Genomic DNA, 144,179 nt, shown 5'->3' with positions numbered 1-144,179 from the left:
TCTCACATTTCCCCACATTTTACTCCATCTGCCACCTTCTCGCCTACTCACTTAACCTGTCTATATCCCTTTGCAGACTTTGTATCCTCACAGCTTACTTTCCCTCCCAGCAATTTATCAGAGCAAACTTGGATACATTACACTCGGTCCCTTCATCTAAGTCATTAATATACATTGTAAATAGCTGAGGCCCAAGCACTGATCCTTGTGGCATCCCCCCTAGTTACAGCCTGCCAACCTGAGAATGACCCATTTATTCCTACTCTCTGGTTTTCTGTCCTTTAACCAATCCTCTATCCATGCTAATATATTATCCCCAACCCCATGAGCTCTTATCTTGTGTAACAACCTTTTGCGTGCCACCTTATAGAATGCCTTTGAAAATCGACATCCACTGGTTCCCCTTTGCTAGTTCCACCTTGCTAGTTACATCCTCAAAAAACTCCAGTAGATTTGTCAAACACGATTTCCCTTTCAGAAAACCATTTTGACTCTGCCTAATCATATTATGATTTCCTAAGTGCCCTGTTACCACATCCTTAATAATAGATTCCAACATTTTACCATGTTTTCCATTACTTTTAATGCAGAAACCCATGATTACTAACTATAACACAGCAGAAAATGTAGCCTTTTAGCCTTTTATGGCATCAGTTGGTGAAACAAGTTTCATCCAGTGAGAAGGAATCACTGTTCATCATGGGGATACATTTCCGACTTCATACTTTCGGTGGTGAGCCCCCTGCGCAGGATTTTCTGGCCACTAATTTAAGGGAACATGAAGTCATACAATGTGTTAATGGATGAAACAATAAAAAATCAGCAGCCCACATGCAGATCTACTGAAAACTTTATATCATGACCATCGTTCAATAATCACTACACTAAATTGCATATTTTTTTCTCAGTCACTAGCTTTACACATTTAGTTATATTCAGATGCTGCTGTGAATGAGTATACAATAATTCTGCAGCAGTCCCATTAAATGAACTTGGCAACTCCAAACATTTCTGCTGCTTATAATTCTGTTCATGTTTCTTTCTTATTTTGTATTTTTAGAATTCTGAGGGAGCCTTCACCTCATATTAGGTAAGTGCAGCACAGACATTGCTAAATTAAAGTAACTTTTTGAAACAAGATCCATCACAAAAAAAAGGGGAAACCTGTTCATTATTTGTTCATGGTTATATTAATGGAGAAATTAGAAGGCCACACTTTCACCCCAGGGAATCTGTTCCGAACAAGAGAACAGTCTTTGTCATTCTCTGGAAATAGTGACTCTGCATCATTTTAATATCAGCATTGTTGACAAAGGACTGGACAGTGAGGCGCAATAAAACACTATCCTATGCATGACACTGAGGGTTGACTGGAATGAGGATTTTTAATTCCTTCAGTTATTGGAGTGAATCCAGTGTTGATCTCAGTGTGCAGCAAACCCAGTGTTAACCAGTAAAATAGCTCATAGCACCAGGCCATGGGTCTCGTTTCAGTGTAATACAAGTGTGATTGCAGTATAAATGGGGCCTGACTTCCATCAGAGGGATCAGCACATTTATTATATAAATCCACCACCAGAAGTGTATTACACATCTTGATAGTCTGCAATATACACACTCCGACACAACGTACTGAAAGTACACCAACTCCAGCGAATTTCTGCGGGGGTTGGGGGGGAAGGCATTCTTGCACTCGGCAGCTGTAACTTCAGAGGTGTTTACATTGCTTTCCCAGGTATCCATGACTCTTCTGCTGAAATTACAGCAGATGAGCAGGAGAACTCGTGGGGAAATTCACCCCCTATATGCATTGTCAAATATATACATTTAATATTGATAAGGGAAAGGCCTTCTTTTGTTTTAGTAAAACTACAAAGGGGCTTTTTGGCTTTTATTTCTATACAGAGCCTATTTACCAGAGGAAAAGTCCTTGAGGCAGTTCCCAGGCCACAACAAAATTTATGTGGATAGGTTTATGCGAGCCAGCAGAGAAGCTGGGCCAGTTTTGAAGCAGCAGAATGTTTCACAGCATAAGAAGTGAACTTCCTTTGTTAAGACAGTAGGAATGATTTCCTTCTCACTTCCACACTGCTTATGCCTAAAAACAGGGCAGTTAGTGGGACCAAAATCCCATGCGAAACAGAATTGGTGGTTGTCCGCCAGTTCCAATTTTTAGGTGGACCACAATTTAGACAGCCAGAGCTCCTGCCAGAAACAGATGGGGTCCTAATGAATATGTGCAAATCATGGTCACATAATGTTGTCAAGCCCACTTTCGCCATTTTCATCTCTGCCTGTGATGCTACTGCTCGTTCTTGATTTCGCCCATAAATCATGGGCAGTATAAGTCTGGAGGCGGTCATTTTCAGCAATATTTAAAGGGATCCTCAATTTCTCTCAGGTAAAAGGCTGGAAAGTTTTGGGAGACATTTTACTTGTATTACATTGTATGTTTTAGCTACTTAGACCATTTCAAAGTGCTTATAGTGGCTGTAGATTGTCGTTGTCGCTGGGTCAATATCCTAACATCATCATGGGAGTACCATCACCACAAAGATTTCAGCAGAAGAACGAGACAGTCCACTACCACACTCTCAGGGCAACTGAGGTGGGCAATAAATGCAGTCTTGCCAGTGTTGTCCACATCCTGAGAATAATTTAATAAAAGAATAGTGAGAATTAACATGAGCCCTCTCACCATTACGTGCCACTTCATAATTAATGGTTCCATTATATTGCTATAATGCTTGATTATGGTCACATAAGACGCAGAATTAATTCATTCATGTACAAACCTGCCCACCAATTTCTCCATCTCCAACACTTTTGACCACCAGTCGGTCCATTATGCTGAGTGCCTCCTCATGGAGGGTCAATCACATATATTTGCCACTTCTCCACCACATGATTTTTCTCTCTTTTGCATTATGGGCCATCACCGCTTACAAAACAAATACAGAGCATGTGACATGACAGTCTCACTCAGCTCAAGTATTGGGAATGCCACCCAGTGACTGAATGCACATGGTAAATCTAATAACTGTGACATTCAAAGGCTGGCTGAGGCAGTTTGAGTGGGATTCATGCACCATGCCCATGATCATGCTTTATCCAGCTGGGATGCCAACTATGTGCAGAAGCTCAGCGGTGTGGACACCTCCATGGAAGCATGCAATTCCACAGTGAGACACGTTGATTGTGCCATGATGGCAAAATGCTAAATGCTAGTCATATGACCTTTGCTGGGGTGGGTGAGGCACTTAACTTTGCCCATTCTGGTCTAATCATTACATTTTTTCCTGCACTGCATTGCTGCTCTTGGGGTTGTGGAGGTGGCAAAAATAGCTTTGACCACCTCGCTCCACTGTGCCCAAACTGTAGTCCAAGATAGTCTCTTTGCGACAGTGTTGCCTTTCCTGCCCTCACAGCTTCTGGTAATACTTCATTGAATTAAAGCTCTTTTCCCTGCAGGTCTTGTGGCTGCCATGACTTAAGAGCTCCTTTCCAATTCTGTATTTTCTGCCACTTACCATTTAAGCTGTACAGGTCTTTCAATCCTGTTGTAGGAGTGAGTCTTTGGATTAATGGTAGCATTTCTGCCTTTGTGTTAGGGTTAGAGTTAGAGGTTCAGAGTTCAAACCCCTGCTCCAGACAGATCCGGTGAATGGAGACTGGAACTCCAGTTCTGTATTCTGAGTTGACTTCCAGTGGGATAGTCATGGCCCCCCCACCTCATCATATGGATTGAGAGAGCCCATAAAACCCTCCCGCCATAGAGGAGATTCACCAGGATGTTACCAGGGCTGGAGCGCTTCAGCTATGAAGAGAGACGCGGACACGATGGGCCGTGCTGTATAACTCTATGACTCTATGACACCCTATCGGCTGGAATAAAGATGGTCATGTCACGGTCTGTCAGACTGTTAATCAGCCTGAAAATCCTTCCACTACTTCACACGATTCTCCAAGAGAAGGGTGTGAAGTTATGACAACAACAATCCTGTAGCAGTTTGCTATTATCCAACCTCCAATCACTGGCCACCATTTTTTTTGTAATCAGCTGAACCAAGGGGAAATGTGCCTGGGTCAACATCAAGGTCCGTGGTCAGGTGGACCTGTGTCATAGAGTCATAGAGTTATACAGCACGGATAGAGGCCCTTCGGCCCATCATGTCCGCGCCGGCCATCAGCCCTGTCTACTCTAATCCCATATTCCAGCATTTGGTCCGTAGCCTTGTATGCTATGGCATTTCAAGTGCTCATCCAAATGCTTCTTGAATGTTGTGAGGGTTCCTGCCTTCTGCTGCACTTCCATTAATGTAAGCATGAATCAGGAAATCCAGGCATCAACGACTAAGTTCATAGAAGTTAGAATCATAGAAGTTTACAACATGGAAACAGGCCCTTCGGCCCAACATGTCCATGTCGCCCAGTTTATACCACTAAGCTAGTCCCAGTTGCCTGCACTTGGCCCATATCCCTCTATACCCATCTTACCCATGTAACTGTCCAAATGCTTTTTAAAAGACAAAATTGTACCCGCCTCTACTACTGCCTCTGGCAGCTCGTTCCAGACACTCACCACCCTTTGAGTGAAAAAATTGCCCCTCTGGACCCTTTTGTATCTCTCCCCTCTCACCTTAAATCTATGCCCCCTCGTTATAGACTCCCCTACCTTTGGGAAAAGATTTTGACTATCTACCTTATCTATGCCCCTCATTATTTTATAGACTTCTATAAGATCACCCCTAAACCTCCTACTCTCCAGGGAAAAAAGTCTCAGTCTATCCAACCTCTCCCTATAAGTCAAACCATCAAGTCCCGGTAGCATCCTAGTAAATCTTTTCTGCACTCTTTCTAGTTTAATAATATCCTTTCTATAATAGGGTGACCAGAACTGTACACAATATTCCAAGTGTGACCTTACTAATGTCTTGTACAACTTCAACAAGACATCCCAACTCCTGTATTCAATGTTCTGACCAATGAAACCAAGCATGCTGAATGCCTTCTTCACCACCCTATCCACCTGTGACTCCACTTTCAAGGAGCTATGAACCTGTACTCCTAGATCTCTTTGTTCTATAACTCTCCCCAACGCCCTACCATTAACGGAGTAGGTCCTGGCCTGATTCGATCTACCAAAATGCATCACCTCACATTTATCTAAATTAAACTCCATCTGCCATTCATCGGCCCACTGGCCCAATTTATCAAGATCCCGTTGCAATCCTAGATAACCTTCTTCACTGTCCACAATGCCACCAATCTTGGTGTCATCTGCAAACTTACTAACCATGCCTCCTAAATTCTCATCCAAATCATTAATATAAATAACAAATAACAGCGGACCCAGCACCAATCCCTGAGGCACACCGCTGGTCACAAGCCTCCAGTTTGAAAAACAACCCTCTACAACCACCCTCTGTCTTCTGTCGTCAATCCAATTTTGTATCCAATTGGCTACCTCACCTTGGATCCCGTGAGATCTAACCTTATGTAACAACCTACCATGCGGTACCTTGTCAAAGGCTTTGCTAAAGTCTATGTAGACCACGTCTACTGCACAGCCCTCATCTATCTTCTTGGTTACCCCTTCAAAAAACTCAATCAAATTTGTGAGACATGATTTTCCTCTCACAAAACCGTGCTGACTGTTCCTAATCAGTCCCTGCCTCTCCAAATGCCCGTAGATCCTGTCTCTCAGAATACCCTCTAACAACTTACCCACTACAGATGTCAGGCTCACCGGTCTGTAGTTCCCAGGCTTTTCCCTGCCGCCCTTCTTAAACAAAGGCACAACATTTGTTACCCTCCAATCTTCAGGCACCTCACCAGTAGCTGTCGATGATTCAAATATCTCTGCTAGGGGACCCGCAATTTCCTCCCTGACCTCCCATAACGTCCTGGGATACATTTCATCAGGTCCCGGAGATTTATCTACCTTGATGCGCATTAAGACTTCCAGCACTTCCCTCTCTGTAATATGTACACTCCTCAAGACATCACTATTTATTTCCGCAAGGTCCCTAACATCCATGCCTTTCTCAACCGTAAATACCGATGCGAAATATTCATTTAGGATCTCACCCATCTCTTGTGGTTCCGCACATAGATGACCTTGTTGATCCTTAAGAGGCCCTACTCTCTCCCTAGTTACTCTTTTGCCCTTTATGTATTTGTAGAAGCTCTTTGGATTCACCTTTGCCTTATCTGCCAAAGCAATCTCATGTCCCCTTTTTGCCCTCCTGATTTCTCTCTTAACTCTACTCCGGCAATCTCTATACTCTTCAAGGGATCCACTTGATCCCAGCTGCCTATGCATGTCATATGCCTCCTTCTTCTTTCTGACTAGAGCCTCAATCTCCCGAGTCATCCAAGGTTCCCTACTTCTACCAGCCTTGCCCTTCACTTTATAAGGAATGTGCTTACCCTGAACCCTGGTTAACACACTTTTGATGCCTCCCACTTACCAGACGTCCCTTTGCCTGCCAACAGACTCTCCCAATCAACTTCAGAAAGTTCCTGTCTAATACCAACAAAATTGGCCTTTCCCCAATTTAGAATTTTAACTTTTGGGCCAGACCTATCATTCTCCATAGCTATCTTAAAACTAATGGAATTATGATCACTGGTCCCAAAGTGATCCCTCACTAACACTTCTGTCACCTGCCCTTCCTTATTTCCCAAGAGGAGGTCAAGTTTTGCCCCCTCTCTAGTCGGGCCATCCACATCCTGAATGAGAAATTCCTCCTGAATACACTCAACAAATTTCTCTCCATCCAAGCCCCTAATGCTATGGCTGTCCCAGTCAATGTTGGGAAAGTTAAAGTCCCCTACTATTACCACCCTATTTTTCTTGCAGCTGTCTGTAATCTCCTTACATATTTGCTCCTCAATTTCCCGTTGACTATTTGGGGGTCTGTAGTCCAATCCTATCAAAGTGATCTCTCCCTTCTTATTTTTCAGTTCTACCCATATAGACTCCGTGGGCGAACCCTCGGATATATCCTCTCTCACTACTGCCGTGATGTTCTCCCTAATCAAGAACGCAACTCCCCCTCCTCTCTTACCTCCTGCTCTATCTTTCCTATAGCATCTGTACTCTGGAACATTGAGCTGCCAGTCCTGCCCTCCCTTAGCCATGTTTCAGTAATAGCTATAACATCCCAGTCCCATGTACCCATCCATGCCCTGAGTTCATCTACCTTGCCCATCAGACTTCTTGCATTGAAATAAATGCAGTTTAATCTAGACTTCCCTTGGTCTTTGCCCTGCTTTCTCAGACCATCTGTCCGGTCATGTTTTGTACACTCTCCCTTACTGCCTTTTGTTTCTGTCACCAGTTTACTTCCCACTGACTTCCTGCATCGGTTCCCATCCCCCTGCCACATTAGTTTAAACCCTCCCCAACAGCATTAGCAAACACTCCCCCTAGGACATTGGTTCCAGTCCTGCCCAGATGCAGACCGTCCAATTTGTACTGGTTCCACCTCCCCCAGAACCGGTTCCAATGTCCCAGGAATTTGAATCCCTCCCTCTGGCACCATCTCTCAAGCCACGTATTCATCCTAGCTATCCTGTCATTCCTACTCTGACTAGCCCGTGGCACTGGTAGCAATCCTGAGATTACTACCTTTGAGGTCCTACTTTTTAGTTTAACTCCTGACTCCCTAAATTCAGCTTGTAGGACCTCATCCCGTTTTTTACCTATATCGTTGGTACCTATATGCACCACGACAACTGGCTGTTCACCCTCCCCCTCCAGAATGCCCTGCAGCCGCTCCAAGACATCCCTGACCCTTGCACCAGGGAGGCAACATACCATCCTGGAGTCTCGGTTGCATCCGCAGAAACGCCTGTCTATTCTCCTTACAATCGAGTCCCCTATCACGAGAGCTCTGCCACTCTTTTTCCTGCCCTCCTGTGCAGCAGAGCCAGCCACGGTGCCATGAACCTGGCCGCTGCCACTTTACCCTGGTGAGCCATCTCCCACAACAGTATCCAAAACGGTATACCTGTTTGAGAGGGGGATGGCCACAGGGGACCCCTGCACTACCTGCCTGCACCTCTTACTCTGCCTGGTGGTCACCCATTCACTTCCTGCCTGTACTCCCTTTACCTGCGGTGTGACCAACTCGCTAAACGTGCTATCCATGAGTTTCTCTGCATCGCGGATGCTCCACAGTGAGTCCACCTGCAGCTCCAGCTCCGAGATACGATCGGTCAGTAGCTGCAGGTGGACACACTTCCTGCACACATGGTTGGCAGGGACACTAGTAGTGTCCATGACTTCCCACATCTTGCAGGAGGGGCATATCACGGGTGCGAGGTCTGCTGCCATGACTTGCCTTAGCTTAGTTACCCCTTTTAAATTACGTTGAAATTAGAAAATGTTAACTATACTAGGGACCTAGGTTCACTTAAAAAAAAACACTACCTGCTATAAAAGCTGCTTAGTTTCCCAGCTCTTAGTTTAAACCAATGCCCTAATTTAGAGAAAAAAAACAGTAATACTCACCAACCAATCACTTACCTGCTGTCCTGTGACGTCACTCCTTGGTTTTCTGTTGTCGTTTTTGATCCGTTCAGGTCCGCCGCCGCTCTGGTCTCGGGCCTCGGGCCGCCGCTCTTTATATCCCCGCTCTCGGTCTCTCTCCTCTGCTCCCGTTCAGGTCCGCCGCCGCTCACATGAAAAGAATAGCCACTTTTGAAAGGTGGGTGCCCAGAACCAGTGGAGTCATTCCCCAGCAAAGGACCCTTTCCGAGAGGGGAGGGAGGGCAGTAAATTGTTGCAAAGGCTGGAAAAAGATAAAATTAAAATAAAGTAGCCACCGATTTGACCAGAATATTCACACAGTGTGGTCTGTTATCACACAGTGCGGTCTGTGCTCACACAGTGCAGTCTACATTCACACAGTACAGTCTGTGTTCATACAGTGTAATTCTGTGTTCATACAATGCTGTTTGTGTTCACACATTGTGATCTGTTTTCACACAATGGGCTGCCACAGGCTGATGGCTGCAAAACGTCCATTTGAACTGGGAGTGTTTCCCCCAATATGGGAAACAGTCTCAGTCAGTTGCAAAATCCGATCCCTGCTAAAATAACAAGTCAATCATGTCTGCAAACAACCTGAAGTACCTGTTCAAGTACTTTAAGTGGCACCCTGCCGGCTTTAATTGCCAGCGGGAGTCCCACATGCGGGGGCTGCCCACGCATGTCAGCGCGTCAGTGGGGAAACCCGGAAGTGGGCGGGTTGGAGCTGGGCTCCAGACCCGCCCCGGGAATCCCCTATTTTCGCAGCCCCCCCGCCATGAACTCACCCGATCGCGGGTGCGAAAATCGAGCCCAATGTATCTGTTGTATAGTGTGGTCTGTTTTCACACACTGCAGTCTATTTTCATTCAGTGAGGTCTGTGTTCACACACTGCAGTCCGTTATCATACAGAGGCCTGTGTTTACACATGTGTTCCCTTTTTGTACAGTGAGGTCTGTGTTAACTCACTGCGATCTGTTTTCATACAGTGAGGTCTGTGTTCTTTTTTTTATTCATTCATGGGGTGTGGGCGTCGCTGGCAAGGCCGGCATTTATTGCCCATCCCTAATTGCCCTTGAGAAGGTGGTGGTGAGCCGCCTTCTTGAACCGCTGCATTCCATGTGGTGAAGGTTCACCCAGTGTGCTGTTAGGTAGGGAGTTCCAGGATTTTGACCCAGTGATGATGAAGGAACAGCGATATATTTTCAAGTCAGGATGGTGTGTGACTTGGAGGGGAACATGCAGGTGGTGGTATTCCCATGTGCCTGCTGCCCTTGTCCTTCTAGGTGGTAGAGGTCATGGGTTTGGGAGGAGCTGATGAAGAAGCCATGGCGAGTTGCTGCAGTGCATCTTGTAGATGGTACACACAGCAGCCACGGTGCACCAGTGGTGAAAGGAGTGAATGTTTAGGGTGGTGGATGGGGTGCCAACCAAGCAGGCTGCTTTGCCCTGGATGGTGTCGAGCTTCTTGAGTGTTGTTGGAGCTGCACTCATCCAGGCAAGTGGAGAGTATTCCATCACACTCCTGACTTGTGCCTTGTAGATGGTGGAAAGGCTTTGGGGAGTCAGGAGGTGAGTTACTCGCCACAGAATACCTAGCCTCTGACCTGCTCTTGTAGCCACAGTATTTAAGTGGCTGGTTCAGTTAAGTTTCTGATCAATGGTGACCCCCAGAATGTTGATGGTAGAGGATTCGGTGATGGTAATGCCGTTGAATGTCATGGGGAGGTGGTTAGACTCTCTCTTGTTGGAGATGGTCATTGTCTGGCACTTGTCTGGCACGAATGTTACTTGCCACTTAACAGTCCAAGCCTGGATGTTGTCCAGGTCTTGCTGCATGTGGGAACAAACTGCTTCATTATCTGAGGGGGTGTGAATGTAACTGAACACTGTACAACTGTCAGCGAACATCCCCATTTCTGACCTTATAATGGAGGGAAGGTCATTGATGAAGCAGCTGAAGATGGTTGGGCCTAGGACACTGCCCTGAGGAACTCCTGCAGCAATGTCCTGGGGCTGAGATGATTGGCCTCCAACACCACTACCATCTTCCTTTGCGCTAGGTACGACTCCAGCCACTGGAGAGTTTTCCCCCTGATTCCCATTGACTTCAATTTTACTAGAGCTCCTGATCACACACTGCAGTCTGTTTTCACACAATGAGGTCTGTGTTCACATATTGTGGTCCATTTTCATACAGTGAGCTGTGTGTTCACACACTGCACTTTCTTTTCACACACTGGGGTCTGTGTTCACACACTGCCATCTCTTTTCACACAATGAGGCCTGTGTTCACACACTGGGGTCCGTTTTCATACAGTGAGGTCTGTGTTCACACACTGCGTTCTCTTTTCATACAGTGAGGTCTGTGTTCACACACTACTGTCACTTTTCATACAGTGAGGTCTGTGTTCACACACTGCGGTCTGTTTTCATACAGTGAGGTCTGTGTTCACACACTGCGGTCTGTTTTCATACAGTGAGGTCTGTGTTTACACACCAGTCTGTTTTCATACAGTGTGGTCTGTTCAAATACAGTGGTCTGTTTTCATACACTATGGTCTGTTCATTTGTCCAGTCTGTTTTATAAGGTGTGGTCTGTTTTCACACGGTACATTCTGTTTTCAGACGTTAGGGGCCCGATATTAGGAGGGCAGCGGGTTCGCAGCGGGGGGTCGACTGGGCACGTGGGTAACGTGCCCAGTGAAATTGGGGTGCTCTGCACGCGATAGCAGCTTGATTGAAGGTACTTACCTTTGCATCCAGGTTTAGCGCTGGAAAGCTGCGCAGCGGGCGGACTGCGCATGCGCAGCAGGCGGACTGCTCATGCGCAGCATATACTGTCAGCTGGAGGAGCCCTATTTAAAGGGGCAGTCCTCCACTGATTGATGCTGCAGAAAATAGGCAAAATTACAGCATGGAGCAGCCCAGGGAGAAGGCTGCTCCCAGGTTTAATGATGCCTCACTCCAGCTCTTATTGGATGGGGTGAGGAGGAGGGGGAGGACAGAGATCTTCCCCCAGGCAGGCGGGAGGAAGTGGCCTGCCTCTGCCAACAAGAAAGCCTGGCTTGAGGTGGCAGAGGAGGTCACCTGCACCACCAACATATCGCATACCTGCATACAGTGCAGGAGGCGTTGCAATGACCTAAGTAGGTCAGCTGAAGTGAGTACACTTACCCGTTCCCCTACACTCCGTCTGCCACATCACCGCCTCCACCCCACATCTCCTTCTGCACTGCCAACACTACTCTATCACATCACCCCTCACACCCACTCAAACCTCATACCTGCACTTACTCACCTCGCCAGTACTCATCCCACCACTACCACTCAACCCAATTCTCATACAATCTCATGGCTCTATCGCATACTCACCCTCTCATGCATCTCTTTCACGGTCAGCCTCACCCAACCTGCCACTATCTGTGCTGCAGCCACAGGGCATGCATCACATATGTGCAGTAGGAAGCGTAAGGCAAACGTGTCGTGAGCATGAAGGGGATGCACAAGGGTGTTTGAGGGTTTGTCATGGTTTTTACTTCTATTTAATTTCTGATCAACTCACATTACATATTATATTGGCACCACTACTGCCACGTCTTTGCAAATCTTGTCTGGTTTGTGCAATAATACCCTTTCCTGAGGATCACTATGAAGACCCACAACTGATGCCACCCATTGTGTCACTGCAGAGTGGGTGAAGGTGTATCTGCAGGGCTCTTTTGTGCAGACGACTGAGAGACGTCGGCGATGTCCCTGGTGGCACCCTGGAAGGATGCGGAGGAGAAGTTGTTGAGAGCAGTGGTGACTTTGAAAGCGACAGGTAAGAAGATGGTGCTCGGGCCAGCCAGGAGCAACTCGGCATGAAGGAGGCTGCAGATGTCCACAACTACGTGTCGAGTGACTCTGAGCCTCCGTGTGCACTGCTGCTCAGAGAGGTCCAGGAAGCTGAGCCTCGGTCTGTGGACCCTGTGGCGAGGGTAGTGCCTTCTGCGACATATCTCTCTCTGCCATTGCCCTTCCTCCTGCTGTGCAGGTGGATGTGTCACAGCACTGTGTTGTGGAGCTCCATGTGTCAGAGGTGGACGGCGAGGCTGGTGATGCTGTTCGTCCTCCGAGGATGTCATCACTGCAACTACAGCGGCCCCCAATAGGAAGATGTACATTTGAGGGGGTCCGCAAGGTAGGTAAATGTGTGCAAGTTTGTGAATTTTATTGTTAGGAGGAGGGTGGTGGAGTCCAAACTTTGTCCAATGTGACAGAGTGGCCTCCTGCAATAAGTGAGGGTCTCCCCTCCCCACCTGTCAAATGGACCTTTGCAGCTGCCACAGGCTGATGACTGCAACACGTCCATTTGAACTGGGAGTGTTTCCCCCAGTACGGGAAACAGTACCAGTTGACTTGAAAATCCCACCCCTCCTAAAATATCAGGTCTGTAAACGACCTGAAGTACCTGGTTAATTACTTCAAGTGGCATCCCGTCGGCTTTAATTGCCGGCTGGAGTCCCACATGCGGGGGCTGCGCGCGCATGTCAGCACGTCATTGGGGAACCCAGAAGTGGCCGGGTTGGAGCCGGGCTCCGGACCCGCCCCGGGAATCCCCGATTTTCACAGCCCCCGCCCCCCCTCCCCCCCCCCCCCGCCATGAGCGCACCCGCTCGGGGGTGTGAAAATCGAGCCCCAGTTCTATGTTTTCACATTGTAGTCTAAGTTCACATGGTGCCATTTGTGTTTATACAGTGCAGTCTGTTTTCATAATTACAGCACTAGACCCATGATTCCCTATAGCAGCAGCATAATAAACAGTTACTTTACATTCACAGCAACGTTCTTGCATCGTGCCATCTGTGTTAACAGTGGGGTCCGTGTTGAAACATTGTGGTCTGTTTTAGTACTGAGCAGTCTTTTATCACACAGCGTGGTCAGTTCTCTTGCAAAGCAGTTTATTTCAATTGTAAACAATTTTACAACACCAAGTTATAGTCCAGCAATTTTATTTTAAATTCACAAGCTTTCGGAGGCTACCTCCTTCCTCAGGTGAACGATGTGGAAAAAAAAAATAGACCTCACTGTAAAAATAGACTGCAGTGTGAAAAAACACTTGTGTGTGAAAACAGACCTCACTGCAAAAACAGTTTATTTCACAAAGTGTGGTCTGTTCACGTATTAAGGTCTTTTTCACATAGTACAGGCTATTTTTACACAGTAGTCTTTTTGCACATTGCAGAATGTTCTGACACAATGCAGTCTGTTTTCACACTGCACAGTCTGTTTTCACAAAGTGCAGTCTGTTTTTGCAGTGAGGTCTGTTTTCACACACAAGTGTTTTTTCACACAGTGCAGTCTGTTTTTACAGTGAGGTCTACTTTCACACGATGAGGTCTGTTTTCACACAGTGCAGTTTGTTTTCATGCTTTGAAGTCTTTTCACACTATGAGGTCTGATTTCACACATTGAGGGCTAATTTCACAGTGCGATCTGTTTTCACACAATGAGGGCTGGTTTTGCATAGGTCGGTCTGTTTTCACAATCACAGTAGATCCTTACTTCCCAATAGCAGCAACCCATAAACAATTATTTTACAGTCGCAGCAATGGAGCTTAGACACTTGTATCAACAACAACAACTTGCATTTATATAGTGCCTTTAACTTACTAAAACATCCCAAGGCTCTTCGCAGGTACGTTATCAAACAAAATTTGACACCGAGCCACATAAGGAGATATTAGGACAGGTGACCAAAAGCTTGGTCAAAGAGGTAGGTTTTAAGAAGCATCACCGAGCCACATAAGGAGATATTAGGACAGGTGACCAAAAGCTTGGTCAAAGAGGTAGGTTTTAAGAAGCATCTTAAAGGAGGAGAGTGAGGTAGAGAGGCAGAGAGGCTTAGGGAGGGAATTCCAGAGCTTAGGGCCGAGACAGCTGAAGATACAGCCACCAATGGTGAAATGATTAAGATTGGGAATGCGCAAGAGGCCAGAATTGAAGGAGCGCAGAGATCTCAGAGGGTTGTAGGGCTGGAGGAAGTTACAGAGATAGTGAGGGGCGAGGCCTTGGAGGGATTTGAAAACAAAGATGAGAATTGTAAAATCGAGGCATTGCCGGATCGGGAGCCAACGTAGGTCAACGAGCACAGGGGTGATGGGTGAACGGGACTTGGTGTGAGTTAGCATACAGGCCGCAGAGATTTGGATGAGTTCAAGTAGATGGAGGGTGGAAGATGGGAGGCCGGCCAATAGAGCATTGGAATAGTCAAGTCTAGAGGTAACAAAGGCATGGATACGTTGTACCATTGTTTAAAAAGTGTAAGAGGGAAAGGCCGAACAATTATAGGCCGGTCAGTCTTTCCTCGGTGGTGGGCAAACTATTAGAATCAATACTGAGAGATAGGATAAACTGTCACTTGGAAAGGCATGGTTTAATCAGGGATAGTCAGCATGGATTTGTTCAGGGAAGGTCATGCCTTACAAATCTGATTAAATTCTTTGAGGAAGTGACAAGGAGGATTGATGAGGGTAGTGCAGTGAATGTTGTCTACATGGATTTTAGTAAGGCAATGGGCAAGATGCCACATGGCAGACTGGTCAGAAAGGTAAAAGCCCATTTGATACAGGGAAACATGGCGATTTGGATACAAAATTGGCTCAGTAACAGGAAACAAAGGGTAAAAGTCGATGGATGTCTTTGTGAATGGAAATCCGTTTCCAGTGGTGTGCCACAGGGCTCAATGTTGGGTCCCTTGCTGTTTGTGGTATATATTAATGATTTGGACTTGAATGTAGGGGCATGATTGGCAAATTTGCAGATGACATAACGATTGGCCATGCTGTTGATAGTGAAGAGGATAGCTGTAGACTCCAAGAAGATACCAATGGGTTGGTGGAGTGAGCGGAAAAGTGGAAAATGGAGTTCAACCCGGAGAAGTGTGAGGTAATGCACTGAGGGAGGGCAAACAGTAAAAGGGAATACGCAGTAAACGGAAATATATTGAGAGGGGTAGAGGAAGTGAGAGACCTTGGAGTGCATGTGCACAGGTCCCTGAAGGTAGCAGTACAGGTAGATAAGGTTATGAAGAAGGCATACGGAATGCTTTCCGTTATTAGCCGAGGTATAGAATACAAAAGCAGGGATGTAATGATGGAACTGTATAAAATGCTAGTAAGGCCACAGCTGGAGTATTGTGCGCAGTTCTGGTCACCACATTACAGGAAGGACGTAATTGCTCTAGAGAGAGTGCAGAGAAGATTTACAAGAATGTTGCCAGGGCTTGAAAATTGCAGCTACGAGGAGAGATTGGATAGGCTGGGGTTGTTTTCGTTAGAGTAGAGAAGGCTGACGGGGGGGATTGGTTTGAGGTGTACAAAATTATGAGGGGCCGAGATAGAGTAGACAGGAAGTACCTGTTTCCCCTAGCGGAGAGTTCAAGAACTAGAGGACATAGATTTAAGCTGATTGGCGGAAGGATTAGAGGGGACATGAGGAAAAACTTTTTTACCCAGAGGGTGGTGGGTGTATGGAATATGCTGCCCGAATTGGTGGTAGAGGCAGGGACCCTCAACTCTTTTAAAAAGTACCTGGACCTGCACCTAAAGTGCTGTAAGCTGCAGGGCTACGGACCGGGTGCTGGAAGGTGGGATTAGAATGGGCACCTGGTTGTTCTTCGAGCCGGCGCGGACACATTGGGCCGAATGGCCCCCTTCTGTGCTGTATCTTTTCTATGGTTCTATGGATGAGGGTTTCAGCAACAAATGAGCTGAGGCGGGGTGGAGATGAGTGATGTTATGGAGGTGGAAGTAGGCAGTCTTGGTGCTGCAGCGGATATGTGGTCACTGAACACAAGTACACAGCTATTCACAATCATAGCACGGTGCACTGCTATTAAATATCAAACCTTAATTAACATCTCATGGGGATGTATCTTGATGAGATCAACAAAAAAGTTAATGTCACAACGTGAAATTATTTTTCTGTTTTTGGTTTTGAGGATGAATATGGCGTTGTGAGCTGGTTTGAAGGGGGCTGAAGAATCTAAGCCTTTCAATAATTCCTGCTGAGTGACTTTGAGACTTTGGCAGGTCATGAAAAGGCCAAGATGAAAAGGATTCTCACGATGTTTCTTTTTGTGTTCTTAGAAGGAGCAAGCCATCCATGGATACATTGCCGTAGGTATCAAATACAGACTGTGCCTTATTACTGCAAGATTATGCAGAACGAGGGATCACTCTTCATTATCGTCTTATGGCCACATTAGCAAAGAAGTCCAAACATCCTTTTTCTGCTATTGAGGTCATCGCACTACACCGTCAGTCCCTGGAAATGGTACCTCTGTATTAAAACTACTCCTGAAGGGCTGGGCAATGTAAAGGGAAACTTTAACTGAAACTTTTATAAGTAAGAGATAGAATTGAACTCTCTATAGCACCAAGAATTCAGGTCTCCTTGCAACCTAGATACTAATGGGTGTGAGCCTATAACAAATAACTGGCCATAATTTAGCACAACTGAGCATCAGCCACTGACACTTCAATGTTTTAACTGGTGTGAGCCCAGTACGGACACCACTCCAATACTAACTCAACCAACTGGTATATCAGTATCATCACAGCATAAATAAGGACTGGACATCCTCCAGAAATGATCCAGACACTACCTACTCCAATACTAAATACTAATTTTGTAAGTGCAGTACACCATTGTGTTACACAGTTTCACAGAAACACTACCACACTGATATATATTCATTTGACGATGCTACCATGACAACACTTCCTCCCGTTCGAGTAGCTGTGTACACACTCTGTGTATATTACAGTAATAATAATATTTTAAATGTTTATTTTACATTATTACTGGCATGACTCCCAGCTCCAGCACGATCTTTTACCAAGGTTTCATAGTATGTTCCTACTTAGATTCAGATATTTCATTTGCACTGTCACAAACTTTAAAAAATGAGCCAAAAAGGTAGTGGGGAAGCACTGTGATTATGGTGCTAAGTTGCTAAATTTTAAATAAGTATTGTCTATTTCGTATACAGTTATTATTTACTCATTTTATGTTGAAATGAGCATCACTCTTCCAGGACCTGTATATTAAGTTAGATGTAACAGCACAACACATGGACCTGTGCTTCTTGCAGGATCCATTTTCCATTTTGGATTGCCCCATGCTTCACTCACCACGTGCTGACCTCACTCAGCACAATGTGGTGCTATCGGGTATGAAGGCCCCCTCACCAGCACTATTTAAAGGCATGGACTGCACACACATTGCCTTGCGTGCTTCCTTCACGAGCCTGGCATCGTTATCAATCGAAAGGGATTCCACTCCATCAACGTACAACTGGTTTGCGACCATGCTATCCTGGAAGCAGTCATGAATCCTGCGCCAGTCCTCTGTGCCGACTTTATTCCAACCAAGCTGCCAATTGGGCTATTGGGCGACAAAGGCTATCCCCTCTGAACATGGCTCATCACTCCAGTCAGGAACCCGGACACAGCTGCAGAGCAAGCCTACAACACAAGCCATGCTGCCACAAGAAACATCATCGAACAAACAATCGGCGTGTTCAAGCATCGCTTCCGCTACCTTTACCGTTCGGAGGAGGTTTGCCGTACACGCCTGAGCGGATATCCAGAATTGTGGCACAATTTTGCCATCATGAGGGACCAGCTTTTACCACCACCTGGGCAGCAAAAATGGAGGAAGAGGAAGAGGAGGAGGAGAGGCAGCCACCACCAGAGCCCCTATCTGCCCGAGCTATCAGAGACAAGCTCATCGAGGAGCACTTCACCTAAATCAGCCTTCCCATTTCCCATTCACCAACAGTCCCACAATCCTTACCACTCTCCATACAATCACCATCAGATTGCCTTCCTTCATTCCAAACTTATGGGCCTTGCCTTCACTTCCCTGCAAAGACAAATACCAACACCAAATGCAGAACAAAAAACAAATTTATCAAACAAATCATGTCAGCATTGACAAAAAAAGTTACGAATCACCCTTGTGCAAGCCTTTGGTGCTCATTTTCCTTTCCTGGTGCTTTTCCAGTGGCTATAGCTTGGGGGGTTAAAGGCTGCTGAGCTTCCATTGAGGACACTTCAGAAAGCTTTAGAGGATGAACTCAAGCAGCTCGGAGCCTATAGGCAGCATCTCGGCATGGTCTGCAACAGTCTGGGCCGGCTGGCTATGCGACATTGACGAGCACTTGTGGAGGGCTGGCAGGGGAGCAGGTACGCTATCCTGAAAGGACACCAGATGCTTCTCCCGTGGAGCCAAGGCCATTCCCATGGAACGGCACCTCAGCACTCCTATGGCTCTGCTGGAGAACATATTGCAGGCATGATGTGATGCCCTGGAATTACCTTTCAACATTGGCCCCCAAAGCCGAGCTCTGCAGCCATTTGAGCTTCGATGCCAGCACTGTGAACTGCCATGGTAGCTCTATTAGCTTCCAGTTTGTGCTGCCATGGAAGCTGTCAGAGCTGTCATAAGATGCTCCATCACAGTGGGTGCCACAGTGTTGTTAATGGAGCTGACTGCTCTGTCCATGCTGGACAGAATGGTCTCCATGCTCTGTGCAAAGCCGTGAGACAGGTTGGATCTGGACTCCTCCATGCTCCGTGACATTGTGTGCAAGCTCTGTGGCAGGCTGCCCAGTGCACCTAGCATTTCCTAATAAATGCCCATGATCCTTCTTCTGTGGTCCGGGCCCTGGAAGTCATAGGAACATAGGAAGAGGAGTAGGCCATTTATCCCCTCGAACATGTTCCTCCATTCAATGACATCATGGCTGGTCTGTGACCGAACTCCATGGACCCACCTTAGCCCCATATCCCTTAATACTTTCGGATAACAAAAATCTATCAATCTCAAATTTAAAATTAACAATTGAGTTAGCATCAACTGCCATTTGCTGAAGAGAGTTCCAAACTTCTACCACCCTTTGCAACTAAAAGTGTTTCCTAACTTCACTCCTGAAAGTCCTGGCTCTAATTTTTAGGCTATGTCCCCAAGTCCAAGACACCCCAACCAGCAGAAATAGTTTCTCTCTATCTACCCTATCAGTTCCCCATAATATCTTGAAAACTTCAATCAAATCTTAATTCCCTTAATCTTCTAAATTCCAGGGAATACAACCCTTGTTTGTGTAATCTCTCCTCGTAATTTAACCCTTGGAGTCCAGTACTCCAGATGTGGTCTAACCAGAGCTTTGTATAGCTGTAGCATAACTTCTACCCCCTTTTATTCTAGTCCTCTAGATATAACGGCCAGCATTCCATTAGCCTTTTTGATTGTTTTCTGTACCTGTCCATGACATTTTAATGATCTATGTATATGGACCCCTAAGTCTCTTTGGACATCCACTGTTTTGAGCTTTTCACCATTTGGAAAGTACTCTCATCTATCCTTTTTAGGTCCAAAGAGGATGACCTCACACTTGCCCACAATGAAATCCATTTGCCACAGTTTTGCCCATTCACTTAATCTATTAATATCCATCTGTAATTTTATGCTTCCATCTACACTGCTTACAATGCTGCCTATCTTTGTGTCATTGGCAAACTTGGAAATGTGGCTCTCTATCCCGTCATCTAAGTCATTAATAAATAGAGTGAATAGTTGAGGCCCCAACATTGATTCCTGTGGGACACCACTAGTCACATCCTGCCAATTTGAGTACCAGCCCATTATCCCTACTCTCTGTCTCCTGCTGCTCAGCCAATTTTCTAACCAGGACAATAATTTGTCCTCAGTTCCATGAGCTTCAGTTTTAGCTAACAGTCTCTTATGAGGGACTTTATCAAATGCCTTCTGGAAGTCCATATAAACAACATCGACAGACATTCCCCTGTCCACTACTTTAGTCACCTCTTCAAAAAATTCAATCAGGTTCATCAGGCATGACCTACCCTTTACAAATCCATGCTGGCTCTCTCTGATCAGCTGAAAATTTTCAAGGTATTCAGTCACTCTATCCTTAATTATAGACTGTAGTAATTTCCCAACAACAGATGTTAGACTAACTGGTCTATAATTCCCTGGTTTCCCTCTCTCACCTTTCTTAAATAATGGAGTGATATACGCAATTTTCCAATCTAAAGGAATGGTTCCTGAATCGAGAGAACTTTGGAAGATTATAGTTAGGGCTTCTGCAATGTTCTCACCTACTTCCTTCAAAACCCTGTGATGGAAACCATCTGGTCCTGGGGATTTGTCACTCTTAGTGCCATTCTTTTCTTAATTACTGTTAATTTTTTTACATTAGTTATGGTGAGTCCCGGTCCCTGTTTCAAAATTAGTTTCCTTGGTGCATCCGACATGCAATCCTCTTCCTCTACTGTAAATACTGACGCAAGGTAATTATTTAACATGTCCATCATTTCCTTATTTTCATTTAGAGTATCACCGTTATCAGTTTTTAAGGGCCCAACATTGCTCTTGACCACCTTTTTACTAATATCATTGTAAAAATATTTTGTGTTGATTTTGATATAACTTGCCAGTTTCTTTACATACTCCCTTTTTGTAGCTCTTACTATCTGTTTTGTCACCCTTTGCTGTTCTTTGTATCTCTCCCAGTTGCTAGGATTTTTGTAAGCTTTTTCTTATAGTTTTATGTTGTCTCTTACTTCTTTTGTCATCCATGGCTGTTTTTTTGGCAAGTGGAGCTCTTGCCCCTTAGGGCTTTAACTGCTTCTGAGTCCTCTGCAGGATCTGAGTCCTCTGCAGCACAACAGGTATGTGACCTTGCCCTCCGGCAAGCTGGCACCTATGGCATCCTAACCCCCTGCCCTAGCTCCTGTACATGTATCCGGTGAGTCATCTCATGCAGATACCTGCTCGAACCTAGCCTCTAAAGTCTGAGCTGGTGTTTGCGAGAGTCAGACAGTGGCTTTGATGCCTGGGAGGTACAAGACGTGTCTCCTCCTGTCCATTGCCTGCACCAGGGCCTCCAAGGCAGCATCGGAAAATCTTTGTACCCTATCAGTATCTACTTCAGCCATCTCTCCTTCCAGAAGTGTTTCACTGCTTGAGAACCATGGAACCATAGAAAAGATACAGCACAGAAGGGGGCCATTCGGCCCAACGTGTCCGCGCCGGCTCGAAGAACAACCAGGTGCCCATTCTAATCCCACCTTCCAGCACCCGGTCCGTAGCCCTGCAGCTTACAGCACTTTAGGTGCAGGTCCAGGTACTTTTCAAAAGAGTTGAGGGTCCCTGCCTCTACCACCAATTCGGGCAGCGAATTCCATACACCCACCACCCTCTGGGTAAAAAAGTTTTTCCTCATGTCCCCTCTAATCCTTCCGCCAATCAGCTATGTCCTCTAGTTCTTGAACTCTCCTCTAGGGGAAACAGAGACTTCCTGTCTACTCTCTCTAGGCCCCTCATAATTTTGTACACCTCAATCAAGTCACCCCTCAGCCTCCTCTGCTCTAACGAAAACAACCCCAGCCTATCCAATCTCTCCTCGTAGCTGCAATTTTCAAGCCCTGGCAACATTCTTGTAAATCTTCTCTACACTCTCTCCAGAGCAATTACGTCCTTCCTGTAATGTGGTGACCAGAACTACGGACAATACTCCAGCCGTGGCCTGACCAGCGTTTTATACAGTTCCATCATTACATCCCTGCTTTTGTATTCTATACCTCGGCTAATAACGGAGAGCATTCCGTATGCCTTCTTCATAACCTTATCTACCTGTACTGCTACCTTCAGGGACCTGTGCACATGCACTCCTAGGCCTCTCACTTCCTCTACCCCTCTCAATATATTTCCGTTTACTGCGTATTCCCTTTTACTGTTTGCCCTCCCTAAGTGCACTACCTCACTCTTCCCCGGGTTGAACTCCATTTGCCACTTTTCCGCCCACTCCACCAACCCATTGATATCTTCTTGGAGTCAACAGCTATCCTCTTCACTATCAACTGCATGGCCAATTTTTGTGTCATCTGTAAATTTGCCAATCATGCCCCCTACATTCAAGTCCAAATCATTAATATATACCACAAACAGCAAGGGACCCAACACTGAGCCCTGTGGCACACCACTGGAAACGGATTTCCATTCTCAAAGACATCCATCAACTTTTACCCTTTGTTTCCTGTTATTGAGCCAATTTTGGGTCCAATTCCCCACATTTCCCTGTATCCCATGGGCTTTTACCTTTCTGACCAGTCTGCCATGTGGGATCTTGTCAAATGCCTTACTAAAATCCATGTTGACAACATCCACTGCACTACCCTCATTAATCCTCCTTGTCACTTCCTCAAAGAATTCAATCAGATTTGTAAGCATGACCTTCCCTGAACAAATCCACGCTGACTATCCCTGATTAAACCACGCCTTTCCAAGTGACAGTTTATCCTGTCTCTCAGTATTGTTTCTAATAGTTTGCCCACCACTGAGGTAACACTGACCGGCCCATAATTGTTCGGCCTTACCCCCGTACCCTTTTTAAACAACGGTACTACATTTGCAGTCTTCCAGAATTCCGGTACCTCCCCTGTATCTAGTGAGGATTGGACAATGATCCTCAGAGCATCCATTATTTCCACCCTGGCTTCCTTCAATAGCCTAAGAAACAATCCATCTGGCCCTGGTGACTGAGCAACTTTCAAGGATTCCAGTCCCTCTAGTACTTCATCTCTCGTTATGATTACCTTGTTCAATATTTCACACCTCTCCTCTTTAACTACTGTGTCCAGATCATCCCTTTCCTTTGTGAATATGGAGACAAAATATTAATTTAAAACCCTACCCACATCCTCTTCTACACGCAAGTTACCCTTATCATCCCTGATAGGTCCTACCTTTTCCTTAGCTATCCTCTTGTTCTTAATGTACTGATGAAACATCTTTGGGTTTTCTTTAATCTTACTTGCTAATATTTTTTCATGCCCTCTCTTTGCTTTCCTTATTTCCTTTTTTACGTCATCCCTGTACTTTCTATACTCCTTTAGGCTTTCTGCAGTATTTAGTTTTTTGTGACAGTCATAAGCTTTCTTTTTCTGCTTTATCTTTGCCCCGTATACTTCCAGACAACCAGGGGGCTCTAAATTTGGCAGTGCCGCCCTTTTTCTTTGAGGGGACGTGTCTGCATTGTACCCGTAGAATTTCACTTTTTAGTACCTCCCACTGGCTTGCCACTGATTTCTCCTCAAGTAGTTGTGTCCAGTCCACTTCTGCCAAATCACCTCTTAGTTCTGTCTGCAGCCACGTGGGGCAAGAAATTTGGCCGCCTGGCACCCATTGTTTCGGTGCTACACGGTCTCTGGAAGAGGCAAGATGGAGTCTTGGCTGCGCACACGTGTTTCCAGCATGACGTGCGCCAGGTGCCATCTTGGTATAGGTATTAGTGTGTGCGCAAATACCGAATGCCGGAAGCATGTAAAGTAAGGAGAAAATAGATACAATCAGTGTGCAACGCTGATTTAAAGTGATAAGTTCCAAAGTGGTGTCTTACGCTCAACTCAACACACAGTCTTAACCACAGCCATCTGAACATGTCTTAGAGTGCCAGGAGAACCCCCACCAGCGCTATTTAAAGTGACCATGCAGGATTTACAGGTTAGTTGCTGGATTATTGCTTTGGGCTGCTGATACATTTGTAACTGTTTATGGAGGTACTTGAACTAGGACGCAAGAACGTCGCCTAACATTTAGCGCCAGGACGTGCAGGAGTGAAGTTAGGAAACGTTTCTACACGCAAAGAGTGGGAGAAGTTTGGAACGCTTTTCTGCAAACAGCGGTTGATGCTCGCTCAATTGTGAATTCTAAATCTGAGGTTGATAGATTTCTGTGAACCAAGGGTATTAAGGGATATGGGGCTAAGGCGGGTATATGGAGTTAGATCACAGATCCACCATGATCTCATTGAATGGTGGAAATGGCTCGAGGGTCTAAATGCCACTTGCTGCCTCCTGTTATGCGCCACCTTCTTCTGCAAGAAAGCGGGACATGTGTCTGGATGATGTGCCTGTCATGGGTGAATAGCTGCCAGTGTGTATGGCCTGTAAGTTGTGGGTGGGTGGCTTGCAACAGTGATAATGTGTAAGGGTGAGAGGAAGCATCTGATTGGAAGGATTGAGTACTGATGGAAAGAGTTTATTGGTATGTGGGTGATGGGGATGTGGTGCGTGGAGTAGTGGATGCGGCTCGTGGTGCAGTTGGTGGGAGACGCCACTTGACACTTGACCTCACTCACCTTGCCCACTCGTGTCAAAGCATCGAACTTCTTCCTGCACTGCATCCATGTTTGTGGTGCAGTGCACCTGGCATTGACTATGTCTCCCGCTGCCTCCCACTCCCTTTTGGGCATATGTCTGAAGGGCCTCTTGCCCCCAACCCCCTCCCCACCCAACCCTGCAGATATAGGATGTCCCTCCTTACATCAAGGCCTCTAGTGCATCAGCAGAAAACTTTGGTGCACGCACTCTCGCAGGCCTGGTACAAACTCAGGTCGGCAGATTGGTGAGGTCTGGCATGTCGATTGTAGGATGTGGGATTTACCTTTGTTCAATGTTTTAACAAAACTCATCAGTTTGTAAACATAGGTTTGGGCCTTGCATCTATGTTTTATGTATGCGATGTCTGATATCCGTTCAGACTCCGTGCAGACAGCAGACTGCTATTTTTAGCAAATAACAGGTCCTGGCTACCTTTAAGAGATTTTAAGAGACAGTCTGCCTTTAAGAGATTGGGGCTCCCCCTGCTGGTGGAAAATGCGAATTGCATTGAATCCTCACGTCAATGCTGATTTCCAGCACAGCTTGAAGGTCAGTCCACAGGCCTGGCCAAAGTCTCGTCCTGCCTGCGCAGGAACCACTGGGTGCGGGTTAATAGCGGATCACGCTGCCCACGCCTGGTTTTTGGGGTTATCCAATTTAACCACCCAATATCTGACCCTCCCCCCTTTACAGGCATGCAGCTAATGAGCAGTGCGGGTTGCACGTCTGACTCATGATAATGCCCAGACAGTATAAATATTACATGCTGCCTGAATCAATTGAACAGGTGCGTGCAGTGCCCCACCCACTGCGCGTCCGATTCTGGTGTGATCGGATTTCTAGTCCAAGATCTGAACAGAAGATAGCAGCGTCTCTGATGGTTTCTTTATTCTTTTTGTGTTTTCAGGAGATCCTTGCTGCAGTTATCTCCACAGCCGTAAGTACAGCACACTAGCTGTGCCCCTCACTCAACTAACACACTCAAAAATAAGTACTCTTGCTAAAGGGGAACTCATTATTCATTATTTGTTCATGATCAGGTTAGCAGAGAAATCAGGACCCCATAACTCGACCCCAGGGAAATTGTTCTTGATTGCTGGACAGTCTTTCTTATTGCTGCTATTAAGGACGTTGTACTTCACCGTCAGTCCTTGAAATAATAACTGAAATTGTATTTTAGAGAAACAAATGTGCAGTGATACACACATATTCTACAGCAATATCAATTTTCTGGGGGCCTGTTCAGTGCACTCCTGGTATAAATCTGCCAGGAACCCAGAAGAAAAACTGCATCTATGTGACGAGATTGTCCAGCGGGCTGATTGGCCAACTGCTTTACGTGCCCCAGGAACCCAAATGCACTGTAGTGGTGTCAGTTTCATACTAATTAGGGAACTTCCCCCTGACAAGTGATACTCCAGCGAGGTCAGCGATGGAGGTTCCCAGACAGCGAATCTCAGTACTTATGCTGGGAACAAAGGCCAATGGATTTTCGTGCCCTCAGTCTTGGGCTGTACATTTTTCATTGGGCATGTGCCGCGTACAAAGTCCAGAAGTTCTGCAAAGTCAGAGGGTCACAATGCATTTCATAGGAGTCTCCTAAAATCCATGCACAACATTTCTTTGAAATTCATCAAGCCTTCCTGATTTTATGGAGCTTTAAGAATCCCATGCAAAATTTATACCTTGTGAAGATGGATAATTGTAAAGTAATTTTACATTTGGATTCTAGAATTGAGTCATCAGCAGGAGGTGAAGAATGCCAGAAAATGGTTTGTGATAATGTTTGTTTTTATGCTCCTGTGTTTAAAGTGCTGACAGCTCCAAATCCAACCATGGAAAATATATATATATACATACACAAAACAACCATTTGGATTTATATAGCACTTAATGGAGTAAAATGTCCCAAGGTGCTTCACAGGAGCTTAATCACACAAAAGTTGTGACAACAGGACACTTAGAAAATATCAACGGGATTTGACAAAGTCAACATGGATTTATGAAAGGGAAATCATGATTGACAAACCTACTGGAGTTTTTTGAGGATGTAACTGGTAGAATAGATAAGGAAGAACCAGTGGATGTGGTGTATTTGGATTTTCAGAAGGCCTTTGATAAAGTCCCAAATAAGAGGATAGTGTGCAACATTAAAGCACATGGGATTGGTGGTAATTTTCTGGCATGGATTGAAAATTGGTTAAGAGACAGGAAACAGAGAGTAGGAATAAATGGGTCTTTTTTGGGGTGGCAGGCAATGACTAGTGGGGTACCGCAGGGATCATTGCTTGGGCCTCAGCTGTTCACAATCTATATCAATGATTTGGATGAGGGAATCAAATGTAATATTTCCAAGTTTGCTGACAACACAAAACTAGGTGGGATTGTGAGTTGTGAGGAGGATGCAAAGAGGCTTCAAGGCGATTTAGACAAGTTGAGTGAGTGGGCAAATACATGGCAGGTGCAATATAATGTGTATAAATGTGAAGTTACCGACTTCGGAAGGAAAAACAGAAAGGCAGCATATTATTTAAATAGTGATAGATTGGGAAATGATGATGTACAAAGGGACCTGGGTGTCCTTGTACACCAGTCACTGAAAGCAAACATGCAGGTACAGCTAGCAGTTAGGAAGAAAAGGTATGTTGGCCTTCATTGCAAGAGGATTTGATTACAGGAGCAAGGATGTCTTATTGCAGTTATACAGGGCCTTGGTGAGACCGCACCTGGAGTATTGTGTGCAGTTTTAGTCTCCTTACCTAAGAAAGGATGCACTTGTCACAGAGGGAGTGCAGCGAAGGTTCACCAGACTGATTCCTGGGATGGCAGGACTGTCGAGTGAGGAGAGATTGGGTCGACTCGGCCTGTATTCACTTGAGTTTAGAAGAATGAGAGGGGCTCTCATTGAAACATATAAAGTTCTGACAGGGCTAGACAGACTGGATGCAGGGAGGATGTTTCCCCAGGCTGGGGGGTTCAGAATAAGGGGTCACAGTCTCAGGATATGGGGTAGGACATTTAGGACTGAGATTGAGGAGAAATTTCTTCACTCAGAGAGTGGTGAACCTGTGGAATTCTCTACCAGAGAAGGCTGTGGAGGCCAATTCACTGAATATATTTAAGAAGGAGCTCGATAGATTTCTAGATACAAATGGCATTGAGGGGTATGGGGAGAGAGCGGGAATATGTTTTGAGTTAGAGGATCGGCCATAATCATATTGAAGGTCGGAGCAGGCTAGAAGGGCCGAATGGCCTACTCCTGCTCCAATTTTCTATGATATGATTGCTGTTTTTAGGATTCTAAAGGGACTAGATAATGTGGACCATGACAAGCTGTTTGAACACTAGAACCAGAGGACACGGCCTGCGTTTGAAGGGGGGTAAATTCAAAACCAATCTGCGGAAATATAATTTAAGTGAGCGAGTGGTCAATAAATGGAACAAACACCCTCGGAAGATGATGGAAGCAATTAGTATTGATTAATTCAAATGCAAATTAGATAGATTTCTTTCAGAAAATTAGTGTGAAGTGGTGCATTTTGGTAGGGGGAATAAGGAGGCCACCTACTCCTTGGAAATAAGAGTCTAAATGGGGTAGAGGAGCAAAGGGATGTACAGGTGCACATTCACAAATGATTAAAAGTAGCTTCGCAGGTTAATAAAGCCATAAAATCTGCAAACAAAATACTGGGGTCCATTTCCAGAGGAATAGAATTCAAAAGCAGAGAAGTTATGTTAAACTTATATAGAGCCTTGGTTAGACCACACTCAGCGTACTGTATACAGTTCTGGTCTCCATATTACAAAAAGGATATAGAGGCACTGGAGAAGATGCAAAAAAGATTTACAAGGATGATATCTGAACTGAAAGATTACAATTATCAGGAAAGCCTGAACAGGCTGGGGCTCTTTTCTCTCGAAAAGAGAAGACTGAGAGGTGATCTGATAGAGGTCTTTAAAATTATGAAGGGGTTTGATAGGGTCGACATAGAGAAGATGTTTCCACTTGTGTGGGAGTCCAAAATTAGGGACCTTAAATATAAGATAATCACTAATAAATCCAACAAGTAATTCAGGAGAAACTTCTTTACTCAGAGGGTGATGAGAATGAAGTGGTTGAGGTGAATAGCATAGATGCATTTAAGGGGAAGCTGGATAAGTACACGAGGGAGAAAGGAATAGAAGGATATGTTGATGGGGTGAGATGAAGTAAGGTGGGAGGAGGCTCGTGTGAAGCATAAATACAGGCATATACCTGTTGGACCAAATGGCCTGTTTCTGTACTGTAAAATTCTATGTAAACATATTGGCCTGGAAATTGCTCATGAAATAATGGCAAGGCTAACAGGGCTCACCATTATTTCAGAGCAAATGGAAGAGCAAGTTCTGGAGAGCCCACCTGCGCTGTCAAATGCAGAAATCTAGATATTGCTCTACCATTTGCCCTGCTCGTTTGAAAGCTTCGCGTTAAAGAGATCTCGATGGCTGAATTGACCTGCGTGAACTTGCTGCACTGCCCAGCTGGAAATGAATTAATCTCTCCATAAAAAAGGTACGCTGGGTTTTTAGGTCTAAACTAACTTTTCACGGCGTGGTAAGTATTAGTAACTGCCAAACAACTGCTTTAGCACTGAAAATTAACTTTTAAAAATGTGGAATCTCGTTCCTTCTGATGTTGTTGGGGACATTTGAAAAAGATATTTTTAATTTAAGATTGTTATTTTTTTACTGTTTAAGCACGCCCCTCCCCCAAACACTATCTCGCCATCATTGTGGGGGTGGGGTTAATATCGAGGCCAATACGTCTGTTGATGTTATTTCTTTTATTGTACTCGTAGGTGTCTGAGAGAGCCTTCACCTCAAGCTATGTAAGTACAAACACACTGCAATGAATTATTACAATAACTTTCTGAACCAATATCCATCCAAAAAAAGGGAACAACTGATCATAATTTGTTCATGACCACATGAAAGTTTTGAAATGCCCCTGAATTGTTATACAATGGGATTATTCCAGATGTTAAAAAAATCAGATAGCCCGGTGGTGAAGGATCGAATACTAAAGCCTGGTTTTCACTTCCTTCCAAGCCTTTATTCTCAGAGCTCAACATTATGCACACCAACCCACACCCGAGAACAGCTCGCTTATAAATGGATATGAGCGTTCCCAATTGATACCCACCACCTCAATCCAATTAACACTAATTGATACAAATCACAGATACAATTAACACCAGGTAGTCACTGTAGCCATGAGTAACATTAGCCAATCAGCTGTATATAGCATTAAAGCAAATCAAGGATGCTTGACGTAGCAAGCCCACTTCCCCATGGACAACTGACAGATATTGACAGAGCACTGCAAGTTTACAGAGTCAGGATACCCAAGGTCCAAGGAGTCATAGATTACACCCATTTGGCCCTATATTTTCCTCTTCATCAATGCCATCACTTACGCTGGATTCTACTATTTCAATATCCAGCTCATTTGTGACCAGCAGCACTGCATCATGCCTTTAAATTCTGCAGCAGCATGCAAGCCACAATGGTGTGCTCCCAGTGATTGGTGTTCCAGACACTGGATGCTCATTCTCATTGCTGCCAATTTGATTGATTGTGGAAATACTATAGGAATCAGCCCACTTCTTATTGGATGGGTGCATTTTTCTGTTTACCTTTTGCCTTATGGCACAATAAATCTTGGCTTCTGTGCATGATGCTGCTGAGATGCAATTTGTGCCTATGTGTTAATGATTCAATGAGTGAGCAAGTGAGTGAATTGGGGGAAAATATAATAAGCAAAGGACAGTACTAGAATCATAGCAAGTTACGGCACAGAAGGAGGCTATTCGGCCCATCGTGTCCGTGCTGGCCGAAAAAGAGCTATCCAGCTTAATCCCACCTTCCAGCACTTGGTCTGTAGCCCTGTAGGTTACGGCACTTCAAGTGCACAGCCAAGTATGTTTCAAATGAGTTGATGGTTTCTGCCTCTCCAACCCTTTCAGGCAGTGAGTTCCAGACCCCTGCCACCCTGTGGGTGAAAACATTTCTCCTCAGCTCCCCTCTAATCCTTCTACCAATTACTTTATATCTATGCCCCCTGGTCACTGACCGCTCTGCTAAGGGAAATAGGTCCTTCTTGTTCATCCATCTAGGCCCCTCATAATTTTATCCACCTCAATTAAACCAGCCCTCAGCCTCCTCTGTTCCAATAAAAACAACTCCAACCTATCCAATCTTTCCTCTTAGCTAAAATTCTCCAGTCCTGGCAACATCCTTGTAAATCTCCTCTGTACCCTCTTGAGTGCAATCACATCATTCCTATAATGTGCTGACCAGAACTGTACGCAGTACTCAAGCTGTGGCCTAACTAGTGTTTTATACAGTTCTAGAATAACCTCCCTGCTCTTATATTCTATGCCTCGACTAATAAAGGGAAGTATCCCTTTTAACCACCTTATATACCTGACCTGCTGCCTTCAGGAATCTGTGGATATGCACTCCAAGGTCCCTCTGTTCCTCTACATTTCAGTATCCTCCCATTTATTGTCCCTTGCCTTGTTTGCCCTCGCCAAATGCATTACCTCACACTTCTCCGGATTGAATTCCATTTGCCACTTTTCTGCCCACCTGACCAGTCCATTGATATCTTCCTGCAGTCCACAGCTTTCCTCCTCACTATCAACCACATGGCCAATTTTTATATCATCTGCAAACTTCTTAATCATGCCCCTTACATTTAGGTCTAAATCATTAATCGATACCACAAAAAGCAAGGGACCTAGTACAGAACACTGTGAAACCCCAGTGGAAACAGCTTTCCAGTCACAAAAACACCTGTTGACCGTTGCCCTTCTCTCCCTGCCACTGAGCCAATTTTAGATACAACTTGCCACTTTCCCTTGGATCCCATGGGCATTTATTTTTCTGACCAGTCTGCCATGTGGGACCTTGTCAAAAGCCTTGCTAAAATCCATGTAGACCACATCAAATGCACTACCCTCATCGACCCTTCTTGTTACCTCATCAAAAAATTCAATCAAGTTAGTCAGACATTACCTTCCCTAAACAAATGCATGCTGACTGTCCTTGATTAATCCATGCCTTTCTAAATGACAATTTATACCATCCCTTATTTTTTCCAATAATTTGCCCACCACCGAGGTAAGGCTGACTCAGTCTATCCTTTTCTCTCATTTTAAACAACGGTACAACATTAGCAGTCCTTCAATCCTCCGGCACCATGCCTGCAGCCAGAGAAGATTTGAAAATGATGGTCAGATACTCCGCTATTTCCTCCCTTGCTTCTCTTAACAGCCTGGGATACATTTCATCCAGGCCTGGCATTTATCTACTTTCAAAGATGCTAATCCCCTTAATATTTCCTCTTTCACTATGTTTATCCCATCCAATATTTCACACTCCTCCTCCTCAACTACAATCTCTGCATCATCCCTCTCTTTTGTGAAGACAGACGCAAAGTATTCATTAAGAACCATACCCACATCTTCCACCTCCACGCATCGTTTACCTATTTAGTCTCTAATAGGCCCTACTCTTTCCTTAGTTATCCTCTTGCTCTTTATGTATTTATAAAACATCTTTTGGTTTGCCTTGATTTTACTTGTCAGTACTTTTTCATGCCCTCTCTTTGCTTTCCTAATCTTTTCAATTTCATCCCTGCACTTTCTCTACTCCTCTAGGCTTTCTGCAGTATTGAGCTCTCGGTGTCTGATGTAAGCTTCCTTTTTTCATCTTATCGTATCCTGTATGTTCCTTGACACCCAGGAGGCTCTAGATTTGGCAGTCCCACCCTTTTTCTTTGTGGGAACACATTTGCTCTGAACCCTCACTATCTCCCCCTTGAATGCCTCCCACTGTTCTGATACTCAAGTAGCTGTTTCCAGTCCACTTTTGCCAAATCACTTCTCAGCTTCTTAAAATTTGCCTTTCCCCAATTGAGATCTTTTACTCCTGTTCTATCTTTGTCCTTTTCCATAACTCTGCTAAATCTAACTGAATTATGATCACTACCAGCAAAATACTCTCCCACTGATACTCCTTCCACCTGCCCAGCATCATTCCCTAAAACTAAGTCCAGAACTGCCCCCTCTCTTGTTGGGCTTGCTACATACTGGCTAAAAAAAATTTCCTGAATGCATTTTAAGATTTCAGCACCCTCTGTACCTTTTACACTGATTCTATCCCAGTTCATATTAGGGTCATTGAAATTCCCAACCATTACTGCCCTCCAGTTTTTGCATTTTAAGATTTCTGCACCCTCTATTCCTTTTACACTGATTCTATCCCAGTTAATATTAGGGTAGTTGAAATCCCCTACCATTACTGCCCTCCTGTTTTTGCACTTCTCAGAAATTTGCCGACATATTTGCTCTTCAACCTCCCTCTGACTGCTTGAGGGTCTGCAGTACACTCCCAGTAGTGTGATTGCCCCTTTTTTTATTCTTTAGCTCAACCCATATGGCCTCGTTTGATGATCCTTCTAACATATCATCCCTCCTCACAGCTGTAATTGTTTCCTTCATCAATATTACCACCCTCCTTTTTTATCTCCCTCTCTATCTCGTCTGAAAACCCTGTAACCAAGAATGTTGAGCTGCCATTCCTGCCCCTCTAAGCCATGTTTCAGTAATAGCTATATCATACTTCCACGTGTCTATCTGTGCCCTCAGCTCATCTGCTTTATTCACTAGACACCTTGCATTGAAGTATATGCCATTTAGCACGGCTAAACTCCATTGTTGTCTATTTTCTAACCTGTGTTTCCTCTGCCTTCCAAACTCGCTTACTAATATTCTGCCTTCCATTTCCAGCTCTGCTTCTCTTCCTTCTGAATCTACGCTCAGGTTCCCATCCCCCGACCAAGCTAGTTTAAATCCTCCCCAACAGCACGATCAAAACTCTCTGCCAGGATATTGGTCCCGGCCCTGTTGAGATGCAACCCGTCCGGCTTGTACAGGTCCCACCGGTCCCAATGCCCCAGGAATCTGAAGCCCTCCCTCGTGCACCATCTCTCCAGCCATGCATTCACCTGCTGTATCCTTCTATTTCTAAACTCATTAGCACGTTAGACCAGGAGTAATCTGGAGATTACTACCTTCCTGCTTATTAATCTCTTTCCTTGCTCCCTAAAATCTGCCTGCAGGACTTCATCCCTCTTTCTACCAATGTCATTGGTACCGATATGGACCACAGTCTCTGGCTGTTCACACTCCCCCCTCAGAATGTTCTGCAGCCACTCAGTGACATCCTTGACCCTGACACCAGGGAGACAACATATCATCCTGGAATCACGTCTGTGGCCGCAGAAACACCTGTCTGTTCCCCTAAATATTAAATCTCCTATCACTATTGCTCTGCTGACCTTTCTCCTCCCTCCCCCCGTACACCTGAGCCACCGTGGTGCCATGGACCTGGCTCTGGCTGTACTGCCTGGAGCAACCATCCCCTTTACTAATACCGGTTAGAGAGTGGGATGCACTCTGGGGACTCCTGCACTACCTGCCTGGTCCTCCATATCAGGTTACCTGTCTGGTGGTCACCCATTCCCTCCCTGCCTTCACACTCCTAAGGTGCGGGGTCACCACCTCCAGAAATGTCCTATCCACGTAGCTCTCAGCCTCTCAAATGCACTGCAGTGACGCCAGCTGCTGCTCAAGCTCCGAAACCCAGAGCTCAAGCTCCCCCGGCTGACGACACTTCCTGCACTTGTGGCCGTCCAGGACACGAGAAGCGTCCTGGACTTCCCACATGGCACAGGATGTGCATTCTTTGGAACAGAGAAGGCTGAGGGGTGATTTAATTGAGGTGTACAAAATTATGAGGGGCCTGGATAGTGTGGATAGGAAGGACCTATTTCCCTTCGCAGAGAGGTCAATAACAAGGGAGCATAGATTTAAAGTGATTAGTAGAAGGATTAGAGGGGAGCTAAGGAGAAATTATTTCACCCATGGGGGTCTGGAACTCACTGCCCGAAAGGGTGGTAGAGGCAGAAACCTTCATTTCATTAAAAAGTACCTGGATATGCACCTGAAGTGCATAACCCACAAGGCTACAGACCAAGTGCTGGAAAGTGGGATTAGCCTGGGTGGCTTGTTTTTGGCCGGCACTGACACGATGGGCCGAGTGGCCTTCTTCTGTGCTGTAAATTTTCTTTGATTCTATGCTTTCTATGATTCCATGAGTTTAGAAAGTTGAGATGTGAACTAATTGGGTGTTTAAAATGATACAGGTATTTGGTAGGGAAGATGTTTCCTCTGGTGGGGGAATCCAGAACGAAGGGGCACAATCTTAAAATTAGAGCTAGGCCTTTCAGGAATTAAATCAGGAAGCACTTTTTCACACAAAGGGTAGTGGAAATCTGGAACTCGCTCCCCCAACGACTGCGGATGCTGGGTCAATTGAAATTTTCAAGACTGAGATCGATAGATTTTTGTTAGGTAAGGGTATCAAGGGGTGTGGAGCAAAGAAGGGTAAATGGAGTTGAGGTACAGGTCAGCCATGATTTAATTGAATGGCAGAACAGGCTCGAGGGGCTGAATGATATACCCCTGCTCCTATATTCCCAAGTTCCTTATTCAGCCCCACTGTGTGTTCATAGTTGCAAAATAACAGCTTAAAACATGCACTCCCTCCACCACCTGTGTATCGTGACTGCAGTGTACACTACCTTCAGGATGCACTGCAGCAAGTTGCCAAGGCTTATTCGGCAGCACCTCCCAAATCTGCAACCTCCACCACCTAGAAGGATAAGGGCAGCAGGTGTATGGATACACCATGACATCCTAGTTCCCCTCCAATTCACACCATCCTGACTGGGACATATATCGCCATTCCTTCATCATCAATGGGTCAAAATCCTGGAATTCCCATCTAACAGTATTGTGGGAACACACGGACTGCGGCGGTACAAGAACAAAGTCCACCACCACCTTCTCAAGGGCAACTAGAGATGGACAATAAACGCTGGCCTTGCCAGCAATGCCCATATCCCAAGAATGAAATTTTTAAAAATTAAAAACAAAGAAACCAAAGGCCACGCATAACTACTGAAAACTTTTATAACAGGACCATTGTTCAATAATCACTATGCAAAACATTATAATTTGTTTCTCAGTCTGCACTGCAGGTTCAGCAACTTTGCATTAATTGTAATCAGCTGTGGGTCTTAATGAATATCAAATAATGCTGTCACAATCCCACTGAATGAGACTGGAAGCTCCAAACCTTTCAACTAATAAAGTCCCGATCCTGAAAATGATTTAAAAATTGTCAAAAAGAGAATATTTCTGTTCAAGTTTATTTTTTTTCATCATTGGATTCTGAGGGAACCTTCACCGTCAGCTCATGATAAGTAAGTACAATACACAGTAACTTTCTGAAACAATATCCATCCAGAAGGAGGGAACCACTGTTCATTATTTGTTCATGGGCACATTAGCACTGAGATCAGGGGCTCGAATTTCCACCCCAGGGAAACTGTTACTAATAACAAGACAATCATTAACAATTGCATTGATTTCAATTCACTGTCTACCCCTGGAAATAGCGAGGCCAATTTTTGTCCCGATTACAGCCCTAAACCAGGTGCAGACAAGGTTTAATGGAGCGCTAATTTCAGTTTCGCCTGGTCTCCGCCCAAGTCAGTCCTTTTGGGTTTCCCATTCACATCTATGGTGAAGCTTCCATCCAAAGCAGGAGGCTCATTTGTGTGTTTAAGTCGGGGCAGGGACATCCTGCATACCATTTCCTGTGCAACCCACGCCAATGAAACTTGGGCCTAGAAATTCGATGGTGCCACACCTGTTTATCAGGCTCTAAACAGGCACCTAAGCTTCAAATATGGCCGGCAGGAAGCATGCGCTCCTTAGTGTGCCACCCACCATATTGGTATAGTGAATGAAATGGGCCTCCGGGGCCCACACCTGAAACAGGTGTTAGACCTTTACATTTGCAAATAAGGGGTCTAATGCCTGTTTAAGACCCATTGTGAAAAAATTGGAGTGCCTTGAATGCAGCCAGCGCCAGGCTGGTTGCGCTCAGGAAAACCAGGTCGACATGCGGCCTAACCAGCGGCACTTAAAGGGACCACTGCAGGCTTAAAGACACCGCTGTAGGTCACCACCAAAAAGGTACTTTTTAAAATATACTTACCTAAATGTGGAGCTGCGAGGAGCACACGTGCTCCTCCTTGCTCCACATTTAAACCATAGGCTGCTGCCGGCCACCGATAGCCCCTCGTACCGATGTCCTGATCGAACCCCCCATTCCGGTTGACACCCCCTTCCAATGTCCCAATCAACCTCTATCCTTTACCCTCTTCACGATCGACCCTCTCCCGGTTTGCCCCACCTCTCAAAGTTGTACTTCTCCATCCTGATGGCATGCCCCTCCTTAAGATCCCTTTAAGAGCTACCTGTGGGATGTTACCACGGCCCAACATTCCTGAGCTCTTCACTGGCGAGCTGTCTAGGACCACCCAGCTGGTTGATATTAATGAGGCTTGAGGCCCAATATCGGGTGGGCCTTGGGCCTACCCGTTCCAGAGCAGGGATCATTCCCTTTTCAATTTCCAAAGGCCCATTTGATGTCCAGGTTTGCTAAGGCTGACAGGTAAGGTGGGAGTTCACTTAAAGAGCACAATATGGTATAGTATGTGTTTTGGCCACCCATGGTCCATTCGTAATAATCTTTTTGTTATTTTCCCAGCTGGCACTTAGGCTAACATGAGCCTTTGTGTCAGTTGCCCTTTGTTTTTTTTTGCCCCCAGCACCATTACTGCCAACATTGGTTGTTCCAGTGGGAATCCTCCAAACTGATGTGTTCCAAAAAACAGCAGGACTACTTCTTCCAAAATGAGGTAATTTAATCTCTGCCTCAGATATTTATGTGCAAGTGGCAGAAATAAAGTTCAGAGCACCTCTCGTGCATTCTCATCTGACTGGCGTCCTGCTGTAGGTCTTCCTCTTCTTCCAAACACACCAGCTCAGAGGATGCCCACTCGTAAAAGAATGGGGGCAAAAACACAGACTAGGGGTCAACAAGAAAGAAATCTAAGAAAGATAGACCAGAAATGGCCTAAAACCACCTGCCTGTACATCACTGTTGCCATTACCTCATCGCCTAGTGACCCTGACACCTGTTTTCCTGCATGTGCTTTGCTACATAGCATCCTGGACACCTGCACTACAGGTAGTTGTGTGCAGGACTTACCCACCTCGACTTGCATAGATTAATGGAGGCCTTGCCTGTTATGAACAGGAGCTTCCAAAACCAAGTCATACAATGTGTTAATGGATGAAACAATAAAAAATCAGCAGCCCACATGCAGATCTACTGAAAACTTTATATCATGACCATCGTTCAATAATCACTACATTAAATTGTATATTTTTTTCACAGTCACTAGCTTTACACATTTAGTTATATTCAGTTGCTGCTGTGAATGAGTATACAATAATTCTGCAGCAGTCCCATTAAATGAACTTGGCAACTCCAAACATTTCTGCTGCTTATAATTCTGTTCATGTTTCTTTCTTATTTTGTATTTTTAGAATTCTGAGGGAGCCTTCACCTCATATTAGGTAAGTGCAGCACATACATTGCTAAATTATTGTAACTTTTTGAAACAAAATCCATCACAAAAAAGAGGGGAAACTTGTTCATTATTTGTTCATGGTTACATTAACGGTGAAATTAGAGGACCACACTTCCGCTCCAGGGAATCTTTGTCATTCTCTGGAAATAGTGACTCTGCATCATTTTAATATCAGCATTGTTGACAAAGGACTGGACAGTGAGGTGCAGTAAAACACTATCCTATGCATGACACTGAGGGTTGACTGGAATGAGGATTTTTAATTCCTCCAGTTATTGGAGTGAATCCAGTGTTGATCTCAGAGTGCAGCAAACTCAGTGTTAACCAGTACAATAGCTCATAGCACCAGGCCATGGGTCTCGTATCAGTGTAATACAAGTGTGATTGCAGTATAAATGGGGCCTGACTTCCATCAGAGGGATCAGCACATTTATTATATAAATCCACCACCAGAAGTGTATTACACATCTTGATAGTCTGCAATATACACACTCCGACACAACGTACTGAAAGTACACCAACTCCATTGTGCAAAAAAATAGATTTTTGTTTGTGTTGAAATTTTAACTTGTATTTTCTATTGCTGGAAACAGTATATGAGGGGTTAAGACTCAAGATTATACCTTATTTACGGGAAGGCGGGGAGTTTGCGGGGGGAGGTTGAAAACTGCTGAAGAACCCGGCAAGGCCGGGGATGCAGAGGTCGTGCCGAACTTAATGGTCATTATAATTATTTATTTTATCCGTTTCCTGCCTGGCAGCCAGCCAAATGGACACATGGGACATTTGGATGCTCCGATATCCACCGCCGTAAAAAAGGGGACGCGTTCCCCGTATTTAAATCTTTAACCACCCCCCCCCCCCCCACCCCGGACCCTCTCCCGACCCTCATGGGGGGTTAATATCGAGTCCAATACTTCACAAAGGAAAAGCCATGAGCTCAGAGACTAGATAGGCTGCGTACGTTAGGCTTCACAAGGTGTGAAGTGTTAGTGAAACCATGGTAGCAAGTCTAAGGTACTAACTGGGTTAAATGGCTGCACAGTTCACATTGCAAGGCAAATATTGGAGTGAATTTCTGCGGGGGTGGCGGGGGAAGGCATTCTTGCACTCGGCAGCTGTAACTTCGGAGGGAGAGGTTTGGAAATCTTGGAAAAACAGAGCAAACGGTGTTTACATTGCTTTCCCAGGTATCCATGACTCTTTTGCTGAAATTACAGCTGATGAGCAGGAGAACTTGTGGGGAAATTCACCCCCTATATGCATTGTCAAATATATACATTTAGAATTGAAAAGGAAAGGCCTTCTTTTGTTTTCGTAAAACTACAAAGGGGCTTTTTGGCTTTTATTTCTATACAGAGCCTATTTACCAGAGGAAAAGTCCTTGAGGCAGTTCCCAGGCCACAACAAAATTTCCGTGGATAGGTTTATGCGAGCCAGCAGAGAAGCTGGGCCAGTTTTGAAGCAGCAGAATGTTTCACAGCATAAGAAGTGAACTTCCTTTGTAAAGACATTTGGAATGATTTCCTTCTCACTACCACACTGCTTATGCCTAAAAACAGGGCAGTTAGTGGGACCAAAATCCCATGCGAAACAGAACTGGCGACTTTCAGGTGGTTGTCCACCTGTTCCAATTTTTAGGTGGACCACAATTTAGACAGCCAGAGCTCCTGCCAGAAACAGATGGGGTCCTAATGAATATGTGCAAATCATGGTCACATAATGTTGTCAAGCCCACCTTCGCCATTTTCATCTCTGCCTGTGATGCTACTGCCAGTTCTTGATTTCACCCATAAATCATGGGCAGTACAAGTCTGGAGGCGGTCATTTTCAGCAATATTTAAAGGGATCCTCAATTTCTCTCAGGTGAAAGGCTGGAAAGTTTTGGGAGACATTTTACTTGTATTACATTGTATGTTTTAGCTACTTAGACCATTTCAAAGTGCTTATAGTGGCTGTAGATTGTCGTTGTCACTGGGTCAATATCCTAACATCATCATGGGAGTACCATCACCACAAAGATTTCAGCAGAAGAAAGAGACAGTCCACTACCACACTCTCAGGGCAACTGAGGTGGGCAATAAATGCAGTCTTGCCAGTGTTGTCCACATCCTGAGAATAATTTAAAAAAAGAATAGTGAGAATTAACATGAGCCCTCTCACCATTATGTGCCGCTTCATAATTAATGGTTCCATTATATTACTGTAGTGCTTGATTATGGTCACAAGACTCAGAAAGCAGAATTAATTCATTCATGTGTGAATCTGCCCACCAATTTCTCCATCTCCTACACCTTTGACCACTAGTCGGCCCATTATGCTCTGTGCCTCCTCATGGAGGGTCAATCACATATATTTGCCACTTCTCCACCACATGATTTTTTTCTCTTTTGCATTATGGGCCATCACCTCCTGCAAAACAAATGCAGAGTATGTGACATGACAGCCTCACTCAGCTCAAGTATTGGGAATGCCACCCAGTGACTGAATGTACATGGTAAATCTAATAACTCTGACACTCAAAGGGCTGGCCGAGGCAGTTTGAGTGGGATTCATGCACCATGCCCATGATCATGCTTTATCCAGCTGGGATTCCAACGATGTGCAGAAGCTCAGCAGTGTGGTAGCATGCAATTCCACTGCGAGACATGTTGATTGTGCCATGATGGCAAAATACTAAATGCTAGTCATATGACCTTTACTGGGGTGAGTGAGGCACTTACTTTGCCCATTCTGGTCCAATCATTACATTTTTTCCTGCACTGCATTGCTGCTCTTGGGGTTGTGGAGGTGGCAAAAATAGCTTTGACCACCTCACTCCACTGTGCCCAAACTGTAGCCCAAGATAGTCTCTTTGCTAAAGTGTTGCCTTTCCTGCCCTCACAGCTTCTGGTAATACTTTATTGAATTAGAGCTCTCTTCCCTGCAGGTCTTGTGGCTGCCATGGCTTAAGAGCTCCTTTCCAATTCTGTAATTGCTGCCACTTACCATTTAAGCTGTACAGGTCTTTCAATCCTGTTATAGCAGCGAGCCTTTGGATTAATGGCAGCATTTCTGCCTTTGTGTTAGGGTTAGGGTTAGAGGTTCAGAGTTCAAACCCCTGCTCCAGACAGTCCTGGTGAATGGAGACTGGAACTCCAGCTCTGTATTCTGAGTTGACTTCCAGTGGGATAGTCTTGGCCCCCCCACCTCATCATATGGATTGAGAGAGCCCATAAAACCCTCCCGCCATAGAGGACTAACCACCCTATCGGCTGGAATAAAGATGGTCATGTCACGGTCTGGCAGACTGTTAATCAGCCTGCAAATCCTTCCACTACTTCACACTATTCTCCAAGAGAAGGGTGTGAAGTTATGACAACAACAATCCTGTAGCAGTTTGCTGTTATCCAACCTCCAATCACTGGCCACCATTTTTTTTGTAATCAGCTGACCCAAGGGGAAATGTGCCTGGGTCAACATCAAGGTCCGTGGTCAGGTGGACGTGTGCTTCTGCTGCACTTCCACTAACGCAAGCACAAATCAGGAAATCCAGGCATCAGTTCTAAGTTCACATGAAAAGAATGGCCACTTTTGAAAGGTGGGTGCCCAGAACCAGTGGAGTCATACCTCAGCAAGGACCCTTTCCGAGAGGGGAGGGAGGGCAGTAAATTGTTGCAAAGGCAGAAAAAAGATAAAATAAAAATAAAGTAGCTACCGATTTGACCAGAATATTCACACAGTGTGGTCTGTTATCACACAGTGTGGTCTGTTATCACACAGTGCGGTCTGTGCTCACACAGTACCGTCTACATTCATACAGTGCAATTCTGTGTTCATGCAATGCTGTTTGTGTTCACACATTGTGATCTGTTTTCACACAATGTGACGATCCGGATTCTTTCCCCTCAGTCTGGTTCAGTAAAAACTGAAGTCGAATACATTTTAAAGTTCATCACAACTTTAATAGCAGGGTTCTTAGTCTGCAGCATTGATTTGGACTCCTGATAGAGTCCCTCTATGCTGGCAGAGCAAGAACAAAAACATACAGAAATCCACACGTTTTTATACAAATCAATAGGGTTGGAACATACTTAACGAGGGTCAACACCAATCATAAGCCGGGCACAGGTTGCCATGCGAGGTTACATTATTGCCGGCCAATCATAGATAATCATGTGCTGACCATGTTGCTGTTAGACATCAAAGGGGATACTTCCTCACCTTCCAACCTGGAATGTTCTTTCAACTTTGGCTAAGTTCGTTACCTATATTGATCTGCCATAAACATGGAGACATTCAGACCAGTCCTTGAATCACATCAAAGACTCTACATTGATAAGACAATGCAAACCTGCTGACTACGCAAACATATGGCCCAGCAGGAGGCCAGGCCACCTGTACCAATCTCAGTTCCTAACTAATTAACCCTTTCTAACCGTTTTGCATTCTGCTTCTTTGCCACGTAGGCATTTTAATATTTTACCGAAAACTGACCACGTAGGGATTCTCATTTGTATCTGTTATATAGTGCGGTCTGTGTTCACACACTGCAGTCCATTATCATACAGAGGCCTGTGTTTACACATGTGTTCCCTTTTTGTACAGTGAGGTCTGCGTTAACTCACTGCGATCTGTTTTCATACAGTGAGTCTGTGTTCTTTTTTTTTATTCGTTCATGGGATGTGGGCGTCGCTGGCAAGGCCGGCATTTATTGCCCATCCCTAACTGCCCTTGAGAAGGTGGTGGTGAGCTGCCTTCTTGAACCGCTGCATTCCATGTGGTGAAGGTTCTCCCACAGTGCTGTTAGGTAGGGAGTTCCAGGATTTCGACCCAGCGTTGATGAAGGAATGGCGATATATTTCGAAGTCAGGATGGTGTGTGACTTGGACGGGAACGTACAGGTGGTGGTATTCCCATGTGCCTGCTGCCCTTTTCCTTCTAGGTGGTAGAGGTCGTGGGTTTGGGAGGAGCTGATGAAGAAGCCTTGGCGAGTTGCTGCAGTGCATCTTGTAGATGGTAAACACAGCAGCCACTGTGTGCCGGTGGTGAATGGAGTGAATGTTTAGGTGGTGGATGGGGTGCCAATCAATCGGGGTGCTTTGTCCTGGATGGTGTCGAGCTTCTTGAGTGTTGTTGGAGCTTCACTGATCCAGGCAAGTGGAGAGTAATCCATCACACTCCTGACTTGTGCCTGGTAGATGGTGGAAATGCTTTGGGGAGTCAGGAGGTGAGTCATTGCCACAGAATACCCAGCCTCTGACCTGCTCTTGTAGCCACTGTATTTTTGTGGCTGGTCCAGTTAAGTTTCTGATCATTGGTGACCCCCAGGATGTTGATGGTGGAGGATTCGGCGATGGTAATGCCGTTGAATGTCATGGGGAGATCGTTAGAATCTCTCTTGTTGGAGTTGGTCATTGTCTGGCACTTGTCTGGCGCGAATGTTACTTGCCACTTAACAGTCCAATCCTGGATGTTGTCCAGGTCTTGCTGCATGCGAGCACAGACTGCTTCATTATCTGAGGGTTTGCGAATGGAACTGAACACTGTGCAATTGTCAGCGAACATCCCCATTTCTGACCTTATGATGGAGGGAAGGTCATTGATGAAGCAGCTGAAGATGGTTGGGCCTTGGACACTGCCCTGAGGAACTCCTGCAGCAATGTCCTGGGGCTGAGATGATTGGCCTCCAACAACCATTACCATTTTCCTTTGTGCTTGGTACGACTCCAGCCACTGGAGAGTTTTCCCCCTGATTCCCATTGACTTCAATTTTACTAGGGCTCCTGTTCACACATTGTGGTCCGTTTTCATACAGTGAGCTGTGTGTTCACACACTGTGCTTTCTTTTCACACAATGAGGTCCGTGTCCACACACTGGGGTCCGTTTTCATACAGTGAGGTCTGTGTTCACACACTGCGCTTTCTTTTCATACATTGGGGTCTGTGTTCACACACTGCACTCTCTTTTCACACGGTGAGGTCTGTGTTCACACACTGCGGTCTGTTTTCATAGAGTGAAGTCTGTTCACACACAGTGGTCTGTTTTCATACTCTATGGTCTGTTCACTTGTCCAGTCTGTTTTATAAGGTGTGGTCTGTTTTCACACAGTACAGTTTGTTTTCAGACATTAGGTCTATGTTTTCACATTGTAGCCTGAGTTCACATGGTGCCATTTGTGTTTATACAGTGCAGTCTGTTTTCATAATTACAGCACTAGACCCATGATTCCCTATAGCAGCAGCATAATAAACAGTTACTTTACAGTCACAGCAATGTTCTTGTATAGTGCCACCTGTGTTAGCAGTGGGGTTTGTGGTCTGTTTTAGTACAGAGCAGTCTTTTATCACCCAGTGTGGTCAGTTCTCTTAAAAAGCGGTTTATTTTCACACAGTGCGGTCTGTTCACATATTAAGGTCTTGTTCACACAGTACAGGCTGTTTTCACAAAGTGCAGTCTGTTTTTACAGTGAGGTCTTTTTTTACACAATGATACCTGTTTTCACACAGAGGTGTTTTTTCACACTGCAGTCAGTTTTTGCAGTGAGGTCTATTTTCACACAGTGCAGTCTGTTTTCATGCTTTGAAGTCTTTTCACACTATGAGGTCTTTTTTCACACATTGAGGTCTGATTTCACACATTGAGCTCTGATTTTATTTGGTGCAATCTGTTTTCTCACATTGGGATCTAATTTCACACAATACAATCTGTTTTCACACATTGAGGGCTGGTTTCACACAATGAAATCTGATTTCACACATTGAGGGCTGATTTCACATAGTGCGATCTGTTTTCACACATTGAGGGCTGATTTCACATAGTGCGATCTGTTTTCACACATTGAGGGCTGATTTCACATAGTGCGGTCTATTTTCACACATTGAGGGCTGATTTCACATAGTGCGGTCTGTTTTCACAATCACAGGAGATCCTTACTTCCCAATAGCAGCAACCCATAAACAATTTTTAAAAATTCGTTCATGGGATGTGGGCATCGCTGGTGAGACCGGTATTTATTGCCCATCCCTAATTGCACTTGAGAAGTAGCCATGATGTGGAGATGCCGGTGATGGACTGGGGTGGACAAATGCAAGGAATCTTACAACACCAGGTTATAGTCCAACAGTTTTATTTGAAAATCACAAGCTTTCGGAGCTGACCTGATGCAGGAGGAAAGCTCCGAAAGCTTGTGATTTTCAAATAAAACTGTTGGACTATAACCTGGTGTTGTAAGATTCCTTACATTTGCCCTTGAGAAGGTGGTGGTGAGCCGCCTTCTTGAACCGCTGCAGTCCGTGCGGTGAAGGTTCTCCCACAGTGCTGTTAGGAAGGGAGTTCCAGGATTTTGACCCAGTGACGATGAAGGAACAGTGATATATTTCCAAGTTGGGTTGGTGTGTGACTTGGAGGGGAACGTGCAGGTGGTGTTGTTCCCATATACCTGCTGCTCTTGTCCTTCCAGGTGGTAGAGGTCGCGGGTTTGGGAGGTGCTGTCGAAGATGCCTTGGCGAGTTGCTGCTGTGCATCCTGTGGATGGTGCACACTGCAGCCACTGTGCGCCGGTGGTGAAGGGTGTGAATGTTTAGGGTGGTGGATCGGGTGCCAATCAAGTGGGCTGCTTTGTCCTGGATGGTGTCGAGCTTCTTGAGTGTTGTTGGAGCTGCACTTATCCAGGCAAGTGGAGAGTATTCCATCACACTCCTGACTTGTGCATTGTAGATGATGGAAAGGCTTTCGGGAGTCAGGAGGTGAGTCACCTGCCGCAGAATACCCAGCCTCTGACCTGCACTTGTAGCCACAGTATTTATATGGCTGGTCCGGTTAAGCTTCTGGTCAGTCGCAGCAATGGAGCTTAGACACTTGTTTCAACAACAACAACTTGCATTTATACAGTGCCTTTAACTTAGTAAAACATCCCAAGGCTCTTCACAGGAACGTTATTAAACAAAATTTGACACCGAGCCACATAAGGAGGTATTAGGACAGGTGACCAAAAGCTTGGTCAAAGACGTAGGTTTTAAGAAGCATCTTAAAGGAGGAGAGTGAGGTAGAGAGGCAGAGAGGCTTAGGGAGGGAATTCCAGAGCTGAGGGCCTAGACAGCTGAAGATACAGCCGCCAATGGTGAAATTATTAAAATCGGGAATGCGCAAGAATTGAAAGAGCACAGTGATCTCAGAGGGTTGTCGGGCTGGAGGAAGTTACAGAGATAGTGAGGGGCGAGGCCTTGAAGGGATTTGAAACCAAGGATGGGAATTTTAAAATCGAGGTATTGCCGGACCGGGAGCCAACTTTGGTCAGCAGTGATGATGAGTGAACGGGATTTGGTGTGAGTTAGGATACAGGCCGCAGAATTTTGGATGAGCTCAAGAATATGGAGGGTGGAAGATGGGAGGCCAGCCAGTAGAGCATTGGAATAGTCAAGTCTAGAGGTAACAAAGGCATAGATATGTAGCACCATTGTTTAAAAAGTGTAAGAGGGAAAGGCCGAACAATTATAGGCCGGTCAGTCTTACCTCTGTGGTGGGCAAACTATTAGAATCAATACTGAGAGATAGGATAAACTGTCACTTGGAAAGGCATGGTTTAATCAGGGATAGTCAGCATGGATTTGTTCAGGGAAGGTCATGCCTTACAAATCTGATTAAATTCTTTGAGGAAGTGACAAGGAGGATTGATGAGGGTAGTGCAGTGGATGTTGTCAACATGGATTTTAGTAAGGCATTTGACAAGGTTCCACATGGCAGACTGGTCAGAAAGGTAAAAGCCCATGGTATACAGGGAAATGTGGGGAATTGGATTCAAAATTGGCTCAGTAACATGAAACAAAGGGTAAAAGTCGATGGATGTCTTTGCAAATGGAAATCCGTTTCCAGTGGTGTGCCACAGGGCTCAGTGTTGGGTCCCTTGCTGTTTGTGGTATATATTAATGATTTGCCGACGACACAAAAATTGGCCATGTAGTTGATAGTGAAGAGGATAGCTGTAAACTCCAGGAAGATATCAATGGGTTGGTGGAGTGAGCAGAAAAGTAACAAATGGAGTTCAACCGGGAGAAGTGTGAGGTAATGCACTTTGGGAGGGCAAACATTAAAAGGGAATACGCAGTAAACGGAAATATATTGAGAGGGGTAGAGGAAGTGAGAGACCTTGGAGTGCATGTGCACAGGTCCCTGAACGTAGCAGTACAGGTAGATAAGGTTATGAAGAAGGCATACGGAATGCTCTCCATTATCAGCCGAGGTATAGAATACAAAAACAGGGATATAATGATGGAACTGTATAAAACGCTGGTAAGGCCACAGCTGGAGTATTGTGCGCAGTTCTGGTCACCACATTACAGGAAGGACGTAATTGCTCTGGAGAGAGTGCAGAGAAGATTTACAAGAATATTGCCAGGGCTTGAAAATTGCAGCTCCGAGGAGAGATTGGATAGGCTGGGGTTGTTTTCGTTGGAGTAGAGAAGGCTGAGGGGAGACTTGATTTGAGGTGTACAAAATTATGAGGGGCCGAGATAGAGTAGACAGGAAGTACCTGTTTCCCCTCGGGGAGAGTTCAAGAACTAGAGGACATAGATTTAAGTTGATTGGCGGAAGGATTAGAGGGGACATGAGGAAAAACTTTTTTACCCAGAGGGTGGTGGGTGTATGGAATTCGCTGCCCGAATTGGTGGTAGAGGCAGGGACCCTCAACTCTTTTGAAAAGTACCTGGACCTGCACCTAAAGTGCTGGAAGCTGCAGGGCTACGGACCGGGTGCTGGAAGGTGGGATTAGAATGGGCACCTGGTTGTTCTTTGAGCTGGCGCGGACACGATGGGCCGAATGGCCCCCTTCTGTGCTGTATCTTTTCGATGGTTCTATGGATGAGGGTTTCAGCAACAAATGAGCTGAGGCAGAGGTGGAGATGAGTGATGTTATGGAGGTGGAAGTAGGCAGTCTTGGTGATGCAGCGGATATGTGGTCACTGAACACAAGTACACAGCTATTCACAATCATAGCACGGTGCACTGCTATTAAATATCAAACCTTAATTAACATCTCATGGGGATGTATCTTGATGAGACCAACAAAAAAGTTAATATCACAATGTGAAATTATTTTTCTGTTTTTGGTTTTGAGGATGAATATGGCGTTGTGAGCTGGTTTTAAGGGGGCTGAAGAATCTAAGCCTTTCAATAATTCCTGCTGAGTGACTTTGAGACTTTGGCAGGTCATGAAAAGGCCAAGAAGAAAAGGTTTCTCACGACGTTTCTTTTTGTGTTCTTAGAAGGAGCAAGCCATCCTTGGATACATTGCCGTAAGTATCAAATACAGACTGTGCCTTATTACTGCAAGATTATGCAGAATGAGGGATCACTCTTCATTATTGTCATATGGCCACATTAGCAAAGAAGTCCAAACATCCTTTTTCTGATATTGAGGTCATCGCACTAGACTGTCAGTCCCTGGAAATAGTACCTCTGTATTAAAACTACTCCTGAAGGGCTGGGCAATGTAAAGGGAAACTTTAACTGAAACTTTTATAAGTAAGAGATAGAATTAAACTCTCTATAGCACCAAGAATTCAGGTCTCCTTGCAACCTCGATACTAATGGGTGTGAGCCTATAACAAATAACTGGCCATAATTTAGCACAACTGAGCATCAGCCACTGACACTTCAATGTTTTAACTGGTGTGAGCCCAGTACGGACACCACTCCAATACTAACTCAACCAACTGGTATATCAGTATCATCACAGCATAAATAAGGACTGGACATCCTCCAGAAATGATCCAGATACTACCTACTCCAATACTAAATACTAATTTCATAAGTACAGTACCCCATTGTGTTACACAGTTTCACAGAAACACTACCACACTGATATATATTCATTTGACGATGATACCGTGACAGCACCTTCTCCCGTTCGAGTAGCTGTGTACACACTCTGTGCATATTACTGTAATGACAATATTTTAAATGTTTATTTTACATTATTACTGGCATGACTCCCAGCTGCAGCGCGATCTTTTACCAAGGTTTTACAGTATGTTCCTACTTAGCTTCAGATATTTCATGTGTACTGTCACAAACTAAAAAAAAATGAGCCAAAAAGGTAGTGGGGAAGCACTGTGATTATGGTGCTAAGTTGCTAAATTTTAAATAAGTATTGTCTATTTCGTATACAGTTATTATTTACTCATTTTATGTTGAAATGAGCATCACTCTTCCAGGACCTGTATATTAAGTTAGATGTAACAGCACAACACATGGACCTGCGCTTCTTGCAGGATCCATTTTCCACTTTGGATTGCCCCACGCTTCACTCACCACGTGCTGACCTCACTCAGCACAATGTGGTGCTATCGGGTATGAAGGCCCCCTCACCAGCACTATTTAAAGGCATGGACTGCACACACATTTCCTTGCGTGCTCCCTTCATGAGCCTGGCATCGTTATCAATCGAAACGGATTCCACTCCATCAATGTACAACTGGTTTGCGACCACAGTCAGCGCATCATTCAGGTCTGTGTTTGCTATCCTGGAAGCAGTCATGAATCCTGCGCCAGTCCTCTGTGTCGACTTTATTCCAACCAAGCTGCCAATTGGGCTATTGGGCGACAAAGGCTATCCCCTCTGAACATGGCTCATCACTCCAGTCAGGAACCCGGACACAGCTGCAGAGCAAGCCTACAACAAGAGCCATGCTGCCACAAGAAACATCATCGAGCAAACAATCGGCGTGCTCAAGCAACGCTTCCGCTACCTTTACCATTCGGAGGAGGTTTGCCGTACACACCTGAGCGGATTTCCAGACTTGTGGCACAATTTTGCCATCATGAGGGACCAGCACTTACCACCACCTGGGCAGCAAAAATGGAGGAGGAGGAAGAGGAAGAGGGGGAGGAGAGGCAGCCACCACCAGAGCCCCTATCTGCCCGAGCTATCAGAGACAAGTTCATCGAGGAGCACTTCACCTAAATCAGCCTTCCCATTTCCCATTCACCAACAGTCCCACAATCCTTACCACTCTCCATACAATCACCATCAGATTGCCTTCCTTCATTCCAAACTTATGGGCCTTGCCTTCACTTCACTGCAAAGACAAATACCAACACCAAATGCAGAACAAAAAACAAATTTATCAAACAAATCATGTCAGCATTGACAACAAAAATTACGAATCACCCTTGTGCAAGCCTTTAGTGCTCGTTTTCCTTTCCTGGTGCTTTTCCAGTGGCTATAGCTTGGGGGGTTAAAGGCTGCTAAGCTTCCATTGAGGACACTTCAGAAAGCTTTAGAGGATGAACTCAAGCAGCTCGGAACCTATAGGCAGCATCTCGGTGTGGTCTGCAACAGTCTGGGCCGGCTGGCTATGCGACACTGACAAGAGTACTTGTGGAGGGCTGGCAGGGGAGCAGGTACGCTATCCTGAAAGGACACCAGATGCTTCTCCCGTGGAGCCAAGGCCATTCCCATGGAACGGCACCTCAGCACTCCTATGGCTCTGCTGGAGAACATATTGCAGGCATGATGTGATGCCCTGGAATTACCTTTCAACATTGGCCCCCAAAGCCTAGCTCTGCAGCCATTTGAGCTTCGATGCCAGCACTGCCATGGTAGCTCTATTAGCTTCCAGTTTGTGCTGCCATGGAAGCTGTCAGAGCTGTCATAAGATGCTCCATCACAGTGGGTGCCACAGTGTTGTTAATGGAGCTGACTGCTCTGTCCATGCTGGACAGAATGGTCTCCATGCTCTGTGCAAAGCCGTGAGACAGGTTGGATCTGGACTCCTCCATGCTCCGTGACATTGTGTGCAAGCTCTGTGGCAGGCTGCCCAGTGCACCTAGCATTTCCTAATAAATGCCCATGATCCTTCTTCTGTGGTCCGGGCCCTGGAAGTCATTGGAACATAGGAAGAGGAGTAGGCCATTTATCCCCTCGAACTTGTTCCTCCATTCAATGACATCATGGCTGGTCTGTGACCTAACTCCATGTACCCACCTTAGCCCCATATCCCTTAATACTTTCGATTAACAAAGATCTATAAATCTCAAATTTAAAATTAACAATTGAGTTCGCATCAACTGCCATTTGCTGAAGAGAGTTCCAAACTTCTACCACCCTTTGCAACTAAAAGTGTTTCCTAACTTCACTCCTGAAAGTCCTGGCTCTAATTTTTAGGCTATGTCCCCAAGTCCAAGACACCCCAACCAGCGGAAATAGTTTCTCTCTATCCACCCTATCAGTTCCCCATAATATCTTGAAAACTTCAATCAAATCTTAATTCCCTTAATCTTCTAAATTCCAGGGAATACAACCCTAGTTTGTGTAATCTCTCCTCATAATTTAACCCTTGGAGTCCAGGTACCATTCCATTAAATCTATGCTACATTCCCTCCAAGGCCAATATATCCTTCCTAAGGTGCATTGCCCAGAACTGAACACAGTACTCCAGGTGTGGTCTAACCAGAGCTTTGTATAGCTGTAGCATAACTTCTACCCCCTTTTATTCTAGTCCTCTAGATATAACGGCCAGCATTCCATTAGCCTTTTTGATTGTTTTCTGTACCTGTCCATGACATTTTAATGATCTATGTATATGGACCCCTAAGTCTCTTTGGACATCCACTGTTTTGAGCTTTTCACCATTTGGAAAGTACTCTCATCTATCCTTTTTAGGTCCAAAGAGGATGACCTCACACTTGCCCAGAATGAAATCAATTTGCCACAGTTTTGCCCATTCACTTAATCTATTAATATCAATCTGTAATTTTATGCTTCCATCTACACTGCTTACAATGCTGCCTATCTTTGTGTCATTGGCAAACTTGGAAATGTGGCTCTCTATCCCGTCATCTAAGTCATTAATAAATAGAGTGAATAGTTGAGGCCCCAACATAGATTCCTGTGGGACACCACTAGTCACATCCTGCCAATTTGAGTACCAGCCCATTATCCCTACTCTCTGTCTCCTGCTGCTCAGCCAATTTTCTAACCAGGACAATAATTTGTCCTCAGTTCCATGAGCTTCAGTTTTAGCTAACAGTCTCTTATGAGGGACTTTATCAAATGCCTTCTGGAAGTCCATATAAACAACATCGACAGACATTCCCCTGTCCACTACTTTAGTCACCTCTTCAAAAAATTCAATCAGGTTCATCAGGCATGACCTACCCTTTACAAATTCATGCTGGCTCTCTCTGATCAGCTGAAAATTTTCAAGATATTCAGTCACTCTATCCTTAATTATAGACTGTAGTAATTTCCCAACAACAGATGTTAGACTAACTGGTCTATAATTCCCTGGTTTCCCTCTCTCACCTTTCTTAAATAGTGGAGTGATATACGCAATTTTCCAATCTAAAGGAATGGTTCCTGAATCGAGAGAACTTTGGAAGATTATAGTTAGGGCTTCTGCAATGTTCTCACCTACTTCCTTTAAAACCCTGGGATGGAAACCATCTGGTCCTGGGGATTTGTCACTCTTCGTGCCATTCTTTTCTTAATTACTGTTAATTTTTTTACGTTAGTTATGGTGAGTCCCGGTCCCTGTTTCAAAATTAGTTTCCTTGGGGCATCCGGCATGCAATCCTCTTCCTCTACTGTAAATACTGACGCAAGGTAATTATTTAACATGTCCATCATTTCCTTATTTTCATTTAGAGTATCACCGTTATCGGTTTTTAAGGGCCCAACATTGCTCTTGACCACCTTTTTACTAATATCATTGCAAGAAAATGTTGTGTTGATTTTGATATAACTTGCCAGTTTCTTTACATACTCCCTTTTTGTAGCTGTTACTATCTGTTTTGTTACCCTTTGCTGTTCTTTGTATCTCTCCCAGTTGCTCGGATTTTTGTAAGCTTTTTCTTATAGTTTTATGTTGTCCCTTACTTCTTTTGTCATCCATGGCTGTTTTTTTGGCAAGTGGAGCTCTTGCCCCTTCGGGCTGTAACTGCTTCTGAGTCCTCTGCAGGATCTGAGTCCTCTGCAGCACAACAGGTATGTGACCTTGCCCTCCGGCGAGCTGGCACCTATGGCATCCTAAACCCCTGCCCTAGCTCCTGTGCATGTACCCGGTGAGTCATCTCATGCAGATACCTGCTCGAACCTAGCCTTTAAAGTCTGAGCTGGTGTTTGCGAGAGTCAGACAGTGGCTTTGATGCCTGGGAGGTACAAGACGTGTCTCCTCCTGTCCATTGCCTGCACCAGGGCCTCCAAGGCAGCATCGGAAAATCTTTGTACCCTATCAGTATCTACTTCAGCCATCTTTCCTTCCAGAAGTATTTCACTGCTTTAGAACCATAGAACCAGAGAAAAGATACAGCACAGAAGGGGGCCATTCAGCCCATCGTGTCCGCGCCGGCTCGAAGAACAACCAGGTGCCCATTCTAATCCCACCTTCCAGCACCCGGTCCGTAGCCCTGCAGCTTACAGCACTTTAGGTGCATGTCCAGGTACTTTTTAAAAGAGTTGAGGGTCCCTGCCTCTACCACCAATTTGGGCAGCGAATTCCATACACCCACCACCCTCTGGGTAAAAAAGTTTTTCCTCATGTCCCCTCTAATCCTTCCGCCAATCAGCTATGTCCTCTAGTTCTTGAACTCTCCGCTAGGGGAAACAGATACTTCCTGTCTACTCTCTCTCGGCCCCTCATAATTTTGTACACCTCAATCAAGTCACCCCTCAGCCTCCTCTGCTCTAACGAAAACAACCCCAGCCTATCCAATCTCTCCTCGTAGCTGCAATTTTCAAGCCCTGGCAACATTCTTGTAAATCTTCTCTGCACTCTTTCTGGAGCAATTACGTCCTTCCTGTAATGTGGTGACCAGAACTGCGCACAATACTCCATAAGAACAAAAGAACATATGAAATTGGAGCAGGAGTAGGCCAATCGGCCCCTCGAGCCTGCTCCGCCATTCAATAAGATCATGGCTGATCTGATCCTAACCTCAAATCTAAATTCATGTCCAATTTCCTGCCCGCTCCCCATAACCCCTAATTCCCTTTACTTCTAGGAAACTGTCTATTTCTGTTTTAAATTTATTTAATGATGTAGCTTCCACAGCTTCCTGGGGCAGCAAATTCCACAGACCTGCTATCCTCTGAGTGAAGATGTTTCACCTCATCTCAGTTTTGAAAGAGCCGCCCTTTATTCTAAGATTATGCCCCCTAGTTCTAGTTTCACCCATCCTTGGGAACATCCTTACCGCATCCACCCGATCAAGCCCCTTCACAATCTTATATGTTTCAATAAGATCACCTCTCATTCTTCTGAACTCCAATGAGTAGAGTCCCAATCTACTCAACCTCTCCTCATATGTCCGCCCCCTCATCCCCGGGATTAACCGAGTGAACCTTCTTTGTACTGCCTCGAGAGCAAGTATGTCTTTTCTTAAGTATGGAGACCAAAACTGTGTGCAGTATTCCAGGTGCGGTCTCACCAATACCTTATATAACTGCAGCAATACTTCCCTGTTTTTATATTCTATCCCCCTAGCAATAAAAGCCAACATTCCATTGGCCTTCTTGATCACCTGCTGCACCTGCATACTAACATTTTGATTTTCTTGCACTAGGACCCCCAGATCCCTTTGTACTGCAGTACTTTCCAGTTTCTCGCCATTAAGATAACAACTTGCTCTCTGATTTTTCCTGCCAAAGTGCATAACCTCACATTTTCCAATATTGTATTGCATCTGCCAAATCTCCGCCCACTCACCCAGCCTGTCTATATCCCCTTGTAGGTTTTTTATGTCCTCCTCACTCTCTACTTTCCCTCCCATCTTTGTATCATCTGCAAACTTTGATATGTTACACTTGGTCCCCTCCTCCAAATCGTTAATATAGATTGTAAAGAGTTGGGGACCCAGCACCGACCCCTGCGGAACACCACTGGCCACTGGTTGCCAGTCCGAGAATGAACCATCTATCCCAACTCCCTGCTTCCTGTTAGATAACCAATCCTCCACCCATGCCAGAATATTACCCCGAATCCAGTGATTCTTTATCTTGAGCAATAATCTTTTATGTGGCACCTTGTCGAATGCCTTCTGGAAGTCTAAATACAGGACGTCCACTGGTTCCCCTTTATCCACCCTGTACGTTATGTCCTCAAAGAACTCAAGCAAATTTGTCAGACATGACTTCCCCTTCGTAAAGCCATGCTGACTTTGTCCTATTAAATTATGTTCATCCAATTGTTCCGCTACTGTCTCCTTCATAATAGACTCCAAAATTTTACTCCAGCCGTGGCCTTACCAGCGTTTTATACAGTTCCATCATTACATCCCTGATTTTGTATTCTATACCTCGGCTAATAACGGAGAGCATTCCGTATGCCTTCTTCACAACCTTATCTCCCTGTACTGCTACCTTCAGGGACCTGTGCTCATGCACTCCAAGGTCTCTCACTTCCTCTACCCCTCTCAATATATTTCCGTTTACTGCGTATTCCCTTTTACTGTTTGCCCTCCCTAAGTGCACTACCTCACACTTCCCCGGGTTGAACTCCATTTGCCACTTTTCTGCCCACTCCACCAACCAATTGATATCTTCTTGGAGTCTACAACGATCCTCTTCACTATCAACTGCATGGCCAATTTTTGTGTCGTCTGCAAATTTGCCAATCATGCCCCCTACATTCAAGTCCAAATCATTAATATATACCACAAACATCAAGGGACCCAACACTGAGCCCTGTGGCACACCACTAGAAACGGATTTCCATTCGCAAAGACATCCATCGACTTTTACCCTTTGTTTCCTGTTACTGAGCCAATTTTGGGTCCAATTCCCCACATTTCCCTGTATCCCATGGGCTTTTACCTTTCTGACCAGTCTGCCATGTGGGATCTTGTCAAATGCCTTACTAAAATCCATGTTGACAACATCCACTGCACTACCCTCATCAATCCTCCTTCTCACTTCCTGAAAGAATTCAATCAGATTTGTACGGCATGACCTTCCCTGAACAAATCCACGCTGACTATCCCTGATTAAACCATGCCTTTCCAAGTGACAGTTTATCCTATCTCTCAGTATTGTTTCTAATAGTTTGCCCACCACCGAGGTAACACTGACCGGCCCACAATTGCTCGGCCTTTCCCTCGTACCCTTTTTAAACAACGGTACTACGTTTGCAGTCTTCCAGAATTCCGGTACCTCCCCTGTATCTAGTGAGGATTGGAAAATGATCCTCAGAGCATCCACTATTTCCACCCTGGCTTCCTTCAATAGCCTAAGAAACAATCCATCTGGCCCTGGTGACTTAGCAACTTTCAAGGATTCCAGTCCCTCTAGTACTTCATCTCTCGTTATGATTACCTTATTCAATATTTCACACTTCTCCTCTTTAACTACTATATCCAGATCATCCCTTTCCTTTGTGATTATGGAGACAAAATATTCATTTAAAACCCTACCCACACCCTCTTCTGCACGCAAGTTACCCTTATCATCCCAGATAGGTCCTACCTTTTCCTTAGCTATCCTCTTGTTCTTAATGCACTGATAAAACATCTTTGGGTTTTCTTTAATCTTACTAGCTAATATTTTTTCATGCCCTCTCTTTGCTTTCCTTATTTCCTTTTTTACATCATCCCTGTACTTTCTATACTCCTTTAGGCTTTCTGCAGTATTTAGTTTTTTGTGACAGTCATAAGCTTTCTTTTTCTGCTTTATCTTGCCCCGTATACTTCGAGACAACCAGGGGGCTCTAAATTTGGCAGTGCCACCCTTTTTCTTTGAGGGGACGTGCCTGCATTGTACCCGTAGAATTTCACATTTTAGTACCTCCCACTGGCTTGCCACTGATTTCTCCTCAAGTCGTTGTGTCCAGTCCACTTCTGCCAAATCACCTCTTAGTTCTGTCTGCAGCCACGTGGGGCAAGAAATTTGGCCGCCTAGCACCCATTGTTTCGGTGCTACACGGTCTCTGGAAGAGGCAAGATGGAGTCTTGGCTGCGCACACATGTTTCCAGCATGACGTGCGCCAGGTGCTATCTTGGTATAGGTATTAGTGTGTGCGCAAATACCAAATGCCGGAAGCATGTAAAGTAAGGAGAAAATAGATACAATCAGTGTGCAACGCTGATTAAAGTGATAAGTTCCAAAGTGGTGTCTAACGCTCAACTCAACACACAGTCTTAACCACAGCCATCTGAACATGTCTTAGAGTGCCAGGAGAACCCCCACCAGCGCTATTTAAAGTGACCATGCAGGATTTACAGGTTAGTTGCTGGATTATTGCTTTGGGCTGCTGATACATTTGTAACTGTTTATGGAGGTACTTGAACTAGGACGCAAGAACGTAGCCTAACATTTAGCGCCAGGACGTGCAGGAGTGAAGTTAGGAAACGTTTCTACACGCAAAGAGTGGGAGAAGTTTGGAACGCTTTTCTGCAAACAGCGGTTGATGCTCGCTCAATTGTGAATTCTAAATCTGAGGTTGATAGATTTCTGTGAACCAAGGGTATGAAGGGATATGGGGCTAAGGCGGGTATATGGAGTTAGATCACAGATCCACCATGATCTCATTGAATGGTGGAAATGGCTCGAGGGTCTAAATGCCACTTGCTGCCTCCTGTTATGCGCCACCTTCTTCTGCAAGAAAGCGGGACATGTGTCTGGATGATGTGCCTGTCCTGGTTGAATAGCTGCCAGTGTGTATGGCCTGTAAGTTGTGGGTGGGTGGCTTGCAACAGTGATAATGTGTAAGGGTGAGAGGAAGCATCTGATTGGAAGGATTGAGTACTGATGGAAAGAGTTTATTGGTATGTGGGTGATGGGGATGTGGTGCGTGGAGTAGTGGATGCGGCTCGTGGTGCAGTTGGTGGGAGACGCCACTTGACACTTGACCTCACTCACCTTGCCCACTCGTGTCAAAGCATCGAACTTCTTCCTGCACTGCATCCATGTTTGTGGTGCAGTGCACCTGGCATTGACTATGTCTCCCGCTGCCTCCCACTCCCTTTTGGGCATATGTCTGGAGGGCCTCTTGCCCCCAACCCCCCCTCACTCAGCCCTGCGGATATAGGATGTCCCTCCTTGCATCAAGGCCTCTAGTGCATCAGCAGAAAACTTTGGTGCAGGCACTCTTGAAGGCCTGGTACAAACTCAGGTTGGCAGATTGGTGAGGTCTGGCATGTAGATTGTAGGATGTGGGATTTACTGGTGGGCAACCTTTGTTCAATGTTTTAACATAACTCATCAGTTTGTAAACATAGGTTTGGGCCTTGCATCTATGTTTTATGTATGCGATGTCTGATATCCGTTCAGACTCCGTGCAGACAGCAGACTGCTATTTTTAGCAAATAACAGGTACTGGCTCCCTTTAAGAGATTTTAAGAGACAGTCTGCCTTTAAGAGATTGGGGCTCCCGCTGCTGGTGGAAAGTGCGAATTGCATTGAATCCTCACGTCAATGCTGATTTCCAGCACAGCTTGAAGGTCAGTCCACAGGCCTGGCCAAAGTCTCGTCCTGCCTGCGCAGGAACCACTGGGTGCAGGTTAATAGCGGATCACGCTGCCCACACCTGGTTTTTGGGGTTATCTAATTTAACCACCCAATATCTGACCCTCCCCCCTTTACAGGCGTGCAGCTAATGAGCAGTGCGGGTTGCACGTCTGACTCATGATAATGCCCAGACAGTATGAATATTACATGCTGCCTGAATCAATTGAACAGGTGCGTGCAGTGCCCCACCCACTGCGCGTCCGATTCTGGTGTGATCGGATTTCTAGTCCAAGATCTGAACAGAAGATAGCAGCGTCTCTGATGGTTTCTTTATTCTTTTTGTGTTTTCAGGAGATCCTTGCTGCAGTTATCTCCACAGCCGTAAGTACAGCACACTAGCTGTGCCCCTCACTGAACTAACATACTCAAAAATAAGTACTCTTGCTGAAGGGGAACTCATTATTCATTATTTGTTCATGATCAGGTTAGCAGAGAAATCAGAACCCCATGACTCTACCCCAGGGAAATTGTTCTTGATTACTGGACAGTCTTTCTTATTGCTGCTATTAAGGACGTTGTGCTTCACCGTCAGTCCTTGAAATAATAACTGAAATTGTATTTTAGAGAAACAAATGTGCAGTGATACACACATATTCTACAGCAATATCAAATTTCTGGGGGCCTGTTCAGTGCACTCCTGGTATAAATCTGCCAGGAACCCAGAAGAAAAACTGCATCTATGTGCAGAGATTGTCTAGGGGGCTGATTGGCCAACTGCTTTACGTGCCCCAGGAACCCAAATGCACTGTAGTGGTGTCAGTTTCATACTAATTAGGGAACCTCCCGCTGACAAGGGATACTCCAGCGAGGTCAGCGATGGAGGTTCCCAGACAGCGAATCTCAGTACTTATGCTGGGAACAAAGGCCAATGGATTTTCGTGCCCTCAGTCTTGGGCTGTACATTTTTCATTGGGCTGCGTACAAAGTCCAGAAGTTCTGCAAAGTCAGAGGGTCACAATGCATTACATAGGAGTCTCCTAAAATTCATGCACAACATTTCTTTGAAATTCATCAAGCGTTCCTGATTTTATGGAGCTTTAAGAATCCCATGCAAAATTTATACCTTGTGAAGATGGATAATTGTAAAGTAATTTTACATTTGGATTCTAGAATTGAGTCATCAGCAGGAGGTGAAGAATGCCAGAAATGGTTTGTGATAATGTTTGTTTTTATGCTCCTGTGTTTAAAGTGCTGACAGCTCCAAATCCAACCATAGAACATAAAACTAGTTGTGATTGTGAGTTGTGAGGACGATGCAAAGAGGCTTCAAGGCGATTTAGACAAGTTGAGTGAGTGGGCAAATACATGGCAGATGCAGTATAATGTGTATAAATGTGAAGTTCCCCACTTCGGAAGGAAAAACAGAAAGGCAGCATATTATTTAAATAGTGATAGATTGGGAAGTGATGATGTACAAAGGTACCTGGGTGTCCTTGTACACCAGTCACTGAAAGCAAACATGCAGGTGCAGCTAGCAGTTAGGAAGAAAAATGGTATGTTGGCCTTCATTGCAAGAGGATTTGAGTACAGGAGCAAGGATGTCTTATTGCAGTTATACAGGGCCTTGGTGAGACTGCACCTGGAGTATTGTGTGCAGTTTTAGTCTCCTTACCTAAGAAAGGATATACTTGTCATAGAGGGAGTGCAGCGAAGGTTCACCAGACTGATTCCTGGGATGGCAGGACTGTCGAGTGAGGAGAGATTGGGTCGACTCGGCCTGTATTCACTTGAGTTTAGAAGAATGAGAGGGGCTCTCATTGAAACATATAAAATTCTGACAGGGCTAGACAGACTGGATGCAGGGAGGATGTTTCCCCAGGCTGGGGGGTTTAGAATAAGGGGTCACAGTCTCAGGATATGGGGTCGGACATTTAGGACTGAGATTGAGGAGAAATTTCTTCACTCAGAGAGTGGTAAACCTGTGGAATTCTCTACCAGAGAAGGCTGTGGAGGCCAATTCACTGAATATATTTAAGAAGAAGCTACATAGATTTCTCGATACAAATGGCATTAAGGGGTATGGGGAGTTAGCGGGAATATGTTTTGAGTTAGAGGATCGGCCATAATCATATTGAATGTCGGAGCAGGCTCGAAGGGCCGAATGGCCTATTCCTGCTCCAATTTTCTATGATATGATTGCTGTTTTAAGGATTCTAAAGGGACTAGATAATGTAGACCATGACAAGCTGTTTGAACACTAGAACCAGAGGACACGGCCTGCGTTTGAAGGGGGGTAAATTCAAAACCAATCTGCGGAAATATAATTTAAGTGAGCGAGTGGTCAATCTATGGAACAAACACCCTCGGAAGATGATGGAAGCAATTAGTATTGATTAATTCAAATGCAAATTAGATAGATTTCTTTCAGAAAATTAGTGTGAAGTGGTGCATTTTGGTAGGGGGAATAAGGAGGCCACCTACTCCTTGGAAATAAGAGTCTAAATGGGGTAGAGGAGCAAAGGGATGTACAGATGCACATTCACAAATGATTAAAAGTAGCTTCGCAGGTTAATAAAGCCATAAAATCTGCAAACAAAATGCTGGGGTCCATTTCCAGAGGAATAGAATTCAAAAGCAGAGAAGTTATGTTAAACTTATATAGAGCCTTGGTTGGACCACACTGTATACAGTTCTGGTCTCCATATTACAAAAAGGATATAGAGGCACTGGAGAAGATGCAAAAAAGATTTACAAGGATGATATCTGAACTGAAAGATTACAATTATCAGGAAAGCCTGAACAGGCTGGGGCTCTTTTCTCTAGAAAAGAGAAGACTGAGAGGTGATCTGATAGAGGTCTTTAAAATTATGAAGGGGTTTGATAGGGTCGACATAGAGAAGATGTTTCCACTTGTGTGGGAGTCCAAAATTAGGGACCTTAAATATAAGATAGTCACTAATAAATCCAACAAGTAATTCAGGAGAAACTTCTTTACTCAGAGGGTGATGAGAATGAAGTGGTTGAGGTGAATAGCATAGATGCATTTAAGGGGAAGCTGGATAAGTACACGAGGGAGAAAGGAATAGAAGGATATGTTGATGGGGTGAGATGAAGTAAGGTGGGAGGAGGCTCGTGTGAAGCATAAATACAGGCATATACCTGTTGGACCAAATGGTCTGTTTCTGTACTGTAAAATTCTATGTAAACATATTGGCCTGGAAATTGCTCATGAAATAATGGCAAGGCTAACAGGGCTCACCATTATTTCAGAGCAAATGGAAGAGCAAGTTCTGGAGAGCCCACCTGCGCTGTCAAATGCAGAAATCTAGATATTGCTCTACCATTTGCCCTGCTCGTTTGAAAGCTTCGCGTTAGAGATCTCGATGGCTGAATTGACCTGCGTGAACTTGCTGCACTGCCCAGCTGGAAATGAATTAATCTCTCCATAAAAAAGGTACGCTGGGTTTTTAGGTCTAAACTAACTTTTAACGGCGTGGTAAGTATTAGTAACTGCCAAACAACTGCTTTAGCACTGAAAATTAACTTTTAAAAATGTGGAATCTCGTTCCTTCTGAGGTTGTTGGGGACATTTAAAAAAGATATTTTTAATTTAAAATTGTTATTTTTTTACTGTTTAAGCACGCCCCTCCCCCCCAACACTATCTCGCCCATCATTGTGGGGGTGGGGGGTGGGGTTAATATCGAGGCCAATACGTCTGTTGATGTTATTTCTTTTATTGTACTCGTAGGTGTCTGAGAGAGCCTTCACCTCAAGCTATGTAAGGACAAACACACTGCAGTGAATTATTACAATAACTTTCTGAACCAATATCCATCCAAAAAAAGGGAACAACTGATCATGATTTGTTCATGACCACATGAAAGTTTTGAAATGCCCCTGAATTGTTATACAATGGGATTATTCCAGATGTTAAAAAAATTAGATTGCCCGGTGGTGAAGGATCGAATACTAAAGCCTGGTTTTCACTTCCTTCCAAGCCTTTATTCTCAGAGCTCAACATTATGCACACCGACCCACACCCGAGAACAGCTCTCATGAATGGATATGAGCATTCCCAATTGATACCCACCACCTCAATCCAATTAACACTAATTGATACAAATCACAGATACAATTAACACCAGGTAGTCACTGCAGCCATGAGTAACATTAGCCAATCAGCTGTATATAGCATTAAAGCAAATCAAGGATGCTTTACGTAGCAAGCCCACTTCCCCATGGACAACTGACAGATATTGACAGAGCACTGCAAGTTTACAGAGTCAGGATACCCAAGGTCCAAGGGGTCATAGATTGCACCCATTTGGCCCTATATTTTCCTCTTCATCAATGCCATCACTTATGCTGGATTCCACTATTTCAATGTCCAGCTCATTTGTGACCAGCAGCACTGCATCATGCCTTCAAATTCTGCAGCAGCATGCAAGCCACAATGGTGTGCTCCCAGTGATTGGTGTTCCAGACACTGAATGCTCATTCTCATTGCTGCCAATTTGATTGATTGTGGAAATACTACAGGAATCAGCCCACTTCTGATTGGATGGGTGCATTTTTCTATTTACCTTTTGTCTTATGGCACAATAAATCTTGGCTTCTGTGCATGATGCTGCTGAGTTGCAATTTGTGCCGATGTGTTAATGAATCAATGAGTGAGCAAGTGAGTGAATAGGGGGAAAATATAATCAGCAAAGGACAGTACTAGAATCATTGCAAGTTACGGCATAGAAGGAGGCAATTCGGCCCATCGTGTCCGTGCTGGCCGAAAAAGAGCTATCCAGCTGAATCCCACTTTCCAGCACTTGGTCTGTAGCCCTGCAGGTTACGGCACTTCAAGTGCACAGCCAAGTACGTTTCAAATGAGTTGATGGTTTCTGCCTCTACAACCCATTCAGGCAGTGAGTTCCAGACCCCTACCACCTTGTGGGTGAAAACATTTCTCCTCAGCTCCCCTCTAATCCTTCTACCAATTACTTTAAATCTATGCCCCCTGGTCACTGACCCCTCTGCTAAGGGAAATAAGAACATAAGAAATAGGAGCAGGAGAAGGCCATTCGGCCACTCGAGCCTGCTCCGCCATTCAATAAGATCATGGCTGATCTGATCCTAACCTCAAATTTAAATTCATGTCCAATTTCCCGCCCGCTCCTCGTAACCCCTAATTCCCTTTACTTCTAGGAAACTGTCTATTTCTGTTTTAAATTTATTCAATGATGTAGCTTCCACAGCTTCCTGGGGCAGCAAATTCCACAGACCTACTACCCTCTGAGTGAAGAAGTTTCTCCTCATCTCAGTTTTGAAAGAGCAGCCCCTTATTCTAAGATTATGCCCCCTAGTTCTAGTTTCACCCATCCTTGGGAACATCCTTACCGCATCCACCCGATCAAGCCCCTTCACAATCTTATATGTTTCAATAAGATCGCCTCTCATTCTTCTGAACTCCAATGAGTAGAGTCCCAATCTACTCAACCTCTCCTCATATGTCCGCCCCCTCTTCCCCGGGATTAACCGAGTGAACCTTCTTTGTACTGCCCCGAGAGCAAGTATGTCTTTTCTTAAGTATGGAGACCAAAACTGTATGCAGTATTCCAGGTGCGGTTATATACCTTATATAACTGCAGCAATACCTCCCTGTTTTTATATTCTATCCCCCTAGCAATAAAAGCCAACATTCCGTTGGCCTTCTTGATCACCTGCTACAACTGCGTACTAACTTTTTGATTTTCTTGCACTTGGACCCCCAGATCCCTTTGCACTGCAGTACTTTCCAGTTTCTTGCCATTAAGATAATACCTTGCTCTCTGATTTTTCCTGCCAAAGTGCATAACCTCACATTTTCCAATATTGTAATGCATCTGCTAAATCTCCGCCCACTCACCCAGCCTGTCTATATCCCCTTGTAGGTTTTTTATGTCCTCCTCACTCTCTACTTTCCCTCCCATCTTTGTATCATCTGCAAACTTTGATATGTTACACTCGGTCCCCTCCTCCAAATCGTTAATATAGATTGTAAAGAGTTGGGGACCCAGCACCGACCCCTGCGGAACACCACTGGCCACTGGTTGCCAGTGCGAGAATGAACCATTTATCCCAACTCTCTGTTTCCTGTTAGATAACCAATCGTCCACCCATGCCAGAATATTACCCCCAATCCAGTGATTCTTTATCTTGAGCAATAATCTTTTATGTGGCACCTTGTCGAATGCCTTCTGGAAGTCTAAATACACTACGTCCACTGGTTCCCCTTTAACCACCCTGTACGTTATAAAATAGGTCCTTCTTGTTCATCCATCTCGGCCCCTCATAATTGTATCCACCTCAATTAAACCAGCCCTCAGCCTCCTCTGTTCCAATAAAAACAACACCAACCTATCCAATCTATCCTCTTAGCTAAAATTCTCCAGTCCTGGCAACATCCTTGTAAATCCCCTCTGTACCCTCTTGAGTGCAATCACATCATTCCTATAATGTGCTGACCAGACTGTATGCAGTACTCAAGCTGTGGCCTAACTAGTGTTTTATACAGTTCTAGAATAACCTCCCTGCTCTTATATTCTATGCCTCGACTAATAAAGGGAAGTATCCCATGTGCCTTGTTAACCACCTTATATTCCTGACCTGCTGCCTTCAGGAATCTGTGGATATGCACTCCAAGGTCCCTCTGTTCCTCTACATTTCAGTATCCTCCCATTTATTGTCCCTTGCCTTGTTTGCCCTCGCCAAATGCATTACCTCACACTTCTCCGGATTGAATTCCATTTGCCACTTTTCTGCCCACCTGACCAGTCCATTGATATCTTCCTGCAGTCTACAGCTTTCCTCCTCACTATCAACCACATGGCCAATTTTTATATCATCTGCAAACTTCTTAATCATGCCCCTTACATTTAGGTCTAAATCATTAATCGATACCACAAAAAGCAAGGGACCTAGTACAGAACACTGTGAAACCCCAGTGGAAACAGCTTTCCAGTCACAAAAGCACCTGTTGACCGTTGCCCTTCTCTCCCTGCCACTGAGCCAATTTTAGATACAACTTGCCACTTTCCCTTGGATCCCATGGGCATTTATTTTTCTGACCAGTCTGCCATGTGGGACCTTGTCAAAAGCCTTGCTAAAATCCATGTAGACCACATCAAATGCACTACCCTCATCGACCCTTCTTGTTACCTCATCAAAAAATTCAATCAAGTTCGTCAGACATTACCTTCCCTTAACAAATCCATGCTGACTGTCCTTGATTAATCCATGCCTTTCTAAATGACAATTTATACCATCCCTTATTGTTTCCAATCATTTGCCCACCACCGAGGTAAGGCTGACCGACCTGTAATTACTCAGTCTATCCTTTTCTCTCTTTTTAAACAACGGTACAACATTAGCAGTCCTTCAATCCTCCAGAACCATGCCTGCAGTCAGAGAAGATTTGAAAATGATGGTCGGATCCTCCGCTATTTCCTCCCTTGCTTCTCTTAACAGCCTGGGATACATTTCATCCAGGCCTGGCATTTATCTACTTTCAAAGATGCTAATCCCCTTAATATTTCCTCTTTCACTATGTTTATCCCATCCAATATTTCACACTCCTCCTCCTCAACTACAATCTCTGCATCAACCCTCTCTTTTGTGAAGACAGACGCAAAGTATTCATTAAGAACCATACCCACATCTTCCGCCTCCACACATCGTTTACCTATTTAATCTCCAATAGGCCCTACTCTTTCCTTAGTTATCCTCTTGCTCTTCATGTATTTATAAAACATCTTTTGGTTTGCCTTGATTTTACTTGTCAGTATTTTCTCATGCCTTCTCTTTGCTTTCCTAATCTTTTCAATTTCATCCCTGCACTTTCTCTACTCCTCTAGGCTTTCTGCAGTATTGAGCTCTCGGTGTCTGATGTAAGCTTCCCTTTTTCATCTTATCGTATCCTGTATGTTCCTTGACACCCAGGAGGCTCTAGATTTGGCAGTCCCACCCTTTTTCTTTGTGGGAACACATTTGCTCTGAACCCTCACTATCTCCCCTTTGAATGCCTCCCACTGTTCTGATACTCAAGTAGCTGTTTCCAGTTCACTTTTGCCAAATCACTTCTCAGCTTAGTAAAATTTGCCTTTCCCCAATTGAGAACTTTTACTCCTGTTCTATCTTTGTCCTTTTCCATAACTCTGCTAAATCTAACTGAATTATGATCACTACCAGCAAAATACTCTCCCACTGATACTCCTTCCACCTGCCCAGCTTCATTCCCTAAAACTAAGTCCAGAACTGCCCCCTCTCTTGTTGGGCTTGCTCCATACTGGCTAAAAAAATTTTCCTGAATGCATTTTAAGATTTCTGCACCCTCTGTACCTTTTACACTGATTCTATCCCAGTTAATATTAGGGTAGTTGAAATCCCCTACCATTACTGCCCTCCAGTTTTTGCATTTAAAGATTTCTGCACCCTCTATTCCTTTTACACTGATTCTATCCCAGTGAATATTAGGGTAGTTGAAATCCCCTACCATTACTGCCCTCCAGTTTTTGCATTTTAAGATTTCTGCACCCTCTATTCCTTTTACATTGATTCTATCCCAGTTAATATTAGGGTAGTTGAAATCCCCTACCATTACTGCCCTCCTGTTTTTGCGCTTCTCAGAAATTTGCCTGCACATTTGCTCTTCAACCTCCCTCTGACTGCTTGAGGGTCAATAGTACACTCCCAGTAATGTGATTGCCCCTTTTTTTATTCTTTAGCTCAACCCATATGGCTTCATTTGTTGATCCTTCTAACATATCATCCCTCCTCACAGCTGTAATTGTTTCTTTCATCAATATTACCACCCTCCTTTTTTATCTCCCTCTCTATCTCGTCTGAAAACCCTGTAACCAAGAATGTTGAGCTGCCATTCCTGCCCCTCTTTAAGCCATGTTTCAGTAATAGCTATATCATACTTCCACGTGTCTATCTGTGCCCTCAGCTCATCTGCTTTATTCACTAGACACCTTGCATTGAAGTATATACCATTTAGCACGGCTAAACTTCGTTGTTGTCTATTTTCTAACCTGTGTTTCCTCTGCCTTCCAAACTCGCTTACTAATATTCTGCCTTCCATTTCCAGCTCTGCTTCTCTTCCTTCTGAATCTACGCTCAGGTTCCCATCCCCCTACCAAGCTAGTTTAAATCCTCCCCAACAGCACTATCAAAACTCCCTGCCAGGATATTGGTCCCGGCCCTGTTGAGATGCAACCCGTCCGGCTTGTACAGGTCCCACCGGTCCCAATGCCCCAGGAATCTGAAGTCCTCCCTCGTGCACCATCTCTCCAGCCATGCATTCACCTGCTGTATCCTTCTATTTCTAAACTCATTCGCACGTTGGACCAGGAGTAATCTGGAGATTACTACCTTCCTGCTTATTAATCTCTTTCCTAGCTCCCTAAAATCTGCCTGCAGGACCTCATCCCTCTTTCTACCTATGTCATTGGTACCGATATGGACCACGGTCTCTGGCTGTTCACACTCCCCCCTCAGAATGTTCTGCAGCCACTCAGTGACATCCTTGACCCTGACACCAGGGAGACAACATATCATCCTGGAATCACGTCTGTGGCCGCAGAAACACCTGTCTGTTCCCCTAAATATTAAATCTCCCATCACTATTGCTCTGCTGACCTTTCTCCTCCACCCCCCCCCGTACAGCTGAGCCACCCGTGGTGCCATGGACCTGGCTCTGGCTGTACTGCCTAGAGCAACCATCCCCTTTACTAATACCGGTTAGAGAGTGAGATGCACTCTGGGGACTCCTGCACTACCTGCCTGGTCCTCCATATCGGGTTACCTGTCTGGTGGTCACCCATTCCCTCCCTGCCTTCACACTCCTAAGGTGCGGGGTCACCACCTCCAGAAATGTCCTATCCACGTAGCTCTCAGCCTCTCAAATGTACTGCAGTGACGCCAGCTGCTGCTCAAGCTCCGAAACCCAGAGCTCAAGCTCCCCCGGCTGACGACACTTCCTGCACTTGTGGCCGTCCAGGACACGAGAAGCGTCCTGGACTTCCCACATGGCACAGGATGTGCATTCTTTGGAACAGAGAAGGCTGAGGGGTGATTTAATTGAGGTGTACAAATTTATGAGGGGCCTGGATAGTGTGGATAGGAAGGACCTATTTCCCTTAGCAGAGAGGTCAATAACAAGGGGGCATAGATTTAAAGTGATTAGTAGAAGGATTAGAGGGGAGCCAAGGAGAAATTATTTCACCCATGGGGGTCTGGAACTCACTGCCCGAAAGGGTGGTAGAGGCAGAAACCTTCATTTCATTAAAAAGTACCTGGATATGCACCTGAAGTGCATAACCCACAAGGCTACAGACCAAGTGCTGGAAAGTGGGATTAGCCTGGGTGGCTCGTTTTTGGCCGGCACTGACACGATGGGCCGAGTGGCCTTCTTCTGTGCTGTAAATTTTCTTTGATTCTATGATTTCTATGATTCCATGAGTTTAGAAAGTTGAGATGTGAACTAATTGGGTGTTTAAAATGAGAAAGGTATTTGGTAGGGTAGATGTTTCCTCTGGTGGGGGAATCCAGAACGAAGGAGTGCAATCTTATAATTGGAGCTGAGCCTTTCAGGAATTAAATCAGGAAGCACTTTTTCACACAAAGGGGAGTGGAAATCTGGAACTCGCTCCCCTAAAGACTGCGGATGCTGGGTCAATTGAAACTTTCAAGACTGAGATCGATAGATTTTTGTTAGGTAAGGGTATCAAGGGATGTGGAGCAAAGAAGGGTAAATGGAGTTGAGGTGCAGGTCAGCCATGATTTAATTGAATGGCAGAACAGGCTCGAGGGGCTGAATGATATACCCCTGCTCCTATATTCCCAAGTTCCTTATTCAGCCCCACTGTGTGTTCATAGTTGCAAAATAATAGCTTAAAACATGCACTCCCTCCACCACCTGTGTATCGTGACTGCAGTGTACACTATCTTCAGGATGCACTGCAGCAAGTTACCAAGGCTTATTCTGCAGCACCTCCCAAATCTGCAACCTCCACCACCTAGAAGGATAAGGGCAGCAGGTGTATGGAAACACCATGACATCCTAGTTCCCCTCCAATTCACACCATCCTGACTGGGACATATGTGGCCGTTCCTTCATCATCAATGGGTCAAAATCCTGGAATTCCCATCTAACAGTATTGTGGGAACACACGGACTGCGGCGGTACAAGAACAAGGTCCACCACCACCTTCTCAAGGGCAACTAGAGATGGACAATAAACGCTGGCCTTGCCAGCAATGCCCATATCCCAAGAATGAAATTTTTAAAAATTAAAAACAAAGAAACCAAAGGCCACGCATAACTACTGAAAACTTTTATAACAGGACCATTGTTCAATAATCACTATGCAAAACATTGTAATTTGTTTCTCAGTCTGCACGACAGATTCAGCAACTTTGCTTTAATTGTAATCAGCTGTTGGTCTTAATGAATATCAAATAATGCTGTAACAATCCCACTGAATGAGACTGGAAGCTCCAAACCTTTCAACTAATAATGTCCAGATCCTGAAAATGATTTAAAAATTGTCAAAAAGAGAATATTTCTGTTCAAGTTTATTCTTTTTCATCATAGAATTCTGAGGGAGCCTTCACCTTCAGCTCATGATAAGTAAGTACAATACACAGTAACTTTCTGAAACAATATCCATCCAGAAGGAGGGAACCACTGTTCATTATTTGTTCATGGGCACATTAGCACTGAGATCAGGGGCTCGAATTTCCACCCCAGGGAAACTGTTCCTAATAACAAGACAATCATTAACAATTGCATTGATTTCAATTCACTGTCTACCCCTGGAAATAGCGAGGCCAATTTTTGTCCCGATTACAGCCCTAAACCAGGTGCAGACAAGGTTTAATGGAGCGCTAATTTCAGTTTCGCCTGGTCTCCGCCCAAGTCAGTCCTTTTGGGTTTCCCATTCAGATCTATGGTGAAGCTTCCGTCCAAAGCAGGAGGCTCATTTGTGTGTTTAAGTCGGGGCAGGGACATCCTGCATACCATTTCCTGTACAACCCACGCCAATGAAACTTGGGCCTAGAAATTCGATGGTGCCACACCTGTTTATCAGGCTCTAAACAGGCACCTAAGCTTCAAATATGGCCGGCAGGAAGAATGCGCTCCTTAGTGTGCCACCCACCATATTGGTATAGTGAATGAAATGGGCTTCCGGGGCCCACACCTGAAACAGGTGTTAGACCTTTACATTTGCAAATAAGGGGTCTAATGCCTGTTTAAGACCCATTGTGAAAAAATTGGAGTGCCCTGAATGCAGCCAGCGCCAGGCTGGTTGCGCTAAGGAAAACCAGGTCTACATGCGGCCTAACCAGCAGGCTTAAAGACATCGCTGTAGGTCACCACCAAAAAGGTACTTTTTAAAATATACTTACCTAAATGTGGAGCTGCAAGGGGCACACTTGCTCCTCCTTGCTCCACATTTAAACCATAGGCTGCTGCCGGCCACCGATAGCCCCTCGTCCCGATGTCCTGATCGAACCCCCCATTCCGGTTGACACCCCCTTCCAATGTCCCAATCAACCCCTATCCTTTACCCGCCTCACGATCGACCCTCTCCTGGTTTGCCCCACCTCTCACAGTTGTCCTTCTCCATCCTGATGGCACGCCCCTCCTTAAGATCCCTTTAAGAGCTACCTGTGGGATGTTACCACGGCCCAACATTCCTGAGCTCTTCACTGGCGAGCTGTCTAGGACCACCCAGCTGGTTGATATTAATGAGGCTTGAGGCCCAATATCGGTTGGGCCTTGGGCCGACGCATTCCAGAGCAGGGATCATTCCCTTTTCAATTTCCAAAGGCCCATTTGATGTCCAGGTTTCCTAAGGCTGACAGGTTAGGTGGGAGTTCACTTAAAGAGCACAATATGGTATAGTATGTGTTTTGGCCACCCATGGTTCATTCGTAATAATCTTTTTGTTATTTTCCCAGCTAGCACTTTGGCTAACATGAGCCTTTGTGTCAGTTCCCCTTTGTTATTTTTTGCCCCCAGCACCATTACTGCCAACATTGGTTGTTCCAGTGGGAATCCTCCAAACTGATGTGTTCCAAAAAACAGCAGGACTACTTCTTCCAAAATGAGGTAATTTAATCTCTGCCTCAGATATTTATGTGCAAGTGGCAGAAATAAAGTTCAGAGCACCTCTCGTGCATTCTCATCTGACTGGCGTCCTGCTGTAGGTCTTCCTCTTCTTCCAAACACACCAGCTCAGAGGATGCCCACTAGTAAAAGAATGGGGGCAAAAACACAGACTAGGGGTCAACAAGAAAGAAATTTCAGAAAGATAGACCAGGAATGGCCTGAAACCACCTGCCTGTACATCACTGTTGCCATTACCTCATCGCCTAGTGACCCTGACACCTGTTTTCCTGCATGTGCTTTGCTACATAACATCCTGGACACCTGCACTACAGGTAGTTGTGTGCAGGACTTACCCACCTCTACTTGCATAGATTAATGGAGGCCTTGCCTGTTATGAACAGGAGCTTCCAAAACCAAGTCATACAATGTGTTAATGGATGAAACAATAAAAAATCAGCAGCCCACATGCAGATCTACTGAAAACTTTATATCATGACCATCGTTCAATAATCACTACACTAAATTGTATATTTTTTTTTCAGTCACTAGCTTTACACATTTAGTTATATTCAGTTGCTGCTGTGAATGAGTATACAATAATTCTGCAGCAGTCCCATTAAATGAACTTGGCAACTCCAAACATTTCTGCTGCTTATAATTCTGTTCATGTTTCTTTCTTATTTTGTATTTTTAGGATTCTGAGGGAGCCTTCACCTCATATTAGGTAAGTGCAGCACATACATTGCTAAATTAAAGTAACTTTTTGAAACAAGATCCATCACAAAAAAGAGGGGAAACTTGTTCATTATTTGTTCATGGTAACATTAACGGTGAAATTAGAGGGCCACACTTCCGCTCCAGGGAATCTTTGTCATTCTCTGGAAATAGTGACTCTGCATCATTATAATATCAGCATTGTTGACAAAGGACTGGACAGTGAGGTGCAGTAAAACACTATCCTATGCATGACACTGAGGGTTGACTGGAATGAGGATTTTTAATTCCTCCAGTTATTGGAGTGAATCCAGTGTTGATCTCAGTGTGCAGCAAACTCAGTGTTAACCAGTACAATAGCTCATAGCACCAGGCCATGGGTCTCGTTTCAGTGTAATACAAGTGTGATTGCAGTATAAATGGGGCCTGACTTCCATCAGAGGGATCAGCACATTTATTATATAAATCCACCACCAGAAGTGTATTACACATCTTGATAGTCTGCAATATACACACTCCGACACAACGTACTGAAAGTACACCAACTCCATTGTGCAAAAAAATAGATTTTTGTTTGTGTTGAAATTTTAATTTGTATTTTCTATTGCTGGAAACAATATATGAGGGGTTAAGACTCAAGATTATACCTTATTTACGGGAAGGCGGGGAGGTTGCGGGGGGAGTTCGAAAACTGCTAAAGAACCCGGCAAGGCCGGGGATGCAGAGGTCGTGCCGAACTTAATGGTCATTATAATTATTTATTTTATCCGTTTCCTGCCTGGCGGCTGGCCAAATGGACACGGCGGGACATTTGGATGCCCCGATATCCACCGCCGTAAAAAAGGGGATGCGTTCCCCATATTTAAATCTTTAACCACCCCCCCCACCCCGGACCCTCTCCCGACCCTCATGGGGGGTTAATATCGAGTCCAATACTTCACAAAAGAAAAGCCATGAGCTCAGAGACTAGATAGGCTGTGTATGTTAGGCTTCACAAGGTGTGAAGTGTTAGTGAAACCATGGTAGCAAGTCTAAGGTACTAACTGGGTTAAATGGCTGCACAGTTCACATTGCAAGGCAAATATTGGAGTGAATTTCTGCGGGGGTTGGGGGGGAAGGCATTCTTGCACTCGGCAGCTGTAACTTCGGAGAGAGAGGTTTGGAAATCTTGGAAAAACAGAGCAAACGGTGTTTACATTGCTTTCCCAGGTATCCACGACTCTCCTGCCGAAATTACAGCAGATGAGCCGGAGAACTCGTGGGGAAATTCACCCTTTGTATGCATTGTCAAATATATACATTTAGAATTGATAAGGGAAAGGCCTTTTGTTTTAGTAAAACTACAAAGGGGCTTTTTGGCTTTTATTTCTATACAGAGCCTATTTACCAGAGGGAAAGTCCTTGAGGCAGTTCCCAGGCCACAACAAAATTTCCGTGGATAGGTTGATGCCAGCCAGCAGAGAAGCTGGGCCAGTTTTGAAGCAGCAGAATGTTTCACAGCATAAGAAGTGAACTTCCTTTGTTAAGACATTAGGAATGATTTCCTTCTCACTACCACACTGCTTATGCCTAAAAACAGGGCAGTTAGTGGGACCACAATCCCATGCGAAACAGAACTGGCGATTTTCAGGTGGTTGTCCGCCAGTTCCAATTTTTAGGTGGACCACAATTTAGACAGCCAGAGCTCCTGCCAGAAACAGATGGGGTCCTAATGAATATGTGCAAATCATGGTCACATAATATTGTCAAGCCCACCTTCGCCATTTTCATCTCTGCCTGTGATGCTACTGCCAGTTCTTGATTTCACCCATAAATCATGGGCAGTACAAGTCTGGAGGCGGTCATTTTCAGCAATATTTAAAGGGATCCTCAATTTCTCTCAGGTGAAAGGCTGGAAAGTTTTGGGAGACATTTTACTTGTATTACATTGTATGTTTTAGCTACTTAGACCATTTCAAAGTGCTTATAGTGGCTGTAGATTGTCGTTGTCGCTGGGTCAATATCCTAACATCATCATGGGAGTACCATCACCACAAAGATTTCAGCAGAAGAAAGAGACAGTCCACTACGACACTCTCAGGGCAACTGAGGTGGGCAATAAATGCAGTCTTGCCAGTGTTGTCCACATCCTGAGAATAATTTAAAAAAAGAATAGTGAGAATTAACATGAGCCCTCTCACCATTATGTGCCGCTTCATAATTAATGGTTCCATTATATTACTGTAGTGCTTGATTATGGTCACATAAGACTCAGAAAGCAGAATTAATTCATTCATGTGTGAATCTGCCCACCAATTTCTCCATCTCCTACACCTTTGACCACTAGTCGGCCCATTATGCTCTGTGCCTCCTCATGGAGGGTCAATCACATATATTTGCCACTTCTCCACCACATGATTTTTCTCTCTTTTGCATTATGGGCCATCACCTCCTGCAAAACAAATGCAGAGTATGTGACATGACAGCCTCACTCAGCTCAAGTATTGGGAATGCCACCCAGTGACTGAATGTACATGGTAAATCTAATAACTCTGACACTCAAAGGGCTGGCTGAGGCAGTTTGAGTGGGATTCATGCACCATGCCCATGATCATGCTTTATCCAGCTGGGATTCCAACGATGTGCAGAAGTTCGGCAGTGTGGACACCTCCATGGTAGCATGCAATTCCACTGCGAGACATGTTGATTGTGCCATGATGGCAAAATACTAAATACTAGTCATATGACCTTTACTGGGGTGAGTCAGGCACTTACATTTTTTCCTGCACTGCATTGCTGCTCTTGGGGTTGTGGAGGTGGCAAAAATAGCTTTGACCACCTCGCTCCACTGTGCCCAAACTGTCGCCCAAGATAGTCTCTTTGCTAAAGTGTTGCCTTTCCTGCCCTCACAGCTTCTGGTAATACTTTATTGAATTAGAGCTCTCTTCCCTGCAGGTCTTGTGGCTGCCATGGCTTAAGAGCTCCTTTCCAATTCTGTAATTGCTGCCACTTACCATTTAAGCTGTACAGGTCTTTCAATCCTGTTATAGCAGCGAGCCTTTGGATTAATGGTAGCATTTCTGCCTTTGTGTTAGGGTTAGGGTTAGAGGTTCAGAGTTCAAACCCCTGCTCCAGACAGTCCCGGTGAATGGAGACTGGAACTCCAGCTCTGTATTCTGAGTTGACTTCCAGTGGGATAGTCTTGGCCCCCCCACCTCAACATATGGATTGAGAGAGCCCATAAAACCCTCCCACCATAGAGGACTAACCACCCTATCGGCTGGAATAAAGATGGTCATGTCACGGTCTGTCAGACTGTTAATCAGTCTGCAAATCCTTCCACTACTTCACACTATTCTCCAAGAGAAGGGTGTGAAGTTATGACAACAACAATCCTTTCCAGTTTGCTGTTATCCAACCTCCAATCACTGGCCACCATTTTTTTTGTAATCAGCTGACCCAAGGGGAAATGTGCCTGGGTCAACATCAAGGTCCGTGGTCAGGTGGACGTGTGCTTCTGCTGCACTTCCATTAATGTAAGCACAAATCAGGAAATCCAGGCATCAGTTCTAAGTTCACATGAAAAGAATGGCCACTTTTGAAAGGTGGGTGCCCAGAACTAGTGGAGTCATACCTCAGCAAGGACCCTTTCCGAGAGGGGAGGGAGGGCAGTAAATTGTTGCAAAGGCAGGAAAAAGATAAAATAAAAATAAAGTAGCCACCGATTTGACCAGAATATTCACACAGTGCGGTCTGTGCTCACACAGTGCAGTCTGCATTCATACAGTCCAATTCTGTGTTCATACAATGCTGTTTGTGTTCACACATTGTGATCTGTTTTCACACAATGTATCTGTTGTATAGTGCGGTCTGTGGTCACACACTGCAGTCCGTTATCATACAGAGGCCTGTGTTTACACATGTGTTCCCTTTTTGTACAGTGAGGTCTGTGTTAACTCACTGCGATCTGTTTTCATACAGTGAGTCTGTGTTCTTTTTTTTTATTCGTTCATGGGATGTGGGCGTCGCTGGCAAGGCCGGCATTTATTGCCCATCCATAATTGCCCTTGAGAAGGTGGTGGTGAGCTGCCTTCTTGAACCGCTGCATTCCATGTGGTGAAGGTTCTCCCACAGTGCTGTTAGGTAGGGAGTTCCAGGATTTTGACCCAGCGACGAAGAAGGAACGGCGATATATTTCGAAGTCGGGATGGTGTGTGACTTGGAGGGGAAGGTGCAGGTGGTGTTGTTCCCATGTACCTGCTGCTCTTGTCCTTCTAGGTGGTAGAGGTCGCGGGTTTGGGAGGTGCTGTCGAAGAAGCCTTGGCGAGTTGCTGCAGTGCATCTTGTAGATGGTACACACAGCAGCCACTGTGTGCCGGTGGTGAAGGGAGTGAATGTTTAGGGTGGTGGATGGGGTGCCAATCAAGCGGGCTGCTTTGTCCTGGATGGTGTCGAGCTCCTTGAGTATTGTTGGAGCTGCACTTATCCAGGCAAGTGGAGAGTATTCCATCACACTCCTGACTTGTGCATTGTGGATGATGGAAAGGCTTTCGGGAGTTAGGAGGTGAGTCACCCGCCGCAGAATACCCAGCCTCTGACCTGCACTTGTAGCCACAGTATTTATATGGCTGGTCCGGTTAAGCTTCTGGTCAGTCGCAGCAATGGAGCTTAGACACTTGTATCAACAACAACAACTTGCATTTATACAGTGCCTTTAACTTAGTAAAACATCCCAAGGCTCTTCACAGGAACGTTATCAAACAAAATTTGATACCGAGCCACATAAAGAGGTATTAGGACAGGTGACCAAAAGCTTGGTCAAAGAGGTAGGTTTTAAGAAGCATCTTAAAGGAGGAGAGAGAGGCAGAGAGGCTTAGGGAGGGAATTCCAGAGCTTAGGGCCTAGACAGCTGAAGATACAGCCGCCAATGGTGAAATAATTAAAATCGGGAATGCGCAAGAGGCCAGAATTGAAGGAGCGCAGAGATCTCAGAGGGTTGTCGGGCTGGAGGAAGTTACAGAGGTAGTGAGGGGCGAGGCCTTGAAGGGATTTGAAACCAAGGATGGGAATTTTAAAATCGAGGTATTGCCGGACCGGGAGCCAACTTTGGTCAGCAGTGATGATGAGTGAACGGGATTTGGTGTGAGTTAGGATACAGGCCGCAGATTTTTGGATGAGCTCAAGTATATGGAGGGTGGAAGATGGGAGGCCGGCCAGTCGAGCATTGGAATAGTCAAGTCTAGAGGTAACAAAGGCATGGATATGTTGCACCATTGTTTAAAAAGTGTAAGAGGGAAAGGCCGAACAATTATAGGCCGGTCAGTCTTACCTCTGTGGTGGGCAAACTATTAGAATCAATACTGAGAGATAGGATAAATTGTTACTTGGAAAGGCATGGTTTAATCAGGGATAGTCAGCATGGATTTGTTCAGGGAAGGTCATGCCTTACAAATCTGATTAAATTCTTTGAGGAAGTGACGAGGATTGATGAGGGTAGTGCAGTGGATGTTGTCAACATGGATTTTAGTAAGGCATTTGACAAGGTTCCACATGGCAGACTGGTCAGAAAGGTAAAAGCCCATGGGATACAGAGAAATGTGGGGAATTGGACCCCAAATTGGCTCAGTAACAGGAAACAAAGGGATGGATGTCTTTGCAAATGGAAATCCGTTTCCAGTGGTGTGCCACAGGGCTCAGTGTTGGGTCCCTTGATGTTTGTGGTATATATTAATGATTTGGATTTGAATGTAGGGAGCATGATTGGCAAGTTGCCGACGACACAAAAATTGACCATGCTGTTGACAGTGAAGAGGATAGCTGTAGACTCCAGGAAGATATCAATGTGAGTGAGCAGAAAAGTGGCAAATGGAGATCAACCCGGAGAAGTGTGAGGTAATGCACTTAGGGAGGGCAAACAGTAAAAGGGAATACGCAGTAAATGGGAATATATTGAGAGGGGTAGAGGAAGTGAGAGACCTTGGAGTGCATGTGCACAGGTCCCTGAAGGTGGCAGTACAGGTAGATAAGGTTATGAAGAAGGCATACGGAATGCTCTCCATTATCAGTCGAGGTATAGAATACAAAAACAGGGATATGATGATGGAACTATATAAAACGCTGGGAAGGCCACAGCTGGAGTATTGTGCGCAGTTCTGGTCACCACATTACAGGAAGGACGTAATTGCTCTGGAGAGTGTGGAGAAGATTTACAAGAATGTTGCCAGGGCTTGAAAATTGCAGCTCCGAGGAGAGATTGGATAGGCTGGGGTTGTTTTCGTTAGAGCAGAGAAGGCTGACGGGGGGGATTGGTTTGAGGTGTACAAAATTATGAGGGGCAGAGATAGAGTAGACAGGAAGTACCTGTTTCCCCTCGGGGAGAGTTCAAGAACTAGAGGGCATAGATTTAAGTTGATTGGCGGAAGGATTAGAGGGGACATGAGGAAAAACTTTTTTACCCAGAGGGTGGTGGGTGTATGGAATTCGCTGCCCGAATTGGTAGAAGAGGCAAGGGCTACGGACCGGGTGCTGGAAGGTGGGATTAGAATGGGCACCTGGTTGATCTTTGAGACAGCGCGGACACGATGGGCCGAATGGCCCCCTTCTGTGCTGTATCTTTTCCATGGTTCTATGGAGAAGGGTTTCAGCAACAAATGAGCTGAGGCAGAGGTGGAGATGAGTGATGTTATGGAGGTGGAAGTAGGCAGTCTTGGTGATGCAGCGGATATGTGGTCACTGAACACAAGTACACAGCTATTCACAATCATAGCACGGTGCACTGCTATTAAATATCAAACCTTAATTAACATCTCATGGGGATGTATCTTGATGAGACCAACAAAAATGTTAATGTCACAATGTGAAATTATTTTTCTGTTTTTGGTTTTGAGGATGAATAAGGTTAAATCTCACGGGATCCAAGGTGAGGTAGCCAATTGGATACAACATTGGCTTGACGACAGAAGACAGAGGGTGGGTGTAGAGGGTTGTTTTTCAAATTGGAGGCCTGTGACCAGCGGTGTGCCTCAGGGATTGGTGCTGGGTCCGCTGTTATTTGTTATTTATATTAATGATTTGGATGAGAATTTAGGAGGCATGGTTAGTAAGTTTGCAGATGACACCAAGATTGGTGGCATCGTGGACAGTGAAGAAGGTTATCTAGGATTGCAACGGGATCTTGATAAATTGGGCCAGTGGGCCGATGAATGGCAGATGGAGTTTAATTCAGATAAATGTGAGGTGATGCATTTTGGGAGATCAAATCGGGCCAGGACCTACTCCGTTAATGGTAGGGCGTTGGGGAGAGTTATAGAACAAAGAGATCTAGGAGTACAGGTTCATAGCTCCTTGAAAGTGGAGTCACAGGTGGATAGGGTGGTGAAGAAGGCATTCAGCTTGCTTGGTTTCATTGGTCAGAACATTGAATACAGGAGTTGGGATGTCTTGTTGAAGTTGTACAAGACATTAGTAAGGCCACACTTGGAATACTGTGTACAGTTCTGGTCACCCTATTATAGAAAGGATATTATTAAACTAGAAAGAGTGCAGAAAAGATTTACTAGGATGCTGCCGGGACTTGATGGTTTGACTTATAGGGAGAGGTTAGATAGACTGGGACTTTTTTCCCTGGAGAGTAGGAGGTTGAGGGGTGATCTTATACAAGTCTATAAAATAATGAGGGGCATAGATAAGGTAGATAGTCAAAATCTTTTCCCAAAGGTAGGGGAGTCTATAACGAGAGGACATAGATTTAAGGTGAGAGGGGAGTGATACAAAAGGGTCCAGAGGGGCAATTTTTTCACTCAAAGGGTGGTGAGTGTCTGGAACGAGCTGCCAGAGGCAGTAGTAGAGGCGGGTACAATTTTGTCTTTTAAAAAGCATTTGGACAGTTACATGGGTAAGATGGGAAGAGAGGGATATGGGCCAAGTGCAGGCAATTGGGACTAGCTTAGTGGTATAAACTGGGCGACATGGACATGTTGGGCCGAAGGGCCTGTTTCCATGTTGTAAACTTCTATGATTCAATTCTATGAATATGGCGCCGTGAGCTGTTTTTAAGGGGGCTGAAGAATCTAAGCCTTTCAATAATTCCTGCTGAGTGACTAAGACTTTGGCAGGTCATGAAAAGGCCAAGATGAAAAGGTTTCTCACGATGTTTCTTTTTGTGTTCTTAGAAGGAGCATGCCATCCTTGGATACATTGCCGTAAGTATCAAATACAGACTGTGCCCTATTACTGCAAGATTATGCAGAATGAGGGATCACTCTTCATTATTGTCTTATGGCCACATTAGCAAAGAAGTCCAAACATCCTTTTTCTGCTATTGAGGTCATCGCACCACACCGTCAGTCCCTGGAAATAGTACCTCTGTATTAAAACTGCTCGTGAAGGGCTGGGCAATGTAAAGGGAAACTTTAACTGAAACTTTTATAAGTAAGAGATAGAATTGAACTCTCAAGAGCACCAAGAATTCAGGTCTCCTTGCAACCTAGATACTAATGGGTGTGAGCCTATAACAAATAACTGGCCATAATTTAGCACAACTGAGCATCAGCCACTGACACTTCAATGTTTTAACTGGTGTGAGCCCAGTACGGACACCACTCCAATACTAACTCAACCAACTGGTATATCAGTATAATCACAGCATAAATAAGGACTGGACATCCTCCAGAAGTGATCCAGACACTACCTACTCCAATACTAAATACTAATTTCATAAGTACAGTACCCCATTGTGTTACACAGTTTCACAGAAACACGACCACACTGATATATATTCATTTGACGATGATACCGTGACAGCACCTCCTCCCGTTCGAGTAGCTGTGTACACACACTGTGCATATTACTGTAATAATAATATTTTAAATGTTTATTTTGCATTATTACTGGCATGACTCCCAGCTGCAGCGTGATCTTTTACCAAGGTTTTACAGTATGTTCCTACTTAACTTCAGATATTTCATGTGTACTGTCACAAACTAAAAAAAAATGAGCCAAAAAGGTAGTGGGGAAGCACTGTGATTATGGTGCGAAGTTGCTAAATTTTAAATAAGTATTGTCTATTTCGTATTCAGTTATTATTTACTCATTTTATGTTGAAATGAGCATCACTCTTCCAGGACCTGTATATTAAGTTAGATGGAACAGCACAACACATGGACCTGTGCTTCTTGCAGGATCCATTTTCCATTTTGGATTGCCCCACGCTTCACTCGCCACGTGCTGACCTCACTCAGCACAATGTGGTGCTATCGGGTATAAAGGCCCCCTCACCAGCACTATCTTAAGGCATGGACTGCACACACATTTCCTTGCATGCTCCCTTCATGAGCCTGGCATCGTTATCAATCGAAAGGGATTCCACTCCATCAATGTACAACTGGTTTGCGACCACAGTCAGCGCATCATGCAGGTCTGTGTTTGCTATCCTGGAAGCAGTCATGAATCCTGCGCCAGTCCTCTGTGCCGACTTTATTCCAACCAGGCTGCCAATTGGGCTATTGGGCGACAAAGGCTATCCCCTCTGAACATGGCTCATCACTCCAGTCAGGAACCCGGACACCGCTGCAGAGCAAGCCTACAACAAGAGCCATGCTGCCACAAGAAACATCATCGAGCAAAGAATCGGCGTGCTCAAGCAACGCTTCCGCTACCTTTACCGTTCGGAGGAGGTTTGCCGTACACGCCTGAGCGGATATCCAGATTTGTGGCACAATTTTGTCATCATGAGGGACCAGCTCTTACCACCACCTGGGCAGCAAAAATGGAGGAGGAGGAAGAGGAAGAGGAGGAGGAGAGGCAGCCACCACCAGAGCCCCTATCTGCCCGAGCTATCAGAGACAAGCTCATTGAGGAGCACTTCACCTAAATCAGCCTTCCCATTTCCCATTCACCAACAGTCCCACAATCCTTACCACTCTCCATACAATAATCATCAGATTGCCTTCCTTCATTCCAAACTTATGGGCCTTGCCTTCACTTCACTGCAAAGACAAATACCAACACCAAATGCAGAACAAAAAACAAATTTATCAAACAAATCATGTCAGCATTGACAAAAAAAGTTACGAATCACCCTTGTGCAAGCCTTTAGTGCTCGTTTTCCTTTCCTGGTGCTTTTCCAGTGGCTATAGCTTGGGGGGTTAAAGGCTGCTGAGCTTCCATTGAGGACACTTCAGAAAGCTTTAGAGGATGAACTCAAGCAGCTCGGAGCCTATAGGCAGCATCTCGGCATGGTCTGCAACAGTCTGGGCCGGCTGGCTATGCGACATTGACGAGCACTTGTGGAGGGCTGGCAGGGGAGCAGGTACGCTATCCTGAAAGGACACCAGATGCTTCTCCCGTGGAGCCAAGGCCATTCCCATGGAACGGCACCTCAGCACTCCTATGGCTCTGCTGGAGAACATATTGCAGGCATGATGTGACGCCCTGGAATTACCTTTCAACATTGGCCCCCAAAGCCTAGCTCTGCAGCCATTTGAGCTTCAATGCCAGCACTGTGAACTGCCATGGTAGCTCTATTAGCTTCCAGTTTGTGCTGCCATGGAAGCTGTCAGAGCTGTCATAAGATGCTCCATCACAGTGGGTGCCACAGTGTTGTTAATGGAGCTGACTGCTCTGTCCATGCTGGACAGAATGGTCTCCATGCTCTGTGCAAAGCCGTGAGACAGGTTGGATCTGGACTCCTCCATGCTCCGTGACATTGTGTGCAAGCTCTGTGGCAGGCTGCCCAGTGCACCTAGCATTTCCTAATAAATGCCCATGATCCTTCTTCTGTGGTCCGGGCCCTGGAAGTCATAGGAACATAGGAAGAGGAGTAGGCCATTTATCCCCTCGAACTTGTTCCTCCATTCAATGACATCATGGCTGGTCTGTGACCTAACTCCATGTACCCACCTTAGCCCTGTATCCCTTAATACTTTCGATTAATAAAAATCTATAAATCTCAAATTTAAAATTAACAATTGAGTTTGCATCAACTGCCATTTGCTGAAGAGAGTTCCAAACTTCTACCACCCTTTGCAACTAAAAGTGTTTCCTAACTTCACTCCTGAAAGTCCTGGCTCTAATTTTTAGGCTATGTCCCCAAGTCCAAGACACCCCAACCAGCGGAAATAGTTTCTCTCTATCCACCCTATCAGTTCCCCATAATATCTTGAAAACTTCAATCAAATCTTAATTCCCTTAATCTTCTAAATTCCAGGGAATACAACCCTAGTTTGTGTAATCTCTCCTTGTAATTTAACCCTTGGAGTCCAGGTACCATTCCATTAAATCTATGCTACATTCCCTCCAAGGCCAATATATCCTTCCTAAGGTGCATTGCCCAGAACTGAACACAGTACTCCAGGTGTGGTCTAACCAGAGCTTTGTATAGCTGTAGCATAACTTCTACCCCCTTTTATTCTAGTCCTCTAGATATAACGGCCAGCATTCCATTAGCCTTTTTGATTGTTTTCTGTACCTGTCCATGACATTTTAATGATCTATGTATATGGACCCCTAAGTCTCTTTGGACATCCACTGTTTTGTGCTTTTCACCATTTGGAAAGTATTCTGATTTATCCTTTTTAGGTCCAAAGAGGATGACCTCACACTTGCCCAGAATGAAATCCATTTGCCACAGTTTTGCCCATTCACTTAATCTATTAATATCCATCTGTAATTTTATGCTTCCATCTACACTGCTTACAATGCTGCCTATCTTTGTGTCATTGGCAAACTTGGAAATGTGGCTCTCTATCCCGTCATCTAAGTCATTAATAAATAGAGTGAATAGTTGAGGCCCCAACATAGATTCCTGTGGGACACCACTAGTCACATCCTGCCAATTTGAGTACCAGCCCATTATCCCTACTCTCTGTCTCCTGCTGCTCAGCCAATTTTCTAACCAGGACAATAATTTGTCCTCAGTTCCATGAGCTTCAGTTTTAGCTAACAGTCTCTTATGAGGGACTTTATCAAATGCCTTCTGGAAGTCCATATAAACAACATCGACAGACATTCCCCTGTCCACTACTTTAGTCACCTCTTCAAAAAATTCAATCAGGTTCATCAGGCATGACCTACCCTTTACAAATTCATGCTGGCTCTCTCTGATCAGCTGAAAATTTTCAAGGTATTCAGTCACTCTATCCTTAATTATAGACTCCAGTAATTTCCCAACAACAGATGTGAGACGAACTGGTCTATAATTCCCTGGTTTCCCTCTCTCACCTTTCTTAAATAGTGGAGTGATATATGCAATTTTCCAATCTAAAGGAATGGTTCCTGAATCGAGAGAACTTTGGAAGATTATAGTTCGGGCTTCTGCAATGTTCTCACCTACTTCCTTCAAAACCCTGTGATGGAAACCATCTGGTCCTGGGGATTTGTCACTCTTAGTGCCATTCTTTTCTTAATTACTGTTAATTTTTTTACGTTAGTTATGGTGAGTCCCGGTCCCTGTTTTAAAATTAGTTTCCTTGGGGCATCCGGCATGCAATCCTCTTCCTCTACTGTAAATACTGATGCAAGTTAATTATTTAACATGTCCATCATTTCCTTATTTTCATTTAGAGTATCACCGTTATCAGTTTTTAAGGGCCCAACATTGCTCTTGACCACCTTTTTACTAATATCATTGTCAAAAAATGTTGTGTTGATTTTGATATAACTTGCCAGTTTCTTTACATACTCCCTTGTTGTAGCTCTTACTATCTGTTTTGTCACCCTTTGCTGTTCTTTGTATCTCTCCCAGTTGCTAGGATTTTTGTAAGCTTTTTCTTATAGTTTTATGTTGTCCCTTACTTCTTTTGTCATCCATAGCTGTTTTTTTGGCAAGTGGAGCTCTTGCCCCTTAGGGCTTTAACTGCTTCTGAGTCCTCTGCAGGATCTGAGTCCTCTGCAGCACAACAGGTATGTGACCTTGCCCTCCGGCGAGCTGGCACCTATGGCATCCTAACCCCCTGCCCTAGCTCCTGTGCATGTACCCGGGGAGTCATCTCATGCAGATACCTGCTCTAACCTATCCTCTAAAGTCTGAGCTGGTGTTTGCGAGAGTCAGACAGTGGCTTTGATGCCTGGGAGGTACAAGACGTGTCTCTTCCTGTCCATTGCCTGCACCAGGGCCTCCAAGGCAGCATCGGAAAATCTTTGTACCCTTTCATTATCTACTTTAGCCATCTCTCCTTCCAGAAGTATTTCACTGCTTTAGAACCATGGAACCATAGAAAAGATACAGCACAGAAGGGGGCCATTCGGCCCATCGTGTCCGCGCCGGCTCGAAGAACAACCAGGTGCCCTTTCTAATCCCACCTTCCAGCACCCGGTCCGTAGCCCTGCAGCTTACAGCACTTTAGATGCATGTCCAGGTACTTTTTAAAAGAGTTGAGGGTCCCTGCCTCTACCACCAATTTGGGCAGTGAATTCCATACACCCACCGCCCCCTGGGTAAAAACGTATTTCCTCATGTCCCCTCTAATCCTTCCGCCAATCACCTATGTCCTCTAGTCCTTGAACTTTCCGCTTGGGGAAACAGATACTTCCTGTCTACTCTCTCTAGGCCCCTCATAATTTTGTACACCTCAATCAAGTCACCCCTCAGCCTCCACTGCTCTAACGAAAACAACCCCAGCCTATCCAATCTCTCCTCGTAGCTGCAATTTTCAAGCCCTGGCAACATTCTTGTAAATCTTCTCTACACTCTCTCTAGAGCAATTACGTCCTTCCTGTAATGTGGTGACCAGAACTGCGCACAATACTCCATAAGAACATAAGAACATAAGAAATAGGAGCAGAAGTAGGCCAATCGGCCCCTCGAGCCTGCTCCGCCATTCAATAAGATCATGGCTGATCTGATCCTAACCTCAAATCTAAATTCATGTCCAATTTCCTGCCCGCTCCCCATAACCCCTAATTCCCTTTACTTCTAGGAAACTGTCTATTTCTGTTTTAAATTTATTTAATGATGTAGCTTCCACAGCTTTCTGGGGCAGCAAATTCCACAGACCTACCACCCTCTGAGTGAAGAAGTTTCTCCTCATCTCAGTTTTGAAAGAGCAGCCCCTTATTCTAAGATTATGCCCCCTAGTTCCAGTTTCACCCATCCTTGGGAACATCCTTACCGCATCCACCCGATCAAGCCCCTTCACAATCTTATATGTTTCAATAAGATCGCCTCTCATTCTTCTGAACTCCAATGAGTAGAGTCCCAATCTACTCAACCTCTCCTCGTATGTCCGCCCCCTCATCCCCGGGATTAACCGAGTGAACCTTCTTTGTACTGCCTCGAGAGCAAGTATGTCTTAAGTATGGAGACCAAAACTGTGTGCAGTATTCCAGGTGCGGTCTCACCAATACCTTATATAACTGCAGCAATACTTCCCTGTTTTTGTATTCTATCCCCCTAGCAATAAATGCCAACATTCCGTTGGCCTTCTTGATCACCTGCTGCACCTGCATACTAACTTTTTGATTTTCTTGCACTAGGACCCCCAGATCCCTTTGTACTGCAGTACTTTCCAGTTTCTCGCCATTAAAATAATAACTTACTCTCTGATTTTTCCTGCAAAGTGCATAACCTCACATTTTCCAATATTGTATTGCATCTGCCAAATCTCTGCCCACTCACCCAGCCTGTCTATATCCCCTTGTAGGTTTTTTATGTCCTCCTCACTCTCTACTTTCCCTCCCATCTTTGTATCATCTGCAAACTTTGATATGTTACACTCGGTCCCCTCCTCCAAATCGTTAATATCGATTGTAAAGAGTTGGGGACCCAGCACCGACCCCTGCGGAACACCACTGGCCACTGGTTGCCAGTCCGAGAATGAACCATCTATCCCAACTCTCTGCTTCCTGTTAGATAACCAATCGTCCACCCATACCAGAATATTACCCCCAATGCAGTGATTCTTTATCTTGAGCAATAATCTTTTATGTGGCACCTTGTCGAATGCCTTCTGGAAGTCTAAATACACTACGTCCACTGTACGTTATGTCCTCAAAGAACGCAAGCAAATTTGTCAGACATGACTTCCCCTTCGTAAAGCCATACTGACTTTGTCCTATTAAATTATGTTTATCCAAATGTTCCGCTACTGTCTCCTTAATAATAGACTCCAAAATTTTACTCCAGCCGTGGCCTTACCAGCGTTTTATACAGTTCCATCATTACATCCCTGCTTTTGTATTCTATACCTCGGCTAATAACGGAGAGCATTCCGTATGCCTTCTTCACAACCTTATCTCCCTGTACTGCTACCTTCAGGGACCTGTGCACATGCACTCCAAGGTCTCTCACTTCCTCTACCCCTCTCAATCTATTTCCGTTTGCTGCGTATTCCCTTTTACTGTTTGCCCTCCCTAAGTGCATTACCTCATACTTCCCTGGGTTGAACTCCATTTGCCACTTTTCTGCCCACTCCACCAACCCATTGATATCTTCTTGGAGTCTACAACTATCCTCTTCACTATCAACTGCATGGCCAATTTTTGTGTCGTCTGCAAATTTGCCAATCATGCCCCCTACATTCAAGTCCAAATCATTAATATATACCACAAACATCAAGGGACCCAACACTGAGCCCTGTGGCACACCACTAGAAACGGAATTCCATTCGCAAAGACATCCATCGACTTTTACCCTTTGTTTCCTGTTACTAAGCCAATTTTGGGTCCAATTCCCCACATTTCCCTGTATCCCATGGGCTTTTACCTTTCTGACCAGTCTGACATGTGGAACCTTGTCAAATGCCTTACTAAAATCCATGTTGACAACATCCACTGCACTACCCTCATCAATCCTCCTTGTCACGTCCTCAAAGAATTCAATCAGATTTGTACGGCATGACCTTCCCTGAACAAATCCACGCTGACTATCCCTGATTAAACCACGCCTTTCCAAGTGACAGTTTATCCTATCTCTCAGTATTGTTTCTAATAGTTTGCCCACCACCGAGGTAACACTGACCGGCCCATAATTGTTCGGCCTGACCCTCGTACCCTTTTTAAACAACGGTACTACGTTTGCAGTCTTCCAGAATTCCGGTACCTCCCCTGTATCTAGTGAGGATTGGACAATGATCCTCAGAGCATCCACTATTTCCACCCTGGCTTCCTTCAATAGCCTAAGAAACAATCCATCTGGCCCTGATGACTTAGCAACTTTCAAGGATTCCAGTCCCTCTAGTACTTCATCTCTCGTTATGATTACCTTATTCAATATTTCACACCTCTCCTCTTTAACTACTGTGTCCAGATCATCCCTTTCCTTTGTGAATATGGAGACAAAATATTAATTTAAAACCCTACCCACACCCTCTTCTGCACGCAAGTTACCCTTATCATCCCTGATAGGTCCTACCTTTTCCTTAGCTATCCTCTTGTTCTTAATGTACTGATGAAACATCTTTGGGTTTTCTTTAATCTTACTAGCTAATATTTTTTCATGCCCTCTCTTTGCTTTCCTTATTTCCTTTTTTACGCCATCCCTGTACTTTCTATACTCCTTTAGGCTTTCTGCAGTATTTAGTTTTTTGTGACAGTTATAAGCTTCCATTTTCTGCTTTATCTTGCCCCGTATACTTCTAGACAACCAGGGGGCTCTAAATTTGGCAGTGCCACCCTTTTTCTTTGAGGGGACGTGTCTGCATTGTACCTGTAGAATTTCACTTTTTAGTACCTCCCACTGGCTTGCCACTGATTTCTCCTCAAGTAGTTGTGTCCAGTCCACTTCTGCCAAATCACCTCTTAGTTCTGTCTGCAGCCACGTGGGGCTAGAAATTTGGCCGCCTCGCACCCATTGTTTATGCGCGACACGGTCTCTGGAAGAGGCAAGATGGAGTCTTGGCTGCGCACACGTGTTTCCAGCATGACGTGCGCCAGGTGCCATCTTGGTATAGGTATTAGTGTGTGCGCAAATACCGAATGCCGGAAGCATGTAAAGTAAGGAGAAAATAGATACAATCAGTGTGCAACGCTGATTTAAAGTGATAAGTTCCAAAGTGGTGTCGAACGCTCAACTCAGCACACAGTCTTAACCACAGCCATCTGAACATGTCTTAGAGTGCCAGGAGAACCCCCACCAGCGCTATTTAAAGTGACCATGCAGGATTTACAGGTTAGTTGCTGGATTATTACTTTGGGCCCAACCATCTTCAGCTGCTTCATCAATGACCTTCCCTCCATCATAAGGTCAGAAATGGGGATGTTCGCTGATGACTGCACAGTGTTCAGTTCCATTCGCAACCCCTCAGATAATGAAGCAGTCCGAGCCCGCATGCAGCAAGACCTGGACAACATCCAGGCTTGAGCTCATAAGTGGCAAGTAACATTCGCGCCAGATAAGTGCCAGGCAATGACCATCTCCAACAAGAGAGAGTCTGACCACCTCCCCTTGACATTCAACGGCATTACCATCGCCGAATCCCCCACCATCAACATCCTGGGGGTCACCATTGACCAGAAACTGAACTGGACCAACCATATAAATACTGTGGCTACGAGAGCAGGTCAGAGGCTGGGTATTCTGCGGCGAGTGACTCACCTCCTGACTCCCCAAAGCCTTTCCACCATCTACAAGGCACAAGTCAGGAGTGTGATGGAATACTCTCCACTTGCCTGGATGAGTGCAGCTCCAACAGCACTCAAGAAGCTCGACACCATCCAAGATAAAGCAGCCCGCTTGATTGGCACCCCATCCACCACCCTAAACATTCACTCCCTTCACCACCGGCGCACTGTGGCTGCAGTGTGCACCATCCACAGGATGCACTGCAGCAACTCGCCAAGGCTTCTTCGACTGCACCTCCCAAACCCGCGACCTCGACCACCTAGAAGGACAAGAGCAGCAGGCGCATGGGAACAACACCACCTGCACGTTCCCCTCCAAGTCACACACCATCCCGACTTGGAAATATATCGCCGTTCCTTCATTGTCGCTGGGTCAAAATCCTGGAACTCCCTTCCTAACAGCACTGTGGGAGAACCGTCACCACACGGACTGCAGCGGTTCAAGAAGGCGGCTCACCACCACCTTCTCGAGGGCAATTAGGGATGGGCAATAAATGCTGGCCTCGCCAGCGACGCCCACATCCCGTGAACGAATAAAAAGAAACATTTGTAACTGTTTTTGGAGGTCACCTATACTTGAACTAGGACGCAAGAACGTAGCCTAACATTTAGCGCTAGGACGTGCAGGAGTGAAGTTAGGAAACGTTTCTACACGCAAAGAGTGGGAGAAGTTTGGAACGCTTTTCTGCAAACAGCGGTTGAAGCTCGCTCAATTGTGAATTCTAAATCTGAGGTTGATAGATTTCTGTGAACCAAGGGTATTAAGGGATATGGGGCTAAGGCGGGTATATGGAGTTTGGTCACAGATCCACCATGATCTCATTGAATGGTGGAAATGGCTCGAGGGTCTAAATGCCACTTGCTGCCTCCTGTTATGCGCCACCTTCTTCTGCAAGAAAGCGGGACATGTGTCTGGATGATGTGCCTGTCGTGGTTGAATAGCTGCCAGTGTGTATGGCCTGTAAGTTGTGGGTGGGTGGCTTGCAACAGTGATAATGTGTAAGGGTGAGAGGAAGCATCTGATTGGAAGGATTGAGTACTGATGGAAAGAGTTTATTGGTATGTGGGTGATGGGGATGTGGTGCGTGGAGTAGTGGATGCGGCTCGTGGTGCAGTTGCTGGGAGACGCCACTTGACACTTGACCTCACTCACCTTGCCCACTCGTGTCAAAGCATCGAACTTCTTCCTGCACTGCATCCATGTTTGTGGTGCAGTGCACCTGGCATTGACTATGTCTCCCGCTGCCTCCCACTCCCTTTTGGGCATATGTCTGGAGGGCCTCTTGCCCCCAACCCCCCCTCACTCAGCCCTGCGGATATAGGATGTCCCTCCTTGCATCAAGGCCTCTAGTGCATCAGCAGAAAACTTTGGTGCAGGCACTCTCGCAGGCCTGGTACAAACTCAGGTTGGCAGATTGGTGAGGTCTGGCATGTCGATTGTAGGATGTGGGATTTACCTTTGTTCAATGTTTTAACAAAACTCATCAGTTTGTAAACATAGATTTGGGCCTTGCATCTGTGTTTTATGTATGCGATGTCTGATATCCGTTCAGACTCCGTGCAGACAGCAGACTGCTATTTTTAGCAAATAACAGGTACTGGCTCCCTTTAAGAGATTTTAAGAGACAGTCTGCCTTTCAGAGATTGGGGCTCCCGCTGCTGGTGGAAAGTGCGAATTGCATTGAATCCTCACGTCAATGCTGATTTCCAGCACAGCTTGAAGGTCAGTCCACAGGCCTGGCCAAAGTCTCGTCCTGCCTGCGCAGGAACCACTGGGTGCAGGTTAATAGCGGATCACGCTGCCCACGCCTGGTTTTTGGGGTTATCTAATTTAACCACCCAATATCTGACCCTCCCCCCTTTACAGGCGTGCAGCTAATGAGCAGTGCGGGTTGCACGTCTGACTCATGATAATGCCCAGACAGTATGAATATTACATGCTGCCTGAATCAATTGAACAGGTGCGTGCAGTGCCCCACCCACTGCGCGTCCGATTCTGGTGTGATCGGATTTCTAGTCCAAGATCTGAACAGAAGATAGCAGCGTCTCTGATGGTTTCCTTATTCTTTTTGTGTTTTCAGGAGATCCTTGCTGCAGTTATCTCCACAGCCGTAAGTACAGCACACCAGCTGTGCCCCTCACTGAACTAACACACTCAAAAATAAGTACTCTTGCTGAAGGGGAACTCATTATTCATTATTTGTTCATGATCAGGTTAGCAGAGAAATCAGGACCCCACGACTCTACCCCAGGGAAATTGTTCTTGTCTAGGGGGCTGATTGGCCAACTGCTTTACTTGTCCCAGGAACCCAAATGCACTGTAGTGGTGTCAGTTTCATACTAATTAGGGAACCTCCCCCTGACAAGGGATACTCCAGCGAGGTCAGCGATGGAGGTTCCCAGACAGCGAATCTCAGTACTTATGCTGGGAACAAAGGCCAATGGATTTTCGTGCCCTCAGTCTTGGGCTGTACATTTTTCAATGGGCTGCGTACAAAGTCCAGAAGTTCTGCAAAGTCAGAGGGTCACAATGCATTACATAGGAGTCTCCTAAAATCCATGCACAACATTTCTTTGAAATTCATCAAGCCTTCCTGATTTTATGGAGCTTTAAGAATCCCATGCAAAATTTATACCTTGTGAAGATGGATAATTGTAAAGTAATTTTACATTTGGATTCTAGAATTGAGTCATCAGCAGGAGGTGAAGAATGCCAGAAATGGTTTGTGATAATGTTTGTTTTTATGCTCCTGTGTTTAAAGTGCTGACAGCTCCAAATCCAACCATAGAACACAAAACTAGGTGGGATTGTGAGTTGTGAGGAGGATGCAAAGAGTCTTCAAGGCGATTTAGACAAGTTGAGTGAGTGGGCAAATACATGGCAGATGCAGTATAATGTGTACAAATGTGAAGTTACCCACATCGGAGGGAAAAACAGAAAGGCAGCATATTATTTAAATAGTGATAGATTGGGAAATGTTGATGTACAAAGGGACCTGGGTGTCCTTGTACACCAGTCACTGAAAGCAAACATGCAGGTGCAGCTAGCAGTTAGGAAGAAAAATGGTATGTTGGCCTTCATTGCAAGAGGATTTGAGTACAGGAGCAAGGATGTCTTATTGCAGTTATACAGGGCCTTGGTGAGACTGCACCTGGAGTATTATGTGCAGTTTTGGTCTCCTTACCTAAGAAAGGATACACTTGTCACAGAGGGAGTGCAGCGAAGGTTCACCAGACTGATTCCCGGGATGGCAGGGCTGTCGAGTGAGGAGAGATTGGGTCGACTCGGCCTGTATTCACTCGAGTTTAGAAGAATGAGAGGGGCTCTCATTGAAACATTTAAAGTTCTGACAAGGCTAGACAGACTGGATGCAGGGAGGATGTTTCCTCAGGCTGGGGGGTTCAGAACAAGGGGTCACAGTCTCAGGATATGGGGTACCTGTTTCCCCTCGAGGAGAGTTCAAGAACTAGACGACACAGATTTAAGTTGATTGGTGGAAGGATTAGAGGGGACATGAGGAAAAACTTTTTTACCCAGAGGGTGGTGGGTGTATGGAATTCGCTGCCCGAATTGGTAGAAGAGGCAAGGACCCTCAACTCTTTTAAAAAGTACCTGGACCTGCACCTAAAGTGCTGGAAGCTGCAGGGCTACGGACCGGGTGCTGGAAGGTGGGATTAGAATGGGCACCTGGTTATTCTTTGAGCCGGTGCGGACACGATGGGCCGAATGGCCCCCTTCTGTGCTGTATCTTTTCCATGGTTCCATGGATGAGGGTTTCAGCAACAAATGAGCTGAGGCACAGGTGGAGATGAGTGATGTTACATAAGAACATAAGAAATTGGAGCAGGAGTAGGCCAATCGGCCCCTCGAGCCTGCTCCGCCATTCAATAAGATCATGGCTGATCTGATCCCAACCACAAATCTAAAGAACACAAGAAGTCGGAGCAGGACCCGGCCACATAGCCCCTGGGCCCTCTCCGCCACCCACAGGGCATTGACCGATCCGAACTCAGCTTCATGTCCAATTTCCTGCCCGCTCCCCATAACCCCTAATTCCCTTTACTTCTAGGAAACTGTCTATTTCTGTTTTAAATTTATCTAATGATGTAGCTTCCACAGCTTCCTGGGGCAGCAAATTCCACAGACCTACCACCCTCTGAGTGAAGAAGTTTCTCCTCATCTCAGTTTTGAAAGAGCAGCCCCTTATTCTAAGATTATGCCCCCTAGTTCTAGTTTCACCCATCTTTGGGAACATCCTTACTGCATCCACCCGATCAAGACCCTTCACAATCTTATATGTTTCAATAAGATCGCCTCTCATTCTTCTGAACTCCAATGAGTAGAGTCCCAATCTACTCAACCTCTCCTCATATGTCCGCCCCCTCATCCCCGGGATTAACCGAGTGAACCTTCTTTGTACTGCCTCGAGAGCAAGTATGTCTTTTCTTAAGTATGGAGACCAAAACTGTATGCAGTATTCCAGGTGCGGTCTCACCAATACCTTATATAACTGCAGCAATACCTCCTTGTTTTTATATTCTATCCCCCTAGCAATAAAAGCCAACATTCCGTTGGCTTTCTTGATCACCTGCTGCACCTGCATACCAACTTTTTGATTTTCTTGCACTAGGACCCCCAGATCCCTTTGTACTGCAGTACTTTCCAGTCTCTCGCCATTAAGAAAATAACTTGCTCTCTGATTTTTCCTGCCAAAGTGCATAACCTCACATTTTCCAATATTATATTGCATCTGCCAAATCTCCGCCCACTCACCCAGCCTGTCTATATCCCCTTGCAGGTTTTTTATGTCCTCCTCACTCTCTACTTTCCCTCCCATCTTTGTATCATCTGCAAATTTTGATATGTTGCACTCGGTCCCCTCCTCCAAATCGTTAATATAGATTGTAAAGAGTTGGGGACCCAGCACCGACCCCTGTGGAACACCACTGGTTACTGGTTGCCAGTCCGAAAATGAACCATTTATCCCAACTCTCTGCTTCCTGTTCGATAACCAATCCTCCACCCATGCCAGAATATTACCCCCAATCCCGTGATTTTTTATCTTAAGTAATAATCTTTTATGTGGCACCTTGTCGAATGCCTTCTGGAAGTCTAAATACACTACGTCCACTGGTTCCCCTTTATCCACCCTATACGTTATATCCTCGAAGAACTCAAGCAAATTTGTCAGACATGACTTCCCCTTCATAAAGCCATGCTGACTTTGTCCTATTAAATTATGCTTATCTAAATGTTCCGTTACTGTCTCCTTAATAATAGACTCCAAAATTTTACCCACCACAGATGTTAAGCTAACTGGCCTATAATTTCCAGCCTTCTGCCTACTACCCTTTTTAAATAACGGTGTTACATTAGCAGTTTTCCAATCTGCCGGGACCTCTCCTGAGTCCAGGGAATTTTGGAAAACTATCACCAAAGCATCCACAATCCCTACTGCCACTTCCCTCAAGACCCTAGGATGGAAGCCATCAGGTCCAGGGGATTTATCCGCCTTGAGTCCCATTATTTTACTGAGTACCATCTCTTGAGTGATTTTAATCGTATTTAGCTCCTCCCCCCCGAGAGTCCCCTGTTTGTCCAGTGTTGGGATATTCTTAGTGTCCTCTACTGTAAAGACTGAAACAAAATATTTGTTCAGCATTTTTGCCATCTCCATGTTTCCCACCATTAATTTCCCGGTCTCATCCTCTAAGGGACCTATGTTTGCCTTAGCCACCCTTTTTCTTTTTATATAACTATAGAAACTCTTGCTATCTGTTTTTATATTTTTTGCTAATTTCTTTTCATAATCTAACTTCCCTTTCTTAATCAATCCTTTAGTTACTTTTTGCTGTCTTTTGAAGACTTCCCAATCTTCTATCCTCCCACTAAGTTTGGCTACCTTATATGTCCTTGTTTTTAGTCGGATACTATCCTTGATTTCTTTACTTAGCCACGGGTGGCTGTCATTTCTTTTACACCCTTTTTTCCTCAGTGGAATATATTTATTTTGAAAGTTGTAAAATAACTCCCTAAATGAACACCACTGCTCATGTACCGTCTTACCCTTTAATCTATTTTCCCAGTCCACTTTAATCAATTCCGCTCTCATACCATCATAGTCTCCTTTATTCAAGCTCAGTACGCTTGTTTGAGAATCAACCTTCTCACCCTCTAATTGGATATGGAATTCAACCATGTTGTGGTCGCTCGTTCCAAGGGGATCCTTAACTAGGACATTATTAATTAATCCTGACTCATTACACAGGACCAGGTCCAAGGTTGCCTGCCCCCTTGTAGGATCAGTTACATACTGCTCAAGAAATCCATCCCTGATGCACTCAATGAACTCGTCCTCAAGGCTGCTCTGCCCAATTTGATTTGTCCAGTTAATATGATAATTAAAATCCCCCATAATTATGGCTGTTCCCTTATTACATGCCCCGACTATCTCCTGATTAATACTTCTTCCAGCAGAGTTGCAACTATTAGGAGGCCTATATACTACGCCCACTAATGTTTTTTTTCCCTTATTATTCCTTATCTCCACCCAAACTGTTTCATTATCTTGATGCTTTGTCCCAATATCATTTCTCTGTATTACAGTGATTCCTTCCTTTATTAACATAGCCACCCCACCTCCCCTTCCTTCCTGCCTGTCCTTCCTGATTGTTAAATACCCTGGCATATTTAATTCCCAGTCGTTGTCACCCTGCAGCCATGTTTCTGTAATGGCCACAAGATCATACCCATACGTAGTTATTTGTGCCGTTAACTCGTCCATTTTATTACGAATGCTACGTGCATTCAGATAAAGAACTTTCAAATCTGTTTTGTGACGCTTAGTTCCTGCTTTTTCCTTTTTTAACACTTTACCTATTACTCCATACCTTCTGTCCCTTCCTGTTACGCTTTCCTCTCTCTCCCTGCTCAGGTTCCCAACCCCCTGCCACTTTAGTTTAAACCCTCCCCAACAGCACTAGCAAACACTCCTCCTAGGACAGCGGTCCCGGCCCTGCCCAGGTGCAGACCGAGGTGGAAGTAGGCAGTCTTGGTGATGCAGTGGATATGTGGTCACTGAACACAAGTACACAGCTATTCACAATCATAGCACGGTGCACTGCTATTAAATATCAAACCTTAATTAACATCTCATGGGGATGTATCTTGATGAGACCAGCAAAAAAGTTAATGTCACAATGTGAAATTATTTTTCTGTTTTTGGTTTTGAGGATGAATATGGCGCCGTGAGCTGGTTTTAAGGGGGCTGAAGAATCTAAGCCTTTCAATAATTCCTGCTGAGTGACAAAGACTTTGGCAGGTCATGAAAAGGCCAAGAAGAAAAGGTTTCTCACAATGTTTCTTTTTGTGTTCTTAGAAGGAGCAAGCCATCCATGGATACATTGCCGTAAGTATCAAATACAGACTGTGCCTTATTACTGCAAGATTATGCAGAACGAGGGATCACTCTTCATTATTGTCTTATGGCCACATTAGCAAAGAAGTCCAAACAGGAAATATTTGGACATCCTTTGCTTTTTCTGATGTTGAGGTCATCGCACCACACCGTCAGTCCCTGGAAATAGTACCTCTGTATTAAAACTACTCCTGAAGGGCTGGGCAATGTAAAGGGAAACTTTAACTGAAACTTTTATAAGTAAGAGATAGAATTGAACTCTCTATAGCACCAAGAATTCAGGTCTCCTTGCAACCTAGATACTAATGGGTGTGAGCCTATAACAAGTAACTGGCCATAATTTAGCACAACTGAGCATCAGCCACTGACACTTCAATGTTTTAACTGGTGTGAGCCCAGTACGGACACCACTCCAATACTAACTCAACCAACTGGTATATCAGTATCATCACAGCATAAATAAGGACTGGACATCCTCCAGAAATGATCCAGACACTACCTACTCCAATATTAAATACTAATTTCATAAGTACAGTACCCCATTGTGTTACACAGTTTCACAGAAACACTACCACACTGATATATATTCATTTGACGATGATACCGTGACAGCACCTCCTCCCGTTCGAGTAGCTGTGTACACACTCTGTGCATATTACTGTAATAATAATATTTTAAATGTTTATTTTACATTATTACTGGCATGACTCCCAGCTCCAGCACGATCTTTTACCAAGGTTTTACAGTATGTTCCTACTTAGCTTCAGATATTTCATGTGCACTGTCACAAACTAAAAAAAAATGAGCCAAAAAGGTAGTGGGGAAGCACTGTGATTATGGTGCTAAGTTGCTAAATTTTAAATAAGTATTGTCTATTTCGTATACAGTTATTATTTACTCATTTTATGTTGAAATGAGCATCACTCTTCCAGGACCTGTATATTAAGTTAGATGTAACAGCACAACACATGGACCTGTGCTTCTTGCAGGATCCATTTTCCACTTTGGATTGCCCCACGCTTCACTCGCCACGTGCTGACCTCACTCAGCACAATGTGGTGCTATCGGGTATGAAGGCCCCCTCACCAGCACTATTTAAAGGCATGGACTGCACACACATTGCCTTGCATGCTCCCTTCATGAGCCTGGCATCGTTATCAATCGAAAGGGATTCCACTCCATCAACGTACAACTGGTTTGCGACCACAGTCAGCGCATCATTCAGGTCTGTGTTTGCTATCCTGGAAGCAGTCATGAATCCTGCGCCAGTCCTCTGTGCCGACTTTATTCCAACCAGGCTGCCAATTGGGCTATTGGGCGACAAAGGCTATCCCCTCTGAACATGGCTCATCACTCCAGTCAGGAACCCGGACACAGCTGCAGAGCAAGCCTACAACACAAGCCATGCTGCCACAAGAAACATCATTGAGCAAACAATCGGCGTGCTCAAGCAACGCTTCCGCTACCTTGACCGTTCGGAGGAGGTTTGCCGTACACGCCTGAGCGGATATCCAGATTTGTGGCACAATTTTGCCATCACGAGGGACCAGCTCTTACCACCACCATGGCAGCAAAAATGGAGGAGGAAGAGGAAGAGGAGGAGGAGAGGCAGCCACCACCAGAGCCCCTATCTGCCCGAGCTATCAGAGACAAGCTCATTGAGGAGCACTTCACCTAAATCAGCCTTCCCATTTCCCATTCACCAACAGTCCCACAATCCTTACCACTCTCCATACAATCACCATCAGATTGCCTTCCTTCATTCCAAACTTATGGGCCTTGCCTTCACTTCACTGCAAAGACAAATACCAACACCAAATGCAGAACAAAAAACAAATTTATCAAACAAATCATGTCAGCGTTGACAAAAAAAATTACGAATCACCCTTGTGCAAGCCTTTAGTGCTCGTTTTCCTTTCCTGGTGCTTTTCCAGTGGCTATAGCTTGGGGGGTTAAAGGCTGCTGAGCTTCCATTGAGGACACTTCAGAAAGCTTTAGAGGATGAACTCAAGCAGCTCGGAGCCTATAGGCAGCATCTCGGTGTGGTCTGCAACAGTCTGGGCCGGCTGGCTATGCGACACTGATAAGAGTACTTGTGGAGGGCTGGCAGGGGAGCAGTTTCGCTATCCTGAAAGGACACCAGATGCTTCTCCCGTGGAGCCAAGGCCATTCCCATGGAACGGCACCTCAGCACTCCTATGGCTCTGCTGGAGAACATATTGCAGGCATGATGTGACGCCCTGGAATTACCTTTCAACATTGGCCCCCAAAGCCTAGCTCTGCAGCCATTTGAGCTTCGCTGCCAGCACTGTGAACTGCCATGGTAGCTCTATTAGCTTCCAGTTTGTGCTGCCATGGAAGCTGTCAGAGCTGTCATAAGATGCTCCATCACAGTGGGTGCCACAGTGTTGTTAATGGAGCTGACTGCTCTGTCCATGTTGGACAGAATGGTCTCCATGCTCTGTGCAAAGCCGTGAGACAGGTTGGATCTGGACTCCTCCATGCTCCGTGACATTGTGTGCAAGCTCTGTGGCAGGCTGCCCAGTGCACCTAGCATTTCCTAATAAATGCCCATGATCCTTCTTCTGTGGTCCGGGCCCTGGAAGTCATAGGAACATAGGAAGAGGAGTAGGCCATTTATCCCCTCGAACTTGTTCCTCCATTCAATGACATCATGGCTGGTCTGTGACCGAACTCCATGGACCCACCTTAGCCCCATATCCCTTAATACTTTCGATTAACAAAAATCTATCAATCTCAAATTTAAAATTAACAATTGAGTTAGCATCAACTGCCATTTGCTGAAGAGAGTGCCATACTTCTACCACCCTTTGCAACTAAAAGTGTTTCTTAACTTCACTCCTGAAAGTCCTGGCTCTAATTTTTAGGCTATGTCCCCAAGTCCTGGACACCCCAACAAGCGGAAATAGTTTCTCTCTATCCACCCTATCAGTTCCCCATAATATCTTGAAAACTTCAATCAAATCTTAATTCCCTTAATCTTCTAAATTCCAGGGAATACAACCCTAGTTTGTGTAATCTCTCCTCGTAATTTAACCCTTGGAGTCCAGGTACCATTCCATTAAATCTATGCTACATTCCCTCCAAGGCCAATATATCCTTCCTAAGGTGCATTGCCCAGAACTGAACACAGTACTCCAGGTGTGGTCTAACCAGAGCTTTGTATAGCTGTAGCATAACTTCTACCCCCTTTTATTCTAGTCCTCTAGATATAACGGCCAGCATTCCATTAGCCTTTTTGATTGTTTTCTGTACCTGTCCATGACATTTTAATGATCTATGTATATGGACCCCTAAGTCTCTTTGGACATCCACTGTTTTGAGCTTTTCACCATTTAGAAAGTACTCTGATTTATCCTTTTTAGGTCCAAAGAGGATGACCTCACACTTGCCCACAATGAAATCCATTTGCCACAGTTTTGCCCATTCACTTAATCTATTAATATCCATCTGTAATTTTATGCTTCCATCTACACTGCTTACAATGCTGCCTATCTTTGTGTCATTGGCAAACTTGGAAATGTGGCTCTCTATCCTGTCATCTAAGTCATTAATAAATAGAGTGAATAGTTGAGGCCCCAACATAGATTCCTGTGGGACACCACTAGTCACATCCTGCCAATTTGAGTACCAGCCCATTATCCCTACTCTCTGTCTCCTGCTGCTCAGCCAATTTTCTAACCAGGACAATAATTTGTCCTCAGTTCCATGAGCTTCAGTTTTAGCTAACAGTCTCTTATGAGGGACTTTATCAAATGCCTTCTGGAAGTCCATATAAACAACATCGACAGACATTCCCCTGTCCACTACTTTAGTCACCTCTTCAAAAAATTCATTCAGGTTCGTCAGGCATGATCTATCCTTTACAAATCCATGCTGGCTCTCTCTGATCAGCTGAAAATTTTCAAGGTATTCAGTCACTCTATCCTTAATTATAGACTCCAGTAATTTCCCAACAACAGATGTGAGACGAACTGGTCTATAATTCCCTGGTTTCCCTCTCTCACCTTTCTTAAATAGTGGAGTGATGTATGCAATTTTCCAATCTAAAGGAATGGTTCCTGAATCGAGAGAACTTTGGAAGATTATAGTTCGGGCTTCTGCAATGTTCTCACCTACTTCCTTCAAAACCCTGTGATGGAAACCATCTGGTCCTGGGGATTTGTCACTCTTAGTGCCATTCTTTTCTTAATTACTGTTAATTTTTTTACGTTAGTTATGGTGAGTCCCGGTCCCTGTTTTAAAATTAGTTTCCTTGGGGCATCCGGCATGCAATCCTCTTCCTCTACTGTAAATACTGATGCAAGTTAATTATTTAACATGTCCATCATTTCCTTATTTTCATTTAGAGTATCACCGTTATCAGTTTTTAAGGGCCCAACATTGCTCTTGACCACCTTTTTACTAATATCATTGTCAAAAAATGTTGTGTTGATTTTGATATAACTTGCCAGTTTCTTTACATACTCCCTTGTTGTAGCTCTTACTATCTGTTTTGTCACCCTTTGCTGTTCTTTGTATCTCTCCCAGTTGCTAGGATTTTTGTAAGCTTTTTCTTATAGTTTTATGTTGTCCCTTACTTCTTTTGTCATCCATAGCTGTTTTTTTGGCAAGTGGAGCTCTTGCCCCTTAGGGCTTTAACTGCTTCTGAGTCCTCTGCAGGATCTGAGTCCTCTGCAGCACAACAGGTATGTGACCTTGCCCTCCGGCGAGCTGGCACCTATGGCATCCTAACCCCCTGCCCTAGCTCCTGTACATGTATCCGGGGAGTTTTCTCATGCAGATACCTGCTCTAACCTATCCTCTAAAGTCTGAGCTGGTGTTTGCGAGAGTCAGACAGTGGCTTTGATGCCTGGGAGGTACAAGACGTGTCTCTTCCTGTCCATTGCCTGCACCAGGGCCTCCAAGGCAGCATCGGAAAATCTTTGTACCCTTTCATTATCTACTTTAGCCATCTCTCCTTCCAGAAGTATTTCACTGCTTTAGAACCATGGAACCATAGAAAAGATACAGCACAGAAGGGGGCCATTCGGCCCATCGTGTCCGCGCCGGCTCGAAGAACAACCAGGTGACCTTTCTAATCCCACCTTCCAGCACCCGGTCCGTAGCCCTGCAGCTTACAGCACTTTAGATGCATGTCCAGGTACTTTTTAAAAGAGTTGAGGGTCCCTGCCTCTACCACCAATTTGGGCAGTGAATTCCATACACCCACCGCCCTCTGGGTAAAAAAGTTTTTCCTCATGTCCCCTCTAATCCTTCCGCCAATCACCTATGTCCTCTAGTCCTTGAACTTTCCGCTTGGGGAAACAGATACTTCCTGTCTACTCTCTCTAGGCCCCTCATAATTTTGTACACCTCAATCAAGTCACCCCTCAGCCTCCACTGCTCTAACGAAAACAACCCCAGCCTATCCAATCTCTCCTCGTAGCTGCAATTTTCAAGCCCTGGCAACATTCTTGTAAATCTTCTCTACACTCTCTCTAGAGCAATTACGTCCTTCCTGTAATGTGGTGACCAGAACTGCGCACAATACTCCATAAGAACATAAGAACATAAGAAATAGGAGCAGAAGTAGGCCAATCGGCCCCTCGAGCCTGCTCCGCCATTCAATAAGATCATGGCTGATCTGATCCTAACCTCAAATCTAAATTCATGTCCAATTTCCTGCCCGCTCCCCGTAACCCCTAATTCCCTTTACTTCTAGGAAACTGTCTATTTCTGTTTTAAATTTATTTAATGATGTAGCTTCCACAGCTTCCTGGGGCAGCAAATTCCACAGACCTACTACCCTCTGAGTGAAGAAGTTTCTCCTCATCTCAGTTTTGAAAGAGCAGCCCCTTATTCTAAGATTATCCCCCCTAGTTCCAGTTTCACCCATCCTTGGGAACATCCTTACCGCATCCATCCTTCACAATCTTATATGTTTCAATAAGATCGCCTCTCATTCTTCTGAACTCCAATGAGTAGAGTCCCAATCTACTCAACCTCTCCTCATATGTCCGCCCCCTCATCCCCGGGATTAACCGAGTGAACCTTCTTTGTACTGCCTCGAGAGCAAGTATATCTTAAGTATGGAGACCAAAACTGTGTGCAGTATTCCAGGTGCGGTCTCACCAATACCTTATATAACTGCAGCAATACTTCCCTGTTTTTGTATTCTATCCCCCTAGCAATAAATGCCAACATTCCGTTGGACTTCTTGATTACCTGCTGCACCTGCATACTAACTTTTTGATTTTCTTGCACGAGGACCCCCAGATCCCTTTGTACTGCAGTACTTTCCAGTCTCTCGCCATTAAAATAATAACTTACTCTCTGATTTTTCCTGCAAAGTGCATAACCTCACATTTTCCAATATTGTATTGCATCTGCCAAATCTCTGCCCACTCACCCAGCCTGTCTATATCCCCTTGTAGGTTTTTTATGTCCTCCTCACTCTCAACTTTCCCTCCCATCGTTGTATCATCTGCAAACTTTGATATGTTACACTCGGTCCCCTCCTCCAAATCGTTAATATCGATTGTAAAGAGTTGGGGACCCAGCACCGACCCCTGCGGAACACCACTGGCCACTGGTTGCCAGTCCGAGAATGAACCATCTATCCCAACTCTCTGCTTCCTGTTAGATAACCAATCGTCCACCCATACCAGAATATTACCCCCAATGCAGTGATTCTTTATCTTGAGCAATAATCTTTTATGTGGCACCTTGTCGAATGCCTTCTGGAAGTCTAAATACACTACGTCCACTGTACGTTATGTCCTCAAAGAACGCAAGCAAATTTGTCAGACATGACTTCCCCTTCGTAAAGCCATACTGACTTTGTCCTATTAAATTATGTTTATCCAAATGTTCCGCTACTGTCTCCTTAATAATAGCCTCCAAAATTTTACTCCAGCCGTGGCCTTACCAGCGTTTTATACAGTTCCATCATTACATCCCTGCTTTTGTATTCTATACCTCGGCTAATAACGGAGAGCATTCCGTATGCCTTCTTCATAACCTTATCTCCCTGTACTGCTACCTTCAGGGACCTGTGCACATGCACTCCAAGTTCTCTCACTTCCTCTACTCCTCTCAATATATTTCCGTTTACTGCGTATTCCCTTTTACTGTTTGCCCTCCCTAAGTGCATTACCTCACACTTCCCCGGGTTGAACTCCATTTGCCACTTTTCTGCCCACTCCACCAACCCATTGATATCTTCTTGGAGTCTACAGCTATCCTCTTCACTATCAACTGCATGGCCAATTTTTGTGTCGTCTGCAAATTTGCCAATCATGCCCCCTACATTCAAGTCCAAATCATTAATATATACCACAAACATCAAGGGAACCGACACTGAGCCCTGTGGCACACCACTGGAAACGGATTTCCATTCGCAAAGACATCCATCGACTTTTACCCTTTGTTTCCTGTTACTAAGCCAATTTTGGGTCCAATTCCCCACATTTCCCTGTATCCCATGGGCTTTTACCTTTCTGACCAGTCTGCCATGTGGAACCTTGTCAAATGCCTTACTAAAATCCATGTTGACAACATCCACTGCACTACCCTCATCAATCCTCCTTGTCACGTCCTCAAAGAATTCAATCAGATTTGTACGGCATGACCTTCCCTGAACAAATCCACGCTGACTATCCCTGATTAAACCACGCCTTTCCAAGTGACAGTTTATCCTATCTCTCAGTATTGTTTCTAATAGTTTGCCCACCACCGAGGTAACACTGACCGGCCCATAATTGTTCGGCCTTACCCTCGTACCCTTTTTAAACAACGGTACTACGTTTGCAGTCTTCCAGAATTCCGGTACCTCCCCTGTATCTAGTGAGGATTGGAAAATGATCCTCAGAGCATCCACTATTTCCACCCTGGCTTCCTTCAATAGCCTAAGAAACAATCCATCTGGCCCTGGTGACTTAGCAACTTTCAAGGATTCCAGTCCCTCTAGTACTTCATCTCTCGTTATGATTACCTTGTTCAATATTTCACACTTCTCCCCTTTACATACTATGTCCAGATCATCCCTTTCCTTTGTGAATATGGAGACAAAATATTAATTTAAAACCCTACCCACATCCTCTTCTACACGCAAGTTACCCTTATCATCCCTGATAGGTCCTACCTTTTCCTTAGCTATCCTCTTGTTCTTAATGTACTGATGAAACATCTTTGGGTTTTCTTTAATCTTACTAGCTAATATTTTTTCATGCCCTCTCTTTGCTTTCCTTATTTCCTTTTTTACGCCATCCCTGTACTTTCTATACTCCTTTAGGCTTTCTGCAGTATTTAGTTTTTTGTGACAGTTATAAGCTTCCATTTTCTGCTTTATCTTGCCCCGTATACTTCTAGACAACCAGGGGGCTCTAAATTTGGCAGTGCCACCCTTTTTCTTTGAGGGGACGTGTCTGCATTGTACCCGGAGAATTTCACTTTTTAGTACCTCCCACTGGCTTGCCACTGATTTCTCCTCAAGTAGTTGTGTCCAGTCCACTTCTGCCAAATCACGTGGGGCGAGAAATTTGGCCGCCTCGCACCCATTGTTTCTGTGCTACACGGTCTCTGGAAGAGGCAAGATGGAGTCTTGGCTGCGCACACATGTTTCCAGCATGACGTGTGCCAGGTGCCATCTTGGTATAGGTATTAGTGTGTGCGCAAATACCGAATGCCGGAAGCATGTAAAGTAAGGAGAAAATAGATACAATCAGTGTGCAACGCTGATTTAAAGTGATAAGTTCCAAAGTGGTGTCGAACGCTCAACTCAACACACAGTCTTAACCACAGCCATCTGAACATGTCTTAGAGTGCCAGGAGAACCCCCACCAGCGCTATTTAAAGTGACCATGCAGGATTTACAGGTTAGTTGCTGGATTATTGCTTTGGGCTGCTGATACATTTGTAACTGTTTATGGAGATACTTGAACTAGGACGCAAGAACGTCGCCTAACATTTAGCGCCAGGACGTGCAGGAGTGAAGTTAGGAAACGTTTCTACACGCAAAGAGTGGGAGAAGTTTGGAACGCTTTTCTGCAAACAGCGGTTGATGCTCGCTCAATTGTGAATTCTAAATCTGAGGTTGATAGATTTCTGTGAACCAAGGGTATTAAGGGATATGGGGCTAAGGCGGGTATATGGAGTTCGATCACAGATTCACCATGATCTCATTGAATGGTGGAAATGGCTCGAGGGTCTAAATGCCACTTGCTGCCTCCTGTTATGCGCCACCTTCTTCTGCAAGAAAGCGGGACATGTGTCTGGATGATGTGCCTGTCGTGGTTGAATAGCTGCCAGTGTGTATGGCCTGTAAGTTGTGGGTGGGTGGCTTGCAACAGTGATAATGTGTAAGGGTGAGAGGAAGCATCTGATTGGAAGGATTGAGTACTGATGGAAAGAGTTTATTGGTATGTGGGTGATGGGGATGTGGTGCGTGGAGTAGTGGATGCGGCTCGTGGTGCAGTTGCTGGGAGACGCCACTTGACACTTGACCTCACTCACCTTGCCCACTCGTGTCAAAGCATCGAACTTCTTCCTGCACTGCATCCATGTTTGTGGTGCAGTGCACCTGGCATTGACTATGTCTCCCGCTGCCTCCCACTCCCTTTTGGGCATATGTCTGGAGGGCCTCTTGCCCCTCCCCCCTCCCCACCCAACCCTGCAGATATAGGATGTCCCTCCTTGCATCAAGGCCTCCAGTGCATCAGCAGAAAACTTTGGTGCAGGCACTCTCGCAGGCCTGGTACAAACTCAGGTTGGCAGATTGATGAGGTCTGGCATGTCGATTGTAGGATGTGGGATTTACTAGTGGGCAACCTTTGTTCGATGTTTTAACAAAACTCATCAGTTTGTAAACATAGGTTTGGGCCTTGCATCTATGTTTTATGTATGCGATGTCTGATATCCGTTCAGACTCCGTGCAGACAGCAGACTGCTATTTTTAGCAAATAACAGGTCCTGGCTACCTTTAAGAGATTTTAAGAGACAGTCTGCCTTTAAGAGATTGGGGCTCCCCCTGCTGGTGGAAAGTGCGAATTGCATTGAACCCTCACGTCAATGCTGATTTCCAGCACAGCTTGAAGGTAAGTCCACAGGCCTGGCCAAAGTCTCGCCCTGCCTGCGCAGGAACCACTGGGTGCGGGTTAATAACGGATCACGCTGCCCACGCCTGGTTTTTGGGGTTATTCAATTTAACCACCCAATATCTGACCCTCCCCCCTTTACAGGCGTGCAGCTAATGAGCAGTGCGGGTTGCACGTCTGACTCATGATAATGCCCAGACAGTATAAATATTACATGCTGCCTGAATCAATTGAACAGGTGCGTGCAGTGCCCCACCCACTGCGCGTCCGATTCTGGTGTGATCGGATTTCTAGTCCAAGATCTGAACAGAAGATAGCAGCGTCTCTGATGGTTTCTTTATTCTTTTTGTGTTTTCAGGAGATCCTTGCTGCAGTTATCTCCACAGCCGTAAGTACAGCACACCAGCTGTGCCCCTCACTCAACTAACACACTCAAAAATAAGTACTCTTGCTGAAGGGGAACTCATTATTCATTATTTGTTCATGATCAGGTTAGCAGAGAAATCAGGACCCCATGACTCTACCCCAGGGAAATTGTTCTTGATTACTGGACAGTCTTTCTTATTGCTGCCATTAAGGACGTTGTGCTTCACCATCAGTCCTTGAAATAATAACTGAAATTGTATTTTAGAGAAACAAATGTGCAGTGATACACACATATTCTACAGCAATATCAAATTTCTGGGGGCCTGTTCAGTGCACTCCTGGTATAAATCTGCCAGGAACACAGAAGAAAAACTGCATCTATGTGCAGAGATTGTCTAGGGGGCTGATTGGCCAACTGCTTTACTTGTCCCAGGAACCCAAATGCACTGTAGTGGTGTCAGTTTCATACTAATTAGGGAACCTCCCGCTGACAAGGGATACTCCAGCGAGGTCAGCGATGGAGGTTCCCAGACAGCGAATCTCAGTACTTATGCTGGGAACAAAGGCCAATGGATTTTCGTGCCCTCAGTCTTGGGCTGTACATTTTTCATTGGGCTGCGTACAAATTCCAGAAGTTCTGCAAAGTCAGAGGGTCACAATGCATTGCATAGGAGTCTCCTAAAATCCATGCACAACATTTCTTTGAAATTCATCAAGCCTTCCTGATTTTATGGAGCTTTAAGAATCCCATGCAAAATTTATACCTTGTGAAGATGGATAATTGTAAAGTAATTTTACATTTGGATTCTAGAATTGAATCATCAGCAGGAGGTGAAGAATGCCAGAAAATGGTTTGTGATAATGTTTGTTTTTATGCTCCTGTGTTTAAAGTGCTGACAGCTCCAAATCCAACCATAGAACATAAAACTAGTTGGGATTGTGAGTTGTGAGGAGGATGCAAAGAGTCTTCAAGGCGATTTAGACAAGTTGAGTGAGTGGGCAAATACATGGCAGATGCAGTATAATGTGTATAAATGTGAAGTTACCCATTTCGGAAGGAAAAACAGAAAGGCAGCATATTATTTAAATAGTGATAGATTGGGAAGTGATGATGTACAAAGGGACCTGGGTGTCCTTGTACACCAGTCACTGAAAGCAAACATGCAGGTGCAGCTAGCAGTTAGGAAGAAAAATGGTATGTTGGCCTTCATTGCAAGAGGATTTGAGTACAGGAGCAAGGATGTCTTATTGCAGTTATACAGGGCCTTGGTGAGACTGCACCTGGAGTATTGTGTGCAGTTTTGGTCTCCTTACCTAAGAAAGGATATACTTGTCATAGAGGGAGTGCAGCGAAGGTTCACCAGACTGATTCCTGGGATGGCAGGACTGTCGAGTGAGGAGAGATTGGGTCGACTCGGCCTGTATTCACTCGAGTTTAGAAGAATGAGAGAGGCTCTCATTGAAACATTTAAAGTTCTGACAAGGCTAGACAGACTGGATGCAGGGAGGATGTTTCCTCAGGCTGGGGGATTCAGAACAAGGGGTCACAGTCTTAGGATATGGGGTAAGACATTTGGGACTGAGATTGAGGAGAAATTTCTTCACTCAGAGAGTGGTGAACCTGTGGAATTCTCTACCAGAGAAGGCTGTGGAGGCCAATTCACTGAATATATTTAAGAAGGAGCTGGATAGATTTCTGGATACAAATGGCATCAAGGGGTATGGGGAGAGAGCGGGAATATGTTTTGAGTTAGAGGATCGGCCATAATCATATTGAATGTCGGAGCAGGCTCGAAGGGCCGAATGGCCTACTCCTGCTCCTATTTTCTATGATATGATTGCTGTTTTTAGGATTCTAAAGGGACTAGATAATGTGGACCATGACAAGCTGTTTGAACACTAGAACCAGAGGACACGGCCTGCGTTTGAAGGGGGGTAAATTCAAAACCAATCTGCAGAAATATTATTAAAGTGAGCGAGTGGTCAATCTATGGAACAAACACCTTCGGAAGATGATGGAAGCAATTAGTATTGATTTATTCAAATGCAAATTAGATAGATTTCTTTCAGAAAATTAGTGTGAAGTGGTGCATTTTGGTAGGGGGAATAAGGAGGCCACCTACTCCTTGGAAATAAGAGTCTAAATGGGATAGAGGAGCAAAGGGATCTACAGGTGCACATTCACAAATGATTAAAAGTAGCTTCGCAGGTTAATAAAGCCATAAAATCTGCAAACAAAATACTGGGTTCCATTTCCAAATGAATAGATTTCAAAAGCAGAGACGTTATGTTAAACTTATATAGAGCCTTGGTTAGACCACACTCAGTGTACTGTATACAGTTCTGGTCTCCATATTACAAAAAGGATATAGAGGCACTGGAGAAGATGCAAAAAAGATTTACAAGGATGATATCTGAACTGAAAGATTACAATTATCAGGAAAGACTGAACAGGCTGGGGCTGTTTTCTCTAGAAAAGAGAAGACTGAGAGGTGATCTGATAGAGGTCTTTAAAATTATGAAGGGGTTTGATAGGGTAGACATAGAGAAGATGTTTCCACTTGTGTGGGAGTCCAAAATTAGGGACCTTAAATATAAGATAGTCACTAATAAATCCAACAAGTAATTCAGGAGAAACTTCTTTACTCAGAGGGTGATGAGAATGAAGTGGTTGAGGTGAATAGCATAGATGCATTTAAGGGGAAGCTGGATAAGTACACGAGGGAGAAAGGAATAGAAGGATATGTTGATGGGGTGAGATGAAGTAAGGTGGGAGGAGGCTCGTGTGAAGCATAAATACAGGCATATACCTATTGGACCAAATGGTCTGTTTCTGTACTGTAAAATTCTATGTCAACATATTGGCCTGGAAATTGCTCATGAAATAATGGCAAGGCTAACAGGGCTCACCATTATTTCAGAGCAAATGGAAGAGCAAGTTCTGGAGAGCCCACCTGCGCTGTCAAACGCAGAAATCTAGATATTGCTCTACCATTTGCCCTGCTCGTTTGAAAGCTTCGCGTTAAAGAGATCTCGGTGGCTGAATTGACCTGCGTGAACTTGCTGCACTGCCCAGCTGGAAATTAATTAATCTCTCCATAAAAAAGGTACGCTGGGTTTTTAGGTCTAAACTAACTTTTAACGGCGTGGTAAGTATTAGTAACTGCCAAACAACTGCTTTAGCACTGAAAATTAACTTTTAAAAATGTGGAATCTCGTTCCTTCTGATGTTGTTGGGGACATTTAAAAATGATATTTTTAATTTAAGATTGTTATTTTTTTACTGTTTAAGCATGCCCCTCCCCCCAACACTATCTCGCCATCATTGTGGGGGTGGGGGGTGGGGTTAATATCGAGGCCAATACGTCTGTTGATGTTATTTCTTTTATTGTACTCGTAGGTGTCTGAGAGAGCCTTCACCTCAAGCTGTGTAAGTACAAACACACTGCAATGAATTGTTACAATAACTTTCTGAACCAATATCCATCCAAAAAAAGGGAACTACTGATCATAATTTGTTCATGACCACATGAAAGTTTTGAAATGCCCCTGAATTGTTATACAATGGGATTATTCCAGATGTTAAAAAAATCAGATTGCCCGGTGGTGAAGGATCGAATACTAAAGCCTGGTTTTCACTTGCTTCCAAGCCTTTATTCTCAGAGCTCAACATTATGCACACCAACCCACACCCGAGAACAGCTCGCTTATAAATGGATATGAGCGTTCCCAATTGATACCCACCACCTCAATCCAATTAACACTAATTGATACAAATCACAGATACAGTTAACACCAGGCAGTCACTGTAGCCATGAGTAGCATTAGCCAATCAGCTGTATATAGCATTAAAGCAAATCAAGGATGCTTTACGTAGCAAGCCCACTTCCCCATGGACAACTGACAGATATTGACAGAGCACTGCCAGTTGACAGAGTCAGGATACCCAAGGTCCAAGGGGTCATAGATTGCACCCATTTGGCCCTATATTTTCCTCTTCATCAATGCCATCACTTACGCTGGATTCTACTATTTCAATGTCCAGCTCATTTGTGACCAGCAGCACTGCATCATGCCTTTAAATTCTGCAGCAGCATGCAAGCCACAATGGTGTGCTCCCAGTGATTGGTGTTCCAGACACTGGATGCTCATTCTCATTGCTGCCAATTTGGTGATTGTGGAAATACTATATGAATCAGCCCACTTCTTATTGGATGGGTGCATTTTTCTGTTTACCTTTTGCCTTATGGCACAATAAATCTTGGCTTCTGTGCAAGATGCTGCTGAGATGCAATTTGTGCCTATGTGTTAATGAATCAATGAGTGAGCAAGTGAGTGAATAGGGGGAAAATATAATAAGCAAAGGACAGTACTAGAATCATAGCAAGTTACGGCACAGAAGGAGGCTATTCGGCCCATTGTGTCCGTGCTGGCCGAAAAAGAGCTATCCAGCTGAATCCCACTTTCCAGCACTTGGTCTGCAGCCCTGTAGATTACGGCACTTCAAGTGCACAGCCAAGTACATTTCAAATGAGTTGATGGTTTCTGCCTCTACAACCCTTTCAGGCAGTGAGTTCCAGACCCCTACCACCTTGTGGGTGAAAACATTTCTCCTCAGCTCCCCTCTAATCCTTCTACCAATTACTTTAAATCTATGCCCCCTGGTCACTGACCCCTCTGCTAAGGGAAATAAGAACATAAGAACATAAGAAATAGGAGCAGGAGTAGGCCATTCGGCCCCTCGAGCCTGCTCCGCCATTTAATAAGATCATGGCTGATCTGATCCTAACCTCAAATTTAAATTCATGTCCAATTTCCTGTCCGGTCGCCGTAACCCCTAATTCCCTTTACTTCTAGGAAACTGTCTATTTCTGTTTTAAATTTATTCAATGATGTAGCTTCCACAGCTTCCTGGGGCAGCAAATTCCACAGACCTACTACCCTCTGAGTGAAGAAGTTTCTCCTCATCTCAGTTTTGAAAGAGCAGCCCCTTATTCTAAGATTATGCCCCCTAGTTCTAGTTTCACCCATCCTTGGGAACATCCTTACCGCATCCACCCGATCAAGCCCCTTCACAATCTTATATGTTTCAATAAGATCGCCTCTCATTCTTCTGAACTCCAATGAGTAGAGTCCCAATCTACTCAACCTCTCCTCATATGTCCGCCCCCTCTTCCCCGGGATTAACCGAGTGAACCTTCTTTGTACTGCCCCGAGAGCAAGTATGTCTTTTCTTAAGTATGGAGACCAAAACTGTATGCAGTATTCCAGGTGCGGTCTCACCAATACATTCACCATGCATTTACCTGCTGTATCCTTCTATTTCTAAACTCATTCACATGTGGCACCAGGAGTAATCTGGAGATTACTATCTTCCTGTTTGTTAATCTCTTTCCTAGCTCCCTAAAATCTGCCTGCAGGACCTCATCCCTCTTTCTACCTATATCATTGGTACCGATATGGACCTCGGTCTCTGGCTGTTCACACTCCCCCCTCAGAATGTTCTGCAGCCACTCAGTGACATCCTTGACCCTGACACCAGGGAGACAACATATCATCCTGGAATCACGTCTGTGGCCGCAGAAACACCTGTCTGTTCCCCTAAATATTAAATCTCCCATCACTATTGCTCTGCTGACCTTTCTCCTCCACCCCCCCCCCGTACAGCTGAGCCACCCGTGGTGCCATGGACCTGGCTCTGGCTGGACTGCCTAGAGCAACCATCCCCTTTACTAATACCGGTTAGAGAGTGAGATGCACTCTGGGGACTCCTGCACTACCTGCCTGGTCCTCCATATCGGGTTACCTGTCTGGTGGTCACCCATTCCCTCCCTGCCTTCACACTCCTAAGGTGCGGGGTCACCACCTCCAGAAATGTCCTATCCACGTAGCTCTCAGCCTCTCAAATGTACTGCAGTGACGCCAGCTGCTGCTCAAGCTCCGAAACCCAGAGCTCAAGCTCCCCCGGCTGACGACACTTCCTGCACTTGTGGCCGTCCAGGACACGAGAAGCGTCCTGGACTTCCCACATGGCACAGGATGTGCATTCTTTGGAACAGAGAAGGCTGAGGGGTGATTTAATTGAGGTGTACAAAATTATGAGGGGCCTGGATAGTGTGGATAGGAAGGACCTATTTCCCTTCGCAGAGAGGTCAATAACAAGGGAGCATAGATTTAAAGTGATTAGTAGAAGGATTAGAGGGGAGCTAAGGAGAAATTATTTCACCCATGGGGGTCTGGAACTCACTGCCCGAAAGGGTGGTAGAGGCAGAAACCTTCATTTCATTAAAAAGTACCTGGATATGCACCTGAAGTGCATAACCCACAAGGCTACAGACCAAGTGCTGGAAAGTGGGATTAGCCTGGGTGGCTCGTTTTTGGCCGGCACTGACACGATGGGCCGAGTGGCCTTCTTCTGTGCTGTAAATTTTCTTTGATTCTATGATTTCTATGATTCCATGAATTTAGAAAGTTGAGATGTGAACTAATTGGGTGTTTAAAATGAGAAAGGTATTTGGTAGGGTAGATGTTTCCTCTGTTGGGGGAATCCAGAACGAAGGAGCGCAATCTTAAAATTAGAGCTGAGCCTTTCAGGAATTAAATCAGGAAGCACTTTTTCACACAAAGGGGAGTGGAAATCTGGAACTCGCTCCCCTAAAGACTGCGGATCCTGGGTCAATTGAAATTTTCAAGATTGAGATCGATAGATTTTTGTTAGGTGAGGGTATCAAGGGATGTGGAGCAAAGAAGGGTAAATGGAGTTGAGGTACAGGTCAGCCATGATTTAATTGAATGGCAGAACAGGCTCGAGGGGCTGAATGATATACCCCTGCTCCTATATTCCCAAGTTCCTTATTCAGCCCCACTGTGTGTTCATAGTTGCAAAATAATAGCTTAAAACATGCACTCCCTCCACCACCTGTGTATCGTGACTGCAGTGTACACTATCTTCAGGATGCACTGCAGCAAGTTACCAAGGCTTATTCGGCAGCACCTCCCAAATCTGCAACCTCCACCACCTAGAAGGATAAGGGCAGCAGGTGTATGGAAACACCATGACATCCTAGTTCCCCTCCAATTCACACCATCCTGACTGGGACATATATCGCCGTTCCTTCATCATCAATGGGTCAAAATCCTGGAATTCCCATCTAACAGTATTGTGGGAACACACGGACTGCGGCGGTACAAGAACAAGGTCCACCACCACCTTCTCAAGGGCAACTAGAGATGGACAATAAACGCTGGCCTTGCCAGCAATGCCCATATCCCAAGAATGAAATTTTAAAAAATAAAAAACAAAGAAACCAAAGGCCATGCATAACTACTGAAAACTTTTATAACAGGACCATTGTTCAATAATCACTATGCAAAACATTGTAATTTGTTTCTCAGTCTGCACGACAGGTTCAGCAACTTTGCTTTAATTGTAATCAGCTGTGGGTCTTAATGAATATCAAATAATGCTGTAACAATCCCACTGAATGAGACTGGAAGCTCCAAACCTTTCAACTAATAATGTCCAGATCCTGAAAATGATTTAAAAATTGTCAAAAAGAGAATATTTCTGTTCAAGTTTATTTTTTTTCATCATTGAATTCTGAGGGAGCCTTCACCTTCAGCTCATGATAAGTAAGTACAATACACAGTAACTTTCTGAAACAATATCCATCCAGAAAGAGAGAACCACTGTTCATTATTTGTTCATGGGCACATTAGCACTGAGATCAGGGGCTCGAATTTCCACCCCAGGGAAACTGTTCCTAATAACAAGACAATCATTAACAATTGCATTGATTTCAATTCACTGTCTCCCCCTGGAAATAGCAAGGCAAATTTTTGCCCCGATTACAGCCCTCAACCAGCTGCAGACAAGGTTTAATGGAGCGCTAATTTTAGTTTTGCCTGGTCTCCGCCCAAGTCAGTCCTTTTGGGTTTCCCATTCAGATCTATGGTGAAGCTTCCGTCCAAAGCAGGAGGCTCATTTGTGTGTTTAAGTCGGGGCAGGGACATCCTGCACACCATTTCCTGTACAACCCACGCCAATGAAACTTGGGCCTAGAAATTCAATGATGCCACACCTGTTTATCAGGCTCTAAACAGGCACCTAAGCTTCAAATATGGCCGGCAGGATCTGTGCGCTCCTTAGTGTGCCTCCCGCCATATTGGTATAGTGAATTAAATGGGCTTCCGGGGCCCACACCTGAAACAGGTGTTAGACCTTTACATTTGCAAATAAGGGGTCTAACGCCTGTTTCAGACCCATTGTGAAAAAATTGGATTGCCCTGAACGCAGCCAGCGCCAGGCTGGTGGCGCTAAGGAAAACCAGGTCTACATGCGGCCTAACCAGCGGCACTTAAAGGGACCACTGCAGGCTTAAAGACACCGCTGTAGGTCACCACCAAAAAGGTACTTTTTAAAATATACTTACCTAAATGTGGAGCTGCGAGGGGCACACGTGCTCCTCCTTGCTCCACATTTAAACCATAGGCTGCTGCCGGCCACCGACAGCCCCTCGTCCCGATGTCCTGATCGAACCCCCCATTCCGGTTGACACCCCCTTCCAATGTCCCAATCAACCCCTATCCTTTACCCTCCTCACAATCGACCCTCTCCCGGTTTGCCCCACCTCTCACAGTTGTCCTTCTCCATCCTGATGGCACGCCCCTCCTTAAGATCCCTTTAAGAGCTACCTGTGGGATGTTACCACGGCCCAACATTCCTGAGCTCTTCACTGGCGAGCTGTCTAGGACCACCCAGCTGGTTGATATTAATGAGGCTTGAGGCCCAATATCGGCTGGGCCTTGGGCCTACCGGTTCCAGAGCAGGGATCATTCCCTTTTCAATTTCCAAAGGCCCATTTGATGTCCAGGTTTCTTAAGGCTGACAGGTTAGGTGGGAGTTCACTTAAAGAGCACAGTATGGTAAAGCATGTGTTTAGGCCACCCATGGTCCATTCGTAATAATCTTTTTGTTATTTTCCCAGCTGGCACTTAGGCTAACATGAGCCTTTGTGTCAGTTGCCCTTTGTTATTTTTTGCCCCCAGCACCATTACTGCCAACATTGGTTGTTCCAGTGGGAATCCTCCAAACTGATGTGTTCCAAAAAACAGCAGGACTACTTCTTCCAAAATGAGTTAATTTAATCTCTGCCTCAGATTTTTATGTGCAAGTGGCAGAAATCAAGCTCAGAGCACTTCTCGTGCATTCTCATCTGACTGGCGTCCTGCTGTAGGTCTTCCTCTTCTTCCAAACACACCAGCTCAGAGGATGCCCACTAGTAAAAGAATGGGTCAAAAACTCAGACTAGGGGTCAACAAGAAAGAAATCTAAGAAAGATAGACCAGAAATGGCCTAAAACCACCTGCCTGTACATCACTGTTGCCATTACCTCATCGCCTAGTGACCCTGACACCTGTTTTCCTGCATGTGCTTTGCTACATAACATCCTGGACACCTGCACTACAGGTAGTTGTGTGCAGGACTTACCCACCTCGACTTGCATAGATTAATGGAGGCCTTGCCTGTTATGAACAGGAGCTTCCAAAACCAAGTCATACAATGTGTTAATGGATGAAACAATAAAAAATCAGCAGCCCACATGCAGATCTACTGAAAACTTTATATCATGACCGTCGTTCAATAATCACTACACTAAATTGTGTATTTTTTTCTCAGTCACAAGCTTTACACATTTAGTTATATTCAGTTGCTGCTGTGAATGAGTATACAATAATTCTGCAGCAGTCCCATTAAATGAACTTGGCAACTCCAAACATTTCTTCTGCTTATAATTCTGTTCATGTTTCTTTCTTATTTTGTATTTTTAGGATTCTGAGGGAGCCTTCACCTCATATTAGGTAAGTGCAGCACATACATTGCTTTTTGAAACAAGATCCATCACAAAAAAGAGGGGAAACTTGTTCATTATTTGTTCATGGTAACATTAACGGTGAAATTAGAGGACCACACTTCCACTCCAGAGAATCTTTGTCATTCTCTGGAAATAGTGACTCTGCATCATTTTAATATCAGCATTGTTGACAAAGGACTGGACAGTGAGGTGCAGTAAAACACTATCCTATGCATGACACTGAGGGTTGACTGGAATGAGGATTTTTAATTCCTCCAGTTATTGGAGTGAATCCAGTGTTGATCTCAGTGTGCAGCAAACTCAGTGTTAACCAGTACAATAGCTCATAGCACCAGGCCATGGGTCTCGTATCAGTGTAATACAAGTGTGATTGCAGTATAAATGGGGCCTGACTTCCATCAGAGGGATAAGCACATTTATTATATAAATCCACCACCAGAAGTGTATTACACATCTTGATAGTCTGCAATATACACACTCCGACACAACGTACTGAAAGTACACCAACTCCATTGTGCTAAAAAATAGATTTTTGTTTGTGTTGAAATTTTAATTTGTATTTTCTATTGCTGGAAACAGTATATGAGGGGTTAAGACCCAAGATTATACCTTATTTACGGGAAGGCGGGGAGGTTGCGGTGGGAGGTTGAAAACTGCTGAAGAACCCGGCAAGGCCGGGGATGCAGAGGTCGTGCCGAACTTAATGGTCATTATAATTTATTATTTTATCCGTTTCCTGCCTGGCAGCTGGCCAAATGGACATGGCGGGACATTTGGATGCCCCGATATCCACCGCCGTAAAAAAGGGGACGCGTTCCCCATATTTAAATCTTTAACCACCCCCCCCCACCCCGGACCCTCTCCCGACCCTCATGGGGGGTTAATATCGAGTCCAATACTTCACAAAGGAAAAGCCATGAGCTCAGAGACTAGATAGGCTGCGTGCGTTAGGCTTCACAAGGTGTGAAGTGTTAGTGAAACCATGGTAGCAAGTCTAAGGTACTAACTGGGTTAAATGGCTGCACAGTTCACATTGCAAGGCAAACATTGGAGTGAATTTCTGCGGGGGTGGCGGGGGAAGGCATTCTTGCACTCGGCAGCTGTAACTTCGGAGAGAGAGGTTTGGAAATCTTGGAAAAACAGAGCAAACGGTGTTTACATTGCTTTCCCAGGTATCCATGACTCTTCTGCCGAAATTACAGCTGATGAGCAGGAGAACTTGTGGGGAAATTCACCCCCTATATGCATTGTCAAATATATACATTTAGAATTGAAAAGGAAAGGCCTTCTTTTGTTTTAGTAAAACTACAAAGGGGCTTTTTGGCTTTTATTTCTATACAGAGCCTATTTACCAGAGGGAAAGTCCTTGAGGCAGTTCCCAGGCCACAACAAAATTTACGTGGATAGGTTTATGCGAGCCAGCAGAGAAGCTGGGCCAGTTTTGAAGCAGCAGAATGTTTCACAGCATAAGAAGTGAACTTCCGTTGCAAAGACATTTGGAATGATTTCCTTCTCACTACCACACTGCTAATGCCTAAAAACAGGGCAGTTAGTGGGACCACAATCCCATGCGAAACAGAACTGGCGATTTTCAGGTGGTTGTCCACCTGTTCCAATTTTTAGGTGGACCACAATTTAGACAGCCAGAGCTCCTGCCAGAAACAGATGGGGTCCTAATGAATATGTGCAAATCATGGTCACATAATGTTGTCAAGCCCACCTTCGCCATTTTCATCTCTGCCTGTGATGCTACTGCCAGTTCTTGATTTCACCCATAAATCATGGGCAGTACAAGTCTGGAGGCGGTCATTTTCAGCAATATTTAAAGGGATCCTCAATTTCTCTCAGGTGAAAGGCTGGAAAGTTTTGGGAGACATTTTGCTTGTATTACATTGTATGTTTTAGCTACTTAGACCATTTCAAAGTGCTTATAGTGGCTGTAGATTGTCGTTGTCGCTGGGTCAATATCCTAACATCATCATGGGAGTACCATCACCACAAAGATTTCAGCAGAAGAAAGAGACAGTCCACTACCACACTCTCAGGGCAACTGAGGTGGGCAATAAATGCAGTCTTGCCAGTGTTGTCCACATCCTGAGAATAATTTAAAAAAAGAATAGTGAGAATTAACATGAGCCCTCTCACCATTACGTGCCGCTTCATAATTAATGGTTCATAATTAAGACTCAGAAAGCAGAATTAATTCATTCATGTGCGAACCTGCCCACCAATTTCTCCATCTCCAACACCTTTGACCACTAGTCGGCCCATTATGCTCTGTGCCTCCTCATGAAGGGTCAATCACATATATTTGCCACTTCTCCACCACATGATTTTTCTCTCTTTTGCATTATGGGCCATCACCTCCTCAGCTCAAGTATTGGGAATGCCACCCAGTGACTGAATGTACATGGTAAATCTAATAACTCTGACACTCAAAGGGCTGGCCGAGGCAGTTTGAGTGGGATTCATGCACCATGCCCATGATCATGCTTTATCCAGCTGGGATTCCAACGATGTGCAGAAGCTCGGCAGTGTGGTAGCATGCAATTCCACAGTGAGACATGTTGATTGTGCCATGATGGCAAAATACTAAATACTAGTCATATGACCTTTACTGGGGTGAGTGAGGCACTTACTTTGCCCATTCTGGTCCAATCATTACATTTTTTCCTGCACTGCATTGCTGCTCTTGGGGTTGTGGAGGTGGCAAAAATAGCTTTGACCACCTCGCTCCACTGTGCCCAAACTGTAGCCCAAGATAGTCTCTTTGCTACAGTGTTGCCTTTCCTGCCCTCACAGCTTCTGGTAATACTTTATTGAATTAGAGCTCTCTTCCCTGCAGGTCTTGTGGCTGCCATGGCTTAAGAGCTCCTTTCCAATTCTGTAATTGCTGCCACTTACCATTTAAGCTGCTACAGGTCTTTCAATTCTGTTATAGCAGCGAGCCTTTGGATTAATGGCAGCATTTCTGCCTTTGTGTTAGGGTTAGGGTTAGAGGTTCAGAGTTCAAACCCCTGTTCCAGACAGTCCTGGTGAATGGAGACTGGAACTCCAGCTCTGTATTCTGAGTTGACTTCCAGTGGGATAGTCATGGCCACCCCCCGCCTCATCATATGGATTGAGAGAGCCCATAAAACCCTCCCGCCATAGAGGACTAACCACCCTATCGGCTGGAATAAAGATGGTCATGTCACGGTCTGTCAGACTGTTAATCAGCCTGCAAATCCTTCCACTACTTCACACTATTCTCCAAGAGAAGGGTGTGAAGTTATGACAACAACAATCCTGTAGCAGTTTGCTGTTATCCAACCTCCAATCACTGGCCACCATTTTTTTTGTAATCAGCTGACCCAAGGGGAAATGTGCCTGGGTCAACATCAAGGTCCGTGGTCAGGTGGACCTGTGCTTCTGCTGCACTTCCACTAACGCAAGCACAAATCAGGAAATCCAGGCATCAGTTCTAAGTTCACATGAAAAGAATGGCCACTTTTGAAAGGTGGGTGCCCAGAACTAGTGGATATGTAGCACCATTGTTTAAAAAGTGTAAGAGGGAAAGGCCGAACATTAAAGGCCGGTCAGTCTTACCTCTGTGGTGGGCAAACTATTAGAATCAATACTGAGAGATAGGATAAACTGTCACTTGGAAAGGCATGGTTTAATCAGGGATAGTCAGCATGGATTTGTTCAGGGAAGGTCATGCCTTACAAATCTGATAAAATTCTTTGAGGAAGTGACAAGGAGGATTGATGAGGGTAGTGCAGTGGATGTTGTCTACGTGGATTTTAGTAAGGCATTTGACAAGGTTCCACATGGCAGACTGGTCAGAAAGGTAAAAGCCCATGGGATACAGAGAAATGTGGGGAATTGGATTCAAAATTGGCTCATTAACAGGAAACAAAGGGTAAAAGTCGATGGATGTCTTTGTGAATGGAAATCCGTTTCCAGTGGTGTGCCACAGGGCTCAGTGTTGGGTCCCTTGATGTTTGTGGTATATATTAATGATTTGGACTTGAATGTAGGGAGCATGATTGGCCAGTTTGCCAACGACACAAAAATTGGCCATGTAGTTGATAGTGAAGAGGATAGCTGTAGACTCCAAAAAGATATCAATGGGTTGGTGGAGTGGGCAGAAAAGTGGCAAATGGAGTTCAACCGGGAGAAGTGTGAGGTAATGCACTTAGGGAGGGCAAACAGTAAAAGGGAATACGCAGTAAACGGAAATATATTGAGAGGGGTAGAGGAAGTGAGAGACCTTGGAGTGCATGTGCACAGGTCCCTGAAGGTAGCAGAACAGGTAGATAAGGTTATGAAGAAGGCATACGGAATGCTCTCCATTATCAGCCGAGGTATAGAATACAAAAACAGGGATATAATGATGGAACTATATAAAACGCTGGTAAGGCCACAGCTGGAGTATTGTGCGCAGTTCTGGTCACCACATTACAGGAAGGACGTAATTGCTCTGGAGAGAGTGTAGAGAAGATTTACAAGAATGTTGCCAGGGCTTGAAAATTGCAGCTCCGAGGAGAGATTGGATAGGCTGGGGTTGTTTTCGTTAGAGCAGAGAAGGCTGACGGGGGGGATTGGTTTGAGGTGTACAAAATTATGAGGGGCCGAGATAGAGTAGACAGGAAGTACCTGTTTCCCCTCGGGGAGAGTTCAAGAACCAGAGGACATAGATTTAAGTTGATTGGCAGAAGGATTAGAGGGGACATGAGGAAAAACTTTTTTACCCAGAGGGTGGTGGGTGTATGGAATTCGCTGCCCGAATTGGTAGAAGAGGCAAGGACCCTCAACTCTTTTAAAAAGTACCTGGACCTGCACCTAAAGTGCTGTAAGCTGCAGGGCTACGGACCGGGTGCTGGAAGGTGGGATTAGAATGGGCACCTGGTTGTTCTTTGAGCCAGTGCGGACACGATGGGCCGAATGGCCCCCTTCTGTGCTGTATCTTTTCTGTGGTTCTATGGATGAGGGTTTAAGCAACAAATGAGCTGAGGCAGAGGTGGAGATGAGTGATGTTAAGAAGGTGGAAGTAGGCAGTCTTGGTGCTGCAGCGGATATGTGGTCACTGAACACAAGTACACAGCTATTCACAATCATAGCACGGTGCACTGCTATTAAATATCAAACCTTAATTAACATCTCATGGGGATGTATCTTGATGAGACCAGCAAAAAAGTTAATGTCACAATGTGAAATTATTTTTCTGTTTTTGGTTTTGAGGATGAATATGGCGTTGTGAGCTGGTTTTAAGGGGGCTGAAGAATCTAAGCCTTTCAATAATTCCTGCTGAGTGACTAAGACTTTGGCAGGTCATGAAAAGGCCAAGAAGAAAAGGTTTCTCACGATGTTTCTTTTTGTGTTCTTAGAAGGAGCAAGCCATCCTTGGATACATTGCCGTAAGTATCAAATACAGACTGTGCCTTATTACTGCAAGATTATGCAGAACGAGGGATCACTCTTCATTGTTGTCTTATGGCCACATTAGCAAAGAAGTCCAAACAGGAAATATTTGGACATCCTTTGCTTTTTCTGATATTGAGGTCATCGCACCACACCGTCAGTCCCTGGAAATAGTACCTCTGTATTAAAACTACTCCTGAAGGGCTGGGCAATGTAAAGGGAAACTTTAACTGAAACTTTTATAAGTAAGAGATAGAATTGAACTCTCTATAGCACCAAGAATTCAGGTCTCCTTGCAACCTAGATACTAATGGGTGTGAGCCTATAACAAGTAACTGGCCATAATTTAGCACAACTGAGCATCAGCCACTGACACTTCAATGTTTTAACTGGTGTGAGCCCAGTACGGACACCACTCCAATACTAACTCAACCAACTGGTATATCAGTATCATCACAGCATAAATAAGGACTGGACATCCTCCAGAAATGATCCAGACACTACCTACTCCAATATTAAATACTAATTTCATAAGTACAGTACCCCATTGTGTTACACAGTTTCACAGAAACACTACCACACTGATATATATTCATTTGACGATGATACCGTGACAGCACCTCCTCCCGTTCGAGTAGCTGTGTACACACTCTGTGCATATTACTGTAATAATAATATTTTAAATGTTTATTTTACATTATTACTGGTATGACTCCCAGCTCCAGCGCGATCTTTTACCAAGGTTTTACAGTATGTTCCTACTTAGTTTCAGATATTTCATGTGTACTGTCACAAACTTAAAAAAATGAGCCAAAAAGGTAGTGGGGAAGCACTGTGATTATGGTGCTAAGTTGCTAAATTTTAAATAAGTATTGTCTATTTCGTATATAGTTATTATTTACTCATTTTATGTTGAAATGAGCATCACTCTTCCAGGACCTGTATATTAAGTTCGATGTAACAGCACAACACATGGACCTGTGCTTCTTGCAGGATCCATTTTCCATTTTGGATTGCCCCACGCTTCACTCGCCACGTGCTGACCTCACTCAGCACAATGTGGTGCTATCGGGTATGAAGGCCCCCTCACCAGCACTATTTAAAGGCATGGACTGCACACACATTGCCTTGCATGCTCCCTTCATGAGCCTGGCATCGTTATCAATCGAAAGGGATTCCACTCCATCAACGCACAACTGGTTTGCGACCACAGTCAGCGCATCATGCAGGTCTGTGTTTGCTATCCTGGAAGCAGTCATGAATCCTGCGCCAGTCCTCTGTGCCGACTTTATTCCAACCAGGCTGCCAATTGGGCTATTGGGCGACAAAGGCTATCCCCTCTGAACATGGCTCATCACTCCAGTCAGGAACCCAGACACAGCTGCAGAGCAACCCTACAACAAGAGCCATGCTGCCACAAGAAACATCATCGAGCAAACAATCGGCGTGCTCAAGCAACGCTTCCACTACCTTTACCATTCGGAGGAGGTTTGCCGTACACGCCTGAGCGGATATCCAGATTTGTGGCACAATTTTGCCATCATGAGGGACCAGCTCTTACCACCACCATGGCAGCAAAAATGGAGGAAGAGGAAGAGGAGGAGGAGAGGCAGCCACCACCAGAGCCCCTATCTGCCCGAGCTATCAGAGACAAGCTCATTGAGGAGCACTTCACCTAAATCAGCCTTCCCATTTCCCATTCACCAACAGTCCCACAATCCTTACCACTCTCCATACAATAATCATCAGATTGCCTTCCTTCATTCCAAACTTATGGGCCTTGCCTTCACTTCACTGCAAAGACAAATACCAACACCAAATGCAGAACAAAAAACAAATTTATCAAACAAATCATGTCAGCATTGACAAAAAAAGTTACGAATCACCCTTGTGCAAGCGTTTAGTGCCTGTCCTGGTGCTTTTCCAGTGGCTAAAGCTTGGGAGGTTCAAGGCTGCTGAGCTTCCATTGAGGACACTTCAGAAAGCCTTAGAGGATGAACTCAAGCAGCTCGGTCCTGACTGCAGACTGCAGCATCTCGGCATGGTCTGCAACAGTCTGGGCTGGCTGGCTGTGCGACCTGACAAGAGCACTTGTGGAGAGCTGGCAGGGGAGCAGGTACGCTAACATCCCGAAAGGATACCAGGTGCTTCTCCCATGGAGCCAAGGCCATTCCCCTGGAACAGCGCCTCAGTGCTCCTACTGCTTTGCTGGAAAACATATTGCATGCATGTTGTGATGCCCTGGAATTACCTTTCAACCCAAAAGCCTTGCTGTGCAGCCATTTGAGCTTCGATGCCAGCAGTGTGAGTTGCCATGTAGCTCTATTAGCTTCCAGTTTGTGCTGCCATGGAAGCTGTCAGAGCTGTCATAAGATGCTCCATCACAGTGGGTGCCACAGTGTTGTGAATGGAGCTGACTGCTCTGTCCATGCTGGACAGAATGGTCTCCATGCTCTGTGCAAAGCCGTGAGACAGGTTGGATCTGGACTCCTCCATGCTCCGTGACATTGTGTGCAAGCTCTGTGGCAGGCTGCCCTGTGCACCTAGCATTTCCTAGAAAATGCCCATTATCCTCCTTCTGTGGTCCGGGCCCTGGAAGTCATAGGAACATGGGAACAGGAGTAGGCCATTTATCCCCTCGAACTTGTTCCTCCATTCAATGACATCATGGCTGGTCTGTGACCTAACTCCATGTATCCACCTTAGCCCCATATCCCTTAATACTTTCGGTTAACAAAAATCTATCAATCTCAGATTTAAAATTAACAATTGAGTTAGCATCAACTGCTATTTGCTGAAGAGAGTTCCAAACTTCTACCACCCTTTGCAACTAAAAGTGTTTCCTAACTTCACTCCTGAAAGTCCTGGCTCTAATTTTTAGGCTATGTCCCCAAGTCCTAGACACCCCAACCAGCGGAAATAGTTTCTCTCTTCCCCAACCCTACCCTATCAGTTCCCCATAATATCTTGAAAACTTCAATCAAATCTTAATTCCCTTAATCTTCTAAATTCCAGGGAATACAACCCTAGTTTGTGTAATCTCTCCTCGTAATTTAACCCTTGCAGTCCAAGTATCATTCCAGTAAATCTATGCTACACTCCCTCCAAGGCCATTATATCCTTCCTAAGGTGCATTGCCCAGAACTGAACACAGTACTCCATGTGTGGTCTAACTAGAGCTTTGTATAGCTGGTGCATAATATCTACCCCTTTTTATTCTAGTCCTGTAGGTATAAAGGCCAGCATTCCATTAGCCTTTTTGATTATTTTCTGATCTATGTACATGGACCCCTAAGTCTCTTTGGACATCCACTGTTTTGAGCTTTTCACCATTTAGAAAGTATTCTGATTTATCCTTTTTAGGTCCAAAGTGGATGACCTCACACTTGCCCAGATTGAAATCCATTTGCCACAGTTTTGCCCATTCACTTAATCTATTAATATCATCTACCATCTACACTGCTTACAATGCTGCCTATCTTTGTGTCATTGGCAAACTTGGAAATGTGGCTCTCTATCCCGTCATCTAAGTCATTAATAAATCGAGTGAATAGTTGAGGCCCCAACATAGATTCCTGTGGGACACCACTAGTCACATCCTGCCAATTTGAGTACCAGCCCATTATCCCTACTCTCTGTCTCCTGCTGCTCAGCCAATTTTCTAACCAGGACAATAATTTGTCCTCAGTTCCATGAGCTTCAGTTTTACCTAACAGTCTCTTATGAGGGACTTTATCAAATGCCTTCTGGAAGTCTATATAAACCACATCGACAGACATTCCCCTGTCCACTACTTTATTCGCCTCTTCAAAAAATTCAATCAGGTTCATCAGGCATGACCTACCCTTTACAAATCCATGCTGGCTCTCTCTGATCAGCTGAAAATTTTCAAGGTATTCAGTCACTTTATCCTTAATTATAGACTGTAGTAATTTCCCAACAACAGATGTTAGACTAACTGGTCTATAATTCCTTGGTTTCCCTCTCTCACCTTTCTTAAATAGTGGAGTGACTTGCAAAATTTTCCAATCTGAAGGAATGGTTCCTGAATTGAACTTTGGAAGATTATAGTTAGGGCTTCTGCAATGTTCTCACCTACTTCCTTTAAAATCCTGGGTTGGAAACCATCTGGGGATTTGTCACTCTTTAGTGCCATTATTTTCTTCATTACTGATAATTTGTTCACGTTAATTATGGTGAGTCCCGGTCCCTGTTTCAAAATTAGTTTCCTTGGGGCGTCTGGCATGCAATCCTCTTCCTCTACTGTAAATACTGATGCAAAGTAATTATTTAACATGTCCGCCATTTCCTTATTTTCATTTATAGTATCACCGTTATCAGTTTTTAAGGGCCCAACATTGCTTTTGATCACCTTTTTACTAATATAATTGTAAAAAAATTTTGTGTTGATTTTGATATAACTTGCCAGTTTCTTTACATATTCCCTTTTTGTAGCTCTTACGATCTGTTTTGTCACCCTTTGCTGTTCTTTGTATCTCTCCCAGTTGCCAGGACTTTTGTAAGCTTTTTCTTATAGTTTTATGTTGTCCCTTACCTGTTTTGTCATCCATGGCTGTTCTTTTGGCAAGTGGAGTTCTTGCCCCTTAGGGCTTTAACTGCTTCTGAGTCCTCTGCAGGATCTGAGTCCTCTGCAGCACAACTGGTATGTGACCTCGTCTTCCATAAGACCATAAGAGATAGGAGCAGGAGTAGGCCATTCAGCCCCTCGAGTCTGCTCCGTCATTTAATGAGATCATGGCTGATCTGATTTTTACCTCAACTCCACTTTCCTGCCCTTTCCCCATATCCTTTGACTCCCTTGCTGATCAAAAATTTGTCAAACTCAGCCTTGAATGTATTCAATGACTCAGCCTCCACAGCTTTTTGGGGTAAAGAATTCCAAACATTCACAACCCTCTGGGAGAAGAAATTCCTCCTCATTTCCATTTAAACAGGCAACCCCTTATTCTGAGACTATGCCCCCTAGTTTTAGATTCCCCCATGAGGGGTAACATCCTCTCAGCATCTACCCTATCGAGTCCCCTCAGAATCTTGTATGTTTCAATAAGATCTCCTCTCATTCTTCTAAACTCCAATGAGTATAGACCCAACCTGTTCAATCTTTCCTCATACGACAACCCTTCCATACCTGGAATCAACCGAGTGAACCTTCTCTGAACTGCCTCCAATGCAACTATGTCCTTCCTTAAATAAGGGCACCAGAACTGTACGCAGTACTCCAGGTGTGGTCTCACCAGCACCCTGTACAGTTGTAGCATGACTTCCCTGCTTTTATACTCCATCCCCCTGGAAATAAAGGCCAATATTCCGTTTGCCTTCCGGATTACCTGCTGCACCTGTATGTTGACTTTTTGTGTTTCATGTACGAGGACACCCAGATCCCTCTGTTCCGCAGCATTTTGTAGTATTTCTCCATTCAAATAATATTTTGCTTTTTTATTTTTCCTCCCAAAGTGAATGACTTCACATTTTTCCACATTATATTCCATCTGCCAAATTTTTGCCCATTTGCTTAACCTGTCAATATCCCTTTGCAGACACTTTGTGTCCTCCTCGCAACTTGCTTTTCCACCTATCCTTGTATCATCAGCAAATTTGGCCACAAGACACTCTGTTCCTTCATCCAAGTCATTGATATATATTGTAAATAGTTGAGGCCCCAGCACTGATCCCTGCGTCACCCCACTAGTTACAGATTGCCATTTTGAAAATGACCCTTTTATCGCGACTCTTTGTTTTCTGTTAGTTAGCCAATCCTCTATCCATGCCAGTATATTACCCCCAACACCATGAGCTCTTATCTTGTGCAGTAATCTTTTATGTGGCACCTTATCGAATGCCTTTTGGAAATACAAATATACTGCATCCATTGGTTCCCCTTTATCCACCCTGCCTGTTACTTCCTCAAAGAACTCTAATAAATTTGTCAGACATGATTTCCCTTTCATAAAACCATGTTGACTCTCCTTGATTGTATTATGAGTCTCCAAACGTCCTGCTACTACTTCCTTAATAATGGATTCTAGCATTTTCCCAATGACAGATATTAGGCTAACTGGTCTATAGTTACCTGCTTTCTGTCTCACTCCCTTCTTGAATAGGGGTATTACGTTGGCGGTTTCCCAATCCGTTGGGACCTTTCCAGAATCTAGTGAATTCTGGAAGACTACAACCAATGCATCTTCTATCTCTGTAGCCACTTCCTTTAAGACCCTTGGATGCAAGCCATCAGTTCCAGGGGACTTGTCAGCCTTTAGACCCATTAGTTTACCTAATACTTTTTGTCTAGTGATAGTGATTGTCAACTCCGGCAAGCTGGGACCTGTGGCATCCTAACCCCCTGCCCTAGCTCTTGTGCATATGCCCGGTGAGTCATCTCATGCAGATACCTCCTCTAACCTAGTCTCTAAAGTCTGAGTGGTGCCACTATCTGAGCTGGTGTTTGCGAGAGTCAGACAGTGGCGTTGATGCCTGGGAGATAGAAGACGTTTCTCCTCCTGTCCAATGCCTGCACCAGGGCCTCCAAGGCAGCATTGGAAAATCTTGGTGCCCTCTCAGTATCAACTTCAGCCATCTCTCCTTCCAGAATTATTTCACTGCTTTCTGTAGCCACACACGTGGGGCTAGAAATTTGGCCGTCCATCATCCTTTGTTTCGGTGCTACACAGTCTCCAGAAGAGGCAAGATGCAGTCTTGGCTGCGCACACATGTTTCCAGCATGACGTGTGCCAGGCGCCATCTTGGTATAGGTATTAACGCATGTGCAAATACCGAATGCCGGAAGCGTGTAAAGTGAGGAGAAAATAGATACAATCAGTGTGCAACGCTGATTTAAAGTGATAGACACCATTTTGGAACTTAACGCTCAACTCAACACACAGTCTTAACCATGGCAATCTGAACATGTCTTAGAGTGCCTGGAGGACCCCCACCAGCGTTATTTAAAGGGACCATGCAGGATTTACAGGTTAGTTGCTGGATTATTGCTTTGGGCTGCCGAGACATTTGTAACTGTTTTCGGAGGTCACCTATACTTGAACTCGGATGCAAGAACATAGCCTAATATTTAGAGCCAGGACGTGCAGGAGTGAAGTTAGGAAACGTTTCTACACGCAAAGAGTGGGAGAAGTTTGGAACGCTTTTCTGCAAACAGCGGTTGATGCTCGCTCAATTGTGAATTCTAAATCTGAGGTTGATAGATTTCTGTGAACCAAGGGTATTAAGGGATATGGGGCGAAGGCGGGTATATGGAGTTTGGTCACAGATCCACCATGATCTCACTGAATGGTGGAAATGGCTCGAGGGTCTAAATGCCACTTGCTGCCTCCTGTTATGCGCCACCTTCTTCTGCAAGAAAGCGGGACATGTATCTGGGTGATGTGCCTGTCATGGTTGAATAGCTACCAGTGTATATGGCCTGTAAGTTGTGGGTGGGTGGCTTGTGGTAATGTGTCAGGGTGAGAGGAAGCATCTGATTGGAAGGATTGAGTACTGATGGAAAGAGTTTATTGGTATGTGGGTGATGGGGATGTGGTGCGTGGAGTAGTGGATGCGGCTCGTGGTGCAGTTGGTGGGAGACGCCACTTGACACTTGACCTCACTCACCTTGTCCCCTTGTGTCAAAGCACCGAACTTCTTCCTGCACTGCATCCATGTTTGTGGTGCAGTGCACCTGGCATTGACTTCATCTCCCGCTGCCTCCCACTCCCTTTTGGGCAGATGTCTGGAGGGCCTCTTGCCCCCAACCCCCCCTCACCCAGCCCTGCGGATATAGGATGTCCCTCCTTGGATCAATGCCTCTAGTGCATCAGTAGGTCTGGTGCACTCTCCCAGGCCTGGTACAAACTCAGGTCGGCAGTTTGGTGAGGTCCAGCATGCAGATTAGAGGATGTGGGATTTCGTAGTGGGCAACCTTTATTCAATGTTTTAACAAAACTCATCAGTTTGTAAACATAGGTTCGGGACCTGCATCTGTGTTTTATGTATTCAATGTCTGATCTCCATTCAGACTCCATGCAGACAGCAGACTGCTATTTTTAGCAAATAACAGGTACTGGCAACCTTTAAGAGATTTTAAGAGACAGTCTGCCTTTAAGAGATTGGGGCTCCCCCTGCTGGTGGAAAGTGCGAATTGCATTGAATCCTCACGTCAATGCTGATTTCCAGCACAGCTTGAAGGTAAGTCCACAGGCCTGGCCAAAGTCTCGTCCTGCCTGCGCAGGAACCACTGGGTGCGGGTTAATAGCGGATCACGCTGCCCACGCCTGGTTTTTGGGATTATCCAATTTAACCACCCAATATCTGACCCTCCCCCCTTTACAGGCATGGAGCTAAAGAGCAGTGCGGGTTGCACGTCTGACTCATGATAATGCCCAGACAGTATAAATATTACATGCTGCCTGAATCTATTGAACAGGTGCGCGCAGTGCCCCACCCACTGTGCCTCCGATTCCAGTTTAATCGGATTTCTAGTCCAAGATCTGAACAGAAGATAGCAGCGTCTCTGATGGTTTCTTTATTCTTTTTGTGTTTTCAGGAGATCCTTGCTGCAGTTACGTCCACAGCCGTAAGTACAGCACACTAGCTGTGCCCCTCACTGAACTAACACACTCAAAAATAAGTACTCTTGCTAAAGGGGAACCCACTATTCATTATTTGTTCATGATCAGGTTAGCAGAGAAATCAGGACCCCATAACTCTACCCCAGGGAAATTGTTCTTGATTACTGGACAGTCTTTCTTATTGCTGCTATTAAGGACGTTGTGCTTCACCATCAGTCCTTGAAATAATAACTGAAATTGTATTTTAGAGAAACAAATGTGCAGTGATACACACATATTCTACAGCAATATCAAATTTCTAGGGGCCTCTTCGGTGCACTCCTGGTATAAATCTGCCAGGAACCCAGAAGAAAAACTGTAACTATGTGCAGAGATTGTCTAGGGGGCTGATTGGCCAACTGCTTTACGTGCCCCAGGTACCCAAATGCACTGTAGTGGTGTCAGTTTCATACTGACAAGGGATACTCCAGCGAGGTCAGTGATGGAGGTTCCCAGACAGCGAATCTCAGTACTTATGCTGGGAACAAAGGCCAATGGATTTTCGTGCCCTCAGTCTTGGGCTGTACATTTTTCATTGGGCATGTGCCGCGTACAAAGTCCAGAAGTTCTGCAAAGTCAGAGGGTCACAATGCATTACAGAGGAGTCTCCTAAAATCGATGCACAACATTTCTTTGAAATTCATCAAGCCTTCCTGATTTTATGGATCTTTAAGAATCCCATGCAAAATTTATACCTTGTGAAGATGGATAATTGTAAAATAATTTTACATTTGGATTCTAAAATTGAGTCATCAGCAGGAGGTGAAGAATGCCAGAAATGGTTTGTGATAATGTTTGTTTTTATGCTCCGATGTTTAAAGTGCTGACAGCTCCAAATCCAACCATAGAACATATATATATATATACACAAAACAACCATTTGAATTTTTATAGCACTTAACATCGTAAAATGTCCCAAGGTGCTTCACAGGAGCTTAATCACACAAAAGTTGTGACAACAGGACACTTAGAAAATATCAACAGGATTAGACAAAGTCAACATGGATTTATGAAAGGGAAATCATGATTGACAAACCTACTGGAGTTTTTTTGAGGATGTAACTGGTAGAATAGATAAGGAAGAACTAATGGATGTGGTTTATTTGGATTTTCAGAAGGCCTTTGATAAAGTCCCACATAAGAGGATAGTGTGCAAAATTAAAGCTCATGGGATTGGTGGTAATATACTGGCATGGATTGAAAATTGGTTAAGAGACAGGAAACAGAGAGTAGGAATAAATGGGTCTTTTTCGGGGTGGCATGCAATGACTAGTGGGGTACCGCAGGGATCAGTGCTTGGGCCTCAGCTATTCACAATATATATCAATGATTTGGATGAGGGAATCAAATGTAATATTTCCAAGTTTGCTGACAACACAAAACTAGGTGGGATCGTGAGTTGTGAGGAGGATGCAAAGAAGCTTCAAGGCGATTTAGACAAGTTGAGTGAGTGGGCAAATACATGGCAGATGCAGTATAATGTGGATAAATGTGAAGTTACCCACTTCGGAAGGAAAAACAGAAAGGCAGTATATTATTTAAATAGTGATAGATTGGGAAATGTTGATGTACAAAGGGACCTGGGTGTCCTTGTACACCAGTCACTGAAAGCAAACATGCAGGTACAGCAAGCAGTTCGGAAGGCAAATGGTATGTTGGCCTTCATTGCAAGAGGATTTGAGTACAGGAGCAAGGATGTCTTATTGCAGTTATACAGGGCCTTGGTGAGACCGCACCTGGAGTATTGTGTGCAGTTTTGGTCTCCTTACCTAAGAAAGGATATACTTGTCATGGAGGGAATGCAACGAAGGTTCACCAGACTGATTCCTGGGATGGCAGGACTGTCGAGTGAGGAGAGATTGGGTCAACTCAGCCTGTATTCACTCAAGTTTAGAAGAATGAGAGGGGCTCTCATTGAAACATATAAAATTCTGACAGGGCTGGACAGACTGAATGCAGGGAGGATGTTTCCCCAGGCTGGGGGGTTCAGAACGAGGGGTTACAGTCTCAGGATATGGGGTAGGACATTTGGGACTGAGATTGAGGAGAAATTTCTTCACTCAGAGCGTGGTGAACCTGTGGAATTCTCTACCAGAGAAGGCTGTGGAGGCCAATTCACTGAATATATTTAAGAAGGAGCTAGATAGATTTCTAGATACAAATGGCATCAAGGGGTATGGGGAGAGAGCAGGAATATGTGTTGAGTTAGAGGATTGGCCATAATCATATTGAATGTCGGAGCAGGCTCGAAGGGCCGAATGGCCTATTCCTGCTCCAATTTTCTATGATATGATTGCTGTTTTTAGGATTCTAAAGGGACTAGATAATGTGGACCATGACAAGCTGTTTGAACACTAGAACCAGAGGACACGGCCTGTGTTTGAAGGTGGGTAAATTCAAAACCAATCTGCAGAAATATTATTAAAGTGAGCGAGTGGTCAATCTATGGAACAAACACCCTCGGAAGATGATGGAAGCAATTAGTATTGATTAATTCAAATGCAAATTAGATAGATTTATTTCAGAAAATTAGTGTGAAGTGGTGCATTTTGGTAGGGGGAATAAGGAGGCCACCTACTCCTTGGAAATAAGAGTCTAAATGGAGTAGAGGAGCAAAGGGATGTACAGGTGCACATTCACAAATGATTAAAAGTAGCTTCGCAGGTTAATAAAGCCATAAAATCTGCAAACAAAATACTGGGGTCCATTTCCAGATGAATAGAATTCAAAAGCAGAGAAGTTATGTTAAACTTATATAGAGCCTTGGTTAGACCACACTCAGCGTGCTGTATACGGTTCTGGTCTCCATATTACAAAAAGGATATAGAGGCACTGGAGAAGATGCAAATAAGGTTTACAAGGATGATATCTGAACTGAAAGATTACAGTTATTAGGAAAGACTGAACAGGCTGGGGCTGTTTTCTCTAGAAAAGAGAGGTGATCTGATAGAGGTCTTTAAAATTATGAAGGGGTTTGATAGGGTAGACATAGAGAAGATGTTTCCACTTGTGTGGGAGTCCAAAATTAGGGACCTTAAATATAAGATAGTCACTAATAAATCCAACAAGGAATTCAGGAGAAACTTCTTTACTCAGAGGGTGATGAGAATGAAGTGGTTGAGGTGAATAGCATATATGCATTTAAGGGGAAGCTGGATAAGTACACGAGGGAGAAAGGAATAGAAGGATATGTTGATGGGGTGAGATGAAGTAAGGTGGGAGGAGGCTCGTGTGAAGCATAAATACAGGCATATACCTATTGTACCAAATGGTCTGTTTCTGTACTGTAAAATTCTATGTCAACATATTGGCCTGGAAATTGCTCATGAAATAATGGCAAGGCTAACAGGGCTCACCATTATTTCGGAGCAAATGGAAGAGCAAGTTCTGGAGAGCGCACCTGCGCTGTCAAACGCAGAAATCTAGATATTGCTCTACCATTTGCCCTGCTCGTTTGAAAGTTTCGCATTAATGAGATCTCGGTGGCTGAATTGACCTGCGTGAACTTGCTGCACTGCCCAGCTGGAAATGAATTAATCTCTCCATAAAAAAGGTACGCTGGGTTTTTAGGTCTAAACTAACTTTTAACGGCGTGGTAAGTATTAGTAACTGCCAAACAACTGCTTTAGCACTGAAAATTAACTTTTAAAAATGTGGAATCCCGTTTCTTCTGATAGTAATTGTTGTTGCGGACATTTAAAAAAGATATTTTTAATTTAAGATTGTTATTTTTTTACTTATTCTTTCTGTCTCTTTTACCTTTGTCTTTTAATCTTACCCTCTCTTTATTTTGTTTTCTCTAACTAATTTTATAGATAATTTACTAATCTACCTGATACTTCCTGGTTCTTAGTCTGCATGGCTTGTGAAGGAAGATTTCACTTCCTGGTTCTGACTGCGCGGCCTGTCAATGATGCTGCCAGCTGATTGGTTGAGGGGAGAGAGGGATCCTTTCCCCGCTCTCACCGCTCAGACAAGCCCAGGAATGACTGCAGCACTTCTTGCAGGTCTCAATTAAAGCAAGTTGGCGCCCAGGAACCCACAAAAGGTTTGTGGGTGAGTTAGTTACTTACCAGCGACGGATGATGTCCATTCACCACTTAGCACAATTTCCAGGCCTATATTTTGGGATTATGGTATATGAGTAATTTGAGACATGATGTGTGGTAAGTGTAGCAGGCTTGGGAGGAACTGTGGTTTTGCTCACTTCATGTCTGGGTCTGTTATAGACTAATTGATAGAGATTGACTGCTATGATTAGTCAACAACTCCATTATCGTTGTATCATGCAACTACCAGGATAGTAGAGGGTGAACTAGATGGACCGTGGTCTTTTTTCATCTCGCAATTCCTATGTTCCTATGCTCCCCACTGGAAGTGCCATCACCAAGAATTTGTTTCTGATAGTTGTTTTTTTGTGTCTCCAGGGTGAAAGCACCTCCATGTAGACCTTGGTGAGTACAATACAAACACTCTGCTCTAACAGTTATTGTGAAGCAAGTTCCCATCCAACAGGAGAGGATCACTGTTCATTTATGTTCTTGGTCATAGTAATAAAGAAATCAGGAACCCATGTTTATGGCCTAATGCAAGTTTTGTTAATGACATGACTGTGTGGCGTTCTTGGTGTTCGAGCCATAATGTTTCACAGTCAGACCCTGAATATAGGTGATAAAGTGATGCTCCCCATATTTACAAGATTGCTGTTTAATTGATGACCATTTGGGTCAGCAGACTGTTGCAGCTGCTGAAAGCTCCAAGAAGAAATGTTGATTCCATTATGTGGATAGCAGACTGCCACGCTCTTTATCAATAAAACTGAAAGCACCTGACTGTGGCCCTAGTTGTAGTTCCTGTTCAACAAAATTTTGGCACCTGCATGTCTAAAGACTGGCAGAATGGCTGTTTTACCATACTCTCCAGTCCGAGAAATTTCCAAAAGGATTAGCAGCGTCTCTTGTTATGCAGCAAGGTGTCAACAGGTGTTAGGAAATTGTTGGTGTAAATGCCTTGAACAGGTGATGTTATTACCTCAGTGCTGGCAATGATCTTGCAGGCTGACAGCCAAACCAACTTTTATATTTTTTCTAACAAGCAGGGTAGTGCCAGAATCACTGAGCTGGATTTTTCACACTAATTGAACTGGCAAATACAGAATCTCTCTTGCCCCAAAACCCCATTCCCCAACAATGGGCTATGCATGCTCTTAGTGTAAGATACCTTTCTGCACTGCTGCCGTGGCTCTGAATTTTGGGAGTGCCTGTTGACCTTCACTCAAAACATCTGGAGATACCTTTTAATTACAAAGCTGTATTTTGGTATCAGATTGAGGAAATTCTACAGTTCTGTCAAAACACCAGAAAATCCTTCCAGAAAGAACTTCAAGAATAAATCTCACTGGACCTGGAAGCTATTTTTTGCATTAATTTAGCAGCAGAATTTACCCATTTACCCATAGATGTATCTTTCACCGCTCTGGATAGGCATTGACACATAAAAAAGCACCTTGATGACACTATGCTCTTTTGCAGTTGCTAATGGCCTCACCAACTCATTTGCCGTTGAACTAGAAGAATAGTTACTTAGATTTAGCATTGGCCAAATTACTTGATCATCTGAATGCACTCACATTTTTTTTAATTCATTCATGGGATGCAGGCGTCGCTGGCGAGACCAGCATTTATTGCCCATCCCTAATTGCCCTTGAGAAGGTGGTGGTGAGCCACCTTCTTGAACCGCTGCAGTCCGTGTGGTGAAGGTTCTCCCACAGTGCTGTTAGGAAGGGAGTTCCAGGATTTTGACCCAGCGACGATGAAGGAACGGCGATATATTTATTGAAATGTAGTAAACAATGAGGAGGATAGTAACAGACTTCAGGATGTCATAGACTGACTGGTGAAATGGGCAGACACATGGCAGATGAAATTTAATGCAGAGAAGTGTGAAGTGAAGCATTTTGGAAGGAAATATGAGGAGAGGCAACATAAACCAAATGGTACAATTTTAAAGGGGGTGCAGGAACAGAGAGACCTGGGGTTCACATACACAAATCTTTGAAGGTGGCAGGACAAATTGATAAAACTGTTGAAAAATCTTTCAGGATTTTTGGCTTTATAAATAGAGGCATAGAGTACAAAAGCAAGTAAGTTATGGTAAATCTTTATAAATCACTGGTTAAGCCTCAGCTAGAGTACTTTGTCCAATTCTGGGCACCACACTTTAGGAAGGATGTCAAGGCCTTAGAGAGAGTGCAGAGGAGATTTACTGGAATGGTAACAGTTATGAGTGACTTCAATTATGCGGAGAGACTAGAGAAACTGAGACTGTTTTCCTTAGATCAGAGAAGGGTAAAGGGAGATTTAATAGATTTAAAATTATGAGTGGTTTTGATAGAGTAGATAGGGAGAAAGATGGGCCGCATGGCCTCCTTCTGTGCTGTATGATTCAATGATTCAACAAAGCAATAGATCGGACCAGCCTTTAATTAGTATCTTGAAACAAGTATCTAATATAAGATTTGGCTGTGTAATGCCACACACCATCTTATCATCTACCAGAAAAAGCTCCAGTTTTTTGAGCTCAGACCAATCAAATCTGGCGCTTTAGAGTACCACATCCCATTCAAGCAATAGAACAATGCCAGTTCACAGATTTATTCACTATTTCTCTTCTTGCAAAGATTGACTCATATGCATACCTCTGTGGATGATGCAGTTACTGAACATCACAATTGCTACAAAGTCATCTAAGGCCAGGTACCAAAGCACAGGAACTTGTTCTGTTGAATCAAGATCAGGCACAAAAAAATTAAACTGTTCTTTCAAAAGTTTGATCATGGAAAAGCTCAGGTAGCATGGGCAGAAGGTTTCTCAAAACCCTACCCAAGGAAGGAGCTGATCTCTTGGATCATTTGTTTCAATGTTTCTCTGCTCATAAGACTTCTCAGGTCTGTATCCAATCTAGGTGGGACCAGGTTGAGGCATTTTAAGCTTAAGATATGTTTTCTAAATGTAAAAATGTTCACATATTTTAAATTGTTTTTAATGTGGCCCACACTATTGCTATTACTGCTGGGGCACCACTTGTTCCTGCTGTTGTCGTTGTAGCCCAGTCCCAACACCAACTATATATCCTTCACGCTGCCTCAAGCCTCAGCCATCACTTGCTCTCTGCTACCACAGGCTTCCACTCAACCCCTTCTCCTTCCCCTCCCTACCTGCTCTCGGCCACGAGAGTCTCGGCCTCAGTTACTGCTTCAGGCCGTTCCCTACCTTGGGCCTTGGCCACCACGCTTTCCCTCAGCCTGCTCCTGCTCCATGTGCCTCGAGCTGTGACTGATGCTCCATGTCCCAACATTCTGATCCCACCTCTTTGCTGGTTTGCCAGCACTAAATTGGGAACCTGGCAAATCATTTTAAAAGCACTTATTGTGCTGTACTGTATTTCTTGCACAAAAGGTGATTAACAAACCGCTAGCTTCCCAGCCTAGTGCTGAAATACAGGGTGTGGAGCCAGGCTGGTGGGGATGGGAGGAAGGGGCTAAAGGTGTGCAGTTAAAGAGGGAAGGGGATAATGGAAAGAAGGGTGAGGGGAGAGGAGTGGGGTGGGGTGCAGGGAGGAGGGAACAGGGGGTGAGTGCATGGGGGAAGGGATAGGGGATTTGAATATAGAGCTGAAGGAATTGGACCAATTCATAATTTTATTCAATTAAAGCTTATACCAGTTCTGTTCTAGGAACATGTTTTTTTTAGATAACCTTCCTTTCCCACAGAGCATCCTCTTCCATTATGCCTTCCTGATTTTTCTCCTCACTCTGTGATTTTTGTAGCATGCAGCATACGTTAGGTATTAGATTACAAATGCTTAACACTTGTGATTGAAATTCTTCGTCCTCTGTTTTGAAGAAGATGTTAGCTGGTTTATTTCAAATGAATTAATGCCTCCATTAAAATAGCAGAGGAATGACATTGTGTTCTTCAAAATAGCATCTCAAATGTTTCAGAGTGTGAACCTCAGATAAGCAGAAAAAAAGGTAGTGAAAAAAAACACATGTTTCCATAAAACAACAAAAATAATGATTTTATTTCCCCTTTGTTTTATTCTGCTTTGAATAGTGCACCTTTTTCCTATGACGCGGGTGTTATGCCATTTCATGCATCACCGTAAGTGGGATGAACTTGGCCATGAACCATCTGATAATGCCAGTTTGCTTCTGAATGTCATGAATACTGGGTTTCTTTTCTTTCTTCCCCTCTTTGGAAGGTGCTGCAGTAGATTCCACAAATGGTAATGACCTTCTGGTACTATGTCCAAGTAACCAATCTTTGTGAGCATGCCTGAACAGCAAGTATTCCCAGGCCAATTACTGTGGGAATATCTTAGCTCTGTTTGATGCTGATCTCACCTGATGTCCAAACAGGAGAGCACTAATTATCTGTTCATGTGAATAGAGGAATCCCTGGAGCATCTCTCCTTACATTCTGTTTTTCAGGCCTGTTGTTGAGTTGTTCTTGAGCTAATAAAACATTAGAAAAGGCACAATATGTAAGCAGAACTGTCTTTAAAAGAGATCACAATGCAGTGCCACTTGAAAAGGATATTGTTTAGGAATCACTGGAGAACGCACCAGGAGCAAATGGAGAGACCAACAGAGAGAAGCCCAGAGAAAAAGTGAGAGAGCAAAAGAAACACAGAAAGAGAATTCCTGAATTCCCAATGTGCGCTCCCAGAGGGCAAGGCTCCATGTTACCAAAGTTACTGCAATGGATTTTGTTGAAAAGTTTGTTACAGAGTCAAGCAATCCTTTGATTTCCCAGTTGCATGTCTTACCTTGCACATGCAATATGGATTATAACTCCCATTCTAAGAGGATTACCCTAAAGGATAATAACCTACCCTTTAGTGGCAATTGAACATGTTTTCCATTGTTAGTGGCCATGGAGATAGGTATTGAAAGGGGCAGAACCCCAGAAAACCTGAGATTGCAGGGTCTGCTGATGACTTTAGTGTTATCTCCAGTTTCCCAACTATGAAAACAAGTCACTGAGGTAATTTTGACCTTGGGTGATAGTATAAAATGGGTGATATCGATTCAGCTGCCTGTTTCCATTGACTTCATGTTGCAGGGGGTGAGGGTATCCCAAGTCTGGTGGCACTTGTTTGTAAGTTTCTAAGGGATGTTTGCAAACATCACATTCGGCATTTTGTTATTGATTCATGGACGTGTATCTCTTTCGCTTTTTCTCTGCCTCAATGCTTGTCTGCTCCCCCTCTCTCTCTCTCTAAGTACATCTGTCTCTCTCTGTGATTGTCTCTCTGTGTTTAGCAAGTAGAACATTGACATTTTCTAACTATTGACAAAACATACGATAATCAGACGATAATTAGAGGCTTTCTTTTAGCTTTCAAAATTCAAATCATTTGTTTTTTTTAAAATAACTCAAATTAGAATGAGGAAAGACTCTCCCTCTCCTTGTCTTTCTCATGCCCTTTTCTCTCTCTGGGGTAGAAATTTGTCATGGGCAGTAAAGCAAGACAGGTGATAGAAAATTGGCAGCTCGTTTTACACCACACCCAATTTTCATTTCCCACTGGAAGTGTGCTCACCACATTTAAATAAAGCAGGAAGACATGGCCAAGTGTCCCCTGCAATTTCCCTGCATTTCTGCCCATTCACTGCCCCTGAAAATCAGGGTACCTCACAGGCAGGAATAGATCGAGACGTTGAAAGCCACATAGGAGTGCTATTCTGCAACATACAAACATTTGATTTTGGCTAGGCTCACTTACACTATTCAGAAGCTGCAGTATCTGATACTTTGTGAAACTTGCTGAGAAAGGGAACTGTGCATAATGAAATGATGGAATTCCATCTGGGGATTCAATTGTTGCTGTTCTTTGAGGAGGATGACAATGAGGACATGGAAGAAAAAGAACGGAAGCCAGGAGAATGAAGCATTATGTATTGACCCTCAGGCATCCACACCACAGGATCTACAGACCACATAGCTCCTATCTGGATTTTTCTTATAAGCAGTATCCTAGGTTACATTTTCTTCTGAGACTGTGGATAGAGAGATGCCAGCTCTTGGAACCTGATGCAGCCTCTTTCCACCAAGGGCTACTGCATACTTGTGCCCAGTGATTCCCCATGTGAAGACCCCTCCTCTAGCCAGTAAGAGGCTGAAGCCTTTAAACAATAAAATAAATTGAAAGACAGCATTAAAGGACACAAAGGTTTAAATTGGATAACCCCTGAAAACAGACACGGGGAGTGTGGTATGCGATTAACTTGTGCCTGGTCGTTGCGATGCAGGCAGCATGTTACATTCATGCTGCCTGCTGTTTTAAATGATTGCTGCATGCAGCCAGCACTAACTGTGCCATTGATTGGCTACACGCATCCAAGGAACCCCGATATTGCGAGTGGTTCGCGCTTCTTAAAGGCAGCCTGCACCTCTTAAAGGGGAGGTGCATTGTGGCTGCAAGAAATGGTGGGAGTCGTTTCAGAACTGAATCTGTACCGTGATACTTTGAAGAATGGCTGCGCCTGGGAGAAAACGTGCACTAAGGTTCTCTGATGATGCACTTGGTGCAAGAGGTGGAGAGAAGGAGAGAAGGAGGGGCATCCTGGAACTGCAGGAGGCCCTCCAGAAATATGCTCAAGAGGCAGTGGGAGGAAGTAGCAGATGAGATAAATGCTAGGAGCATAGCTCCAAGAACATGAATGCAGTGCAGAAAGAAGTTCAATGATTTAACGTGAGTTATCAAGTTGAAAGAGTTCAAGTTTCAAGTGGCATATCCAACCAACTGCACCACTGGCGTCATCCACTGCTCAATTCACTACACCCCCATCACCCACCTACCACCAATCTCTTTCAGTTAGCACTCAGTGTTCAAATCAAATGCTTTATCTCACCCTTACATACTTAGCACTGTTGCAAGCCTCACACCCACAACTCACAGTTCACACATTGACATTCAACAGCATTACCATCGCCGAATCCCTCACGATCAAAATCCTGGGGGTCACCATTGACCAGAAACTTAACTGGACCAGCCATATAAATACTGTGGCTACAAGAGTAGGTCAGAGGCTGGGTATCCTGTGGTGAGTGACTCACCTCCTGACTCCCCAAAGCCTTTCCACCATCTACAAGGCACAAGTCAGGAGTGTGATGAAATACTCTCCACTTGCCTGGATGAGTGCAGCTCCAAAAACACTGAAGAAGCTCGACACCATCCAGGACAAAGCAGCCCGCTTGATTGGCACTCCATCCACCACCCTAAACATTCACTCCCTTCACCACCGGCGCACCGTGGCTGCAGTGCGTACCATCTACAGGATGCACTGCAGCAACTCGCCAAGGCTTCTTCGACAGCACCTCTCAAACCGCGACCTCTACCACCTAGAAGGACAAGGGCAGCAGGCACATGGGAACAACACCACCTGTACGTTCCCCTCCAAGTCATACACTTGGAAATATATCGCCATTCCTTCATCGTCGCTGGGTCAAAATCCTGGAACTCCCTTCCTGTGGGAGAACCTTCACCACACGGACTGCAGCGGTTCAAGAAGGCAGCTCACTACCACCTTCTCAAGGGCAATTAGGGACGGACAATAAATGCTGGTCTTGCCAGCGACGCCCACATCCCATGAATGAATTAAAAAAAACACACACTGGTAGCTATTCAACTATGACAGCCACATCACCCAAACATTTTGCAGAGCACTCACTGACACTTCACTCTTTCTTGCAGGAGAAGGTGGCGCATAACAGGAGGCAGCAAGTGGCAGTGGCTCCATGCACACGAATCTGCTGTCCTCTCTCAGGATAACAGCATTCCTGCTCCTGCTCCTGCCTCTCCACCAGTTGAGAGATAACTTCCGTGTGGTTCCGGCCCGAGTGGTTATTTAACAACAAGCTTTAATAGATTGACTCACAACAGTATAATAGTTATAATACAACTGTCTTCAGATTACATTAAATGACAAGTTATCAATACAACCTGATTTTCCCGCAGATTCTAATTGATCAGATCTAATCTCCGTAGGCTGCCTGGGGCAATGGACTTCTGACTGTCCTCTCGAGAGTTCTAACCTTTGGTAGGGAATATGCCCTATCTTTAAACTATTCGGCTGTATTGTTCTGCACATTAGCACCTCTGGCCTTATCTTCCGATC

Source organism: Heptranchias perlo, chromosome 31 (genome assembly GCF_035084215.1).
Source record: "Heptranchias perlo isolate sHepPer1 chromosome 31, sHepPer1.hap1, whole genome shotgun sequence".
NCBI lineage: Eukaryota > Metazoa > Chordata > Chondrichthyes > Hexanchiformes > Hexanchidae > Heptranchias > Heptranchias perlo.
Note: the sequence above shows the minus strand (reverse complement) of the source record.